The sequence below is a fragment of the Dermacentor variabilis genome, chromosome 4 (genome assembly GCF_050947875.1).
Source record: "Dermacentor variabilis isolate Ectoservices chromosome 4, ASM5094787v1, whole genome shotgun sequence".
NCBI lineage: Eukaryota > Metazoa > Arthropoda > Arachnida > Ixodida > Ixodidae > Dermacentor > Dermacentor variabilis.
In genome coordinates this window covers 198,676,496-198,820,674 of record NC_134571.1, presented here as the reverse complement: position 1 = coordinate 198,820,674, position 144,179 = coordinate 198,676,496, and the positions used below count along the sequence as shown (strand labels likewise).

Below are 144,179 nucleotides of genomic sequence, written 5' to 3'. Positions count from 1 at the left end.
CGCGCTGTACGATTAAATTTGTTAGGCGGCGAAACGTGGTCTCCAGATAAAGATAAGTATACGTGTCAATATCCCCCTCTTAAAGGGAAGCTGAAGCACTTTTCGAAAAAAATTATTTCTCTGCGGCGTTCTACAGTTTTGAGTCCCCTGAACACGAATATCTGGTTCAAAAAGGGCGGAAACAAACGCACGCGGCTGTTTTTTCAAGAAAACGCGCACCAGCGCCACAGGGCATCGCGCGAACGCCGCTGTTGCCCGTGATTGGTCGGGGCCGCTGTGACGTCATTCGCGGCAGTCGCCGGGAGGCGGCGCCGTTTCAGAGCGTAGCGCCCTGTTCTGTTCTGGCTTCATAGCTGAGTTGAAAGCATTATGGAACGTTCACGCTGTCTCGGACAGCTTGTATTTTCGCCGTACATGTTCGAACCGACAGCCGATACGGAAAACGATGGCGGCAACGACGATGTTGAGTATGCCAACAGCGAGAGCGATGTGTGCACCTTCTCGCGCGTTGGCAATCTTAGCTGGTACGTATGTTTTTTGTTTTGTTTTTTCATGCAGCTGCACGTTCCAATGACAGGAGAAATAATGCGCTAAAGTGTCACTGGGAACTTGCTGCTGAAGAATGCCGAAGCACTAACTTCTCATTAGATTGTAAACACGGGTGCAATTCCGCGATGTCAAGCACCTTGCCGCTGCTTGTCTAAAGTCCCGTGGTTTTTTGAGTGTTGATACACGATCGCGAACATAAGTGCCGCGTTTCAAAGTGCGCACATGCAGTGCTGCGAGGTACAGTCATGGAATTTGCTTATGATACACATCCAGAGATGGCCAGTGTTATTATATGTGCAATATTCATACTATGGTTTGACGACTTTGCGATTGTGGTTCGATCAAGAATCGGTATGCGTGCTCCATGCTAGTGTTAACATAAAGATATTAGGCGGTTTAGCACCGCCGTGTGGTAAACACGATAACTGCAACCGAACGTCGAATGTCACTAGGCAAGCCTATACTCCATTTCATACCTCAGGTGCAACGCTGTGGAAGCTACGCACGAAGTCCGGTCACCAAAATTTATTACTGCGCGCGTTTCCGTCTATGCTTCGCAGCGCGCCAGCGCGAGCATGCACGTGAAGCTGCCGCGACGGGCTGCCGTGAAAGAATGCCGAAAAGAAAATTGATTTAAAAGAACGTGTTAGCAGGCGTATAAGTACACGGATCGTTTCTATGGGTAAATTCTTTTTTTTTCATTCAGAACTGAGCTTATATATGGAAATTTTTCTCAAAGATCGGGTCAAGAAACACCGAACTTTTTCTAAATGCGAACGCAGCCACTACAAGAAGTATCTCAAGTCTCCACAGCGTTGCACCTGATGTATGAAACGGAGTAGAGCAACGCTAGCAACAACGCGTTTCCGCATTTGTCGTAAGGCTATCCGGCTATCGCGGAAATGGTCCTAGCACAGCACAGTTGATTTCGTCGGCATGAACTTATCTCCCCTCACCGCACGGACCCACTGCGATGCAAGCTTCTTGTCCTTCGGGAACCTGTGAAACGCCACATCTTCTCGCCCGCCTGTGTTCGCGCAGCCAAATGCTGCACAGAACGAGGGCATGTTGGGCGCCCTTGGCTGTAGGCACTCAGGCAGCACAGAAGGAAAGAACAGTTTATGAAAATCGCAAAAGAAAACAAACGTAAGCGGCGGCGGCGGCAGATCTCTCGTGGCGTCGTTCAGTAAAGAGCAGCACGGAAAGAGGCATGCCAGCACATGCCAGCACGCCGGTCCGGCAGGTCGGTCCCCGCGAATGACGTGCCTCTCGCCGGTTCTCTCCTCTGGCAACCACCTCACCCGGTGCTCCGGGAAGCGATGGGGGCGTGTCCGCGGGGGTGATTTAGAAAGCGATTTCTGCCCCTTATAATAACAAAACGAAAAAAAAATTTCGGAACCGTAAATTATTAGGTCTGTTCTTCCCCTTCCCAGCAATTCATGGAAATTGAAAACTGTTTCAGCTTCCCTTTAAAAAACATCGACCCGATGCTGCATACAAATGAAAGTAATAAAGAAAAACACCCGTAGCAAAGAAAACAAAAATGAGGAAGTTCGTCAGCGTCCGTAAAAGGGTTTCAGACGCACCACGTGGACCACTTCAGATCGTGCGCGGCGCCGCTGTGAATGCAAAATTCCGTCTGGCACGACCTCATAGTCCAGTGCGCCAATACGTCGAATGACCTTGTAGGGTCCGAAATAGCGGCGCAATAGTTTCTCACTCAGTCCTCGTCGGCGTATCAGTGTCCAAACCCAAACTTGGTCGCCGGGGTGGTACTCGACGAAGCGTCGTCGGAGGTTGTAGTGTCGGCTGTCGGTCCTCTGTTGGTTCTTGATACGTAGGCGGGCGAGCTGTCGGACTTCTTCGGCGCGCTGGAGATAGCTAGCGACGTCAACATTCTCTTCGTCAGTGACATGGGGCAGCATGGCGTCGAGCGTCGTCGTCGGGTTCCTGCCGCAAACCAGCTTAAATGGCGTGATCTGTGTTGTTTCTTTCACCGCCGTGTTGTAAGCGAAGGTTACATAAGGCAGGACCGCATTCCACGTCTTGTGCTCGACGTCGACGTGCATTGCTAGCACGTCGGCGAGGGTCTTGTTCAGGCACTCCGTGAGACCATTCGTCTGCGGATGGTAGGCAGTTGTCCTCCTGCGGCTCGTCTGGCTGTACTGCAGAATGACTTGGGTGAGCTCTGCTGTAAAAGCCGTTCCTCTGTCGGTGATGAGGACTTCTGGGGCACCATGTCGCAGCAGGATGTTCTCGACGAAAAATTTCGCCACTTTGGCTGCGCTGCCTTTTGGTAGAGCGTTAGTTTCAGCAAAGCGGGTGAGATAGTCCGTCGCCACGACGATCCACTTATTCCCGGATGTTGACATCGGAAACAAATATATCCCAATCTGCTGGAATGGTCGGCGAGGAGGTTCGATCGGCTGTAATAATCCTGCTGGCCTTGTCGGTGGTGTCTTGCGTCGTTGACAGTCTCGGCATGTCTTGACGTAACGGGCGACGTCGGCGGTCAGACGCGGCCAGTAATACCTTTCCTGTATTCTCGACAGCGTCCGGGAGAATCCGAGGTGCCCAGCGGTAGGATCGTCGTGTAGGGCGTGCAGTATTTATGGACGCAGCGCTCACGGTACAACAAGAAAGTAGCTGGCGCAGACTGGTGAGAAGTTCTACTTCACGAGCAGGTTGTTTTGTAGCGTGAACGAAGACAACCCGCGCTTAAATGCCCTAGGGTCAACGTCGGTGTTCCCTTCCAAATACTCGACGAGGCCTTTTAGCTCCAAGTCTGCTCGTTGCTATTTAGTGAAGTCTTCCGCGCTTATTATCCCACGGAAGGCGTCATCATCCTCATCGCCTTGCGGCGGGGGATCGATTGGGGCGCGCGATAAGCAGTCGGCGTCGGAGTGTTTTCTTCCGGACTTGTGTATTACGGTGACGTCATATTCTTGCAGTCTGAGGCTCCACCCCGCCAGCCGTCCTGAAGGGTCCTTTAAGTTAGCTAGCCAACACAACGCGTGATGGTCAATGACGACTTTGAATGGCCTCCCATAGAGGTAAGGGCGGAATTTAGGTGTAGCCCAAATGATAGCGAGACATTCCTTTTCAGTCGTAGAATAATTGCTTTCCGCTTTTGACAGCGACCGGCTAGCATATATCACCCGTTCAAGTCCTTCTTTCCTCTGGACTAGGACGGCACCGAGGCCTAGGCTACTGGCGTCAGTGTGGATTTCAGTATCGGCGTCCTCGTCGAAGTGTGCAAGTACCGGCGGCGACTGCATGCGTCCTTTGAGTTCTTGAAACGCCTTGGCCTGCGGCGTTTCCCACTTGAACTCGCCATCATATTTGGTTAGATGGGTTAGCGGCTCCGCGATGCGTGAAAAGTCCTTGACAAAGCGCCTATAGTAGGCGCACAGGCCAAGGAATCTGCGCACTGCCTTCTCGTCGGTTGGCTGCGGGAATTTTGCGATGGAAGCTGTCTTCTGTGGGTCGGGGCGTACTCCTAATTTGCTGATGCCGTGGCCTAGGAACAAAAGCTCATCGTAAGCGAAGCGGCACTTTTCCGGCTTCAGAGTGAGCCCTGATGACTTAATTGCCTCTAACACTGTCGCAAGCCGCCTAAGGTGATCGTCGAAATTTCCGGCGAAGACAATGACGTCATCAAAGTAAACAAGGCACGTCTGCCACTTCAGTCCGGCTAACATCGTGTCCATTACGCGCTGAAACGTTGCAGGCGCCGAGCACAGTCCGAATGGCATGACCTTTAACTCGTAGAGGCCGTCTGGCGTGATGAAGGCAGTCTTTTCGCGATCTCTCTCGTCGACTTCTATTTGCCAGTAGTCAGACTTGAGGTCCATCGACGAGAAGTAATTAGCGTTGCAGAGCCGATCCAATGCGTCGTCTATCCGTGGAAGGGGGTACACATCCTTCTTCGTGATCTTGTTCAGTCGACGATCATCGTCGCAGAAGCGTAGGATTCCGTCCTTTTTCTTCACCAGGACTACAGGAGAGGCCCACGGGCTTTTCGACGGCTGGATCATGTCGTCGCGCAGCATTTCGTCGACTTGTTGCCTAATAGCTTCACGTTCTCGCGTCGAAACTCGGTAAGGGCTCTGGCGGAGTGGTCGAGTGCTCTCTTCGGTTATTATGCGATGCTTTGCAACTGGAGTTTGTCGAATCCTCGATGACGTCGAAAAGCAGTCTTTGTATCGTCGGAGAAGACTTCTGATCTATTGCTCCTTACTCATAGGAAGACTTGGATTCATGTCGAAGTCTGGTTCGGGGACTACGCTCATCGGGGTAGATGCGGCTGAATCCGAGAGGACAAAGGCATTGTTGGTTTCCACGATTTCCTCGACATATGCGATTGTCGTGCCCTTGTTGATGTGCTTGAACTCTTGGCTGAAGTTGGTTAGCATAACTTCCACTTGCCCTCCGTGGAGTCGAGCGATCGCTCTTGCGACGCAAATTTTACGGTCGAGCAGTAGATGTTGGTCGCCCTCGATGACGCCTTCTACGTCAGTGGGTGTTTTGGTGCCGACGGAAATAATAATGCTGGAGCGCGGCGGGATGCTCACTTGATCGAGCACACTCAAGGCGTGGTGACTGCGACAGCTCTCCGGCGGTATCGCTTGATCTTGCGACAGCGTTTTCGATTTCGGCTTCAGGTCGATGACTGCGCCATGTTGATTCAGGAAGTCCATGCCGAGAATGACGTCTTGTGAACACTGTTGGAGGATAACGAAGGTGGCAGGGTAAGTCCGGTCATGTAGGGTAATTCTTGCCGTGAAGATCCCAGTCGGCGTAATCAGGTGTCCTCCAGCGGTCCGAATTTGAGGGCCTTCCCATGCAGTCTTAACTTTCCTCAACTGGGCGGCGATGGGTGCACTCATGACGCAGTAATCGGCTCCTGTGTTTACTAAAGCGGTGACTGCGTGGCCGTCGAGAAGCACGTCGAGGTCGGTGGTTCTGTGTCTTGAGTTACAGTTAGGTCTTGGCGTCGGATGTTCAACTGTAGTTGGAACCTCGCGTCGTCAAGTCGTGTTTCGTTGGTGTAGTCTTGGCTTCCTGATTTCGTCGGGACGGCGGCGTGTCATTATGTCGTCGAGGTAGTTTCTTCGGTGTCTTCGTCGGCGGCGGAGGATCTTCGTCAGTTCGACGAACAGCAACCTCACCTCCATCGGTTGCTGCTTTTAGATTTCCGAATATGGGCTTGCTTACCGGCCCCGGACTGGGCCAGTGTATGGTCGGCGCTGCGGCGACAGGTAGCGGCCTGGTGATGGCGAACGCGACGGTCGTCGAGAGCTCCACTGAGTAGCGGCGAGGTAGTCGGCGATTTCGCGGGGGCGTTCACCTTGCTGCGGGCGCGGAGCATTCACGGCGAAACCTCGCAGTCCCATCTCCCGGTATGGACATCGTCGGTAGACGTGACCCGCTTCTCCGCAGTGGTAGCAGAGCGGGCGGTGGTCCGGAGCGCGCCAAATGTCCGTCTTCCTCGCGTAGGTACGCTGGGCGACGGGTGGTCGTGTTGGCGGTGGTGGCGGCGGACGACGGAACTGCGGCGTGACAGAGCCCTGGCGCGGTCGCGGAGGGGGACCTTGACGGCGTGCGACGGCGGCGTAGGTCATCGCTCGCGACTGAGGCTGCGGCGGTTCAGGGGCTACTCTGAGTTGTTGTTGGAGCTCCTCACGCACGGCGTCGGCAATCGAAGCCACTTGAGGCTGTGATGATGGGAACAGCTTTTGTAGCTCCTCCCGCACGACAGCTCGGATAGTCTCGCGTAGGTCGTCGGTGACCAGTGACTGAACTCCGGCGTAGTTTGTCGAGTTCGTGCGGCGGTCGAATAGCCGGTTTCGTACTCGAGTGTCTTCTCGATGCTGGTGGCCTCGCGAAGAAACTCGTCGAGGGTCTTCGGTGGGCTTCGTACCATTCCAGCAAAAAGTTCCTCCTTCACTCCACGCATCAGCAGGCGGACTTTCTTCTCCTCGGACATTTCTGGGTCGGCGTGGCGGAACAGACGGCTCATTTCCTCAGTGAAGATCGCAATAGTCTCATTCGGCAGCTGCGCTCTGGTCTCCAGTAGAGCTTGGGCTCGCTCTTTTCGCACGACGCTTGTAAATATTTGCAGGAAGCCGCTACGGAAAAGTTCCCAGCTCGTTAAGGTGGCTTCTCGGTTCTCGAACCACGTCCTGGCCGCGCCTTCCAATGCGAAGAAGACATATCGCAGTTTGTCGTCGCTGTTAGTTGTTAAACGTAGCGACTCTCTCGTACGTCTCAAGCGCGTCCCTCCGAGACTGCTAGCGTGCAATGTTTCCGGGCGTCCTCCTTGCGCGCCGGCGATATACGATTGTAGCCGCGAGGTGCCCTTCTAGCGATTGGCGCTGTGGCGGCTTCGACGTGCAAAACTATTAGCGTCCTCGATCACCTGCACCCCACCGGTCCGCACCGACCATCCTCGATCACCGCAAGCGCACCCTGGTGGAGCGGTTTTCCGTTGCCCCGTCTCGCACCGAGAAAATCGGCGGTGCGCTAGAGTGCAGTCCCAACAAGCGCTGCAAGCCGACTGCAGAACCACGCGTGTGTCTAAACATCGTACAAAAATCCCTCACGTGACCTGATCCTAGGTGCCTAGGGACAGAATAGTTTAGGGATTTTGAGAAGGCATGATGGTGGCGCCGAGCGACGCCGTAGCGTGTTCGTTCTCTGGCCCGCGCGGACCGCGCGTTGTTCAACGTTGCTTATATGATTGTGCTTGCGTTGCTTGTTTGTTAGTTGTAGGTTCTGTGTCACTTGGCAGAAAGCCACGAGTAGTGGTGGTGCGGCAGTGCGGCTTTCGCCTCGGTGAGCCCTGGCAGTACTGAATCTGCGTTGTGTGACCCGTGCTTCCTTGACAATTGAAATGTCGAAGTGGCCTAGCGCCTCGGCAGCGAAGTTCGGCGAACCGCGATGTGGCGTCGCCGTCTCCGGCTTTGCTTCACGGACATCGAGGGATGTGCTGCTCACTACAAGTCATGTAAATGCGAATGCGTCGACCGCCCACTGTTCAGCGCTGAATGTGTGTTAGGTGTGCTGTGATTGAAACGAGTGGTGCAGCCGTGCAGCGGGGGCAGGGATAGGAGGGGGGGGGGGGGGAGGAGCAGAGTGGCTTGTCTCCATCGGCACATTCACAGATATGTGCTCCCGTTGTGGCCTCATTAGCGGCTGTCGCGGGATAGTGGTGCGCTCCTTGCCTAGTATGAAGTTTACGATGCTAACGCACAGCATGTGGTAAAGAATGTAGCTGATCTAAATAGTCTCAAATGAGGAGTCAATCTGCATACCGTCAGTTCACCATGTCAAGCGGAGATTGGGTATCGCCTACAGAATTACTCGACTTCATCGGTTCGGAACACTGGCTATCCACTAAATGTTTTCATTTAAACTGCCAGTCTGCTCGAAAGAAACATAATGAGCTAGATGTGTTTTCTTGGTAGTCTTAATTTTAAATTCGACTTCGTTATGTTATCTGAGACATGGTACAACCACAGTTCTCTTGTTTGGCATCTACCGGGCTATCAGTGTTTCAACCAATTTAGAACTACCTCTCGAGGTGGTGGTGTTAGCTTACTTGTTCGTAACAATATTAATGTCGACTACATCGAAGAATTCTCATGTGTCACAGATGACTACGAAGTTCTATCCATTCTCAGCGCCAGAAGCGTTTACTCGGTGTTTTATCGTCCACCTGGAGGCAATATTCCACGTTTCTTTAGTTTTCTCGAAAATTTCTTTGCATATGTCTGAACGTATAAGTATGACGTCATCTGGGGTGGTGACTAACATTGATCTCCTAGCTGACACGTGCTTAACTCGGGAATTTCATATCTTGCTTCAGTCGCATGGTTGCTCAAGCGTTATCTCCGTTCCAACACGAGTAACCTACGCCGCGTCAACTTGCCTGGATTTGTTTATCATGTTTCAACGACTATCATAAAAGCCGGCGTTCTTTCGTGTAACCTGAGCGACCATATGCCCGTTTTCTTCTGTCTCAAACGATGCACTCAAAAAAACGGACAGCGTCTTTTCCCCAGCCAAGTGATTACACGAAACCATCTCGAAACGTTTCGCAGACAGATTCAGTTACTTGACTGGAGCGATGTATATGCCACACAATATGCACAATCAGCATATGAGAAATTCCTGCGTATTTTCATCACGTGTTACCAGGAAAACTTTCCTCTGCGAACTAGACGCAAGCGATCATCGCACATTCGTAAACCGTGGATCACGGACGAGCTCTTTCGCAAAATAAAGTTGAAAAACATGCTCTATAACAAGTTTGTTAAGTCTCGTAATATAACCGATCCACACATATTTAAACGCTACCGCAATAAGCTAACAAATGAGCTTCGGAAAGCCAAGGCCTCTTATGAATATGAATACTTCATGTCTTGTCAAAATGATAGTCTCAAAACTTGGGAAAAACTAAATGTTCTGTTAAATCGAGCGCCGTCGTCACCTGCAAATATTAAAATCTTTAAAGATGGCATTACCATCCCGGTTGAAGTGCTTCCTGATTATTTTAATAATTTCTTTGTTAATGCAGCTGGTTTATGTGTCCATAGCAATGCCACCCGCTATGTTCAGGTCAGGTGCCCCGATAGTATATTCTTATATCCTACTACTGAATCTGAGCTAGCCCATTTATTGTCTGAGTTACGTAATACCGCGTCGTGTGACATTGACGGCATACAGATTACACCTGTAAAGCACGTCTTGAACATTATATCGCCTGTTTTAACATACATTTACAACCTCTGCCTGATATCTGGGGTATTTCCTGCCAAAATGCAGACAGCTAAAGTACTTGCACTGTTTAAAAAAGGCAATAAAACTGTGATATCTAATTACAGACCCATTTCACTACTTCCAGTATTTTCAAAAGTACTTGAAAAAATAATATTTCGGCGTATTTCAGATTTCCTTGAAAAACATAACCTGTTCACTGACTGTCAATATGCTTTTCGAAAGGGACGATCAACCCAGCTCGCGTTACTAACACAAAAGGAACTAATATTGCGAAATTTTGAAAACAAGTTGCTCACGCTCGGGGTTCTTATCGACTTCAGTAAAGCGTTTGACTCTATTAACCATGAACTTTTGTTAAAGAAGCTAGAGTACTACGGTATTTGTGGTATTGCTTAGGATATAGTAAAATCGTATTTAAATCAGCGGAATCAACTTGTTGATATTAATGGCATCTGTTCCCAGTTCAAGCAAGTAACAGTTGGTGTTCCCCAAGGAAGGATATTGGGCCCCCTGCTTTTCAACATATACGCAAATGACCTTGTTCTTGTCGATAGTGAACCTAAATACATCATCTATGCAGATGATACTACGCTGCTTTTTTCATCGAACAACGTTAAAAGGCTCGTTTCAACTGCAAACTCTGTTCTTGAAAAAATACACAGATGGTCACAGAATAATGGCTTAAAAGTTAACACTGACAAAACGAAAGCTATTTTATTTCAACCAAAAAATAAAGATTTGAACTTAGAGACCGACATTATAATAGGTTCTTCAAGAATTGAGCTTGTTCAGTCTGCGAAGACGCTAGGTGTCTTTTTTGACAGCCATATGTTATGGACTGATCACATATGGACTTCCTTGGAGGCAAACTTGCGCAAGTAGCTGGGGCGCTCTTCAGCTTAGGACCGCTGCCACGCAAGCTCAAACTTCTTCTGTACAACGCGCTCTTCCTGAGTCACGTACACTACTGCTGCCTCGTGTGGAGTACGACGTCCGCTACAAACTTAAACCGGTTATTCTTGCTTCAAAAAAAGGCAATACGTAGCATCTGTAATGCTCCAGTAGACGCTCACACTGCACCTCTATTCAAACAGTTGAATTTACTCACCCTGCATTCTCTGTTGGAGTTGAGGCTGTTACTACCCTATCGTAAAGAAGCAAAACAAAGCCAGTCATACATCACGTCGTTAGCACAATTAATTAGAAACAGAACAGAATACAGTACACGGTCACCTGAACACTGGTATGTGCCGCACCCTCGCACTAACTATGCTCTTCTAATGTTGTACCATCGCTTACCACGCCTATTAAACACGCTTAAATGTAATAACATAGATGTCACCTCTTGTCCTGTATTGCATTTATATGAGCATTTCCGTGTTATTTGAAGACGAATTAATGTGTTGTTTGTGTCTATTTTCTGAAGTAGACTGTCGTCACACATCTCAGTTTGATATTAGCCTCTGGTAAATCATGTCTTATTCTTTCCTACAATGATTACTTTGTTCTATCGCTGCTTTTGTTGTTCTAGTATACACTGTGGATTCGCGTAGTTTTTTATGATTTGTAATGTTTTTTTTTCTTCATTGCATTTCTGTTTGCTGGCGTACTGTCTAAGCCAACTTGTCATTGTTTTTTGCTTATGTATTGTTTTGTCGGTTCTAAATCAGTGCCTGTGCCTTTTGCTGCTGCCCTCAGACCGGGTTTAAGGCCCGTCAAGTTGCTGCGAGCAACTTTTTCCTTAAATCCCCCATAAAGTGTACGTTTATGGAAATAAAGGCATATTATATTATTATTATTATTATTATTATTATTATTATTATTATTATTATTATTATTATGTTCATGTTTTTCCGTGCTATATGTCATTCGCATGACGACCGAGTTGATAACAATGCATATATCTGTGTTGTTAGCGTTTGTGTGTTGTAAATTACTTCATATTGCGGAAGTTCTGGCAGTCCTATTACGCAAGGAGTACGAACGTAAACATATAAACATATTTATGAGTGTCTGAAATTTTGAACTACACATAATACCCTTTACGACTGATAAGTGGGCTACACAGCCTGTGTGAATCAGCTGCCTTTTGTTGAGACGCTCTTCGATGTGGCAGACTGATGCATGGTGCGCGTTTATTTCTGTACTGTTGTAAAAACCATTTGTTTATTCACTCAATGCAAATGTACTGCTTCTTCGCCGCAGTACATTTTAGTTACGCGGTGAAGGATACTAAAAGTGGGAGGGGGCCGCTGTCACCCAGCATATTATGTCCACTCAGGCGACCTGAGACGCGGCGGTTGCACGAGTGTATAATTAAAGAACTCTTTTTATGTCCAGTGACAGTGGCTCCTTTCCACTTTCAGTATGCTTCACCGCAGTACACTGCTTCGGCTGCACCGCAGAACATAGGTGTATTGCGAAAAAGGTAATCTTAAAAAGCTCAACTATGCAACGTTTCGTAGCTTGCTACACCGCAGTACAGGGGTGGAAATAAGTATAGTGCAGTAAAGCATACTAAGACTGGAAAGGGCACATAGGTTTACTCATTATTTTCAGTTGTGATAAAATTTGCAAGTGCATCTGTGCTCTTGGTAAGCTTCATTGACAATTCGTTGTACATTACAAATTCATATTGCAGGGAAGCTAACTAAAGCACATTCGCCATGTTGTAACGCATTATTCACCTTCAATGCAGGAGCACAATGGGGATTCGTACCCATGCTTCTGGCTGTACTGCACATGCTCTTTCAGAATTGATTCGTTGTTCATAAGTGCAATGGTACTTTACGCTAAACTGGAGGGCTGAAGTTGATACGGAAGCACAATTTTTATTAAGGGGACAAGATGTTGCCAAGATGGTTGCAGCACAGCTTTTTTTTTCTTTCAGGCACCTTTTCTACTAGAAGCTTCCATTGCAGTGTTTCTAGCCTCTTTGAGCCAGCACATACTGCATATAAAAATCGGACACCGATTGGGACATCACCTATGCTCTCTGCATTAAGCTGTGCACAGGATAAGTTCATGCCTATCTATAGAATAAAATGTAGCATGACCAGACAAAATAAAAGGGGGTGGGCTGCAGCAATACTAAGCGTTAAATGGTGCCTTATCCTTTCCCTTGAGTTTTCTGTTTTGTGCTTTTTATTATGGATCCTCCACAGTAACCACATGAGTGCCTAACGTGAGCTTGTTGGTTTCAGATCTCATGGTTGTTACTAACAGAACAGTGTGATAAACAAACAAGAGCATGGAGGCATCCAGTTACCTTGCTTGTCTCATGGTGTTGCTTCATGAGCACTGTGAGCCTTCAGACCAACTAGGAAGGGAGTTTTGTTGCAATCACTTCTGAACTGTATTGCCACCAAACCAACAGTGCTCTCAATGACAACTTTTGGACAGTAGAAAGCTTGCACCCAGCAAAGTCTAAGAAGGAAGCATTCAGGATGTGCGAAGTGGGCCTTTTGAAACTGGCATCATTGCTGAAGGGGCTTTGCCTGTTTATGGATACGCAAAGATGATTTCCTCTTTGAGAGGGATTGTTTCAGATGTCGTTACATGGCAACAATGCTGGGTGTATAGTAGCGGAGAAGCTTGTCTTTGCCCACTGTCAATAATATGTTCCTTCTCCAGTGCCCCTGTCGGGTCGGCCCGGGTCGGCCCGGCATTGCACTACTTTCGGGATGGACCTACGTATGGCGAGTGCTTAACGCCTGCTTCACCTCCGCCCGTGGGTGGGTCCGCTACTGCAATATCTTCGGTATCAGCCTACGTATCGGGAGTGCCTAACGCCTGCTTCACCTCCGCCGAGGGCCGGCCCGGTGTTGTACTATCTTCGGGAGCGGCCTACGTATGGGGGGTGCTTAACGCCTGCTTCACCTCCATCGCGGGTCGGCCCGGCATCGCACTAGCTTCGCGATGGACGCACGTATCGGGAGTGCTCAACTCCTGCTTCACCTCCGCTGCGGGTGTGCCTGGTATTGCAATATCTTCGCGATCGGCCTACGTATGGGGAGTTCTTAATGACTGTTTCACCTCCACCGCGGGTCGGCTAGGCATTGCACTACTTTCGGGATGGACCCACGTATGGCGAGCGCTTAACGCCTGCTTCACCTCTGCCGCGGGTGGGCCCGATATTATGATGCCTTCGGGATCGGCCTACGTATGGGAAAGGCTTAACGCCTGTTTCACCTCTGCCGTGAGTCGGCCCAGTATTGCACTATCTTCAGGCCGACCCACAGCGGAGGTGAAACACTTCGCTTTTCGTTTGAGAGCTTTGAGTGTCGTCAGCTTTCGCTGCTATTCCATCTTCACAGAGTGGAATGGTTGTCAATTTTTTAACTCCTTTTGGATAGCGGTAGTCATCGGCATCTCCTGGGGTGTGGAGGCCAGTTTTCTCATCGATTCAGTGCCCGCGCGATTAGCTCAAGACGAGTTCAGTTGTCACCATCTATTGCAGCAAGCAGGGCGTAGCTCATTGTTTTAATTATGATATTTTATTTATAATGACCAATACAATTGTTATGTCACCATCTATTCAACGATCACGCGCATCGCTGTTGCTTCGTTAGTTCAACCTTCTTTGTTTAGACCGATCCAGGGGCCAGGCAAGGGATTCGGTTCACAGTCAGCTGGTCTGTATGCTCGTGGAACGAGTTGTGGCCGGAGAAAGCGCCAGTGGCGTTTAACTTGTCCTTTTGCTTCATTATTTCCTCGAGTGACGGCTCGCCGCGACGCTGGCAGATCCTCGGAACCATATGGGTATATGGCTATATGGGAAATAAAATAATGTGAGACAGCGTCCATCATGAGACCTTGCAATAACCGTTCAACCCATAAGCAATATGACTGTCACCCGTGACCTCCTCAGGTATTTCCCTTTTTGTACAACACTTCTCGTGCAAAATTGGCAACTGGAAACAAGAGTCGCAAGGTGATGAGAAATTAACCGATCTACTAAGGGAGAAAGCCAAGACAACAGCCAAACAGGGAGGAAGAGCGAAAATTGTTTGTGAAAATAGTTATGGATCAACATCTTTTTATTTAAAAAGGAAGTAGAGAAAACGCCGCATGATGTGGAGAATAATTCCGCGTGTTTTGAATGACGCTTCTGCAGTTATGAATCGAGCCGCCTGACGTAGTTACTTCCCTGCTGTGCTAATGGGGGTGTTTCTCTAACCTTCTGCCGTGGGCGCAGTGCGTCTAGAACCGCAGCGTCCTGCGCTCTACGTGCCTGTGCGGGACTGGTGACCACACATCGTTACGCAACTTCCCTAATAACAACACGAGTCGGTTTTGGCACTTGGTAGAGCAGTAAACGAGGGATCCAAAAGAACTCAGATTGTTCCGCAAATACACATTCCTCTATAATTCTTCCAGAGCTAATTCAAAAAAACGCTACTAGAAATCTTTATTTTGCACTTTCGCTCGTTAACTTGTTCTTGGCAAAGCAAAGTTCTTCCTGGGCATCTTTCATGCGCGAGTCCATTTGATGTGGTTATTTGTTTGCCAAGTAAAGAAGTGTATCTAACAGGCGTACCTGTGAGATACACGTTATTTCAATTATTTTTTGCGGGTTTACGCGTCTTTATGGCGAATAGTGTACATTATTCACATTTGTACTAGTAGAAGTACCCTCCCCTTCATTTGCATAGAAAAGTTGCCTTGAGTTTGCCCCCCCCCCCCGAAAAGAAATTCTGCGTACGTGCCTGGCTGATGCCGTACGTCGTCCATAACTATTCCTCATGCTTGTTCTTGGACATCGACTTTCCTATTTTTTCAGTGCCAGCGAATTCGCTCGCTCCTCAATCGGCATAGAGGAAGGAAAAATATAGGCGGAAGCAATACGTCACGCAGTCTGCCTTGGCAGGCGAACGCTCCGTGAAGCCACAGTGGTGGCCCAACACGTCACCTCTTGCGTCGCAATCATGGAACAAGAATTAGATTTGCTGAGACATTTGGTTCCCAGTAGCTATGCCAGTAGTTTTTATTCGGTGCGCGTTTGTTCGGCTGCCCTGCCGTGGCTCTGCCTGCAGAGCGGCAACAGCAACACTGTTGTGACTTCGGGCTGGAGGACGAGAGACGGACTCTTTCCGCAGACGAAGAAGAAATGAAAAACGTTATAGAATATTTACAGGTAGTGGATCATAGCGTACATGTAGCTGTAAGAGCGCATAAGACCGACTGGGGGGTTGGAGGAGACTCTCTCTCTCTTCACAATGGGCCAGTTCTCCCTTAAAGAGCCCCTGAAACGGCTCGGACAAATTTTGTAGACGCGTAAGGTACAGCTTCAGTTAATCATTCGCACTACAATTTGTGTGAAGCGTCTCATATTAAGAGAGCTACGGACGATTACAAGTTACCCTTCTCCATAGTCATACATTTTCTCCTGATCTCGTTCGCCGAGTGATCGGGGCTAAGCTTCAGTGGCTCTGCATCATGATGGAACGTCGTGCCGTCGAATTCCGGTTCTCTAGGAGCGAGCGCGCGAAGCCTCTCCAAACTCTCCGCCAACTGCTTGGCAGTCGACCCTAAGCGAGAGCTATCAAAGCGGCGTGCGTTGCGAGCACTCTGTCGAAGCGCCGAACGTGTCTGGTATCCCGGTAGCCACAGGCGAGTTGGGGGTTTCGACAGATGGCTGGAGGCATAAACGCAAGCTGAAGAAGGAACCTTAGCGTAGACGTACGTGAGAGGCCTGATCGGTCTGCACGGTCCAGCCAGTGGCGTAGCCAGAAATTTCGTTCGGGGAAGGGGGGGGGGGGGAAAGCTCAAGTTGCAACTCGTCCTCCTCCTTAAGGGGAAGCTTTAGCTCGGGTGCTGCGATCTAAATACATGTAGAAGAAGAATTCGTTTTTCTCAGCAACCGCTGCACCAAATTTAAAAATCTTTCATGCATTTAAAAGAAAAACTTAAATTCTATTCACTGCTGTTTTCGAATTTTTCATTTACGTTGACAATTCTTTGCTAAAGATTGGCCAAAATCGCACATTTGCAGAAAACGAAACTATCAAGTTTAGAACTGTGTCACTCAACAATGAAAAATGATGACATATTTTTGTGAGTTTCGCCTAATAGTACATCAGCGGCGGATAAAATTGATGTTACACATTAATCTCAAAAGAATTTAGTATTATGGAAATACGGCTTTTGCAGTACCCTTGTACACAGTAACAAATTCACGTAAGCTACAAATTGACATACTAAATTTGTCCACATTGCTGTTTACAGAACCGCAATATCTGTTCTTGCTGCAGGGCTATTAGATTGTGAACGTTGTGCGTCTATTTTTTTCAAACCTTCGAATTTTTCGAAATATTTTAAACAAAATTCAGGCCCTCAATCGAAATTCCGCTTCCAACAGACAATAGAATTGAATTTCTCTCCTAAATGCAACAAATTTCATTCATTGCGATCCAGGGGTTATCTCAGAAGAGCGTTTCTGCGTTTTACATGTATTTGAATAGGCCGCGTAGGAGTTGGGCCCGAGCTAAAGCTTCCTCTTAAACAATTTGTTGAGGGATTAAATACATGACGAATAATTGCATTGCCATCGCCAAAGATGCTCCAACGAATTCTTGAACGCTATGCACTGTCAAAACAAGCAAGGTATGTATTTTTTAATAACAGAATGTACTCTTAGTGCCAAAGATTTTGCCCAAGATAACTGATATCAATGCTTCCACGTTTTTGTCTATTTAATAAGAACACATCACGCGAACTTTAGAACTATATCACTTCGAGACTAGCAAAACAGTGCATAACGTTAATATGAAAAATGTAAAGGCCATGAAATGAACAAGTTGAGGACAAATATGTTATGTTAATGTCATTTTTTGTCATATATCTTTGTCATTCAAGAACCGTGTTTACATTCTTGTACATATGCAACGGCCAGTGAAAAATCACAATGATGCTGTCATTTTTTCCAATGTATTACGCAGTGGCAGCTACCACCGGTCATGTATCGTGAGTAATTGCACCGAAATTATAGTCGCAAGGGAGAGCACGTATAAGAAGCAGTTCTGCAAAATGTACTAGGGAGAGTCAAATTAAAGTGAGCCAATGCGAATATATGACAAACGAGGCACTTTATTTAAAATTAATCTCCATGAGCATTTAGACGTTTGCCCATTGACTAACGAGTCGCGTGATTCCCGTCTTATAAAACTCCTTGGGTTGCTGCTTCAAAAAGTATGTAGCTGACTCTTTCACGTCATCGTGCTACACGAATCTGGTTCCCTTGAGCTTTTTTCTGTTGCCCCAAAATGTGGATGTCACAAGGCGACAGGTCTGAGCTGCATGGCGGATGTTACAGCGTTTCCCACTTGAACTTAGCCAGTTTTGTAGTAACCACATCAGCGAGGTGGGGACGGGCATTGTCGTGGAGCAAGATGACACCATTACTCAATTTTCCAGGTCGTTTGTTCTTGATTGCGACACGCAGCCGTTCCGGCGTTTCACCACATCGGAAGCAATTGATAGCCTCTCAAGATTTAGCAAATTCTATCAGTAATGGCCCCTGACGACCGAAAATAGAAAAGTCAACACCTTTCCGGCGGAAATGACGTCCTTTGCTTTCGTTGGGCGTGGTGAATTCGAATGTTGCCATTGTAAGCTTTGCCGTCGTGTGTCAGGCCCGTAGTAGTGGCACCATGGTTCGTCCCGGATCACAATGCAGAAAAGAAGTTGTCACCCTCATTGTGATACCGGATCAGATAAGTCAAGGCAGTGCCGAAATTCTCCGTCTTCTGATAGTGGTTCAAAACCTTGGGTATACGTTGCGCACACTAGAGCCGATAACCGAAATTTTCATGAATTATGGCGTGAACCGAACCGTGATTGATGTTCACACGCTCTGCAAGTTCATCGATGCTTATCCTCCGTTCTTGTCTGATCAGCTCATCTACCTTTGCAATTTTGTTGGGGGTGATTGCACAATGGCTTTGGCCCGGTCTGGGATTGCCTTTGCAACTTTCACGTCCTTCTTTGAACCGTTTGCTCCAACACTTCACAGTGGACAATGAAATGCAATTTTCAACGTACACGGCAGCCATACGGCCAATAATTTCCTTTTGGGAAACACCTTCAGCTGTCACAACATTCACCGCACCCCGCTGCTCAAGTTCTGAAGTGTCCATTACGTCACGCAACCATGTTCAACCTAATGTATGAGAGCATTAAAGAAGATTTGCCCTCACACCTGCGAGTCAGTTTTGTAAATCAAAGTTGGCTCTGCTTCGCGCATGCCTCGCAGATAATGAACCGAACCATTTTTGCAGGAGATGGGCAGGGTCATTCTCACTTGACTCGCCCTCGTTCATTAGGAATGCGAAGTTGCGATGGGATATACAAATGCAAAGATACAGCTTGATGAAGGGTAAAAAAGTGTGAGTACAAACAAAGTTCAATGCACGTATACACAAATCCTCGCAACAAGATATTTAAATATACGTATAAGTATCCAATAAATCTACGTATCTAAGAAAAAGTCACTGTATATAATGCGTCAAACAGGGCAAATAAACATGTTGCGCAATCACAGATTCACAGAATCCTATACCCCGCCCCCATTCCATCCACTCCCCCCGATGTATCGCGCGCGATGCGCTTGCTCCCCGCTTTTCTCCTTTGCGCACACAAGGCCGAGTCACCATCTTCGGCTCACCGATTCAACCCCTCTCCCCTCGCCCCCGTCCCTTACGCTTTCACTCGTACATACAGCATGCGGCGCTCGGTCACGATGTTATCGCCCTTGGTCTTTATATGAAACATGAGGGCGACGGCAGCAATGCGCCTGGCGTGTCCATATAATTGGTATCAGAATAATATAATAAGAGTATACGGCAACTGAAGCGTCCCGTGGCCCACTACCTTCCGCAAAAGAAGTAACAAAATCGAACTTTCACCATGCGACAATTCGCTGCGCCGCAACAATGCATTTTTTTTCCTCTTGTGGGGCGGGGGCACCGAAATGAAGAAATGCAAAGGAAAGTATGTTGGCTGCAATCGAATACCTACTTTGGGCACCTAATGTGGCTACCGAAGGAATATCGAAGAAAATGTGAGACGCTTGGTCCACCGAGAACCATACATACTGCTCGGCAGCCTACATCGGCAAGACAAGACTTAACGGAAAGGCTGCGCTCAAGCGAACGCGGTGCGATCTATCGAGTCCCCACAGTGATCGCGGGGAGCGACCATTGTTTCTTTTTCTCGTCTGCAAGCCACTAAGCGTCCAAAACGCTGCCAGGTGAAAATCCACTTGGCCAGAGAAAACCAAACGCGCACCGAAGTGCGCCGCGCGGTAGTCGGGGCAACACGAGAAAAACGTATGCGCCCTGGCTGGCTCTGGCAGCTCGCGGGTTAGGTAACGAGAACAAAAAAATTGAAGAGGCTCAATGTGGGGGGTCCGCGCGAATAAAAGTCAAAGCAGAAAAAATAAATAAGAACTTAGTTACCTTGGCTGGCTTTAGTGTCTTGACATGGTTGCTTTGGCGTAGGTAAAAAAAAATGTTGGGATTTTTTTTATGTCATGACGGCACAAGTGATCCACCACAACGCTTCGTCTCATCGGACCTCGCTCCATGCTTTGTTAACTTGTCTGATAGTGTGTTGATTCAGCTCGTCTCGTACGTTTAGAACTTTAGAAAACTTTAGAAAAGTCAATGCCCCTTTGTCCTCAAATGTTTATAACAGCGTTAAACCAACTAAGTTCCGCAATTGAAAATCTAAAGCACAACTTTGGAAATATCAATCCACCTTTCACATCAAAAGGTTGTGAGATTTATACCCATAAAATTTTGGAATTGACATACATGCGCTCCGTAGATTCCGCACCCTCTGCGAGGTGCCGCGGCGAGCCCATTCGCCATCAAAACGCCCTTGAAACTTTGTGCTCGGATGGGGCTGATTGCGTTAATTAAGTGACTCCCGGTACATTGGCGTTGCCGCGAAATCCAGCCCGACTTCGCAATTTTCACGGAGAAATGTCTTTTCGAGCGTGAAAAAGACATTCTAGACAAAATCGAGAATGATTTCCGGCTCAGGGGGTTGCTTCGGTCGGCGGTGCATGGACAGCACTAAAGAATTTCCCGGGCGGGGGGGGGCATAAGCCCCCCCCCCCTGGCTACGCCCCTGGGTCACGGAGTAAGACAGGAGGGGAAACTCCCGTCAGCGCGAGCAAGCGCGGGCGACCAGATAAGGTTACAATTGTTGTATGCGCCGACGGAGCCATATACAGTGGCGGCGCCATGCGGCGCGTCGGAGAAGCCGCAGCGAAAAAAAAAATGCAGCGCCCGGGCAGGCCGCTCCGGCGCGCTCTCAACGGCGGTAATTTCTTTCCAGGCCGCCAGCACGATAACGGCCCTGCGGGCTTGTGACTTTTTCTGGTCGCCGCAAACAGCGGAGTTTCCACTCCTAAATGTTTCTTGTTCCGTGCCCTGGGTCCAGCCACTTGTTGGCGCAGAGCTTAACCAGCCAAACAAAGCGATAATATTGATCTAACAAAGCGTAAAACGTTTTAAACCTTTACAAAAACAAAGTGTTGATGATTACACTCCTGCGAAAAATTTACACCAGCAGCAAAGGAGAATACATTTCGTTACTGCTACTGTGTATGATTCAGCTCTGTGCCACGAGGTGGCTGCACCGTGCAGACCATTCACATTTGCGCTTCAGCTCATAGCGTTAAACAACACGGTCAAACGGCCAGGCCCTGTTCCCTTCCGCTTGCGTTGACCCGACTACTGGACTCACGAAACGCTATTGCGGCAGTAATCCTCCGGTGTAAAGTGGCCGCCCGCAAACGCGCAAATCCTGGCGCCAATCGGATAGCGGCAGTCCGCTGCACTGCAGCCAGTCCGCTCGTCTGTTGCCTTGCAGAGGGACACGATATCGCAGCTTGACATATTGCCAGTCGCTATGTTTCCAGCTCACAACACAACAAAGTCGAATCATGGTGCTCGCGAGAAGACTGCGACGGACATTGACCGCGGAGCTCTCATCAAAATGGCGCACGTTGTAACACAAGCAGACGACGCTTGCTGTGTGCCGGAAGTGCTTAAGTGTAGTGACAGATTGTTCTTGTGCGTTCTCTTTATGTTAACTTCTTTTTATAGAAACAAATTAACTAAAATTCCTACTATTACGAACACCATTTGTTCACCATAAAGGTGGAAAAATTATCGATGACGCACCCTGAACAGCCAATAGGATAGCTCGCCCTACAGACGTCTATTGGGCGATTTACGTCATTGGGTAGGGGCGGCCGAAAGTTCCGCCGAGCTTTGTGCTGCGATCGGCAGTGATGAACATTTTTAAAACCCTTTAATAAATTACACTCTTTAGGCGGATCACTTAGATGCGTTAATAAATGATAAGAGTGACCTACTCTAACGACTCAATACGTTTGTACAAAATCGTCAAAATCATTTCAGGGTCCCTTTAAGTCCCCTGTTTGGGATCGGACTGCTGGTACGATCTGTTGGGAACTCGGCGCTGACGCCCGTGGTTGTACCTGGGTCGCAAGCCCCAAGGGTAGCGTTGGCCTGGCGGCCTGGGGTACAACTGGAAGCATCCGAAGGTCCCGGCAAAGCATGAGTCGACTGGTAACAACGAAACAACTTGTTTATTTTAACATCGCAAAGAGTTGGCGGTCAGGTTTGACCGAAGTAGAGAGACGGGAGAGCACTTCACTCAGCAGAAGAAATCGGAGCCCTCCTCTTGGCGTCCGGGGGCAGCTGTTTTTATACTCTCGCAGTTGAGGGCAAGAAGGAACCCCTCAAAAGACGAGCACGTGTATGTACAATGGGCTAATGGTGACGCACACTGTTGTAGCGATGCCGTAGCACCATGTCGAGCACGATCTCGTAGCACCCTGTCGTGGCGCTGCCGGTCGGACACAATGACTGTAATGAGAGGATGGTCCCTGCTTTGGCATCGCCTGTTTCGGGCACAATGACTGGAACGAGATCCCTGCTTTGGCATCGCCTGTTTCGGGCACAATGACTGGAATGAGATCCCTGCTTTGGCATCGCCTGTTTCGGGCACAATGACTGGAATGCGAGGATGATCCCTAGGCGGTCGCATCGCCGCAGTCGCGCCTGGAAACACCTGGCGATGAGTGTTGCGGCGACGACGATCGGGCCAAAATGTCTGCCGCCCCGCCGCAGTCGCGCCGGCAAAACCACGTGTCGCAGGCGAAACGCAACAGACCGCCCCGCCGGGGGAAGGAGATCCCGATGGACAGGGGACTGCATCCGCTGTCCGGAGGGATGTCGCTCGATGATGCTCATAACCGAAGTCGGGCGTCCCTCGACGTTTCTTGAGCGCAGCGCACAGAGAAGGCCTCGTTCTCTTGTTCAGGTTCGCACGGGACACTGCAAAGTGACTTCGGGAGAGTTCACATTTTTGTTCTCGTTCCCGGCAAGCGTTAGAACTACGCTGAAACTCAACCGCTCAGTCAGCAAGCACGGCACAACCCTCACTAAGCCCTGCCAGGCTCTTTCCCCTTTTTATACCACTGCCTAGTTCCTTACAGTAGTCTAGCATCACTCAGAACGCGTCCACAAATTGAAAAATTGCACTAGAAAGCATATCATCACTTTGAAACACTAAACAAAAGCAATATGTTAAAAAAAAATCCTGCCTCAGGAAGAAAAACATCAGTAACCAACAATTTTGAGGCTGATTCCTACGTTAGGGGCTTCGACTTAAGCCATCGGCGTTACCGTTGAGACTCCCCTTTTTGTAACGCACCTCAAAGGAATATTGTTGTAAAGCGAGGCTCCAGCGCAGGAGGCGGCCATTTTTGGGAGAGATGGTCTGCAGCCATTGGAGAGGGCAGTGATCCGTCTCAATGATAAACCTCGAGCCGGCTAGATAGCATGACAATTTCTGAACGGCCCACACGAGACACGCACACTCTTTCTCGGTGGCGCTATACGCCTGCTCACGACTGGTCAGCTTACGACTAGCATACAGGACGGGGTGTTCTACTTCTCCCTTTTCCCGTTGGCACAGAACAACGCCCATGCCTCGCTCACTAGCATCGCACTGAACAATGAACCCTTTTGTATAGTCTGGCGATCGTAGCACAGGCTGGCTTGTTAGGGCACTCTTTAGGGCGCTAAAAGCTCTTTCCTTTGTCTCGTCCCAGACGACTGTTTGAGGCTCTGTTTTTCTTAGAGCATCCGTCAGGGGAGCCGCGATATCAGAGTACCTAGGGATGTACCTCTGATAGTAGCCGGCGACACCCAAGAACGACCGAATATCGGTCTTGGTGCGCGGTTGCGGAAAGTCTCGCACAGCGGCCACTTTTATTTCAGAGGGGCGGCGACGACCCTGACCAATCACGTGACCGAGGTAGACAACCTCGGCCTGTGCTAACTGGCACTTAGGAGCCTTGACTGTCAAGCCCGCTTCGCGCAGGCGGGTTAGCACTGCCCGCAAGTGTGTCATATGCTCAGACCAGGATGCGGAGAATATCGCTACGTCGTCTAGATACGGTAAAGCGAATTCTTGCTGTCCCCGCAACACTTTATCCATGAGGCTTGAAAAACAGTATGGCGCGTTCTTCAAACCAAAACTCAACACTTTAGGACGGAATGTTCCCATTGGTGAAATGAACGCCGCATACCTACTAGCCTCTTCTGTAAGTGGAACCTGCCAATAACCCCTGACAAGATCTAGGGTGGAAATAAACTGAGCGCTACTAACTTTCTCAAGGCGCTCCTCGATGTTAGGGATCGGATAAATTTGATCCTTAGTGATGGAATTAAGCCTGCGGTAGTCGACGCAAGGACGAGGTTCCTTGCCCGGTACCTCAACTAAAATCAAAGGGGAGGTATAATCACTCTCACCTGCCTCAATAACACCGAGCTGTAGCATTTTCTTTACCTCAGCCTCCATAATATCGCTCTGGCGGGGTGACACCCGATACGCCTTGGATCGTACTGGCTCTGTGGAGGTAAGTTCTATATCATGAGTAAGTACAGAAGTCCTACCAGGCCTCTCAGAGAACAGACCTTGAAACTCTTGTAATAGCTGGTGTAGTTCGGTTTTCTGCTCGGGCGACAGCGGTGCTTTACTGATAAGGTCACTAATGACTTGACCGGTGTCTTCCCTGTTCGTCACTGAGCCTAGTCCTGGAAGCTCGACCGGAAGCTCTTCAGGAACGTTTACCATCATGCACACCACTGCTTCCCTTGGTCTATAAGGTTTGAGCAGATTACAGTGGTAAACTTGCTGTGCTTTCCGCTTTCCTGGCAGACTTACCACGTAGTTAACGTCCGACAGTTTCTGAACAATTCGTGCTGGGCCCTCCCACTGCACGTCTAGTTTGTTGTTTAGCGATGTACGCAATATCATGACCTCATCGCCAACCTCAAAACGACGGGCCCTGGCTGTCCGATCATAATAAACCTTGGCCCTCTGCTGGGCCTTTGTCATTGCTTCACCTGACAACTCCTGTGCCCTTCTTAAGCGTTCGAGGAGCTTAAGTACGTACTCCACCACGACTGGGTCGTCGCCCCTACCTTCCCATGATTCTCGAAGCATGCGAAGCGGAGATCGAAGCGAGCGACCGTACACCAGTTCAGCTGGCGAAAACCCCGTAGCCGCATGCGGCGCGGTCCTTAAAGCAAACATCACCCCAGGCAGACCCAGCTCCCAGTCAGTTCGATGTTCAAAACACAACGCTCTCAACACGCGCTTCATGACGGAGTGGAGCTTCTCAACGGAATTCGACTGTGGGTGGTACACTGAGCTGTGTAGCAGCTTTACCCCACACCTTTCGAGAAAAGTTGTCGTCAAAGCGCTAGTAAACACTGTGCCCTGATCTGATTGGAATTTCTGCAGGAAAACCAACTCGCGCAAATATGGACAGTAGTGCATTGACTATCTCAACTGAGCTGAGTTCTTTAAGCGGCACTGCTTCAGGGAACTTTGTCGCTGGGCAGATCACAGTCAAAATGTGTCTGTACCCCGTGGCTGTTACCGGCAGAGGTCCCACTGTATCAATAACGAGCCGTCTAAAAGGCTCCGTAATGATAGGTACCAATTTCAACGGCGCCCTTGATTTGTCCCCTGGTTTGCCCACCCGCTGACAAGTGTCACATGTCCTCACGAAATGGTCTGCGTCCCGAAAACACCCTGGCCAATAGTACTCTTGCAAGAGACGGTCCTTAGTTTTCTTAACTCCTAGGTGTCCGGACCACGAACCCCCGTGTGACAAGCGCAACAGATCCTGACGATAGCATTGAGGCACGACCAGCTGATCGAACTCCACTCCTCTGCGGTCTAGATACTTCCGGTACAGGACTCCACCCCTTTCCACAAAACGCGCAGTTTTCCTGGCGATACCTTCTTTGACATTGCAGCGCACGTTTTCCAGGCTGCCATCCTTTTTTTGCTCGGCTATCAAAGCCGACCGGCTGACTTTTAGCAACCTATCAAGTCCGTCTGACGTAGGCGCGATGAGCAAATCAGTAGATAGCTCTTCTAACTTTCCCGTGTCGGGCATTTCCTCTCCAGTATCTGGCGCCTTTAACGTTACAGACTCAAGTTTATTCAGTTCGGGCGTGCTCGGAATATCAGCTTGCTGCGCCTCTGACCCTTTTTCGTTGTTTGATAACGTCGGCCCCGCAACTACCGCCTTTGCACTGAGCTCCCGAACCTTCGATCTGGTTAAGGCCTGAACACTAGCTTCACCAAACAAAAGCCCCTTCTCGCGCAGGAGGTGATCGGACCTGTTTGAAAATAGGTACGGGTACTGGGGTGGCAGCATAGATGACACTGCCGCCTCCGTCTCAAGCGCTCCGAAAGGTCCTTCAATAAGCACTTTTGCTACCGGCAGACACACGCTATGAGCTTCCACGGCTTGCTTGATCCATGCGCACTCGCCCGTGAACATATGGGGTTCTACGTAAGACGGGTGAACTACATCCATCGTAGCTGCGGAATCGCGAAGCACTCGGCACTCTTTCCCGTTCACGAGGAGGTCTCGCATGTAAGGCTCGAGAAGCTTCATGTTCTCGTCAGTGCTGCCTATTGAAAAAAACACAACTTTTGGTGTTGTTTCCGGACACTGCGCCGAAAAGTGACCCGGCTTCTGGCACGTATAACACAAGCGCGCTCGCCTCATCTCGAACCGCTTTCTGCGTTTGGCTGCCGCCGTCTCTTTACGTTTGGTCGGACTGCTTTCGCTCGCATCCGCACTACGCGTGTCCCCCTTTAATCTCATGGGCGTGAACTTCGGCCTCTCGAACTTCGAGCCAAATTCACCCTTTTGACCGTCCTTAGCTCCGCGAGCCCGACGCGTCACAAACTCCTCGGCTAGCTCAGCGGCTTTAGCCACCGTACAAACGTCTGGCCTATCCAAGACCCAGTATCGCACGTTCTCCGGTAACCGACTATAAAACTGTTCTAGCCCGAAGCACTGCAGAACTTTATCGTGGTCACCAAACGCTTTCTCTTCTTTGAGCCACTCCTGCATGTTCGACATAAGCCTATACGCAAACTCTGTATATGACTCACTTCTGCCTTTCTCATTTTCCCGAAACTTCCGACGGAACGCCTCCGCAGACAGCCGGTACTTTTTTAGAAGACTCGATTTCACTGTGTCGAAATCCTCTGCCTCCTCTCTATCCAAGCGAGCGACTACGTCGGCCGCCTCGCCGGGTAACAAAGTGAGCAAGCGCTGTGGCCACGTTTCCCGAGAGAACCCCTGCTTCTCGCACGTTCGCTCAAAGTTAACCAGGAACAAACCAATGTCCTCTCCAAGCTTAAACGGCCGCATCAGGTCAGTCATTTTGAACAATACGCGTTCTCCTGCACCGTGTGCCTGACTTCCATTACGAGCGCGTTCCATCTCTACCTCAAGACGCTTCATTTCCAAAGCGTGTTGACGGTCACGCTCTTGTTGCTCTCGCTCTTTCTGTTCTTTACGTTCACGCTCTTCTTTTTCTTTTTGTTCTTTAAGTTCGCGCTCCTGTCTTTTTGCAGTCTCTCTCTCTTCAATGGTCTCAAGGCATTCCGACAGCTCGTCATCCTCAGCCTCTAACTCAAGAATAGCCTTTATCAGTTCTGGTTTTCTGAGTTTGTCTGAGACATCCAGACCCAACTCTCTTGCAAGCTCCAACAATTTCGGTTTGCGCAACGACTTCAAATCCATGGCTGCTCTGAATGCTGTTTTCTCTACTGCCTATTATTGTCTTGCCGCAAACTAACCCGGCAGCAACGACAACCACAATTACCAGCTCTGTTTCTGACACTAACAAAAGCCTGGCAAAGCTCAGAAGAAGAAAGTCCCGCACTCACCAAACCTCGCAGGCAGGAATTCCGCGCAGTCGTTCCGCTGCAGGCAACCAGTCGTCACACAGGGCTCGTTGCACTGCTCCCGGATCGTCGTTGAGCTGCTCAGCATACAGTCAACTGCATCTCTTCGCTGCTGGCCTCCGTTGTCGTGATCTCACCGCTGGCAGACAGTTGTCTGAAGTCGGAGGCGATCTCACCGCTGCCAACCAGATGTTTGGGATCCGACCGCTGGCGCGATCGGTTGGGAACTCGGCGCTGACGCCCGTGGTTGTACCTGGGTCGCAAGCCCCAAGGGTAGCGTTGGCCTGGCGGCCTGGGGTACAACTGGAAGCATCCGAAGGTCCCGGCAAAGCATGAGTCGACTGGTAACAACGAAACAACTTGTTTATTTTAACATCGCAAAGAGTTGGCGGTCAGGTTTGACCGAAGTAGAGAGACGGGAGAGCACTTCACTCAGCAGAAGAAATCGGAGCCCTCCTCTTGGCGTCCGGGGGCAGCTGTTTTTATACTCTCGCAGTTGAGGGCAAGAAGGAACCCCTCAAAAGACGAGCACGTGTATGTACAATGGGCTAATGGTGACGCACACTGTTGTAGCGATGCCGTAGCACCATGTCGAGCACGATCTCGTAGCACCCTGTCGTGGCGCTGCCGGTCGGACACAATGACTGTAATGAGAGGATGGTCCCTGCTTTGGCATCGCCTGTTTCGGGCACAATGACTGGAACGAGATCCCTGCTTTGGCATCGCCTGTTTCGGGCACAATGACTGGAATGAGATCCCTGCTTTGGCATCGCCTGTTTCGGGCACAATGACTGGAATGCGAGGATGATCCCTAGGCGGTCGCATCGCCGCAGTCGCGCCTGGAAACACCTGGCGATGAGTGTTGCGGCGACGACGATCGGGCCAAAATGTCTGCCGCCCCGCCGCAGTCGCGCCGGCAAAACCACGTGTCGCAGGCGAAACGCAACACCCCTTTGGTGACTCCTCGTCAGCAGGAGCCAGTCGGGGCAGGTGCTGACGTCACTCGTGTCGATTCTTGATTCGTCGCGGAGATGGTTGGGCGCTTCTTGAAGTCCCCCTCCTACTTGATTCTTCGCGAAGAAGTGGGAGCTCCCGTCGGCTCGATGGTATGCACGTGGTGCACACAGTATGGCAGCTCCCGTCGCCTCGATGACAGGCACGTGGTATGGCACACCAGTACTAAAACCAACCACGCACTTTGACGTGCGATCGCGTTGCGGTATGCTCTCTGCTATTTCTTTCCCTTCCTCCGTTCATTGGTGCGCCTTAGTTCATTGAGTTCCGCGATACGACGCTACTCAGATTGTACGACCATAGTACGGCTAAAGCCACTGTTCAAGTGGAGAAGCGGTAGACGGGTAGACGCTCCGTCCCTGGGTCTGTCAGTCTTCCTCGGGCTGCCGTCGTGAGGCGCCGCCCAGAAGCCACAAGTTCAGTTGACCCCCCCCCCCCCCCCCCACGACCGTAGACCAGGCGCGAACGCTAGCCAACGGGGGCAGTAGGAAAGGACGATAGGAGGGTGTTAAACGGTTGTGGCAGTCACACCAGGTCGGCACTTGAAGAAAGTATGCCAGTTGTACCCGCAGGCGAAGCAATGAAAGCAATAGCATGGTTTAGCGCTGCACTGAAGGCGCCTCATGAGACTGGCGTGATGAGCGAGTCAGTAGCGTTTCAGGTGTCGCCCTTCGATGGCACACGAAATGTTGATGCCGTGCGTCGTCCACAAGTTTTCCCGTGCGTCTCCTTGGATGTTGCTGGCACGGTGCAATGGCGTGGACGATTGTTGCCGAGATTGCAAAAGCTGGCCGTGCCCATGCGCGAGTTTCTTGAAGGCTCGTCCACGCTAGCCGCAAACATGCCGTAACGGCAAACCGGCCTCCAGTGCCATAGAACGTCTGCCGCACAAGAGGTGTCCAAAGCAGTGCAATGGCGTGGAAGGCTCTTGGTGAGATTGCGCGCGCTGACCGTGAGGCATGACGGTACTTTGTGGACCCTCATTGACCGAATGGAATCTTCTCCTACTGATCCATCGTTACAGTGGTTCGTTGTCAACGACAGGATCTTGTACCCACGCAGTTTTCATCCTGACGGTCCTCCCCTTCGCCTTGTCTTTCCTCAACACCTCCTCTCAACTGTGCTTCAGGAGCTCCATGACGCCCCAACTGCCGGACACCTTTGGTTTGCTCGCACTTACGACCGCATGCGCCGCCGCTTCGACTGGCCCGGCCTCGCACGCTCCGTACGGCGCTATGTAGCAGCCAGACGCCGACCAGCCCATTGCGAGTTTTTCATGAGCGGATAGAAAACCGCAAGAACATAGCATATAGAATAGAAACTTTGTTGCAATGGAAAATATTTGAAGGAGGGGTGGTCGGAGCCTCTCAGTCCAGGGCCCCACTGGCCTCTGCCGCCTGCCTGACCTGGCTAATTAAGGACTTTTGTCCTGCCAGGTCGGAGCGGGCGAGCTGTGCCTCCCACTGCTCCATTGTGTTGCTGGTATTTCGCCTATGAGGGTGCTTAGTACACTTCCAGGTTATGTGTATTAGGCTAGGTATGCCACCGCACCAAGGACAGTTGACCCTATAACGAGTGGGATACATGGCGTTTAGCAATTTTAAATGGGGGAATACCCTGCTCTGTATTTTACGCCAATCGGCGGCCTCTTCCCCGCTAAGTTGTGGGTGAGGCGGCGGGTATTTTCTGCGGACTCCCCGCTGATGAGCAAGGATGTTTTTGGCATTTAAATTTGTGGAATTTTATGAGGGATAGTGCGGGTTGTTGGGGTTAGAAGAGGACGCCGTCGCTCGCTTAGTGAACCCTCGAGCTAACGCGTTAGCCTTTTCGTTCCCCTGTACCCCCGCGTGGCCCGGGCACCAGAGTAGGCGATGATGGTGGTAGAAGGATTTGGGGATTATCGCGAGGCTAGCCGCTGTCCCGCGCCCCTTGAGGAACATGCGACATGTCTCCTGGGAGTCCGTGACCACGACCGAGTCCCTTTGCGAACGCTCCGCGTGAGCGAGTGCGATCGCCACTGCTAATATTTCAGCCAAGGTGGGGGATCCCGCCGTGGCCGATTAGGTAATTTGCTGTTGGCTGACCGCGTTCACGACTGCCAGGGCGTACCTCCTTTGGTAGCGCTGTCCGGTCGCTTCTGCATACACAGCGGCGTCCGTGTAGTACGTGTCGAACCTATGGTTATTAGATTACGCTTATTGAATGTGTTGTGCGCGTGCTTTGCGTCTTTCTTCGTTGTACTCGGGATGCATATTCTTTGGAATTGGGGCTACTGTAATTTTGGGTCTCACCGAAGGAGGGAGAGGTACGGCCTGCTCTGTAAGATGAATGGGGTATGCTGGGACAATGAGTCTAGCCAATATTGCCCTACCAGTTTTTGTGCAGCTGAGGCGCTCCCTCTGTCGCATCAGGGTGGCCTGCCTCAGTTCGTCGAAAGTATTGTGCACTCTTAAAGCTAACATGCCCTCCGTTGAAGTACACTTAGGCAGGCCCGGAGCAGATTTGAAAGTGGTTCGGATTATTGTGTTAGCCTGCTTTTCCTCCTCCCTGTTCAGGATTTGGTACGGTAAGCCATACGTGATTCGACTAACCACTAAGGCCTGTACGAGCCTTAGGGTATCGTCTTCTCGCATTCCCACTTTTCGATACGTCACGCGACGTATCATTTGGGCTATGTTGTGGGCTGTGGATTTGAGGGTCTTGAGTGTTTGTACTGCTCTCCCATCGCTCTGAAGCCACAAACCCAGGACACGCATCGTGGGTACCTCTCGGACTGATTGGCCCTCAACCACGATGTTAATCGATCCTCTGGATTTGTAGCCTTTCGCGTGTATCCGGATGACCTCAGATTTTTCGGGTGCGCACTTCAGGCCACTCAATGTAGAAAATTTCTCCACCGCTAATACTGCGCTTTGAAGCGTATATTCCTTATCCCCTAGTAAACCTCTGCTCGTCCACAGCGTGATGTCCTCCGCGTAGAGCGTGTAACCTAGGTCGGGTAGCCAATCCAGATCGCACGCGAGGCGACACATCGCCATGTTCAAGAGAAGAGGATATAATATACCTCCTTGAGGTGTTCCTTTCTCAGGCATTTTAAATAAATACGAAGTGATTTGGCCAATACTGATGCTCGCCTCGCGGTTGGAAAAAAACGCTCTAAAGTAATTGTATGTGCGCTCACCGCAACCCGCGAGTTCGAGTTCCTCTAATATTGCGGCGTGAGAGACGTTGTCGAAGGCTCCTTTGAGGTCTAGTGCTAGGACTAGTCTCTCGTCGCCGTACGGTATATTAGTGAGAATTTCCTCTCTAAGTAGGAGGAACGCGTCCTGGCAAGATAAACCCATGCGAAATGCTATCATGGAGTCCGGGAACCAGCTCCGCTCTTCCAGGTATCGCTGCAATCTGCTATGGATAACCCTTTCATAGAGCTTACCCAAGCAGGACGTGAGCGACACAGGCCGTAGTGTATCAATCGAGGGATTCTTTTTTGGTTTGGGGATCATAATTATTTTAGCCAATTTCCACTCTTGGGGCAAGTCTCCCTTGGCCCAGCACTCGCTATTGAGAATCTGTTATTTTCGCTAGGGCTACCAAATCCACGTTTCGAATCACTGCATTTCTGATCGAGTCTGGGCCCGGTGCCAAGTTTTTAACTGCGGATTGTGCGACCTCATAAACTTCCGCGTACGTTATTTCTTCGTCTAATTTAGGGCTCGCCTCCCCCGCGTATTGTCTCTTCGCGTACGCTGATCCCGTGGCAGGTGAGAGTCCTATGTACTTTTTCTGAAGAACATGGACTAGACCTTGGTCTGTACCCTCGAAGTTGTCTGCTATAATTTGGAGCTTCTTGTTATTCTCAGTACGCGTGCTCATCGGGTCTAGCATGCTTCGTAGTATTCGCCACGTATTGGTCGTTCCCAGAGTTCCTGATAGGGTTCTACAGAACGTCGCCCACTCGTTTTTAGCGAGCTCGTTCGCGTGGCCTTGGGCTTGCTCTGCCAAGAGAGCGATGCGTTGTCTCAGGTGTTTGTTTAGACGTTGTCGTTTCCACCTCTTGGCCAGTTTCGGCCTCTCTTCCCATAGGCTGACCAGGTGAGAGTCTATCACCGACACCTCCGCTGTACGCTCAATGGCTTTAGTGGTGTCCCCGTGTGCTCGTTGAAGGAAGTCAGTCCATCCTCGCATGTTGGTCGGGGCTGTATCCGACTCCTCCAGCGCTCTCTGGCGTTCTCTATAACGAGGCCAGTCAGTTAATTTAGCCATTCCTATTGTTCTCGGTATGTTGTGCGTGGAGAGCGCTACTCGGATTATGTCGTGATCGCTTCCCAGGTTTTCGTCAAAGGAGACCCATTGCGCGTCTCTGATGTTAATCGTAAAGGCACGGTCGGGCGCCGTGTCTCTGCTGACGCTGTTACCCGTGCGCCACGGTTTGCCGATCTGATTGATTGCCCGTAAGCCCAAGGCCGTTGCGGTGCGGTCGAGTAGGAACCCTTTGGACGACGTTTTCGCGTATCCCCATAGTATGTGTGGTGCATTAAAGTCACCAACTATCACCGCCTTATCCCTGGTGCCCGCTAACTCTTTTGTTGCTGAGAGAATGTGGGCTAGGTCGCCCCCTTTGCTTTTGGGAGGACTGTACAGATTTGTGATTATTGTGTGTGCCTTACTTCGTTTCTTTGGCATCACACTGATAACTATGGAATTAGTCTCTCCCTCAGTTTGCGGAAGTGTTAATAATTGAGCGTTTATCGACTTGGTCACCAGCATGGCGACCTTTAATATTGAGGATCGCTCAGAGTGTAGTATCCCTGCAGTTTGGCCGACCTGGCCCCGACCTCCTGCAGACATATCACGTCCGGAGCGATTCCGGAATTTTCGATAAACTGGTGGAACACTGCCGCTTTCCTGGAGAAGGAGCGGGAGTTCCATTGCCATATCTCTAATTCGTGACATGATGCGATGAACGCTTTTTCTTTCGAAGATGGGAGGTGGCCGGTTCAAACACCTTGTGGTGTATATTGTGAACCGACTACCGGTGAAGCCGTGAATAAGTGCAGCTATACTTTGCGTCTCTGCATGGAGCGCATAATTAGCCGCACGGCGAACTAGCCCAGGAAGTGATTGAACATAGCATATAAGAACCCATTTCTGATACCATACCTGCCGCGGTGCGACAAGTATGTGACAAACGCTGTATATATATATATACGACTTCTACAACCGTTACCTTGATTTTATTCAGCTAAAAGAGGTTTTTGACGACGAGTAGATAATCCTATAATATCGAATTTTTGCATTTATTCACAGAAACGCTCTGCAGTAACACGAGCACTTACCACTGCAGTTTATATTTTACCAGCACCACTTGCTTCTTTAACTGCTTCTAGAAATTAAGCGCTTCTTCACGTGTTTTCTATATGTGGCGGTAATTTGAAGTAAAGCTGATTGAGACTTACAGCTGTTTGCAGAATACGAGAAGGAGTCTACCAATATATATTGTCTTTTCCGTGCTACACGTTTAACTCACTTGAGCAATTTACTGATGTTTCTTGCTTCAGGAATATACATGACAAATCTGTTTGGCGAACTGACACAAGCTGATCGGCCTAAATTTTTGAGTGAAATATGCCTTATGGGCCGTTTGGCCGCAGCCAGAAAGAAGCCGAAGCATCGTTCATTAGTAGTATGGGCATGTTAAACATATCATAACTCGCTGCTTGTGGGTCAAAAATCAAGTGAAATTGTAAGGCTTGTGGTTTCTTCGTAATGAAGGTTAGCGAGGTTCTCCTTTATGTACTGACGAAGCGAATAGTTCTCCGTTTATAATTAAACAACACTGGATCGAGACATGATGAGGAAGAAGGTGCTTGAATTTCGCTTTTCTAGGCACCCTAAGCTGCGCTGTAGTACCTCGAGTATTAGGCATTGCATTTGGCGCTGTAAAACACTGATTCATGGTTTCAATTCGTAGTTGTAGTGAACTGATGGCTTTCGCGAACAATTCCTGCCTCGCCATAACGACAGTCTGTCGCTACTGTTGGTTACGTGAGGGTGTGCCATATCTTTTATAAAGCCTACTGAGGGCCACTATGAAACGTTTCATCGCCTGCAATTGGTTCGCTCTCGATCTTAACCACGAAACATTTCTCTAAAGTGATTGCTACTATAGTATTTGTGATTTAACTATGCATGTAAATATTCTATATATGACGCGCCGTCGTGTTAGCAGCCATGAGCAATTCGTTTTATCGGTGCCTGTTTCACAAAGCAGTGAAAGTAGCAGACTACTTTTTCATACGAAATGCCCGCCTACGCATTAATAAAGTGGCCATATTTGAATAGAAAAACTCACCAGAGTAAAAAGAATAATGACAGCTTCGCTAGGCACTATCTTTCTAACACGGATAACATGTTGACATCAAATACCAAGATTTTCTTTTCGTGTAAAATGCAATGTCTCTCATAAGTAAGTACTAAGGGAATGTTAACTGTTTAGCGAAGCGTCATACAAAACTTCGCGTGTTGAATTTGCAAACATTCTTTTTACGCAAAATTTATGGACGGACACGGCGCATGTATGCATTGCAAACCAGCGGTCCCCTTCAATGCTCCATAGCTTGCGATATACAAGCCGCAAGTTTTCTCGCCTCACGTGCTTTTTAAGAAGGAACTCTGGCTCAGGCATGGTAGCAGAAAGAAGCCGACATGCCCTTCAACAAGTCCGGCTCGAGCCAGCCACACCCGGAGCATACACGAAGGGAACGAGCGCGCGCGGCGTCCTGGCCGCGACGTCACTCGCGAGAGGGCGCCACTCCAAATTCTCGGCGCTAATGTGCGCTGGAAATGCTGGTCTATTTAATGTTCCGCATTATTAGGGAGGGAGCAAGCTGGACACTGCCACCGAGAGGCACAATGCCTGCCCACCCTTTAGGAAGGAGGGGATAGAAAAAGTAGGGAAAGATAGGAAGAAGGGAAATAGAGGAAATAACCAGCATGCTATTAGGCTTGGAAGCAAGCAAATGTGACCTCCTACAAACGAGGAGAGCGCTTTATTGGGCTGTTCAAACAACGCTACCGGTCCCTAACCGATGCTTGCGTCGCCGGTTACGTAAATTTCACGTCAGGAGTTTTGAAGAAAATGAGAATGCAATAGATTTACATTATAGGGCCCCAACATTCAATTGAATTTAATTAACCAATAAGTTCCCATTAAAAGGATGCTGCTGTATTGGAGTGAACGTGTAAGCTGAAACATACAAATACGAAAGGGGACTATAGCCAGCAAAGCAGTGGCCTGAGACATCAGAGCGCAGTTATTACCGCTTTTTAAGGCGGCTTATCAATGTCACTCTGCTTCTACACGTTACTGGCGTTGCAATCACTACAGGTCTGAATATTATAAACTGCCCTGTTTTTATTTTTAACTACATGCACTTATGGTGAAATAGTATATTAGTTACATAATGCCTAGTAAATGTGACAAAGCGTAGAACCGCTTTCATCTATGTGGCATGTCGTTGCATGGAAACTGCAAGATACCACTGAAATACCCTGCTAATTTCGCAATACACGCTTTTCTGAGATGTGAACGGTTGCCACTGGATTACTCAAACGGCATACGTAGCGGCTTTGTTAACGTTTCGACATTACGATACACGCAGTAGCTACGATGCTAATAACCCACAAACTCGAAGAGTTCAAAGCGCGTACATTGCAGAAGCCTCTTGTTATTTAATCGAGTTGAAGTAATGACTTGGGCCCACACACACACACACACACACACACACACACACACACACACACACACACACACACACACACACACACACGCACGCACACGCACACGCACTCACACGCACACGCACTCACACGCACACGCACGCACACGCACACGCACGCACACGCACACGCACGCACACGCACACGCACGCACACACGCACACGCACTCACACACGCACTCACACACACTCACACGCACTCACACACGCACTCACACACACACAAACAAACACACACGCACTCACACACACACACAAACAAACACACACGCACTCACACACGCACACAAACAAACACACACGCACTCACACACACACGCACTCACACACACACGCACTCACACACACACAAACAAACACAAACACAAACAAACAATCAAACAAAACATTTCAGCCGTGAGTCCGTTACATGACCTGGATGTCACCTTTTAGACAGAAGCGGTACAGCTTAGTGTTTTTGTAGAGGCGATAATTTCCACTCAACGGCGTTTTTATGTGTCGAAGAGCGCTTTTTGTTGTTGATTGATGACTCCTAAGCGAATCATACATGACCTGGACGTCACTTTTACATAGAAGTGGTACAGCTTAGTGCTATTGTACAGCCGATAATTGCCACTCAACGGCGTTATTATGTGTCGAAGAGCGTTTTTTGTTTGTGATTGATGACGCCTAAGCGAATCATAACCGTGCCGGCTGGCCGCTTGTATATATAGGCTTGACACACGCTGAACGCGTGTGTGCGCGGCACGCGGTAAAGTGGTGTCTTATTCCCCTTGCTTAAATAGCGCAACTACGTCAGTTCGACGTCTCTGATAGTGAACACGATGTCTCACTATTTTAGTTTAGGTGGAATAGCGGCGTTAAAAAGTCCACAGCATATCGTGGCAACATTCGGCTCACGGTGCCGAATGGTGCCGCGATATGATGCCAGAGGGCCAATCAAACTCGGGCCGCCGAACCAATCGGCCACTTGTACAGTCATGAAAATCCTCCTTAAATCACGTGCAATGACACTTGCCTTTATACACGCAGTCACGAAGGTAGTCACGAAATTTTGCCATACGCTCAACTTGTCAAGAGAAACCCGTGGTCTAATGGCACAACTGCGGGAGTACCGCCGAGTGAAAGGTACAGGATAAACCCGTTCAATGTACCCGTACTTCGATTAGATAGTGGTCAGTAGGCCAGCATTTCATAAAACTAAATAAGTGCCCACGCAGTAAAGCCACACAGGCGGAGTGGTCTTCATCTTCCTCACGGAAGCGTCTCTCGCGGAAGAGCGCAGCGACGGTGCCCCGGACTGCTCGCATCACAACTGGAGGAGTCCGCGCTAGCTTCGGGTCATCGTCGCTCCAGCCTGACGACGACACCTCGCTCCGGATTGATAATGACGCTCGGCACGATAAGCTTGAGCGGCTCTTGTGTTTCTTCGCAGCGGAGGATGCGGTATTCTCTCAGGACTCGACAGACGGCCATCTTGAGTTCTAGAAGGGCAAACCGCTTCCCGATGCAGACCCGTGGTCCCAAGCCGAAGGGCAGGAAGGCGGCCGCTTGCTGGGGAAGGCCTCCGTTCCCATCTGGGTCGAAGCGCTCCGGGCGGAACTCGAACGGTTCTGGCCACAGGGTCGGGTCGTGATGGAGGTGCCACGTGGGAATCATGATGTTAACTCCCGCTGGGAAGAAGTGGCCCTGCGTCACCAAATGCGGCAGACATGTTTTTAGGAAAGCGGCAGCAGAATGCCAGTAAAGTGTACTTGGAGAATGCATGCTGGTATACACTGGGCGACACCGAATAGTCGTTGCCTTTTGCTGTCCCGCGCATTCGGCGCGCGCACTGATTTATCTTGTTACGCGAGAAAGAACTTTAAGTCACCACCGATTATTAGCGATTTAGAACTATACATTCAAATACGTGTGTTGAGCTAGGGGACACGGTGGAATTCCACGTTGAGTTCACTTACCGCTAGCAGTGCACTGTAATTGCAGCACACTCGAAATCGCTCTTAATGTACCTGCGGAGCACGTAATAAAATTACTGAATATTGGCTCCGAAAGAAAATAGTTCAAATAATATGTCAATGAGTGACCGTATGTCACCTTATTACAGCTGAAGAAATGCTCCGCTTGTAAATAAATTTATATGGACATCACAGAAAAAAACGTACACATTATACATTGACGCATTACTCTTGCGTTAAATCGGTGTTTTCTCTACAAAATATGCATTGTTTATCAGCGGAGAAAATGTTGACCAAACGCCATATTATGCAAGATTACTTTGGCCCGAATTTGTTAATTCCTTATCGTCCCACCTAGGACATAGCGGGGGCGCGGGATCGTACGAACCAATAACGGACAAAAATAATAAAAAATGAAAAGAATCGTTACATACTACGGGCCTTGGCGAACCGCCATTTCTGAATTTAGCGCTGAAAGACGATGACGCGATTGTGTGACGCAATCTATCCCAAGGAGTTTTCGCGCACTTTGGTTCTTCTAATGCAGAATAGGCGTAAAATCAGCCAACGTGTTGGTTTAATTCTCGTCTTTGTGACGCAAAACTTCTTTCAATTCGGTCAGCAAGAGGTCGCTTGCTAAAGCGGAATGCACCGAAAACATGCAATGCTGCTGTCGCTTGCAACTTTGCCTACTTTACTACTCACGCTCCTTAGCTTGGTATCACTGTGTAGAGGAAACAAGCCATTACTTTATCGTGCAATGGTCGCTTGCCCAGATGGTGCTCTTGTCGGGCCATGCGCGATACAATCGGAAATAAATTTAGCCTCTCGCTCGTCGTTCAGAGAGGTAATGGCGGCGAGCTCCACCACTGGAAAAGCTGGCGCCACCGTCGGCGTGACGTGGTATGAGGGATCACGTGGACACAGCGGCCGCGTCGTCTGCTTCGGAAGCGCCGAAGCGAGCTGAAACGAAAGTTTTAAAGTCCCGCCTGCGCCGCGGTTCTGATTAAGTGGTGGGGCTTTACTGCCTTGGGTGTCAACTTGACAACGTCTGAAACTACTATAATAGGTAGTGGCTGTCTTTGGAGGCGTGCAGCATGGTAGGCTACTGCTCGGTGCAGCAGTGCCGGACGTACGCAACGGAGCCCGGTGTCAGCCTTATTCACACGTATCCGCAGGGCAAGGAGCTGCGTGATGCTTAGCTGGAGAAACTTAGAACCGGCAGACAGCCATCGGATACAACTCGTGTAGGCAACAAGCACACACGCGAGGAAGATTTCTGTTACGGCGCCGGGACTGCGCGATGTTCGGTGAGTAGCAGAAAACGCGAACTGAGACGCTCGATCGCGCCCACTGCCCGGCTAATGTCAGGACGGTTTGATCTATGAACATGTTGATGCTAGATACTGGCAAGTTCACTGAAACGCAAAGGGAGCGGTAAGACGCACATTAAAGAAAGGCACGGCATATGGTTAGTTTGTGTTAAGAATTAATGCACTGGATTACAAAAAAGAAGCATATAGAAATCGAACGCTCAGAAGACCGATAAACATACAGTGCGACGCAACTTGAGAAATAATTTGAAATGTCCAAGAATTTAGAAGACAAAAAAAGTTTGAATCGTCGCGACGGCACATCACAATCGCCGTGGCGTCGAAGTCTCTATAACGAAATTATTTTTCAACAGTTCTGATAGCGTCCACGCAACAATGGTTGCTAGTGTACTGTCAAATGCCCATATGCTGCGTCCTAAAGCTTACGGCACGTACACCCACACGCGGTGCGGAAACGCCCTCACAGCGAATGCAAAACATTGTGCGTGAACATGCATGCAGACGCGCAGTCGGTCGCTGCGAAGCCGTGCGATCGCTGCATTGAGGCTTCATTCTGTTATGCCCCCTTGGTTATACAGACAGGCTATTAAACAACATATTTCACATAGTTTACTTTCAGCGTTTGCCTGCCTTTCACGCAAGAAGCCGGTTCGTGAGACTTCATCGCTGCGACCGCGCGTAGTGGCGTTCGCTGTACGTATTCGGTAAATCGATAGCGTCTGTAAACGATTTTATGCTTTAGGTTTGGCCAAGATTATTATATCGACAGTCAAAAGCTTCCCTCGTTATGAGAGTACTTACATAAATGTCCAGGAGGGCTGCCGCGTGCTGTTTTTATTGAGCGCCGTAAGTGAAACCTATGAGGAGCGCGCCGCATGATCCCTCATACTACGCAAGGGAGGCGCTTCCGACAGATGGCGACTTCGTAACTCCTCGCTGCCAATAGCTTGGCAGTACGTTTTTATCTTCAAACGGTTTCGCGTTCCGGAGAGTTCACTAAACCACAGGATACATAATCCACCAAACTCAGACCCTTGCTCATCAGATGCTATAAGGTTTACAAATGCGCAATTGTTTGCCCAAGATTCATCGTTGCACGGCTATACTTGGCGCCTCCTGGTTCGAAACTTAGGATATAGATATGGTGTGACGAGGTTCAGGCAGCAGGACAGAGCGACGCGAATTCGCACCCATCACCTTTGACGACGGCGCGCCGACTGAAAATAAGCAGCGAGAACGATTGCAGCACCGTAGGACTCCTCACTAGCTGTATCATAAATAAAGGGTAATGGGTCAATAAATGGCCGCTTGTGTATCTGGTTACCTTGATTTTGTACCCTAGTGCCCAGACATCTTTAAGGGCACGCACAACGCGTTTCACGTACCTCAGTGAGGCGACGTCCCCGTTACAACGTAGCCAACTACGACATAAAACTAATTGTATTTACATATTGCTTTACATACCACCCATATCCAATGGCTTTCTGCAAGTCTCGGCCACAGATTCATTCATTATGTCCTTATATTATTTAGAACGCAAGGTTCTGGCAAGGTATCTACGGCCCCTGTTACGATTGACTTTTAAACACCATACTAAATCAGCGTGGCAAAAGCTAACAGGCGAGACTAGCGCCCGCCAGGACGAAAGTGTGCCTGACATAGACGGTGACACGCATACAACAGCGCTCTCGTCCAGGCAACACAACCGCCATCTTTCATGGAAGAATCGCTGGCACTCTACCGGAGCCTGACCCTGGCAAACAGGCCGCCACAAAAGGACCACTAATTAATTGAAGGGGCCAACGTCGAGAATTTCTGTGGGAACGACTTCGACACCGTGTTCCCAGCTTGCCGTGCCGTTGCCTCGTATGTGGGGGTGTACGTGCAAGGTTGGAGGCGGAGCCCGGCAGGACGATGCGACGTCATGGGCTGGAGTTTTCGAACGGTTCAGCGATTTTTGGATGGCCGACAAGAAGGACAATGAATTTCCACGACGAGAGAAAGGGGAGAAAGAAGTGCGTAAAAAGTGGATCTTGAGTGCTGTCGAAGCGTGCTTCAACTCGCACGCGGCTCCGACTCGCACGTGTGCTAATACTCTTGTTCGTTCTGGTACTCGTGCTAGTACGTAAACTCTCACCATTGTAAGAGTTGGTGCCGGGCTTGTCAAAAGGGGTGGCTGGCTCATGTCATTGTCCAGCTAATCTGCGTAAGGGCGTTGTGGAAGGGAGGACCATGTTCTCATTGAGAATGAGGAATACACGGTGTCTATTTACAATATTAGTTACGTCTCGTCAGTGTAGCATGATTGAAGTGGAGCACCCTGAGGAGCCACAAAGTCTGATAAAACCCCCTCTGTCCTCCCTGGATCCCTAGGCCAGGGAAATCTGCCGTCCCACCTTCATCCAGTCGGAGCGTCCAAAGTCGTCGAAAGACCGCGGTGAGGGCGAGGATTCACACATTCACTCCCGCACCTTTGTGCACTGAATACACAGAAAGGAGGGGAGCTCCGTAAACAGGAGCTGCCATGCTTGACTCAAACTGGCGCATCTTGGTTCCTGGGATGACCCAGCTGTTGAAGTTAGCTGGAGCGTCTCTCAAACGACCGTGGCGGTTACCTGAGTCCGTGAGGAAACACTGTAGAACACCCTTTTCCAGGGGTTTCTTGCTGATATTGGCCCGTGCGACAGTGAACTAACAAACAACACCCGATCCGCCAAACGTCTCTCGCCTTGCTGGCACCGCAGCTCTGCCGGAGGAGGACGCAATGTTAGCTTCATGAAGCGATTCGTCGCAGTGGAGCAGGAGAGGTTAGAAGGTCACTACTTCGGCTGGCCGATGGTAACACCAGGTAAATGTGTAAATAAACCCGTTTCCCATTCCTTGCACCTCGCCCCGGACCTCTCGATCACCCGGCACCTGGCATATCACCAGCCACAAAAAAATAATGATAGCTCGTACACCCAAATCGCGATTCCCCGTTCACCTCCTGCTATATAGATAATATATATAAATATATTATATATAATATATAATATATTATAGAGTATATTATATTATATAATATATAAATACAGCATGCTGAATGGTTTCTCTACTGTTTTGCCAACGCAACTACATTATTTTTATGCATAACCATTGATCTATCCATTTCGAAAGGGAGAATAGAGAAAAGCAAGGAACCTGCCTCAGTCTATGAGACGCCACAGCTGGCGTGGAAACTTGACAGCGGCGTCGACCGCAGCCTTTCTCTCTTATGACTTCGTGCAGGAAACAAAGAGAAACGAACACATAAACGAAGGAAGAAACAAACCAAGTGCGAACGAGTCCGAAAAAGGGGCACTGTCCTCAGAACTAAAGGTTTTATAATTTTGACGATATAACTATATAGGCTTATATACAACGGGAACTCAGGCAGCGGAGCCAGCAGTAAAGAAGTGGAGGACAGACTCGTGAACGCGAGCGGCGGTTCGAGGCTCAGCTGGGCGCTCTTGTGCGTGGCCGGCCACGACTGGGGCCTGCTGGCGTGGACGGAGGGACCGTGCCGTTCCAACAATATGTATGTGTGTGTGCGCGTACACGAAGGCCCGTAATGCATGTAGTACATGCAAGAGGAATCGTGTAGTTCATATGTTGCGATTACTCGTAGCGTAAGGCAACGAACGTCTAGCTAACACGATCGCAGCAGAATTTTAACGATTTTCGAATCCCTACGACATACATACAAGTTCGAGCTTGCACGCATACCTTTGCAAGCATATACAGGGTGTTTCAGCGAACGCTTTCAAAAAAAAAAATTCTTTTTTTAATTGCTTGCGGCAGATTGCACAATTACAGTCCATGAGCTGTCCTACTGGAAGAAGCGGGCTTGAACAAGAAATTAGAATGCATAGTTGACAAATTAAAAAATGTTCACTAATTATGTTTTAACTAATTACCTTATGGTACAAATGGCAACTTACCTATTCTAGCGGGTGAGACATCAAGGCATATCCACTAGAAAAGAATTGTATGGTGGACACCTTTACGAGATATGCGCCATCAAATTTGCGGTAAAAATGCGCTGTCGTTCCACTTACTTTCTTAGCAAAACATCATTTCATGCAGTGAAGCACGCAAGTAACTAGAACGCCAATGCACTTCTCCGCAAACTTCGCGAATTATTATCTGGAGACTGGTGTCAACCTGGTAATTCGTTCCAAGTGAATCCGTTTTGCGAAATTCACGGCTAGAATTGTTAAGTTGCAATATGTGCCGCAAGGTAATTAGTTAAAACTTAATTAGTGACTTTTTGTTAATCACGTGATTATGCATTTCAATTGTTTGTGTGTTACCTCCACCTCTTCGAGTAGACCAGCTGGCAGACTAGAATTATGCGATCTGCCACGGGCAATTAAAATATTATGAAAGAGTTCGCTGAAAGACCCGGCATATCTAGTTAGTGCACAAAAAATCTCACTTGTGATAAAGAACCCGTGTTGTCTCATAATTTCCTGCTCTTTTCCTGCCACTCTGTTGTTTTCCATAGTGTTGAAGTCCATATTCTATCAATCTAACTCCATGGTTTTCTTTCATTTTCCTTTAAGAACAGAAGGCTATGCGAACACACAGTAACATTACAATTTTCCTGCACGAACTTCAAGAGACCCCCCAAAAAGTCGTTCAAGTGCAACTTCATGCAAACGAAATGTGCATGTGGAAGCGTTTTGCCCGTCGAGTACACGTTTTGTACACTGGGTTTTTTAAAGGCAACTTGATTGACTACTAATGATCGTATTATTGAATGCTCCATCGCGGTCAATAAGCAGAAAATTTAAATGCCCGTTACTCATCTTAGGCGTATTTAGTTATCATACATTGTAAACTGCACGAAAAAATCGCACAAATGGAATTCACAGCGAGCAAACTCTGTAGAATTGAAACCTACTTCAGTGGGCCATAAATATAGAGTATTGACAGGTCGATTAAGTTTGTTTGCCAGAAACGTTCATAGAATTGATGTTCTTCATCGTCCATGAAGCAGTTTTATCAATCATTAATTTGAGAGAACTAAAAAAATAGCGACACTATCCCGGTAAATTTACAATAACCAGGTTTCATATTTCGAAGGTAGGTAGCAATGAATTCAAAATGTTTAATTTTATCAGATTTTGCGCCGTTTTACATTAATTTGGCAGTGAAAATCCGGTACACATGACCAGGGAAAGCTACAAAAGTAACATCACAGGGAACGCGGAAGCACCTATGCTGGTCACAAAGGGAAAACCCGACTACAGAGCTTATAAAAGCCGACGATGTGACTCACATATCCACTGCTGGTGAAAGCCGAATATATCTCAAATTCTTGTGCGCTGACAAAGAACCAAGAGAATATTTGCGGGTACATGCGCAGCGACACCAGCCAATCGTGTGTGAAACAAGGTTCGCGTCACCATGATGGTGGTGTCCTTGTCGCAGTGTCTGCTGATGAAGAGCACCACGGGCGGGTAGATGCGCAGCGCCTCCTGCACGACCATGTCGAGGCGCTTGAGCTGCTGCAGGCCCTCGTAGCTGATCTCCTGGTCGGTGCCGAACACCGACTCGAGCTCGGCGCGCAGCCTCTCCTGCTCGTCGGGGTGCGTGGCCAGCAGGTACATAAGGAAGCCCAGTGAGGTGGCCGTCGTCTCGAAGCCGGCAGCCAGGAAGATGAACGCGTTGCCCACCACGTGCCGGTCCTCGATCAGCCGCATGTCTCGCCTGGGCGACCACAAAATTCGATTGCACTTATAGCGTTCCTAATTTATCAAACTAAGGGGTGCGCTATCGATCACCTCTCCACATAACCCGGAGTGTTCACCGATTACTTCTTCCGACTTTCTGGAAATACAGTGCCATTACAGGCAGAAATATAGGCTGTAAAGAAATTTTCAAAACAATACAACTGGTAGCAGTAAATGTTGAAAGCCACCTAGTTCTTCCGTGTATATACCATAGACTTCCACGTTAGCTTCTGCAACTCCGCGGTACTCTTTCCACTTTCGTGACATTTAAAATTCGGCCTCGATTGCCCGAGTTTCGATACATTTAGTGAAACGCGTCCTTGTTTGTAGTAATCAAAGAAATAATGGTGGATATGGCAAATTGAAAGATACTCCTGCTGATGATGCATCTGTATTTAAAAAATACACAAGACTGTTTCACGCGGAACTCCTGATCCACCAGCTCAATAGTATTGTGCCTAAACTTCTGTCTTCTATTTCTTCCATCCTTGGGCATATGTATCGGGTAGCCAGAAAGCCGAAACCTCCTCGCCATTTCATTATCTTTCTCACCTCAAGCGCGGACAGGTCACTGTGACCCCTTTCTCAAGCCCCTTTTTTATTGGTTGACCCTCAACTTATCTCCGCATTCAGCAATGTGCCTTACCTTCAAGCCCATACATCACTTGATCTAAAGGAGGGCAAACATCGGCAAATTCATTAGGGTCACCCCTTTGCCTAGCCAAAGACAGCCCCCTGGTAATCATAGGCAACTTCAACGCTCAGAACACGCTATGAGAGTACCAGAGGCACTGGAAGGACCTCCAGCTAGAAACACTACTTGAACAATGTCACCTCACACGCATCACAGACCCGAACATACCGATGAGGGAAAGGAACAGCGTAATACGCGACTCCACTCCCGACCTCGCTTTCATGACACAAGCATCGCGAGCCGAATGGCTCAACGCACTCGGAAACTTAGGCAACGATCCCTACATATTGAACATAACACTACAGACCGGACGCCTACGCAGGCAGATCGGCACAGCCAATCTCACTGAGTGGCGAAAAATCAGAGAAGGCCAAGAAAAGGACGCAGACTAATCAGGAACTTGGAAGACTGGTGCGACAACCTCCTTCGACAGAACGCCACACAAAGGAAATCACCAGAGCGGAAGAGACCCCACAGGTGGGTCTCCAATTAATACAACTGTAGGATGCCAAACGCAACGACATTCACCGCTGGAAAACACAGAACAACAACGGGAAACTCCAGACACGCATCGCACAAACAACAGCGGAAGCAGAAGAATATACCATGCAACGCTCCTCGGCAAACTAGTACAGATTCTGCACCTCCTTCGGTGACGCCCTGGCTATGTCCAAGACGTGGCACACACTCAAAGCCATCCTGTGCCCCATCAAAACCGAAGGGAACGGACAGAAGGCTCTGGAGAAGTTACTACACAATTACCCAGACAGCCAGCAAGACCATATCAACGCCATCAAGATCAAGTGATAAGGAGATCCCGCTCCCACACAACCATGTGCAACACCTTACACAGGTCAATCCAACCCACTATTGGACTAGCCTATCATCATCATCATCATAACCATCACCAGCCTGGTTACTCTCACTGCAGGGCAGAGGCCTCTCCCATACTTCTCCGACAACCCCGGTCATGTACTAATTGTTGCCATGTGGTCCCTACAAACTTCTTAATCTCATCCGCCCACCTAACTTTCTGCCGCCCCCTGCTACGCTACCCTTCCCTTGGAATCCAGTCCGTAACCCTTAATGACAATCGGTTATCTTCCATCCTCATTACATGTCCTGCCCATGCTCATTTCTTTTTCTTGATTTCAACTAAGATGTCATTAAGTCGCGTTTGTTCCCTCACCCAATCAGCTCTTTTCCTATCCCTTAACGTTACACCCATCACCCTTCTTTCCATAGCTCGTTGCGTCGTCTTCAATTTAAGTAGACCCTTTTTCGTAAGCCTCCAGGTTTCTGCCCCGTAGGTGAGTACTCGTAAGACACAGCTATTATACACTTTTCTCTTGAGGGATAATGGTACCCTGCAGTTCATGATCTGAGAATGCCTGCCGAACGCACCACAGCCCATTCTTATTCTTCTGATTATTTCCGTCTCATGATCCGGATCCGCCGTCACTACCTGCCCTAAGTAGATGTATTCCCTTACCATTTCCAGTGCCTCGCTACCTATCATAAACTGCTGTTCTCTTCCGGGACTGTTAAACATTACTTCAGTTTTCTGCAGATTAATTTTTCGACCTACCCTTGCAATTGCAATTGGTCCCCTGAGTTACTAAGCAAGGCAATATCATCAGCGAATCGCAACTTACTAAGGTATTCTCCATTAACTTTTATCACCAATTCTTCCCAACCCAGGTCTCTGAATACCTCCTGTAAACACGCTGTGAATAGCATTGGAGAGATCGTATCTCCCTGCATGACGCCTTTCTTTATTGGGATTTTGTTGCTTTATTTATGGAGGACTACGCTGGCTGTGGAGCCGCTATACATATCTCTCAGTATTTTTACATAAGGCTCGTCTACACCCTTATTCCGTAATGCCTCCATGACTGCTGAGGTTTCGACAGAGTCAAACGCTTTCTCGTAATCAATGAAAGCTATATATAAGGGTTCGTTATATTCCGCACATTTCTCTATCACCTGATTGATAGTGTGAATATGGTCTATTGTTGAGTAGCCTTTACGGAATCCTGCCTGGTCCTTTGCTTGACAGAAGTCTAAGGTGTTCCTGATTCTATTTGCGATTACCTTAGTAAATAGCTTGTAGGCAACTGACAGTAAGCTGATCGGTCTCTAATTTTTCAAGTTTTTGGCGGGCCCTTTCTTATGGATTAGGATTATGTTAGCGTTCTTCCAAGATTCCGGTACGCTCGAGGTCATGAGGCATTGCGTATACAGAGGGGCCAGTTTCTCTAGAACAATCTGCCAACCATCCTTCAACAAATCTGCTGTTACCTAATTCCTCCCCAGCTGCCTTCCCCCTTTGCATAGCTCCCAAGGCTTTCGTTACTTCTTCCGGCGTTACTTGTGGGATTCCGAATTCCTCTAGACCGAATTCCTATCTTCCATTATCGTCGTGGGCGCCACTGGTACTGTATAAATCTCTATAGAACTCCTCAGCCACTTGAACTATCCCATCCATATTAGTAATGATATTGCCGGTTTTGTCTCTTAACGCATACATCTGATTCTTGCCAATTCCTAGTTTCTTCACTGCTTTTAGGCTTCCTCCGTTCCCGAGAGCATGTTCAATTCTATCCATATAATACTTCCTTATGTCAGCTGTCTTACGCTTGTTGATTAACTTCGAAAGTTCTGCCAGTTCTATTCTAGCTGTAGGGTTAGAGGCTTTCATACATTGGCGTTTCTTGATCAGATCTTTCGTCTCCTGCGATAGCTTACTGGTATCCTGTCTAACGGAGTTACTACCGACTTCCATTGCACACTCCTTAATGATGCCCACAAGATTGTCGTTCATTGCTTCAACACTAAGGTCCTCTTCCTGAGCTAAAGCTGAATACCTGTTCGGTAGCTTGATCTGGAATTCCTCTATTTTCCCTCTTACCGCTAACTCATTGATCGGCTTCTTATGTACCAGTTTCTTCCGTTCCCTCCTCAAGTCTAGGCTAATTCCAGTTCTTACCATCCTATGGTCACTGCAGCGCACCTTGCCGAGCACGTCCACATCTTGTATGATGCCAGGGTTAGCGTAGAGTATGAAGTCTATTTCATTTCTAGTCTCGCCGTTCGGGCTCCTCCAGGTCCACTTTCGGCTGTCCCCCTTGCGGAAGAAGGTATTCATTATCCTCATATTATTCTTTTCCGCAAACTCTACTAATAACTCTCCCCTGCTATTCCTAGTGCCTATGCCATATTCCCCCACTGCCTTGTCTCCAGCCCGCTTCTTGCCTACCTTGGCATTAAAGTCGTCCATCAGTACAGTGTATTTAGTTTTGACCTTACGCATCGCCGATTCTACGTCTTCATAGAAGCTTTCGACTTCCTGGTCATCATGATTGGATGTGGAGGGCGTACACCAGTACGACCTTCATTTTGTACCTCTTATTAAGGTTCACAAGAAGACCTGCCACCCTCTCGTTAATGCTATAGTGTTCCTGTACGTTGCCAGCTACATTCTTATTAACCAGGAAACCGACTACTAGTTCTCACCTCTCCGCTAAGCCCCGGTAGCACAGGACGTGCCCGCTCTTTAGCACTGCATATGCTTCCTTTGTCCTCCTAACTTCACTGAGCTCTATTATATCCCATTTACTGCCCTGCAATTCCTCCAATAGCACTGCTACACTCGCCTCACTAGATAACGCTCTAGCGTTAAGCGTTGCCAGGTTCAGATTCCAATGGCGGCCTGTCCGGATCCAGGGATTCTTAGCACCCTCTGCTGCGTCACAGGTCTGACCGCCGCCGTGATCAGTTGCTTCGCAGCTGCTGGGGACTGAGGGCCGGGGTTTGGTTGTTGTGTTGATATGGGAGGTTGTGGCCAAGTACTGCACCAGGGTGGCCAATCCTGCTCTGGTGAGGGAGTGCGTAACCGGTTCTGGTCACCGGAATGAGGCCGCACTCCAGGCCTGTTTGTGCGATTTTATCAACACGCGGATTTTTTTTAATCCGGTGGAAAATTGCGCGGCCCCGGGATTCGAACCACGGTCCTGTTGCATGCGAGGCGGATGCTCTACCTCTACGCCACCGCTGCACGCTTCCACAGTTATACTTAATGGATTATAACCATTACCATGGTAACGCTGTCCGCCATGCACATAGGCAATGACCTTGAATTTATCATTTATGATCACCCCTAGAATGAAGAGAATAACTCGAGCAAGCTTCCACTCAGAGCCATTTATAGTGCAAAGAATTCAGATTAGACGGACGTTCTTCGGAGGCCAATGGAAACCACATCTAGGTGCCCTTATACGCGATAGCTGACGCAAAATGGTTTAGAACGCCTTTTAACGTAGGTTGCTCCGAACATTCAAATAATGAGATAACCGCCGTGGTGGCCTAACGGCTATGGTGTTGCACGGCTGAGGTCGCGGGATGAAATCCCGGCCACGGCGGCGGCCTTTCGATCGCGGCTAAATGCAAAAAACGCATGTGTCCCATGCATTTGGGGCGCGTTAAAGGTCAAAATTATTCGGGAGCCCACCACTACCTAATACCCCACTACCACTATAGCAAATCATGGTTTTAGCCCGCAAAACCAATTTAATTCAAATAATGAGATAACCCATTTATGAAAAGTCAAGGACATTGCGCGCGTTACTTCTGTCATGATTCCGGCTCATAAAGCGGGGCATCTATCGTATTCGCCGCGCTTCTCTTAGGCTGCGGAGAACTCTCGAGTTCACCGTTCGAACAGCATTTTAAATTTTAAACGCTTTGCAGAGCTCTGGTATTGTCCCGGGGGAATTTTCACGCTGCTACCGCTTAAGGCTACTGCAGCCGTTCTGCTCGTAGTGGCCTTGGGAACTTTTCAAAAAGGCGGTACATACGAAGGCAGTGCATAATCAAGTACACTCTTAAAAACGTTAACACCGTTTGGGGCGGAGCACGAGGTCGCGGGATCGAATCCCGGCCACGGCGGCCGCATTTCGATGGGGGCGAAATGCGAAAACACCCGTGTGCTTAGATTTAGGTGCACGTTAAAGAACCCCAGGTGGTCAAAATTTCCGGAGTCCTCCACTACGGCGTGCCTCATAATCAGAAAGTGGTTTTGGCACGTAAAACCCCAAATATTATTATTATTATTATTACCGTTTGGGGCGTATCTTGTCCCACAACAGTAACCGCCATCCGACTTGTCCGCATTTCCATTCTTTTAACGCGGCGAGCCCGGTACTTCCCAGTCATGAACGGCACACGCATTATCAGCGTGACGCAGTATCGTCAACAGGAAAATAGCGAGCGCAGCATTTTCAAGAAAGGAAACGCAAGTAGAGCAGATGGCGATTATTGTTGTGTGACAAACAGCCACCCCAAATGGTGCAACTGTTTTACGCACTAAGGAAGGTTTAAAACTTTTGGGGTGTATATTTGCTACACAACGATTATCGCCACTTTTCTAGCCAGCATTTCCTTTCTTGAAAATGCTGCGCTCGCTACTTTCCTGTCGAGAAGGTTCTGCCATGCTGATAACGTGCATGCCCTTCGTGACTTGGAAGTACCGGTCTTGCGGCGTTAAATAAAGGAAATGCGGGCATGGCAGATGACGATTAATGTTGTGTGGCAAATATACACTCCAAAGGGCGCAACTGTTTTTAGAGTTTAAGAGTGTATGGCGTTGAGCACAGCAGTCACCATGTTTATGGCTGAAATGATTGCGCTGCTTGCCTCTCATTAAACAGCGACGACGCATGGGTCACGTTCCTTGTTTTTATATTCTACTCGCCGATTTGGTCAGAAATTTGGCCATTACTGAATACACAGGTTGTCCCACGTAACTTGAGCCAGACATTAAAAATATGCAAATGCCACGTAGCTGGACAGGACCACGGTAATACTTGCTGTCGCTCGGAGAGACCCAGACTATATTTTTCATTCCACCTAATTAAATAATTAGTCCTAATTAGTCAACTTCTCAAATATCATACTTATATGAAAAGTGGTAATGAGAAAATTGCAGAGCAACATGAAAAACTCCCCATACAGCTTTCTGTTCCTCGATACGTGCTACATAGAAGTTTTTCCGAGCGTGATAGTTCCCCGCGAGTGCACACAAAATTCCTCGAGCGGCCAGTAGCGCGTGTATTCAGAGTACAGTTGCGTGTATATGCGGGATTATTTCACGCTCGAAAAAACACTCTTGTGATACCCACGGTTGAGGTTATTCGGGTCCTGGGCATGTTCGTCGAGTTCAACGGCGGGAACGGAACGGCTCTCCGCAAGATCGTCGTAAGACTGACAACGCTTTCCGCCTCTTTCGCAGAATAGCAAACCGGCACCGAGGAATGAAGGAAAACAATCTCCTCAGGCTTATCATTGCCTTCGTACTATGTCACTTTACGTACACAATTTCTATGCCCAACTGGCTCAGAACGGAGCGAGACAAGCTCAACGCTATCATCCGCAAAGTGGTCAAGAGGGCTCTCGGGCTACCTATCAGGACCCATACCGAGGATCTCCTCAAGCTGGGGGTGCATAACACTGCCGAGGAGATTGCCGAAGCCCAAGAACGCGCGAAACTCACTCGCCTGAGCACCACAGCGGCAGGTAAACACATCCTCGAAGGGCTGGGTTACCAACCTGCGGGATTCCCGATGGTCAGTACCTCGATCCCTAGGTGCATTCGAGACAAGTTCGAAGTGGCTCCTGTGCCCCGAAACGTCCATCCCATCCACAACGAGGGAAGACGCAAGGCCAGAGCAGCAGCCATCCTCAAACAGATCAAGCCATAGGACATTAGAGCAAGCTTCGTCGACGCCGCGGAGTATAGTGACGGAAAGACCTTTGCCATCATTGTGGTCGACTCCAGCGGCAAGATTTCCAATAGCGCCTCGATTCGCACTTCAGACCCCGGAGTCGCCGAGCAAGTCGCCGTCGCCCTCGCCCTGTTAGACGGTTGTGGGTCCGAGATATATGGTGATTCCAAAACGGCAGTTAGGGCTTTTCAGAAGGGTTGCATTGCCAAGCAAGCTGCTCGTCTCCTTAGCAGCTCGAGTCGATATGCTCTCACGCATCATTCAATCCACTGGTCTCCCGCTCACGTAGGGTCGGTCGAGGGTGCTCTCCCGAACCTCAATGAGTCTGCTCATGAGGCTGCGCGTGTCCTCACTGACCGCGCTTCCTCTGCAAGAAGCACCGACTCGCCTCCTCCATACGGCCACAGGGACGCTCCCGCTACTCACAACGAGATTATAAAATTCTTCTACATGTCTAGAAGGGTCTTTCCACCCCCTCACCCCAAGTTGAATAGGGCGCACGCCGTTTCGCTTAGCCTTCTGCAAACCAGCACGTATCCGTGTCTGTCCGTTCTCCACGAGGCTTACCCGGACGTGTATCGCGACGACGCCTGCCCCTCCTGCGGGCAGACCTCCATTCTAGCGCACATGCTCTGGGAGTGCGGGTCGACATACCCCAAGTTCATCAAGGAGGAGTGGGACTCGCTTCTGCGTAGCCCCTCTATAAAAGCAAATCCTGGCTGTCCGGCGTGCCCGGGACCGGGCCGGTGGGCCAGACCTGCCGGTCCCGACGTGGGACTAGCCGGGTGCGCGACGAGTTCGCGTCCTCGCTGGACCTGCAATAAGGTTACTTCACTCCCTCACTCATGTAGCACGTGTTGAGCAACAAATGGGAACTTTTTCGTGATGCTCTACAATTCTCTCATTGACGTTTTTCATCTACTTAGAATATCTGAGAAGTTCATAAATTAATTAGGTCTAATTATATAGTTACGTGGAATTAAAAAAAATTATCTGTGTTTCTCCAAGCGACAATAAACAACATTACCTTGGTTCTGCACAGCTACGTGACATTTGCATATCTTTAATGTTTGGCTAAAGTTACGTTGGACACCCTGTATATGGTGACGTGTCAGCCATCCGACATACATTAAGCAGTGTCAATCGACACTGCCGTCGGTTTCTCTTCGTTGCTTGGATACGCCATAATTTTTCAATAGTACGAAGCTGGCTCTGGCCACGCCTCCCCTTGACGTTTCCTTTATCTTTGTCGTTTAAACATCTTATGTAATCTGCTTCTTTCTTCCCAAGTTCCTCGGGCACGTTCTTTCCTTTACGTCATGCACTCTCAGCATACGCCGACAGTGTTACCTTCTCCGAGCACACACCGGATCACATAACCACAGCATATTTTTAAAGGCACTGCTCTGTATATCACGAGGCTACAGTTTAGAATTTCGGTTCTGCCAGTGGCGCGATCAAGCGACCTTTTATTGAATCACCTCGTCACAAAAGACAGGCCTGTCTGTGTCTGTGCTTTATGCTGCCACGCATGATGCAGTATTTTGCCTTCACGTAGCCCCAGGTTGCCACCTTGAGGTGGAAAAATTATGTTGGGATCACTGGATGCGCTATATGTAGAGTAACCAGCAATTTGTCATTATAACGGCAGAAACACCGTGATGTCATTCAGCAAATACAACAAAGACGCTGAATACAGTATGAGCATACCAAGGGTCTAACGACTGCAGCTGTAAATAACGACATCAAAGATTTCTCAGCGCTTTGCAAATCACGCTTGAGAAGTATAATTACCTCGGTTACAGACTTCCTTGCACACAGCAATCAACAGGGAGGAACGCCGACAGAAAAGCCACTTACCCATCGCAGCTAAATGCCGTCATCAGAAGAAAGCATACTTTCTCGGGCCTTTAGTAAACGTCACGTTTTCCTGCGATGTGGCCGTACAGCGGCGTCATCAACGATCACATTATACTAGAGCCAAAAAGGGAGGCGAACACATCATAAAATGCAATAAAGCAGACACATGAAAATTAAGTTGCTTTCCTCTCACGCGCCTAGATACCGACCCTATCACTCCTTAATTCTATAGTATTATGCTTGCCATGCGTTCCACCTGAGGCAATTTCGGAAATACAGCCCGTCTTCATTGCGCTGGACGACGGACAACACGACGAAAGAAACAAGATGCTCTATAAAACGCAAAAGGAGCTGTTTCCTTGAAGCGCAGCAGCGTGTTGCCTAGCAGAAGTCATCAATAAAAACTCTAGTCGTGCACAATGTCTATTTTTGCACCAGTTGAAGTGTGAAAGCATTTGTACTACAACCGCTGCAAGCATTTCACTATTTATACAGTGAATAACCACAACGCTACCTAGACGTAGTGAGTGCGCTGAACATCTGGACGGCTATCCGAACTCGCGGAAATGGAGTAACCATCCAGGAAGAAGTTACTCGCGTAAAATGAATAACCAGCGTTCCGTTTCTCTTTCTGTATTTATTTATTTAGGTTGACCTGTCATTGTGAGTGTTGCATTTCAATAGACGCGCACACATCACCATCTGAGTGCGAAAATAAAGACAGAAGCTATGGGGGACCTAAGCAATTCTTATTATGTGTAAATGCGAGATAAATACTTGTCGCTCAGTGTGTCGCTGAGTTACATCGCCGACGAAGTACGAGTCGATCGCAACGCAGCGAAACGTGCGAAGCGTGCTGCTCCGAAACAACGTTCACCATCCAAGCCCGAACAACGCGAAAGGCTGCGAACGATGCGACAATGGCGCCACTTCTAACTACTCTCGAGTTTTATAGTGGTCCCACATATCTTCTGTTTCGCGTTGCTTGTGCGCCCTTGATACACACGCACAAAGGAAGCCATCAGGCAGGCAATAAAGGAGTGATTGAGAGCCCGCGCGCTTCGCACGGAATATGAAACACTGACTCTCAATCACAGGTGGAATAGCAACATACTTTGTCTTGTAAGCAACAACTTTGTTTACGTTAAATGAGATAAATAGTTGTGTTTTTATTTCACCTGCAGATGTCACCCAAGGTAGGAGAGTGGGGCAATATTTTGTCAACACCCCAATTGTAGAACGAAATCGCCTTATTTTCTAATTCTGACATGTAATCTGTTCCAATGATATCGATCCATTCATCAAGCCAGTGTCACGCTATGCTGTTTGGTACACTTCTTACAAGTTCCTTCGGCACCTTTTGTCACATGAGTATACGGAATTATGCGGTGCAAATTATGCACCGAAATATTGCGTAATGCATATTGCGTAATGCATAATAATGCATAATATTGCGTAATGCATAAGAAATGCATATATTTGTTCTAGCCTTGTTCTATGTAAAGCTCTCGGACACCTGAGTGCGAAAATAAATAAATAAACAAATAATGAACTATAGATCTGTACTGAAAAGTGTCCACACTACTTATGAACCAAAAATTCCATGTTAAAACACACGAGCAGTCAGCCTAAAACATTTAATGGTACTGTACGGAAATGCTGTAATGGCAGTGAGGCCGGTGTATCATTGCCTTCGGAGTGAGGATGCTGAGCTGTTTGGAACGCTTCGGTGAAAGACCGCTGAAAACAAATGTTGCGTAACGGTGGGACTAAAAATTAATCCCCAAATAGTCGTAAAATATCAAGACCTCGAAGAATAGCAAGATTGTTTCACGCAACCACTTAGTTAATCATCTTGCAATGGCTGGTTTGCTCACCACTGTGCCCTCGCTTTCTTTTCATCAAAAAGTTCTGCCAAAAAAGAAGCGCGTATACCCGCCGTGAAGTATACATATTTACGAATTAAAAAAAACTTCGACTCGGAGATTCAGTGTTTTTCGTGACGCGATGTACTATAAACCGTCAAGCAGCTGGGAATTAAGCAATAAGAGAAGTAGAGGTAATCTAACTATACAGAGGACGAAGATGCCAATAAACGACGAGCTTTTTAACCGTACGGTTACGCCTCCACGTCTAAAATCCGAGCAACAACTAGCATACTCGTAAAACCACTTATGGGGCGAGTTGGTTCATAACTTAGAAGGAATAAACTGTAGCGCAAAAAAAAGAGGACGCGGCATTGGATTGGATTGGAGAAACTTTAATTATGCCTGCAGTTGGGCGCTCGCGCGCCCCGACGAGGGCCTACGTCATCCTCGAAGGTGCCGTTACTCGGCGCGGGTCTCCGCTCGCCGTTGCCGGCTCGCTGGGTCCGTGCCTTTCGAGCGCCTCGAGGACCTGCTGGACGGCCCAGAGCTGATCGTCTCGGTCGTAGCTCTTCGCGGCTGCCTCGAGCCGCGGTGGGAGTGCTCTTGAGTTAGCGTCTTCTGGATATTTAATGCAGTCCCACAAGATGTGCGTGTAGTCTGCGGTCCCCCTCCGGCAGACTCTGCACATATCTGTCGGATATGTCTCGGGGTACATGCGATTTAACAGTTTCGGGCTCGGCAGCGATCCGGTCTGGAGCTGTCTCAGTACTACCGCCTCCGCTCGACTCAGTCTCGGGTGCGGGGGTGGAAGAGTCCTGCGAGCCAAGCGGTAGGCCTTCGTGATTTCATTGTAATCCGTCATGCGGTCCTTGGTTCCGAACCATGTCGGACGGTCTGTCGCCGGGGCGCGGTTGGTTAGCGCTCGCGCCGCGGCGTGTGCCGTCTCGTTATGGTTCTCATTGCGTTCCGACGCGTCGCCCGCGTGCGCCGGGAACCACTTGAGTCGTACTTTTCGTTCGTCTAGTTTTACCGCTCGCAGTACGCGCTCAGCCTCCCTGCAGATTCGCCCTTTGGCGAAGTTTCGCACCGCCTGTCTTGAGGCACTCAGCACCGTGTGGCAGTCTGCGTCGGCGATGGCCAGGGCGATGGCTACCTCCTCCGCTTGCTCCGCTTCGGTGCTTCTCACGCTCGCTGCCGTCCTCGTGGCGCCGGTTGACGCCTCTATGACGACCGCTGCGAAGGCGTTCCGTTGGTATTCGGCCGCGTCCACGTACCGCGCGTGTTCGTCGTTGGCATGCTGGTCGATGAGAGCCTTGGCCCTCGCCGCTCTTCTTCCCTTGTTGAACTCGGGATTCATGTTCCTCGGTATGGGGTCGATTCTGGTCTGGCGTCGGACCTCTTCGGGGACGGGGAGCTTCATCTCCACCTCGTTCGAGCGTCTTATTCCCAGATCGTCCAGTATCTTCCTCCCGGCTTTGGTCATGGACAGCCGCTCCAGTTGAGAGGTCCGTTGCGCTTCGGCTATTTCGTCGAGCGTATTGTGTAGCCCGAGTTGTAACAAGCGGGCCGTGCTTGTGGACTCGAACAGGCCCAGCGCTGTCTTGTACGCTCTTCTGATGAGCACGTTGATTTTGTTTCGTTCGTGTTGCAGCCATCTGTGGTAGGCTGCAACGTACGCGACGTGGCCGATGATGAAAGATTGGACGAGCCTAATTAGGCTCTCCTCTCTCATGCCAGCCTTTCTGGAAGTGACTCGTTTGAGGAGTCGAATCGCGTTGGCTGTTTTTGCCTTGAGACGGGTGATGGTTTCGCCGTTCCTTCCGTGCTTTTCGATGACCATGCCTAGGATCCTAATTTTGCCGACCTCGGGGATTACGTTGCCGGATTTGGTCACGATTCTGATTTTGTCGTTTTCGCGTTGTCTAGTCTTGCCTCTGCTGTATTTGGTAGGTGGGAGTATGAGAAGCTCCGATTTGCTCGGCGAACATCTCAGTCCGGTGCCTTCCAGCTGGTCTTCTATTGCGTCGACGGCGGCTTGCAGCGCGCCCTCGATGTGGGCGTCGCTGCCACCGGTCACCCATATCGTGATATCGTCCGCGTAGATGGTGTGCCTGACGTCTTCGATGCACCCGAGCTTTTCGGCCACTCCGATCATTACCAGGTTGAACAGCATTGGCGAAATGACCGATCCCTGTGGTGTTCCGGTGCTCCCGAGCTTCTTCTCTTGCGTCTGTAGGTCGCCTGCTCGTAGCTCGACAGTCCTGTCCGTGAGGAAGTCCTTGATGTAGTTGTAGGATCTTTCCCCCATGTTGAGCTTGGAGACTTGGGACAGAATCGCCGAGTGTTTCACCTTATCGAAGGCGCTCTGCAGGTCGAGCCCTAGGATGGCTTTGTTGTCGCGGGCGCTGCCGCCATCATCGATGATTTGGTGTTTGAGCTGCAGCATCGCGTCCTGCGTGCTGAGATGCTGTCTGAAGCCGATCAAAGTGGCCGGGTACAGCCCTTCTCGTTCCAGGTAGTCTTGCCACCTGTTGAGCAGGACGTGCTCCAGCACCTTGCCCACGCAGGACGTGAGCGAGATGGGCCGGAGGTTATCCGTGTCCGGCGGCTTCCCCGGCTTGGGGATCAGGATGGTCTTGGCTGTCTTCCACAGCTTTGGCAGCGCTCCCGCTCTCCAGCACTTGTTGTAGTAGTGTGCGAGCTTTTCAATCGAGCCGTCATCGAGGTTCTTGAGCGCCTTGTTCGTGACGAGGTCCGGGCCGGCTGCCGACCGGCTATTGAGGTCGTGCAGGGCCGCGCGTACCTCCTCGACGTCGATGTCACGATCGAGGTTCGCGTTAGGCAGGCCGCTGTACGGCGCGTGTTGTTCGGTAGGTGTAGTCGGCAGGTATTTGTCGTTAATGCGCCTGGTGACTTCGTCGACGCCGTGTGCTGAGACCGCCCGATGTATGAGCTTGGCGAGTCTGTCCCTTTGGTGCGACTTGGTCTTCGTTTCGTCGAGCAGGTGCCGCAGTAGGTTCCACGTCTTCCCGCTATGCATCTGCCCGTCTGCCGCGTTGCAGATCTCGTTCCACTGTTGCATGCAGAGAGCGCGGCAGTGATCCTCGATCGCTCGGTTCAGCTCCGCCACCTTCTTTCTCAGTCTGCGGTTAAGCCGTTGTTTCCTCCAGCGATTTAGTATCGACTGTTTGGCCTCGATGAGATGCGCAAGCCGGCTGTCTACTTTGTCGATCTCCGCGCCCGTTTCAATCTCTTTGGTCGCGTCGCGTACGCTCTTGGTGATTTCGGCCGTCCACGAGTCGATGTCTTCGATCTCGTCGTCACCGTCGCTCTTCAGGCTTCTGGCGTCTCGAAAGGCATCCCAGTCTATCCATCTGTGTGTTTTGACGCTGGTGTCGTTGTGTTCCGGTATGCCGATTTCCACGATGGTGTGGTCGCTGCCTAGGTCGATCCCCGTGTTTCTCCATGTGATCGCGCCCCGGATGTCGTTCTTGACGAACGTGAGGTCTGGAGTGGTGTCCCGGGACACGGAGTTACCGATTCTCGTCGGATGTGTCGGGTCCGTGATGAGGGTAAAGTCGAGTTCCGTGGCGTCTTGGTACAGGTCGCGGCCCTTTGCTGTGTACTTGTTGTAGCCCCAGGCAGGGTTAATCGCGTTGAAGTCTCCGCACGCGATCAGGGAGTTACGGCCCGCTGCGGTGCTGGCTCTGTGCAGTAATGTCTTGAATCTCTGTTTTCTCTGAGATGGCTTGCTGTAGACGTTGAGCAGAAATATGCTTCCTTTTCTCTTCTTGCCAGGGATGATTTCGGTCAGTGTGTGCTCGATCTTGAGATTGCTTTGCAGCTCATGTTCGACGAACGTGAGTCCCTTCCAGACCAGGGTGCACAGGCCTCTGCCGTCGGGCGGCCCCTGTGCACTCTGTAGCCGGGGAGGGACGGTGCGTCGGTTAGTGTCTCTTGTAGTAGTATAACGTCTGGCTTGTGCGCGGCATGTACGATGTGCTGTTGGATGACTGCCTTCTTCCTTCCGAAGCCGCGACAGTTCCACTGCCACGCGGTTACACCTGCTGCTGCTGGTGTTGCGTTGGCGGCCATGATTGCGTTGCCGTGTACGGGGCTCCCTGGTTGGGTGGATGATGCGCGAAGAGGGGCGCAAACGTCGGGTGGCCTACCATCGGCTGTAGGGTCCTTTCGATGTAGGCGAATCTGTTCGTGTTATCGGCTCGGTAGGTCTCCATTGTTTGTTTCAGTGCTGTCACTGCTGCGATGTTTGTCGTGATTAGCTGTTCGAGTTTGCTGAATGTCGCTTCGAATTTCGCTTCGAGGCTGTCGATGCGATCGTTTTCTGTTTGCGTGTGCGTGGCCTCGATGGCTCGCTTCTTCGGTGCCGGTTCCTCTATGGCTGTCTCCTGGATGTTCGTTGTCGTTTCCTCGGTCTTGCTTGTGCTTGGCATGGGTCTCTGTAGAGGCTCGTTGTTGCATAGTAGCAACTGACGAATCTCGGCGATCTCTTTCGTGAGGTTGTTGATGGTCGCTCGCAACGCCGCGTTTTCGTGTCGTAGGAGCTCATTTGCCTCCCGGACCTTATTCATATCTTCTTTCTTCGTGGTTTCGGTGATTTTCTGCACGTTCCTTATGTTGTTTCCTTTCGCTGCGTCGACCCAGCTCACTCGCTCACGTGACGGTGACGTTTTCCTGCTGAGGCTTCTCTTGCAACAACTGCTGTCTCTGGATTTGGGCGCGCGGTTTTCCGATGGGGTCCTTGACTTTCGCGCAGCTAGCGGCTTGTCCAGTGGCGGGAAATCGCTCTCCGACAGTAGCTGGCGTTCGGCCTGTCGGCGCTCCCATTGTCGCTTGCGCACTACGTAGGGGATCTTGTATTTCGCTTTGCACGTTCGGTCTCCGGTCGGGTGTTCGCCTCCGCACAACTGACATTTTGGGGTACAGCGATGGTCTTCTGTAGGGTTCGCGAGTCCGCAGGCCAGGCACGTCTTGATTGTGGGGGTCGGGCAAACGTCCTTGCGGTGTCCCACTCGGCCGCACTGCTGGCAGACGTCGATCTGTTTCTTGTAGAGGCGGCACGGAATCAGGGTGACTCCGTATCGGACAAAGTTCGGTACCTTGGGCCCCTGGAACACCACAATCGCAGTGGTCGTACTTCCAATCCTTTTTGAGGCCACTGCTAGCGGGTTCCTCTCGTTGACGATCTTTCTATCTAGCTCTTCGGCGCTCGCGTCGATGGGGATGCCTCTGATGACGCCCTTCACGGTGTCGTGAGGTGCCGTGCGATATGCGCTGACCTCGTAGGGTTTGCCTTGAATGGATATTTCCTGGATTTTAGCGTACCTTGCCGCGTTGTCTTCGTTCGGTGTACTTACGACCATGATGTTCTGTTGTGTGTTGGGGCAGATGGTGTCCGCGGCGCTTTCCTCGCTCGTGATCTTGGCCGCAGCGAGTATGGCCGCAGCGACGGTGGTGGTGCCGGTCTTGACGATGTCCAGTCCCCCTCTGGGTCTGACAACTATCTTGGTTTCTTCTAGTGGCATGGCTGGCATGCGTGCTGCCTTGATGGCCGAGGCTCTGACGTTCTTGTAGAATTTTGACCTCGTGCTTGTTTGACACCCGCCGGGTGCGTCGGGCTTGCCGCTGGCGGGGGTCCGCTGGCGCAGCCTCGACATGCGTTCCCCCGCGAGCGTCCATCCGGCGTCGCTGTGGTATGCCTCGGGTGATATCTCTGTTCCCTGAACTTGAACGCACATGTGATTGTCCACGATCATTGTTGTTTCAGAGGGCGCCTCCATCTCGGAGCTGACGAGTGGCAGCCGCCGTGGTGTACGGCAGGCCGCTGTCGGTGCGACGGTGTTGTTGGGCCGAGTGTCCGCGGAACACGCCTAAGCCTAGCAATCCTCCGCACGGCGGCAGTAGAAGCAGTCACAAAATATGGCAAAGCACCTCTGGGGTCAGCTGGTATCGGTCGATGCCGCTCGCCTGCACGGACACATTGGTGCAAGCAAAACTTTGGTACGAGGTAATTAGCACTGCGTAATTGGCTAGCAATCACGGAGCCGATCTCTGACTAGGGACGAGCGCTTCTTCTTCGTCGTCGTCGCCAGGACGCGGCAAGTGCACAGCATTGACGCTTAAACGACAGTCCTTAAGCGCTAGTACTCGTTTTTTCCCCCGCTACTGTTTATTCCGACTCACTATGCTCGTATTTTAGTGCGTCCATTCGCATCTCGTTCTGGGCTCATATAGTTAGCGCATTCCTGCGCGACGCCATGGTTGAAAGAACATAGGCAGTGACCAGGTTGGCGCTGCGGGCGTGTGCATAAGCGGGAACCAGAAGTAAAGTTCCGTATATGGCTCTCAAGATAAAACGCAATCAAACAGGTATGATGCACAGAATTCAATTTGACGTCGCATTTGCCAGGTCCTATAAATACGCACCGTATAGGTTGCAGAGACACCGGTACAAATTGTGAACCCTGTTAGAGCCACAAAAACGTTTCACGTGTGTTTTGCGTTTGCCTTGCGTACGCGTGAGAACGACAGAAGTAATAATTGCACACGTCGATATCAGACCAGTGTCTGACGACTTTGTTTTCGCTCCTTAGCCTGATGCCAACAGCACAGCCATGACTACAAGGGAGGCTCTAGCCTTTCTAAAATTACTGGACTAAACACACGGCTTTTAGAGCGGAGCTCTTAAGGCTGTTTCACATGCTGCGACTGGAACGACGAAAATCGGTGCAGTCGCACGCGTCGCAGTGCGGTATTTAGAGGGCCCATTTCACATGATTGCGATTTCAACAATGCGACTGGTGCGACGCCCAGGCTTGCCTACTGCCAGGTTTCCTGGCACACGTCGCATAATTCCTTTATTGTTATGATTAAAACGTTTACATTATAATATTATTTACTTTTCTTGATTACGAGCAAATAATATGCACATTTAGTAATTTAAAAACGTGTTAGTTAAGGTTTGTTTTGGAGTGCGCAACAGCAGTTTCTGAAGTTCAGTGCGACATGGCGCACGTAAACAGCTGTTCCCAGGTGTTTTGGCGCTGTGCGTTTTCCCATCTGCCTTCTATGACCCCCATTCCGTTCTGCCTGCGCTACAACAGTCTACAAGATGACCTATCGACAAGTTCATATAGCTACCCTCACTGCATGTGCAGCATTCAGAATTCGGCTGCCACGAAGTCGTCGTGTCAGCCAAGTAAGATCCTCGCGTTACACGTTTTTTGCGTCAGCCTCTGGAGAAATGATGTGTGTATATTGCTCGTAATTGTGCGTATGTGGTTCCTGCTCCTAGCCATATTCCTGCGCCAAACGCAACAAGCACCAGCCAGAAATCCCGCTTGTGCCCCTGAACGAAGCCGCAAATGATTTGTGTGATTACTGGGCGTGGAATGAAAATTTTGTCGAGAAATGCAACCTTAACGCTAGCCTGGTTCGTCCATCGCCCTGCGTGTGCTGTGAATATTATATATATATATATATATATATATATATATATATATATATATATATGGAAGTCCACTCTGAATATTTCTAAAGGCGCAAAAGCCGACGCATCACATGTTTTGAACAGCTACCGTCACTTTTGTAGAAACCTGTACTTTGTAACATAACATTCTAAAAGATACGCGCTATCCATAATGCAGGATCGTAGGCCCACGGCAGGCGCACTTGCCATAGGGTTTTCCAGCTTTCTGCTCAGCCTCACACGCCGCTCGTTAGCCTGTTTTGTGGAAATAAATATTATTATTATATTAATAATGTTATTAGACATAGTTTCTTCACTGTAAATTATAGCAATCATCCAGATTTCTTAAGCTAGTCATGCATTTAACCTGTATTAGACCAACATTGTTACAACATGCTTATGGGAGTCATTTCCAACTAGACTGCACACCCAGAGAAAGTACAAATGAAAGACTCAATGTTTATTCCAATTTGGTATTCCTAAACAGATTATATTGGCAGATGCCTGCTTGCATTATCTGCAATTCAATGTTCCGAACTGGAAAAACTGATTCTTTTCTTGCTGTCGAAAGGCTGATTCAATGTCGATAGCAAGCTATAATTATTCATTTCGAAAGTGTTAAGCAATGAGTATATATCTAACCTTATCAATGTATTTTTGTTCCACGAACAAAATTAAGTTTTCCTTTCTTCCTCTCATCGACAGCTATGTAATGAAACTGTTCACTTTCATAAGTATCAGGATGCAAACATTCGAAAGTTTGTCCTGAGCATTTGTCTGCATCTTATAGTGTGCATGTTTGTATCAAATCCTGGTGTTGCAATCGCAGTGATCTACGTATATTTTTATATTGCAACAAACGAATTTATTGAACTTTGTTTTCAAATCTACAATGTGGCCATGCAGTAACGACCACATTAATAAACAAAAAAAATTGCAGATTCAGTCTACGTGTTGCAATCTATGCATAGTGAAGTTTTTGCCAAGTGGTCAATTAAATGCTGTTAAAGTAAGTGCCATATACACAATTTGTCTTATTTACAACAATCCAACATGTCATCTTTTGCAATGTTTGCTTATGCACCGCATATGTCACAACCTTAATGTCATGTAATGTTTATGCACTACGCTGTTCACTAACCATACCGAAATGCAAACGGCAGTTAATGTAGATGCACACTGCGAGACATCACCACGGTGACGCTAGTTGAGCAAGCAATGGTACGAGGTGTACGCAGATGAATGAATGACATGTGCTTATGTGCTTATTTATTTAGATACCTCGCAGACTGCAAGGTTGGAGTATTAGGTGAGGGGGCATAAAAAAGTAGTTACAAAAGGAAGAAGAGCACAACATCAAGAAAAAAACCAACGAAAAAAGCAGCACCAATACAATGCACCAACTAGCCCAACGTGTTTTACTGGCACAACATTATGCAGTACTTAACAAACAATAACAGAAAAAATTACTGCCCATGCACCCTGTACAGATGGCAAACCAGCGAAGCTGAAATGTGCGGCCCCGGTGTTTATCAATGGGTTAATTCCGACGGTTTATTGAAGTCTTTCTATATTATTCGTTCTCTGTGTTTCTTTATGAGGTTACGCACACGTTTGGCTTGGGTGTATCACATTGTTTATTTGGAATGCCACACATCGCGCTTCGCAAGATCACCATCATGGAAAGTGCAATGAGTGGTTCATTGTCTTAATCCAGGGGTTCCAGCAAAGTCTTCCTGAATTATGTGGCGCATTTGTGTTTTATAATGCATTCATCATAGTGTTTATGACTCGGTTATGCACTGCAGTTACCAAGTGACACACCGGAGCTGCACATTTCATTTAATTAAATACAGGGACACAGTCTTGAACCTATTGGGAAGTCGGAGAGAGATTGCTGCATGCGCGATCTGCTGCGAGAGAGAAACGACGTCACTATCGGTGTAGCCAATGGACCACCACACCTTTGCTGCGAGATAATTACGACATCATGATCTTGTCTTAACCCTGTCCCACTCTGTGTCCCTTCCTTGCAATAATGCGTAGATAAATGTATATGTTTGAAATGGATAAGCATTTCTATGTCTACCCAACAAGAAATTTCTCCGTCTATCATGTAAGATGAATAATGGGTCACAGCCCCCTTAACAATGGCTCATACCCGCACACAAGGGTATTTGTGATCGAACCACGAGTATTTTGCCTAGGCATATGCAACTGCACTATAAAAAAAATGAACACTTTTCTGCTAGAGACCAAGACGATCATGAAGCGTACTAACTAATGAACGTTTATTGAACATGCCGGGTAAATGCTGGTTGACAAGCAATAAACCGAAGTTACACAAAAAGCAGAAGAAAAAACGGATGTGTGTCCATACAGATCCCAACAGGAAACGCATCCATCTCTGAAAGTGTAACAGAGGCCATGCTGACACGAGATTCTCCCAGTGTCTTTGCATCTACAGCTTCCATAATTTCTCTAGGCAGCCGATCTCCACAAAATGCTAGCTTCTTCCTCTACAATGCGATCTCGACGTCTGAGCGCGCATTTTAGACGAAGAAGCTATCATTCTGTGCAGATCGGCTGCCTAGAGAAGTTATGGAAGGCGTATATCTAAAAACGCTGGGAGAATCTTGTCAGCATGGCCTCCATTAGAAATTGATGCATTTCCTGTCAGGAAACACGCATTAATGTTTGCTTCTTCTTTTTGTGTATGTTCGGTTCATTGCTTGTCAGACAGCATTTACTCGGCATGTACATTAAATTTTTGTTATTAAATCATCTCGGCATTCTTGTTCGTCCTATGTGTTCTCGGGTGCCGTTCGCAGCCAGGCTACTCTTTATTTTTTTAGATTGCGACAAGTCACTTTAATGGCCCTTATGATGCTTCTGTGTACCTTATAAAATCATTTATTTGGCCTATGTAGCAAGAATGTATAGTGTAAAGCAGTAAGAACAGGGTACACTAACTTCTGGTTAAAAAGTTCATTGGGAAAATGCAGTAACTTATAAAGGTTGCCAGAAAGTAGTACAGCAATAAAACCTGATAAAGACTAGTGCTTGATGAAACCAAACATAAAAACGGGAAAGGGAGAAAATATATAAAAATATACAAATCCAGGAAAAAAACATCGTGATCACGAAGTGTGCATGTGGCTACCTTCCAAGAAACGTTTTTTTCCAATGGCATAGAACATGAAGAGTGTGCTGGCATAAGCAAGCTGTCAGTCTGTCTATTGGAATAAGGACAGTGTTTCTTGAAAGGCGCTGGCATGCAGGATTGGCAATTGTAATAATCTTTTTCCTGCATGTGGAATTTTTTTGTATTTTCTTTCTGTAGCATACTTATTTATCTTTGGCTGCATCAAGTACACATTTTTATCTAGCCTTCAAAGATGTTTTTCTTTTTTTCTTGTAAATTGTATAACTCGCCAAACTTTTCCAATGAACCTTAGTTGAAAGTTAGTCCTCATCTATCTCTAATGTCATCCTGCTAATACATGATGTGCACCCTTGCAAAATTTGTGTGTGTGCGTGTGCGTGTGCGTGTGTGTGTGTGTGTGTGCGCGTGTGTGCGCGTGTGCGCGTGTGCGCGTGTGCGTGTGCGTGCGTGTGCGTGCGTGTGCGTGCGTGTGCGTGCGTGTGTGTGCGTGTGCGTGCGTGTGCGTGTGTGTGTGTGTGTGTGTGTGTGTGTGTGTGTGTGTGTGTGTGTGTGTGTGTGTGTGTGTGTGTGTGTGTGTGTGTGTGTGTGTGTGTGTGTGTGCCTGCGCACACATGGATTTGGATGAGAAATCAGGACCTTGGGCGGAGGTATCATTATTCTCCTGTGCAGCCTCATGAATTCATTAACTGTAGTGCAACAGAAATACGATGGACAAGAGAGAAGTGAACACACAGAGCGCTTCGTTCTCGTCCGTTGTCTACTGTTTCGCATTAGTTAATAATGAATACACACCAACTCGTCTAGTTTTGAGTTGTTATGTCGGGCTTATAAGCTCGCTTGCGTCCTGGAATATCTACTTGGCTATGTATCCTGTAATTTAATTCTTGGCCATGTGCTTGCAAGTCGCGTGTCAATCTCCTGATTTTCCTGACAACCTCATGGGATGTGCAGGCCCAGACAGTTTCTGGTGAATCCATGCAGGTGTGCAGGGTGTTGTGCAGGGTGTAATTAGCACTACAACTGCTGCATTGACTGCGTTCAGTTGAGCTTTTCTAGGTGTAGGATGACCTGGAATGGTACTCAACTATATGGGGTTTAATTTTATGTAGTGTCATACTACTATTACGCTGCTATTGCCATATCAGCATACTATATGTGCCTGATGTCTGCGTGCATCTTCATGATTAGCAACCTCTTCTGTGTGTTTGGCAGTTGCATATAGTCTCCTGGCCTAATTGTGTGCCCCCATATTGCATGGTATTGGCCTGTTGTGTTCCAAGTTCAGGTGCTCCCGAGGCTGTTTCTAAAGGGAGGGGTAGTCATCTTTGCATCTCATATGCTAGCTGCCATAGTATCTGGGGACCAGGTACTGAACTCTTGAGGCAAAGAATTTGTGCTGCAGGCTGCAACCCTACTTCGTCTAGGTTCTTGTTCGTTTTCTCTTTCCAATAGAGGTCTTCAAGCATGGTAAAATCGGAAAGACCTGTTATCACCCGATCCCTGTATTCGATGTGTCGTTTTTTTGTGCGCTGCTGGCACTTCACACCGTACAATACCTTGGGCACAAGCACAGCATCTGCGATTTCCCGTAGTATCTGCTCGTCCACCCTCCATGATTTCAAGATTACTCTTTTCGCCAGGTGTAGAATTTGCGTCCGGGCATGGCATAATTGTTTCACCTACGCACTGGCTCTGCTGTCATGGTCTTATACTAGCTGAGAATGTGTCGATGTTGACTTGCGGGTGTGTTTGTCCAGCTGTGTGGAGGACAACGTGCAATCTGGGGTACTTCTTGATTCTAGTCTTTTTTCCGACGTCGATGTAAGCTGACTTATAAGAAAGCGAGAGGCCAGACTGGACAAGAAAGTCTGCAGTGTTGTCGAGAGCTTGTTGCATCATTCTTGATTTCTGTCTAAGATAGCTTTCCCATAGACTGTAGTACACCATAGGCTGTAGTACTTCTTGTAGCATGCCTGTGTTGTTGGTGTAGGTGGGCCAAATGTACCTCCAACTCTCACCTGGAATTTTTTGTCTTTCAAAAAGTTACTGTTTAACTTAAGTGCCCTACCAGAAATGCTTTTGCTAATCGTTCCTCTTATTAGAGTAGCATGAGGTACTGCTGTTAAAAGCCTCTTCACTCTCTTCATTCTTTCATAAGCGGTATTACACAATGCCCTGCAATAACGTTTCTGCTGCTTATGGCCCACTCATATCTGCCAGAAGGTCTGCCAAAAGGGACAACTCTTGAAAAAAGTTATCTTCGTACTGTGTATGCGACGTATGAGCATTCATGTCTTGACATTTATACATCTGTAGAACCAGCTTCCGACAGAGTACTTGCTGTACCTGATTATGCTTGTTTGTGCAGTGCTGTTTAACAACGTATATTGGTGCAATTAATGTTTACACACTCAAATTATCACGGAAGATGGTTGTTTTACAATTGTGCCCTTTGCTTTCGACTGGTGTTAGATTTTGCATAAGCATGCCCCGCTATGCAATAGTATTTGGCAGTATAAGGGTTCAATAAAAGGTGATGAACTAAATCTAAGTGCAAGAGCTTTTTTTACCTATGACGCCCATTGAAATGAGACTTCCATGGCTGGCAATTCAACCCCTCGGCTTGTGTTAGCAGCAGAATGCTATAGCCACAGTGGCAGGTGAATAAGCTGAAGAACAAGATTTTTGTCTATAGATTTTTTTCTTGCCAGTATGTAAGTGAAATTTGCAAAAGTTTGTCATTGCAAAAAAAGCAGTTTGTGGTCCTTTACTGAATAAACCACATATTCTGTATAGTTGAAATGCAGGAATTTGTCCTAAAATCCCCAGGTGAAATGTTCTTGCAAGTAGCATGGTTTCTCCTTACTTATAAAGATAGTAATCACAGCAGATATAATTATATGGGTTTACACACTAATATATGTGATCACAAATTTATTAGAAACTTATTTGAAACTTGTAAGGCATGCATGTTTCTGCACACTTGATTACTGTGAACGTGCAAGAACTGCTTGTACTTAAAAGATTCAAAGTTTAACAGGAAGGGATGCAATTGGCTGACTTCACTGCGCAGTTTTAATTTACTTTTCTTCAACGTGTGGTTTTCTACTGTTTTATCCCCACAAGGACAGGCTGTTTGCCTGCTTTCCGCATTGTTGCACCATTTTTACATGACGTTGCAGGAGGGTGCGTTGTCACCGTGCCACTACAGCAAGCGAATAATTTACTTAATTTACTAGCTGTAGAGTTAATTACCTTTCAGAGCAAGTATTCAAACAGGTGCAGTAAGTCCGCAATATATTCAATGTTTACTGGTTTCTGTGCAAAAAAAAATATTCTCCAGAGAATAGTGCAACTTTACGTGCATGTAATATTCGAAAACAAATTAACGACGCTGTTTATGGTTGCCACGGGTTTAATGCTACCTTAGAAAATTCCTTACGATAGCTTATACTTTTGCTTTGACAAATTTAATAAGTGAGGTAAGAAAATCATTGAAGATGCATCGGGAAATTCACGCTTGAAAACCGACAAGAAAATGCAACGGTACCGCGTTCAGCACAACGTTGAAAACTCGGGTATTTGCTGTCTTGTCATTTGCCCTTGACGAGGTTGAAATTATTTAAGCTGCATCGTGCGCGTGATTTTTGTATGCTATTCAACAAAATAAAATTGTGAAGACCCCAAGTGGCCATGTCGTCTCGTGGCAACTCGCATAGTTGTACGAAGCAAGCGCGAAAATGCACTTCATTTGCTGCGTAGCGTGTCGCCGCACGCGTAGAAATGTGAGCTGCGGTACGAGGTTTTTTTTTTTTATTCTCCCTTCACGTACGTACCGAATTCGGTAATCCATGTCTACACACATTGCACTTGTTGAGGGAGGCGCCATTTCCCAAAACAAACCAGCGAAATAGCTCTCTGCGCAATTTCGACGGAAACTCGCAGCGATCGCTGCGATGGTGCGGCTGTGCGATCAACCGGTTGGTCGCAGCCGAAAATCGGGGGTCGGCAGTGCGACTGCGATTTCCGTTGCAAACGGCCGAAATCGCGCTTCCGGTGCGACGAAAATTGCATCATGTGAAACAGGCTTTCGGCGCCCGTGCCTGCGGCGAGCATTGGCGTTAACAGAGTGAACGAGCACAGCGAAGGATGAAAAATCGAACGCGGAGCGCTCTGGCGGACTGAAGATTGCGATAGCGAAGAGAGTGCGAGGAGGACAACGGAGGAGCAGGGTGCGGCGGAACGATGAGGCGGCAAGCTGAGGACGAGGGCATGGCGAAAGCATGAGAAGAAAGGCGTAATGCCTCGCCAGACATGGGTTTTTTGGCGACGATGGCTACGAGATGGCGCCAGAGTTGCACGTGTAGGTTGGGAAGTATGTTGACGGCGGCTGCTGTAAATCGCGCACACGCGTCAACAACGCGCTTCTCGCGATCTCCCGATTAACGAGGCAGTCGCGCCACACTTCGCTCCATTAGCAACGTGCCAGCCAATCTATCGCGAAATGAAAACACGTATAGAGCCGCACTCAAATTTCGCATTAGGGAGTATCGCAATCGTCGGTGATTTTTTTAGATGCTGCAACGACGTGGACTTGAGCATGCGGACTTCCTTCTTTTCATCATCCCTACTTTTCCTTCTTGTCCCCTTTCCCCAGTGCAGAGTATCAGGTCACAGCGAAGAAATTTGTCTCTTTCTCTCTACATAGGAAGTAGGACCGCGGGGTTCCAGTGTTTTCTATTCCGCTAGAGCGACGCGGCCTGCTGCGACGCTCAGAGATTCATCTTAGGGACCCTGGACTGAGGGTTCCTCCCACACTGCTCTCGCCATTCAGATATTATTAATAAAGATGTTTTACTCTCTCTCACGACGAACGAAAATAGCATTTCCATAAAGAAGTATCGTCTTCTCACCTGCCAGTATCGCTGCTCGAGCCCTCGGCCCCATCCTGCGCCTCGAGCATCAGCTGGAGCATGTCGGTGGAGGTCACATTCCGCTCTCGTCGTCGCTGCTCGATGACATGGCGCAGGTTGTCGGTCATGCGGCGCATAACTTTGTAGTAGTCGCTCAGCCGGTAGAGCGAGGTGAGAACGACCCGCAACGCCGGAAACCGGATGGCGTTGCACACCGCGGCGCTTTCGGCCTCCTCGAAGATCTTTCGAACTCCCAATAGGAGTGGGTCATTGGGGTTCTTCTGGCAGTCTACCTGCACAGCGAGTCGCGTCAGCGCCATATTCAGCTCAACATCGAACCTTTTTAATTTTGCATTTCAATTTGTTTTTATATTGGTATCCACGTTCACCTTGTTTGTTCCACCTCGTAAGATACGTGGTCCTGAAACGCGACAGCTTGAGCTGCGTTATCACCGCAGAAGGGAGCGCTCGTTCAGTCTGCGGACGAGCATGACGTGGCTCAATGCCAACGAATCACGTCGCAGCCGCTGACGAGCTGCTTCCAGGACGCCTCGTTGGAGCTCAGTCACGTCCACGTGTATGCGTGTTGACTAGGCGATCCATCCCGTCCCGTCGCGTCAATTCCCCTTTAGCAGCGATCATTTTTCGTGTTCAACCGTACAGTACACATTTCAGCTTCCTTACAGAAGCCATATGGTGTCGTACTTCGAGCCATCCATTGTTCGACTGGTCGTATTAACCAAGTGCCGCAAAGATTCTAACAAGTTCCAACTACAGAGCTTTCTAGGAAAATCTGTAGAGGAAACTATGGCGCAAGCGCCAACGAGAGCTGCAAGCTTCGTGCTACAGTCGGATATTAGATCAGTCGGTTATCCTACGCTTCTACACGTGCAGGCAACTTCATTGCCAAGCCTCCGTGAGCAACATGATGGTCTGGCGGAGCGGTGGCAGTATGTTCTCTCAGAAATGAGATTGATGGAATACACGACGCTCTCATAGACAGTGTAGACAGACATACTTATGAAACCTTGGCAAGGCATGAGACACACATGTGGTCCACAGCGGGGAAGTATTACAAATATTTGTGCACCGTGGTGATTTGGTTTAGGATATCGCAAAAAAGAATTTTCTATACCAAGTTACTTTAGAACGCGAATTTTAATCGGCGGGAGGCAATAGTTCCTTTGAAAATCTGGAAATCGGACCTATTTTTTTCTTGTCACATCCTCTGTTTCTTTTTGGAAAAGGCAGAGGCTGTTTGCGTATGAAGGAAACGATGAGCCAGTAGTTGGCTTGAAGCCAGAATACCGCAATAGGCTTCTTCAACCCAATTTTGGGCATGACAATTAACTCTGCGTCGGCTAGATTTGACCAGATAGAAGAACACAGTAGCTGCTTCTATTTCTTGTACGATTTCAAGCAGCTGGATAGCGTTCTCCGAGAGGCATTCTTGTTATCCTGTTTGAACGTGAAAGTACTCCTCACTTGTGAAAAGAGGTGAAGTGAGAATAGTGGGTTGGATCTTTGCGACGAGTTCACAGCGCTTTCGGGAATCTTTAAAAAATGCATCTCTAGACAGAAGTACTTGACTACCTCTTGAAATATGACTTCGCTCGCAATGTCATCACCAGAATACACATTCTCTTAAGTCAGTCACAGTCGTGCCTGGAGAAAGAAGAGACTCAAAGCTGGACGCCATAAAAACTACATCCGCTCCGCAATATCACAAAATAGATTTGTGGGTCTGGCAATGCTATCAACAGAACAGGAGCCTGTCGCTGAGATAAATTTTTCTCCGCCCTTCAGAGATTTTGTTCCTTGAAAAGCTTTTTTGATTCCTCCCAAAGACGAACGTACACAGTGCCTCGGCACATTTACGACAAGCACACATTACGCCGTTCTTCATTGTCATGTGACACTCGCAACGTCTTTAATCTCTGTTTAAGCCCATATTCTGTTATGACTATATTTTGACTTCAGTAGTACGCACAGTTCCGACTTTTGATGTTGATGCCTTACATCGGTAGTAAGTTACATTCCGTTCCATTTGACTCCCATATTTATTGATATCCTTACTTTTTTCGAGCATCTGTATTATTATTTTTGGTTTTAACACATATAAATGTATGAGCACCCCTCATCAGCGCAAATTACATTCAATTTCTTATTTTATTCACTCTTTTCTATGACTGATTTCTAGCAGAATAATAATATGACACCCGGAAATTTTTGCACTAATGTCTCAGAAAGTGAAGATCTCATCTCGATGTCAGAGGGTGGGAGAGGGGTACATAAATTTGGCTCTGAATGGGGCGGCAAAATAACCTGAAATGCCGCTTCTCCTTCTGGTCCATAAGCGCTAACAATAAGTAGATTTTTTTACCGACCGCGTATGAGAAATGTGTCGAGGAGCCCCAGTGGTACAGCAAGACCGAACACCAAAGATTTAAAGGTGTGGGAACGGCGAAAGCATCCCCGGAGCACCGGCACGCGCACGATGACACGGTGCAACATGAAAAGCGCTGTTCTAAGTTCGCCGCTTATTTGGACTGAAGCGAAGCGGCACAACCGACTACGAGACACACAAGTCTTGTAATATCGGAGGGCACAATACAATAAAAAAATGTAAAATGAAATAAAATCTACGAACAAGCAAAGAACGGTAAAAATGCCATTATCCTGATCATACCAGTAAAAGCAACTTGCTCGTCATGTGGCAACGTACGACTGTTCAGGATCGGCATGTGTAGCTTCAGTCTCCAGTGGTCGCTGACGGCGAAAGCGACGATTAACAAGAAACCACTCACTTATTTTTTTGTTTTTGACCAACTGAGGACACGCGTTTATGTAACAGAAGCGAAGCCTTGCATTCGTCAGGGCATCCGACTTCACAAAACATTTCGTGATAAACGTAACGAAAAGCAATGTAAAGAGCAGAATCGCGACAAGCTGGGCTGAAACCTTGTGTCCTTCTATTCCGAAGTGCACGCTCAGGCACTACAATCACAGGCTCTAGGTTTCTGCGCAGTTAGATTTTTTGCTATGAGGTCTCAGTCAATTGATCAAAGTGCTCAGGAACTTACATGTTATTACCATGAAGCTCAAATTTTCCAAGGATGTTTCCAAACGGGTCTTTTTTTGAAATATTGATCAAATCCAAATTGATACCTGTGTTCGTTCAAAAAATTTTGATTCCTTTAGCAGCCTTCCCCATTCCATTACGCAACGCCGAGCAGACGTCCATTGCAAGAGGGCTCTAGGCATATCCAGCGCCTCATCTATGGGATTTCTGTGTGCGCAGAACCAGGCTCAAGTTCCAAGGAAAGCCCGTTCACCCTTCCCTTCAAGGAACCCCTGCCTCACGCCGGGGAATCAAGGTCACACTTACAAACGCCTTCAACGTCGGACGCACTGCCCTAAATGCCATCGAATGCCTGTAGATGAGGCGAGCAAAACGAGAACAAGGCGAAAGCAGGAGCCAACGTTTCGACAAATGGACTTATCATCTTCAAGGCGACGTATGCTTTCCACGCCACAGTATATGCATTCATTTTATTTATTTACAGAATACTGCAGACCGGATCAGTCCAAGCAGGAGAGGGTACATACATTTGTTAGTAAGCACTATGCCTTAGGATCAGCAACAATGGTGAAGTTACAATTTACATCCAGAAAGTATAACAAAACTAAGCAAGATGACAAAGCATATAGACTTTGTGAGAGTACATGCCCCAAACACAGGTACATAGACAAAGAAGCACACTATGCACAGTTAATAAGTAATCATCATTTCTAACCATACATATACATACATATATATACAGGCTCTTAAAAAGTTGAAGAAAGGAGAGGTGAATCATGAGGCAGGGAATTCCAGTCGGATATTGTTTTCGGGAAGAATGAAAGTTTGAAGAAATTCGTGCGGGCAAATATTGGCTTGATGCAATGACTATGTTTATGTCGTGAGGGTCTGGCTGTGTCCCTTTCGAAGTAGTCCTGTGGCTGAATGCCTAGTTTCTGAAAATACAAAAAGTGATGAAAGCGCAGAAGGGTAGCCTTTCTTCTTCCAGCCAATGGCTCAAGGGCTGCCTGATGTAACATGTCGGACGGAGAGTCCCTTCGCTTATATCGGTTATATATAAACCTTACTGCTAATCTCTGGATTTTTTCTAATTTATCTATGTTGATTGTGGTGTGTGGGTCCGATACTATGCTGGCGTATTCAAGAGTTGGTCTAACAAATGATTTGTACGCTTGAAGAATTGCCTAATTTATGTTTTAAGAAACCTAGCTTTTTCCTTGCAGAGGAGCAGATGTCGGAGATATGGGATGACCATTTAAGATCACATGTTAAAGTCACGTCCAGGTATCTGTATTCTTCCACTTGACTAATTATGTTGTCCCCAATGTCATACGTAAATTTCATTTTGTTGGTCTTATTCGTAGCACATAAACGGTTTTGTCATATTTAATTGTCATATCCCACTTATTACACCAGTCTGCAAGGAGCTGCAAGTTCGAATTCAGGATAAGTTGATCGGATACAGAATGAATGCTTTTGAAGATAATGCAGTCATCGGCGAATAACCTGGCCGACGTGCTTAGTTCCAGAACACCTCACAGGTCGTTAATATAAATATTAAATAGAACAGGCCCCAAGACAGAGCTCTGAGGAACACCTGAATGAACATCTAAGAAGCGGGAGCTGTTGCCATTAATTTCCACATATTGCTTTCTATTTTGTAAATATGACATAACCCAAGCAATGATATAGGAAAGGATACCCATTTCTTTCATTTTGGTTATTAATCTGGAGTGAGGAACCCTATCAAACGCCTTGGAGAAATCCATAAAAATTATATCTACCTGACCGCCACTGTCGAGAGCTTTTCTTAAATTATGTACGGTATCAATTAGTTGTGTAGTAGTGGAAAAACGTTGCCGGAAGCCATGTTGCCAGTTGCTAATTATTTAATTCGGGTCTTAAAAGCTGTTAAGGTGTTTGAGTATAATATGTTCTATTAGTTTGCAAGGAATAGAGGTGAGAGATATTGGGCGGTAATTATTGATTTCCCATGGACTTCCTTTCTTTAATACGGGCACAACACGCGCAAAACACCAGTCGTGGGGTACCACGCCTGATAGGTGGGATAGGGGGGGTTCTTCTAAAGGGGGGAGGGTGTAAGGCGGTTCGGTGCGGCAACAAGGGAAGGTGTGCTAGCGTGTCGAATTGAGAATAAAGAAATGCTGTGCACAAGGCCAAGACCAGGGCCATTCCCCCCACCCCCACCCCCGTCTGTCAACCGTGTGTCAACGCACGCGTGTTAGCCGGCGTGTCAACGGCGTCTGACACGCCGGCTGCAAACTAAAAGGAGGAAAGGAAAGGAAAAAGAAGGGATACGCCAAGAAACCAAACTCCGTGTTGTTACCTATACCTTGAAATTTAGCATAGCGAATAGATTCTAAAGCTCCCTTTGAAACGTTTATGCCTATTGGTTGCAATATCTTGAACTTATGGATAAGGTATGATTCTCTCTATTTTCTTTCTCGTTCAGAACGGAAATCTGACTGTACGCTGTAGAGTTTAAGTTCATCAAAGTTATGACCTGGTTCGTTGAAATGCTGGGCGACGGCTTTGGGAAGCTTTTTAGCTGTGTCCGCGCGATGTCCGTTTACTCTAACGTTCATTGACTGTCCTGTTTCACCTATATATATATATATATATATATATATATAGAAACAATACACTATGCCATGCCATGACATGATGAATCGATTCATGGATTGATCAGACTGAAGCCGCAAAGCAGCACACGGGTTATGAAAGTCACCACAAGGTGGAGGGCTGCGGATTCATACTGACCACTTGGGATTCCTTACTGCCCACCTAAATAACTTTGCATCCCTTTTTCTCCAACTCTCGCCCTAAATGTCCGAATGCGAGTGTCCTTTCTTTACATTCAGCACCATTGAAATTTGGCCGCCGTGGCCGGTACTGAGCCACTGAGTCCGGTGATCTGGCATAAAATACATCCGGAAGCCAGTAACATGCCTTGGCCCGTATTCACAAAAAGCTGTTACGTTATGACCCTTCGCAAGAGCGACGTCCAGCTAATCCGGATGCTATACATAATATTTGTGAAGGCTACCGGCCAATGGCAATTCATTCCTTTTACCTTGCTTAGCTTGCGGTGGCTGATTGCTTATAGGGGCAGCGTGCAACGGAAGGTTAACACTGCCGCTCAAACAGATCGTCAGCGAAGAAGCGTTGGCAGAGCGTTGTCTGAAACCTGCCGAAAGGGCTCCACAACGTTACACTGCCACGCAAAAAAATTGTTTATTACATGCAAATGCATGCTCCCCGGCAGCTCCGAGTAGCCAGTGTCCAAGTGATCGGTCGGCAGACATCCATTGCTTTCGGAACGCGGAAGTCCCAGGTATTTAAAAAAAAAGCTTTACTTTCGTTCGGCACATTAATGCATCTTTAATGCATGCGCGTCACTTTCACATGGCGAGTTGTCGTAGTTTTGTGATGTCCCGTGACGGACAGGCGAATAGGGCGCAGCCCGATATCTTTTGAGCAATAGCGGAGGGCTAACTGCAAATAAAGTGAAGAATCGGAAAGCATTATTTTTCTTTCCTTCTTTTCGTCTAACCATCTATAATAAGTACCTACACGCCGTATCCGATGAGGAGATTTCGCGGTTTTTCTGACGCCATGTGACAGGCAGGTGATATGAGTGTGGTCCCATAAATGTTCTAGCGATCGTGGAGGGCTGATTGCAGAAGTGAAATCGAAATAATCCTGAAAAGCTTCACGTTATTCCGTCCAGGGTGTGCTCAGATAAGGGCAGACTTTGGGGTCCCCACTATTTCTTCACTACATCAAAATTTTTGTATTGGGCGGTGAAATGCCTGTGTAGAAAGGACGCCTGTAGAAGATTATATATATATATATATATATATATATATATATATATATATATATATATATATATATTGTCTCTGTTGAGCCATGCAATGAGTTGAGCTTGGGATTTCAAGGTTCCTGGAGCCGTATTTTCCCTATGGTCCGTTGAAGTAGTAAGCACGCGAGAGCACGCACCGCGAGGTGTTTAAGCTGCTCTTGGGAAACTACTTCTTACACCCTAATTTCTCCCCGCTATATCGAATGGTCCCAGTGTATATGAGCGATGCAGCAGCCTACAGTGGGAAGGCGGGATGACTCCATTGCAGTAAAGGAGACAGCCGGGGTGTTGAGATAAGTCGCAAAAGGGTTTCTGAATATGTTTAATGTTTACAAAAATTTTATATTAGGCAGAAAAACTCCTCCACACAATGAAACGGAGTCTACTTTTCCAACATACGTCTTTGTTTCACACAAAAAAGACAGCTGAGACAAGGCGCAAAAATCTTGTTCTCTAGTTGCAAAATGTCGCAATTTAAAAAGCACGTCTTTTACAGAATAGAGTTTTCTAAGCAATAGATATTGTACTCTACATCTATGCGACTTCTGTCACGGAATCATGGTAAATTGAGTTTACTTAGTCGCAGCATGGCAGGCAGAAACAGCCCACAAATATTGATTCCTTTCTACGGAGGCCTTTGTCCACCTCACGTAAAAATTTGGCTGAAAAAGAATAGTAGTCGGGACCCCCTTAGTCCATCTTCAGATGAACGCACCCTATATTCAAAATAACATTTCCGTTTTGTATAATGTCGAATGGAAGACTGTCGAACGGAAGGAGCCAGACGCTTAGTCAGAGCAAACATTGCCGCACTACGAATCGGTGATGGCCAGTGAGATGCAACAAAGTTAATTAAACATTCCGCAAGAATTACAGTGTCAGAAAAACGGAGTTTGAAGCCCGTTGACTTCCAAGTCATTGCCATATTAGCTGAACTGCTCACTGGCGACGCGCACCGAAACTAGCGTCATGTTTCCCTCTCGTGTTATTCACCGAAGCTCTAGAGCCAGCTCGTTGGAACGAACTGTAAGCGAAAAAGCGCATGTACCGACCTGCCAGGCGAAGGCGCACTTGGTGATGACGTCGAGAGAGAACCCCTGGGCCACCTTGAACATGTCGACCGTCTGCTGGGCGCGGCAACGCTCGTCGAGTAGTTCCATCATGGTGTCGACGCAGCTGCGAACGATGGGCGCCATCTGCTTCATCTTGACAGAGCTGAAAGTCGGGTTGAGCACGCTGCGCACGCGCTTCCACTCGGTGCCTGCAAAACGATCGCGCGGCGCCGTTGTGTAGACATTTTCAACGAGAACTCCATGGACGTCACCATGGCGCATTCTGGGCTGTGGAGAATGCGCGTGAGTCACCTGGCACAAGCGTTGCAGAAGCTGCCGCGTGTGCCTTTGTACTACCGCGCCACAGTCCAGAGAGGCGGCTCGTTCTCGCAGTCCTCGCTCTTCCCGATTGGTTTCGCTGTACACTAGTGCCTATTGGAAGAACTGCTGCACAGTCCTTCAAGAACAACATTTGTTCGCCAGTAAAGCCAATGCAAATGTCTGCCAATTTTATAGGCACCAAGCACTGGCCAGGTGGTGTTGCAGCTGAACGTTTCGGCGTTCTACAAAACCTGCTGACGGCAGCCACTCGGGCTACGATGAAAATGAGACGCCGTTCTGAACAGCAACACATGCATAGTCGTGAAGCGTAGCCTGATCCGCGGCAGCGTTCGAACACACACGGCATAGACGGTTGTGGTATATGCACATGTACCGGGTGTTTCAGCGTGCACTTCCAATTTTTTTTAATGGTTGCCTGTGGCAGATTGCACAATTCTAGTTCACGGGCTGGTCTACACGAAGAGGCGGATATTACTTGCACAAAAAAATGAAATACACAAGTGACTAATTAACAAAAATTCACAAATAGCGTTGTTAAATAATTATCTTTACGGCCAATATTGCAATTTACAAATTATAGCCACTAATCTTACAAGGTGAATCCACTTGGAACGACTTCTCAGGATGACAACAGTTCCGAGATAATAATTCCCGAGCTTCGCATTTTTCTCGTGTTCTGTGTCCACCCTCGCGCTGATTACGTCATCATGGCATACCAACTAGCCCGGTCTCACACCTCGCTTCAGTTTATGGCTCGACGCTATTTGCGAAAGACGCCAGTATAGCAGTTTCATGGGTGAGTGTTGGGACAGACCTGCCTGTGTGATATCCGTATCTCAATCTCATGCAACAATGCACACAGAAAGGGTATCGTTGACTGTTCAAGAAAAGTAGTCTATAGCATACCTCTTTCCTGCGGGCTGCGTTTTGTGGGACAGACGAGAAGGTGCCTAAATGTGAGGTTGCAGGAGCATAATTGGAAAGTGCAAAAAGGGGGAGGGGGTTCCCTCGGAATGCATTTCTCTCTATGCAAATGTCGTTCACTTTTTTTTACAAAACAGAAAGGCGGAAAAGAAAGAAATGGCAAGAAATGCGCATGAAAACGCAAGACTTATCATTGAAGCAGCGGCTATTGCACAAGGCAATTGCGTTAGTAAACCTTCCGTAGCGTTGACAGATAAAGAATTTGCTTACTTGGGATCTGCACGCGGTGAGCCGCCTTAGGCCTTGGCGGGCTTTCGGTTTGTGGTGCGCATTTCAACTTGTACAACTATATCTGATTGTGATTATTCATGCCTTTTTGTAATAAACGCCAGTTGTTAGTCATGAAGTGCGGTACGGATAGTCTCGCTACTTATGTGCCGCATCTCTTGAAGCGCTATGCTAGAGAATGACGGGATATAATACGAATGTGCTATTAACATACCCTTCGATGTGACCTATCCAAACGTGCACAATTTGATGCAGGGCTCTGTGCAATAAACCTAAGGGAAGCAGCTATAAACTAATAAAAGTGCAAGAAATAAAGCAATAAGAAAAATATTTACGAGGACAAAACGTTTCATTACAGGCTGCTCATGCAGATTAATTTAGTGCTGGGAACATGCCACCGCAAAGTTGGTGAGTCGGTCGGAGCAACAAGCAATTCCAGAAACTACAGCAAAGGAGTATTGCTGTAAAATATATTTCGTAATGAAAATATTACATCGCTTTTGTAGTTTCCTGAAATTCCTGGAGCTTCCAGAATTTCCTTTAAAGGGCTCAGGGCGCCCTTTCGATGTTAACTTTTTATATGTGACCCTTTTTGTGTGTGTGAGATGGCATTTTCTCCCGTGGACGCCTTTTATCACTTAATTTGGTCTTTCTGTGCAGAGCATGATTAGTCTAATACAACAATGTATATTCAACGTCTTCAGTTTCTGAGCAAGAGCATACCGCACTTTAAGTTGGGTCCATCCAATGCAAGAATGTACTTTGTGTACGCAGTACATAATTCTGTCTGTGTAATAATGTCTTAAAATTAAATTATGTGGCTTTACGTGCCAAAACCACTTTCTGATAATGAGGCACGCCGTAGCGTGGTGCTCCGGAAATTTGAACCACCTGGGTTTCTTTAACGTGCACCTGAATCTATGTACACGGGTGTTTTCGCGTTTCTCCCCATGTAATAATGTCTTAATACAATCGCTTACCTATACTGGACTACTTAACTGCACTCTTTGAATTTATGCAAAATAGAATGGACTTTCGACAACCATTTGCAAACCACGTGTCTCTGGACATTCGGACGGACCCTCGACCTAAATTGTTGCGTGCATCATTTTGAAATTGGTATGATACATGTAATATTTATTGCGATAACAAATGGGCCCATCCAGGCGCATTTCTGCCATCGCCGTCGGCGTGAGCGTCGCTGTTAGGTTCCGCACGAAGTCCAAGGCGATAAAGTCGTCGCCGCGCGCCGTACCGTGTATGTGCAAGTGAAAGCGCGCGAGGATGAGCCGGCGATCACGGCTGAATCGCATTTGATGCGAGACGCAGCACGAAGGTCAGTTTGCTCACTGCTGCTGCCGCGTTTCCTCGCTCCAGCGTTTTTACTGCGAGTCTCCGCGGTCATCGAGTGAGATGTGTTCATGTTTGCTTGTGCACGCGTGACACCTTGCTCGCTAATTTAATTAGTCTGCCTAAGTTTACGAGCTTATACGGCCGATAAAAATACTATGCTTACTTCGTATGCTGTCCACTAATTTGTTATCGCAATCAATTCTTTGCCTTTCGGGCGAAACTCCCACCTTTTTTATTTGTGCGCTGCGCATGCTAAGCTGTCAGCAACTGCGTTTCCCTGAAATCCACGGTGGGTAGAACGCCACTATAACGACATATCGTGATGAAGTCACTGCACAGTGTCATGGTGTGGTAGGCTTCTATGAAGAAGCCCGTGGTGGTGTTGCCGTGAAGCCACCTTGTTCTGTGAGCAAGCAGAAAAGGATGCGGCGTGGGAATAACTGCCATTTGCGCACTTTGTCCTACTGATGCGCGACCCTTGTAATGGTGATCTGCGTATAATTTGCTGCGCAGGGTTCATCTGCAGTGCTCTGCCAGTTCCCCAGATACCTGGTACTTGTGACAATGACTGGCTGGATGCAGATATTCATCTAGCCTGTGACTCGTAAAACCGAGTAATACTCTCTCAGGCATCGATCCATCGCAACTGAACTATAGAATAACACGACGCAGGAGGTGTGACTGCACTCTGCCATCAAGTTGGCGATAGCATCTGTCGATGGGCAGAGCTCCCTCCCGAATCTCTAAGTATTCCGCGAGCTGTTCTCTATGTATTCCAAGGGGGCGTGCTTTATCTCTTCCGGGATTCCTCATGTAGCAGTCTGGTATAAAGGCCTTTGCAGGTAAGCCTGCAATTAGTAACTAAATATGTGATTAGGCGAAATACAAAAATAATCTGAATATCTGCAAGCGACGGCTAGCAGCATTACCTTCGTTCTGTTGAGCTACAAGGCACTCGCATATAATTTTTTTTTTAATTTTGGCACATGTTACGTGGAGCACCCTGCATATATATACGAGCAATGCTGCAGTCTCTCTTGCATGACCGCATGGTCCTATGTCGTTCAAGGCGCAAGAAGACAACTGTTGTTATTTGTAAAGGTTGGGCTAGCGGCTTGCTCAAGCATTTGAACACAATAATTAAAAGCAATATGGCGATAAACGAATGGATGAGTGACTGTAGGTTCCCAGCACTGACGCTGGTCAGGCGCCCTTGACGTGCATGCTTCCGGTTGCTATTTAATTCGTTTAGCGCCGGCAATGTGCTCCATAATCACAGCAGACAAATGATAAAACCTGCGAGATATCAGACCACATTGCTTGATTTTTCTAGCATATTCAATGGCACTACTGCAGTTAACTCCATTATCCCATACGAATTTCATGAACACCAAGCGTCAAATAAAGCTCGATTCAAGCGGTAATTACCCACCGCCATCCACGAAAATTCTTAAAATTAAAAGGCGGAAGTGTGAGGGAAGGGGAAAGGGAATCTATTAAAGTGGCCACTTTCATGATTCACACAAGAAGACCGATGTCTTGATGTCATTTGCCAGATGAAGGAATCTAGTTTCGTTATCGGTTTACACCTACTCCTACCAACAGCTCTGGCTTCACGACATGTGGCCACTTCTACGTCTTTTTAGAAAGATATGGCTAACTGGTACAATAGACGCGATATCACGAACGCCCGAACTGCCACGCCTTGGGCATTACCTGAGAGAACGAGATAGGAAGTACTGTACCGACCAGCAGTGATAACGATGCTTGCACGACTATAGTGTTGCATTATCTCTGCTGCGTAACAGAGCACCCTTCACCTCTACCTGCTAGTACATGGCACGACATCCTGCGGAATAGTGCCTGCCTTTCAGCTGTAGCATGCAGCTGGCGAAAGGTTCCACGCTGAGCACGAACGGGGCCCGGTCGTGGAAGGTGGGGAACTCCTTGACGAGGCACTGCTTGACTATCTCCACATCCGAGACCACAATGTAGGGCATCTCGCCGCTATAGTATCCGAACACCTTTCCGTACTCAGCTATCCACCGTTCCATGACCTGCGCCAGAAAGACGGGGAAAATTGAGAAGGCTGCGTATTCACGCAGCCGCCGTCTGATATGATCTTAAATAAAGCCTTTTGTGCCTCTATAATGTCCCTAAAGCTTCTTTTACCTGTGCTGCCCTAAGTAAGCTCCCACGGCCAAGAAGAAAGCGCTGGCGCAGCATTATATTATACGCATCTAGAGTACGCGCACCAGTGCGCCAGCTTAACGTCCCATCGTATTAAACAATGAGATGAGGATTACGCCAACAGGCTAGCGCTTTCAAGTCTGCATCACCCGTCAACCCAAACTGAGTGGCCTACACGCTGCTGCAGTAAGCGGGAAATCGTCCTATGGGAGCCTTTCATAAAAGCAGAGTAGGGCATCTGAGAAATCACGGTGGCAATAACTGCATGGCTTACGCGACTTCTCTTGCCCTGGCCTATACGCTACTGGTTTCTGCTATACTTCCCAGCCATCACTAAAATCTTCGTGTGTGCACTCACTTGCACGCGGTCCTCCTTGAGTTGCAAGAAGTTTCCCCAGAAGAAGTCCGGGTCGGGTCCCGGGATGCCATGACGCCGGAAGAGGCCTAGCTTCCGCTTTCTCCGCAGGATCCACGACAGCGACGCGGACGCTACCACCAGCAGCAGCGACAGCAACACTTCGGCCCACATGCTGTCAAGCGCTGCGGAGCCGCTTCTGTCTCTCCCACGTTTTTTTTTTCCTGCACCAGTACGAAGGAACGCCGTTACATTTTCCTCGCCCCTCCCCATATTAAACAACTTGCTTTTCTAACCTTTGTGCGGCCCAAGCTGGAGTACGCCGATGCTATTTTTGACCCCCACCACAATAACCTTATTAATGCCCTCGAATCGGTTCAGAACCGCGCGACACGATTTATCCTGTCAACTTATTCGTACAGCTCAAGCATCTCAGCACTAAAAGCCCAAATAAACCTGCCCTCTCTAGCCCCACGCCGTAGAATAGCACGTCTTAACCTTTTTCATAATTTTTTTCATTCTTTGCCTTTTGACAACCCGTACATAAAAAGAGCACATCGCATTGCCCGCACCAGTCACTCTAACACGGTATATCCCGCACACGCCCATACCGTTACTTTTCAGCAATCATCTTTTTTTTTTCTGCGCACAACGCGAGACTGGAATGGCCTGCCGGCCGAAGTTGCCACTATCATTGACCCACTTGCATTCAAGCGACTCATGGGAAATATTCCTTTGTAATTTGTAGTATCTATCTGTAACTAACCCCCGACTCCCTCATGTAATGTCTCAAGAGAGACCTTTGAAGAAATAAATAAATAAATTAATTAATTAATTGGATTCGGCGCCGGCAAACGAGACCACGAGTACATTTGCGGTTCGTGTAGGTGGCAGTCAGATGATTACGATGAAGTGGTTGGAAAAGCTTACTTACTGCTACTTCATTTATGATTGAGCACGAAAATCGCACTGACGAGAGGATGCAAAACGCGATATACCTTGGATTCAAGCATTAATACGCTATGAATAAAATGAGTGGAAACGAGGAATAAACATATTCACCGACGATTACGATACTCCCTACTGAGAAATTTGATCGCAGCTCGCAGGTGGCATCATTGCGCGATATACTGGCTGGCGCGGACAATCTGTTTCGTGCGGGCCGTTGCAAATGAAGCGAAGTGTGTGACGTATAGGGGCGATTCATAGGCGCCGCCGCCGACAGACCTCCCAGACGACGCGCGCTATTGTAGCGCCATCTCGTAGTCATGGTCGCCGCACTACGATTTTCTTCTCATGCTGTCGCCATGCCCTCTTCCGCTTTCCTCCTCGCGTATTTCATCCCCCCCCTTGCGCTCCGCATTCGCTCTCTTCTTTCACTGTGCTCGTTCACTCGGTGACGCCGAGCTATACGACGCCGAGGCACGCCGACGCTCGCCGCAGGAACGGGCGCTTACGAGCTGCGCTCTAAAATAAATCGAGTGAACGCAAGTAGGAGGAAACAGTAGGCAAAAAAATGAAACATAAGAAGGAATAGCGACTGCCGCACAAGCAGCACATACTGAAAGCATTTTATTTTTAACACTGCAAATACGTTATGAGAGAGAGAGAGAGAGAGAGAGAGAGAGAGAGAGAAAAGGATGCATAAAAAGGCAGGGAGGTTAACCAGAGGCACTTCCGGTTGGCTACCCTGCACGGGCGGAAGGGTGAAGGGGGATAAAAATAGAAGGAGAGCGGAAGGACGAGATAGAGAGACGAACACGAACAAACCGCGTACACTATAGAGCGGTAGGGGGCGGCGTTCTTAAAGTCAATCGTGAAGACCCGCAGACCGCAGGAACCTTAATAACGCGAGTAAGGCCTTGAGCGTGGATGTTCTGTGGGAGTACTGACCTAAAGATTTGAGTTCTGATAGTGGACGATTGTCCAACCGGTCCAGTACTCTGCACAGCACTTGTCTCTGGGCGCTATATCGCAGGCAGACATAGATAATACGTGCGAGCGTCTCATCGATGTTGCATGTGGCGCACGTGGAGCTGTTAGCCATTCCAACAAGAAAAGCATATGAGTTCGTAAATGCAACGCCCAGCCACAGACGGTACATCATGGTCTGTTCACGCCGTGGTAATCCAGGCGGTAGGTGCATCCATGTGTCTAGAGACAACGAACCCAAACGACACATGGTGAAATCTTTCGAGTCCCACAGAGGGAAAGTACATGCACGGCTGATCAATCGCAGCCCAGCTGCAGTGTCTTTTCCCGAAAACGTTATGAGCTTACCGTGGCAATTGAACGGGGTTATGTATGAGCACCATGCTACAGGCCACAAGCCAAGCAGGCTGCAAGTGTGCAGGGAGTGTATATAGACATGTCAAACGACTATAAGCTCGCTTTTGCGCCACCCACGCGCTATGACTAGACTGCGTTGTCTCTACCGATAGCCCGGTGTTTTTCATGTTTACGAACATAAATCGCACGAGTCTACATTGTAAGGACGGGTGAAGGTACCTTTTCAAACGCTATGTATACAATTGCATACATTGCCAACTCGGAATTTTTGCTCTATCCATGTTATAAAAGCGGCCAATTTCACATTACTAGTAAGATAAAAGCACTATTTTTTTGTTCTACTACTATTCTACCACTATTCTGCTTGCAACTGTGAAGTTTACTGCGCCATATAGCGAATTATGTTAAAACTAATGTGGAAAATACACGACATGGCAGCACAAGGTTCGGCATCGCCAGATACGCTACATTCTTCATCCTTCTGCATTTTCGCCATTGTGTACGGCCGTAAAAGTTATCAGCTGATACTTCCAAGAATTACGCGGGTATCTCAAAGTCAGATTAACACACACTCGCACATAAGCGGCTGTCTTTTCAGTGTCAGAATTTTTATATGTCATGAACGTCTACGAAGCATAAAGTGTCATGGTACGCGCGTTTCAGCTCTCTACGCGAAGCGGCGCATTCGAAGAGAATGGTTCGGTTCGGCCAGCTAATGAAATGTTTGGATATCTCGGTAGAGTTCGTCTTGTTGCGTTGTTCCTCATTTTATGAAAACAAGCAAACAAACAAACTTGGCGATGCGAACAAGCAATGCGCGGACAAGCTTCTGGAGAAAATGCATCGAGAACCCGATCGGACGACGAGGAGTAGGCTCTTACCGAAGTGCATAAGTGCCGCTTGCATTTATTTATTTATTTATTTAATTATTTATTTATTTATGTTATTTATTTATGTTCTTTATTTTAACTCATGGTTTTCTTCTGATTCCTTTTTTTCTGTTACAAAATTTTACTTTCTAAGTTCCAATATTCAAATTGTTAGTTCTCTTGTATTTATCGCCTAATTTACCCACCCATTAACGGCCTATCCGCAACTGTGGGTAAACGCCACAACTACTCAGGTCAACGACTGAAGACGCAATGTAGAATTTTCAAGCATTTATGGCACTCTTTGCAAGCTTGCACGAAGCCGCGGACCAAGGTGCGAAGGGCCGCTTATCCACAGAGCAATGTCATCTGCGTAGACAGCTATGCTCACAGGGAAGTCAGTGTCTCGAGGCAAACGACTTGGAAGCGCGGCGAGTACCGCGTTAAACAAAAGCGGCGATAATACGCTGCCCTGTGGAACACCGCACTTCACATTTCGGTATTTACTAGTTACTCCTCCGACACGCACTTTCATCCGGCGCTCCGATAGAAAATTATGCACAAACTGGAGCAGACGACCCGAAATTCCCGCGGTTGCAAGAGCGAAAATAATCGCCTTATGCGGAACTGAATCGAAAGCTTGCTGTATGTCTAGGAAGAGCATGTATGCGGAATGCTTGTTTTCTTTAGCAAATTCGAGTGCTGAGACAAGGTCTGAAATGCTGTCCAGAGCCCAACGGCGGCGACGAAAGCCACTCATGACATCAGGGAAAAAATTCAGCTCCTCTAGCCTGAAAGCTAAGCGAAACAAGAACATTCGCTCCATTAACTTGATGATGTTTGAAGTTAGGGATATTGGTCGGTAGGACTTGAGGTGCCTTGCCGGACGCCCGGGCTTTAAAATTGGTATTACCACGGACGATTTCCACTCAGCAGGGATTACACCGGTTCTCCATACTTCATTATACTCGTCCAATATACGGTCATGGAAACTCTTATCAACGTTCCGCAATGCTTGGTACGTCACACCATCTGCGCCTGGAGCAGTGCGGTGTTTGGAGAGGCTCAGCGCGTGTAGGCCGTTCCTCAAGAGTCGAATCTGCCTCGTCCATCTGGCAAGCTGGACCGTAGGAGGCGGTTACGGTGCTGTGACTTGTCAAACAAGGAAGGTCGCTAATTGTGGTGTCACTGGATGCAGGAAAGACGAAAATGTCTGCAAATTCCTCTGCTATTACTTTTGCTGACTGGCCAGTCGCTATGCACAATGTAGCCGTAGGATTCTTGCAGATTTCAGGAGTGCGGAGAGCCTTCAGTATGCGCCATACATTTCCAAAACCACTTCCAGTATGCAACGAACTTGCTTTGCCTCTGCAGGTCAGTGAGCATGCATTGCAATTGGTCTGGTGCTGAATAACTAAGCAACGCAATAACATCAGCGAATCACAAGTTACTAAGGTATTCTCCATTAACTCTTATCCCCAATTCTTCCCAGTCCAGGTCTCTGAATACCTCCTGTAAACAAGCTGTGAATAGCATTGGAGAGAACGTATCTCCCTGTTTGACGCCTTTCTTTATTGGGATTTTGTTGCTTTCTTTATGGAGGACTACGGTGGCTGTGGAATCGCTATAGATATCTTCCAGTATTTTTACATCTGGCTCGTCTACACCCTGATTGCGTAATACCTCCATGACTGCTGAGGTTTCGACAGAATCAAACGCTTTCTCGTCATCAATGAAAGCCATATGTAAGGGTTGGTTATATTCCACACATTTCTCTATCACCTGATTGATAGTGTGAATCTGGTCTATTGTTGAGTAGCCTTTACGGAATCCTGCCTGGTCTTTTGGTTGAAAGAAGTCTAAGGTGTTCCTGATTCTATTTGCGTTTACCTTACTTTGTAGGCAACGGACAGTAAGATGATCGGTCTATAATTTTTCAAGTCTTTGGCGTCTCCTTTCTTATGGATTAGGAATATGTTGGCGTTCTTCCAAGATTCCGGTACGCTCGAGGTTATGAGGCATGTATATAAGGTGGCCAGTCTTTCTAGAACAATGTTCCCACCATCCTTCAACAAATCTGCTGTTACCTGATCCTCCCCAGCTGCCTTCCCCCTTTGCAGAGCTCCCAAGGCTTTCCTTACTTCTTCCGGCGTTACTTGTGAGATTTCAAATTCCTCTAGACTATTTTCTCTTCCATTATCGTCGTTGGTGGCACTAGTACTGTATAAATCTCTATAGAACTCCTTAGCCACTAGAACCATCTCATCCATATTAGTAATGATGCGTTAAGAGACAAAGCTGGCAATATCATTACTAATATGGGTGGAACTATATTTATCTCTAATTACATCCTATTTTTGGCCGATCTCACACGCAGTCTTTTAACGCTCGCTCACGAAAAGCGGAACCCATAACGTTATGCCTTGGAACATCTAGACTTTCAGCCGCCGGGCTGGCGTAGTCGATTTCGCATTGCAATGTTATGTCCAAGGGCGCGGGATCAAATTCAGAACGCGACGACGCATCTCGATGGGGTCAAAATGCGAAATTGCCCGAGTACTGCGCATTGAGTGCTCGTTAAAAATATCAGGTAGTAAAAATTATTCCGCGTTCCCCCACCACGGCGTGCCTCATAATCATATCGCGGTTTTGGAACGTAAGGCCACAGAATTTGTTTTACTTTTAATCTTACCTTCTTTATCATCGCACTGAGGAGAAGGAGGAATAAACTTTTATTTTGGAAACAGTATTCCGGGGTAAGCCCCGGTTCTACTCTCGGTGAGAGGTCTCCTCATTCCAGGAACCCTCTGGCCTTTGCTGCCTCCTTGGCCCTGGCGATGAGGCGTCGTTGTTGTTCCAGGTCCTCGGAGACGAGCATGGCCTTCCGCGTTTCTATGAGGTCTTCGCTTTGTCTAGCGCTGCAACAGTCTCTCGGTGAAGGCAACGCGTGTTTGTCTAGATGCCATGGACATTCGAGGATCAGGTGCGCTAAGGTGTCCGGTACGCCGCACATTGGGCAGTGGCATCCTTGTAGCGTTGGGTATAGTCTATGCATGAGGATTCTGTGGATGTAAGTCTTCTGAGTGTAGTGCTTTCTTCTTTGTTGAGCTTTGGGTGAGGTGGTGGGCAGGGGCGTAGCCAGAGGGGGGGGGGCTTATGGGGCTTCAGTCCCCCTCACCGAAATTTTTTCGGGCCGTGATACACCGCCGACCAAAACAACCCCCGGCGCCGGAAATCATTCTGGATTTTCTCTAGAATGTATTTTTTACGCTCGAAAAGACATTTCGGCGCGAATATTGTGAACTCAGGCTGAACTTCGTGGCAACGCCCATGCACCATGAGTCCCATGACGCAAAGAACCACATCCGAGCACAAAGTTTCAAGGGCGCTTTGATGGCGAGCGGGCTCGTCGCGGCATCTCGCAGAGGCCGCGGAATGTATGGAGCGCATGGATTTCAATTCTGAAACATTATGGGCATAAACATCACTAAAGTTTTGATGCGAAAGGTGCATTGACATTTCCAATGTCGCGCTTTACATTTTCAATCCCGAATCTTTGTGGGTTTAATGGTCCTATAAACATTTGGTGCCAAAGCTGCATTTACTTTTCTAAAGTCGTACATCGGACCATACAACGAAACAAGCCAAATCAGCACACTATCCGACAAGTTGACAGAGCACGCAGCGGGGTCCAATGAGACGATACGTCGTGATGGTTCATTTGTGCCATCATGTCAAAGAAAAGAATATCAACATTTTTAATCTGCGCGCCAAAGCATCTTTGTCAAGGCACTAAAGCCAGAAAAGATAACTGCGTTCTTATTTATTTTTTCTACTTTGATTTTTATTCGCGAGGACCACATTGGAGCCTCTTCAATTTTCTTGTTCTCGCTACCCGCGGGCTGCCAGAGCCAGCCAGAGATCATGCGTATTTCACGTGTTGCCTTGACAACCACGCGGCGCACAGCGGTGCGCGTTCGTTTTTCTCTGGCCAAGTGGATTTTGGCCTCAGAGAGTTTTTGACGCTTTCTGGCTAGCAGCCGTCAACGGAAAGTATTTTATCTCGGCAGTGTAGGATAAAGAGCAGCATGCATATTGTTCTTAGTGGACCAAGCGCCTCACGTTTTCTTCAATTTCCTTAGGTAGCTACATTAGGTGCCCAAAATAGGCATTCGATCGTGGCCAACGTGCTTTCCTTTGCGTTTCTTCATTTCGGTGTCCCCCCCCCCCACGCACACACACAAATAGACATTGCAGCGCAGTGAATTGTCGCATGCTTAAAGTTCGATTTTGTTACCACTTTTGCGAAAAGTAATGGGCCACGGCACTCTTCACTTGCCGGATACTGTTATAATATTGCGATAGCAATTATATGGACACTCAAGGCGCATTCCTGTTGTCGCCGTCATGTTCCGTATGAAGTCCAAGTGCGATAAGATCGTTAGCGCGCGCCGGATGCTGCATGTGCGAGTGAAAGCGTAGAAGGGGTGGGGGGGGGGGGGCGGGGTTGTGAGCCGGTGATGGTGGGTCAGTCTTATGGGCGCAACGGAGAAAAGCGGGGAGGAAGCTCGCCGCCTTGTGTCGCGCGCGATGCGTCGAGGTAGCGGAGGGAGGGGGGGGGGGGGCGTGCCTTAGGATTCTGTGATCTGTGAATCTGTGATTGCGTAACTTATTTGCCTTGTTTGACGCGTTATACAGAGCGTTTTAGCTAACTTTAACTGGAGTTAAAAAATATGCCGATGCACTCAAAGACGACGCGACCAAATGCATGTTGCTCACTTTTGTATGCAGTGCGTCACGCAATCTTTGTATCTTGTTTAATTATATAATTATTCAAAATTAATTAACTAACTTCTGAAGCAACGAAGCTAGGAAAAAATTTCCAATTAGAAAGTTGCAGCGCGGTTTTCAAAACGTCCGAATAAACAGTTTCTGTCTATCGATCTATTAAGTATTAGTGTTTTTCAGGTCACTCTGGATGTCCGCGAAATACAAAAAAACACAACGGGACATTCCCGCTTACGCGTCGTGATTGCACTACTCCCAAACGTTCCGCGCACAAACAGCCATAGGTGCGCTAGCTGCCACTTAAAAAGCGACAGGGCAGCGACGCAAGCGTTGGCTGTTCGATTTAAGCTAGCAACCTTTATCTCCTGCGCTGCGCAAAGTGACTGACGGTGGTGGTAGGTGGTAGTTCCAGACAGCGATGAAACAGACTATAGTGCATCGGCTGTTAAAGTGCGAGCAATTTCGTGATGCTTTTTTCCAACGAGAAAAAAAAAAGCAGACATGACCCTTGCCCTAGGAGCTCCAGGCGGACAGAGATGGCAGGCTGCAAGAATATTTCGAAGTTGGCACCCGCGCACGCGACTGAGCCCGATGACAATATTCAACACCTACGAGTCGCTGAAGCAAACCGGCAGCGTCACAAGAAAGAGGCAGAGAGTTTCAGTCATAAATAATGAGGTTCGCTCCGATGTTTTGTCTTTCATGGCGGCTAATCCACACGATAGCACGCGCACAGCTCGGTGTGTCCCGCTGAACTGCCTGGATGATATTGAAAACAGCTGGACGGCACCCTTATCAGCTGCAGTTGCAGCAATGCCTGGAGTGAAGGGATCTTCAAAAGAGATTAGATTTTGCGAATTGGATTTTGATTCAGGAGGAGCAGGATTCTGACTTTCTCAAGAAAGTATCCGGACTGACGAGGAGAACTTTTCACGAAATTGCCAAGTAAATATCCACAACGCAGACTATTGGAGTGAGAAAAATCCCCACTGGCTGGGAGGATCCCGCCACCAATATCAGTGGTCTTTTAACGTTTGGTGTGGAATGTATGACAGCACAGTCATTGGTCCAGTGTTTTTTAACAACACTCTGACCGGCAAGAGGTATGAGAGTTCTTCAAAGGGCCGGTTGAAGACTTCTGCTGCAACATGCCACTAGCCCGCCTTGACGCAAATTGGTATGAACACGAAGGTGCCCCAGGCCACAGCTGCAGTCAAGCACGAGCATGGCTTGATGTTACCTTCTCAGGGCAACGGATAGGGAGAAATGGGCCTGTCCTGTGGCCGGCAAGGTCACCCGACCTCAACCCTCTTGACTTTTTCTAGTGGGGTTATATTAGCGATCACGTATACACGACGGAAACGACGACTCCAGAAGCGTTACAGGAGAATATAACAGAAGTCTGACACAGCATTTCACCGATGGTGCTCAAGGCAGCGACAGGAAGCGTTCTCAGAAGATCCCAGTCTTGCATCGCTGCAGAAGGTGACCTCTTCGAGCGCTTGCTGTGAAAGTGCATGAGAAATAAACGTAAATGCAGTGAAAGACTGCGTCTGGTCATTTAGGATACTCTTATTCTACCATTTTTAGCCTTCTGAAAACTGGTTTTATTTTTTTATTGATGTATGTTCAATTTACTCACAGGTATCGCGAAATGACGGGCCTGTTGCTTCCAGCAGCACAAGCGATAACCGATACGTCTGCTTACCGCTATAAGGAACTTTCGCTAGGGGAGCACATCACCGGTGTAAATGGCACTGCCAACGTCTACGTGGTTGCCCTGTCGCCTTTCAAGCGGCTGCGCGCCTATGGCTGTTTGTGCGCGGAACGCAGGGAAGCAGCGCAATCACGACGCGCAACGGGCATGTCGCGGGAATCATCAGTCAGCTGAAATACAATAATACTTATTTTTATGTATACAAAGACAGAAACTGTTTATTCGGATGTTTTGCGAATCGTCCTGCAATTTTCTAAATGGAATATTTTCCTAGCTTCGTTAATTCAGAAGTTGGTTTAATAAACTTGATTATAAACCTATTTAAGCAAAAATACAAAATATAGCGTGACACACTACGTACAATATTGAGCAACATGCACTTGGTCGCGTCGTCTTAGAGTGCGTCGGCATACTTTTAAACTCTGACTAAAGTTAGCCGAAGCACCTTGTACACAGTGACTATTGCTTAGATACTTAGATTTATTGAATACTTATACGTTTGTTTAAATAGCTTGTTTCGAGGTTTTGTGGATACATGCAGTGAACTCTGTTCCCAGAGACACGTTTTGGTTTTTATCAAGCTTTATCTTCGCATTTGTGTATGCCATTGTACTTCGAATTTATAACGTGTATTTTGCAGCAACGCGGCTTTTTATATGTGATCTCTGTTGCGACTACGATTTCGGTGCAATTACAATACACGGCCACTGACAGATGCTCCTGCGCAGTGCATTGGAACGAAGGACAGCGTCACAGAGAATTTCCCCTGTCAGTTGCATATGTACAAAAATGTAAACAAAGTTATTGAATGACAAAGTTTCATTAAAATATTTGTCCTCAACTTGTTCATTTCACAGCCTTTACATTTGTCATGTGAGCGGCATTAACTGCTTTGCTGGTTTCATACTGGTGTAGTTCTAAAGTTCGTGTGATATTTTCTGTATTATTAAATGGACAAAAAGCATGGAAGCATTGATATCAGCTATTTCTGGCACAATTTTTGGTACACAAGAATAAATTCTTTTATAAAAATATACATATTTTCCTGGTCTTGACAGTGCGTAGCGTCCAAGAATTCGTTTGCAGCATCTTTGGCAATGCCAATGCAGTTATTATTCATGTATTTGATCCTTCGACAAATTCTGCGAGGAGGCGGAGCTCCAACGTGAGACCCCCCCACCGAGCGAAATTCCTGGCTACGCCACTGGTGGTGGGTACACCCTGCGTTCCAGCTTGTGATGTTGAAGGATCCCTGAGTAGGTGACGGGTACGGTCTCTGCCTCCGCTGACGCAGACCGGGCTTCTCGAGAGTAGTCTCCTCGGCGTGGTCGTGCACGAGCCTACAGAGGTGCTGTCGCCGCTGCGTCTTCGTAGGGCCGTTGTCGAGAAGGGCGCGCAGGAGATGACACGTCGTCTTTGGGCTCGGGGTTCCCTGGAGTTTGTCCCAATATGCGTGCCAGTTCTGTCTTCCTAATCTCTCCGCGTATGCCTGTGCTTGCTCGGTGAGGAGGGTAATTCAATTCTTTAATGTCTTGTTTAGCTTCTGTCTCTTCCATTTCTTGAGGAGAGCTCTTCTGGCTTCCCAGAGGTGGAGGAGATGCGTGCCGACGGCTGGCACTGCTTCATTCAGCTGTATTGTTTTCGTGTGGCGTTCTGCCGTGTCGAGGACTTTCTTCAGCCAGTCATCCATGTTCTCGATGGTGCTCTCGACATTTACCACCTCTCTGAATGACTTCCGCTCCATTAATCAAATCAAATCTTTATTACCCGGGCCGTACCAAGCCTATCGAGCTTGCGAGTGTGAGCCACGGTTAGTTGGAGGATGTGGTGATCGCTGTCCAGGGTTTCGGGGAGTCGGCTCCATACTGCCGAGGGCACGTTTAGCGTGAAGGTGAGATATGGGTTTGTGTCTCTGGAGACACTATTACCTATCCTCGTTGTTTGGACTGCGTCATTCCACATGGTGAGTCTGTGCTGTTGTGCAGTGTCGTGCACTCGGGCTCCTTTCTTCGTGGTAGTCTGGTATCCCCAGGGCGTGTGTGGGGCGTTGAAGTCCCCTACGGTAACGACTTGATGACCATCGGTGCGCTTCTTAATCTCTCGGACAAAGTGGCCGAAGTCTGAAAGGTGGTCTCTGGGAGGGCTGTACACACTCACTACGAATACGCTCTTGAGCGATTTCCTCTCCGGTATGATTTCGATTAAGGTGTGTTCGATCGGTGTATTGACGGGTTCCAATTCCTTTACAGGGAGATTCTTCTTAGTGGGAATTGCCGCGCGTTTTGTTTGTATGTGGGCGTTGTACCCTTGGAGCCAGACGTTTTGCGTATTTGTTTTTTGCAGTGCTATGAGGTCGGGTGGGTCTTGTTTGACAAATTCTTGTAAGGTAGTATGCCGCAGTCGATAGGAAAAACAGTTCCCCTGCCATACGCGGAGAGTCGAGAGCGCATTTGTAGTCGTGTGATTAGGGACCGCCATCTTCGGCTGTTTCTGTTCCCTGCCGGCGTTCGCGTGTAGGTGAAACTGAACGAGAGGATCTTCGGCCGTTCGCTCGCGGTCGCTTTCTGTCGGGCTGATTGTCATTTAGTGACGTGTTGAGGTGGTGTTTTGTTACGTAGGTCTTGATGTGGGCTATGAAGTTGTTTTGTTGCGCTGCAAGTCCATCGATCTTGGCGCCTAGCGTGGTAACCTTATTGGCTATACTTGCGGCAAAATTCGTTATTGCTGCCTGGACGATTTGCTCAATTGTGGCGTGGGTACTTTTTATGAGAGTTTCTTGGAGGATTGAAGTTTCAAATGTATTTTCTCCATGCTCCAGTTGTTATTGGGACTCAGTATGCGTGGTGCTCTTCGTTCATTGTCTATGCCTAAGTTCGCAGATACCATTCGAGATGCCCAGATGTTGGTTCTCTCTCACGAAGACTCGTCTTGTCGTACTTTCTTTCCATGCTTGCATTAGGAAATCTATTTACCTCTGTTGATTGCTCGTATTTAAGGTAATATAGCAATAAAGCAGTCCTTGTATACTGTTATCTGTATTTACTCGCCCAATTTTTATTTTCAATACTATACTACAGTGCAGTTAGGATGCCGTATGTATGAGTAAATAAGTAAATGAATAAACATTTCGCAAGGGGAAACCACAATACAATGAAATCCTTTTCAAATCCAGCGCTAAGTCGCCGAGAATGTAGCGTAAGTTGTGTATTACCTTGCTCTTAATGTTACCGGACGGTAACATTAACAGCAAGACAAAAAATTGGGCCGCATTGAGTAAGGAGAAATACAGAAACAGTGAAAGCAAGCATGACACTCGTCGCGCAGTCACACCTAGACGTGGTGGTGCTACGACGCGACGGATGTGCCGAAGACTCCGTGGAAGAAAACGCGAGGCGTGACCGGCTACAGTACGTGACGCTTTCGATTTGGCCGAGGCGAAAAGAACTGTGATCCGCATCACCAACGCACACTCGAGTGTGAGCTACGTTATGCACTGTTATGCGAGCTCAAGTTATTGCACTACATAAGCATAAACACAGGAATACGTCTCATAGTGGAAGCACTGTAACGATACTCCGCACTGTACGTGCAGGAGGCATGATATTAGTGTGGGGAGCGATTATAGAGTCAATGAGACAATAACGACCACGGTAACGCGACACGAACACTTGAAAAGAATAGGATAGGTGGATAGGCATTAAAAATATCCAGTACACTTCGATGAGTCTTCGGTACACTTATATAATGTTGAACAAGAGCACCAGCTACCGGAAACGATTATCAAGAAATTACAATACACCAGTAGTTATGCAGTGGAATACTACCCTTCCCTCCCTCCCCGCCGTATCTTATGTTGATCATCAAATAAAACTACGAAATGTGCATGCCTTTAGTCAAAATGTCCTGCAAAACAATTTGGCAAAAGAAGTAGCTCTAGAGCAAGTAACACTGCTGGAAGTTAGAAGGCGGCTAGATGATATGAATGGAGGGTGGGGCAGTAGTCCCTAATTTGCGTTTCAAGAGTCGAAATGATGGTTAAGTCTTGACGTCAAGTGGCATTGCGTTCGACAATTAGTCCGCAGTAAGGATAGGAGGAAGTTATTTCATGAAAGGGAAAATTTTTATCCATTCGAATCTAGCACGAAGCTACAAAGGAAACCTATACGGACTTCTGAGAAATAAATCTTAGCGGTAGAGGAAAAAATCGTCCTTTTCCTAGTTCGTGACCTTTTCCCTTTCATGACACTTCCTCCAGCTTGCGGGATATTGCAGAAGTGACTCGCCACATTCAGGTTATCTTATGATAGCCGAACTTTTGGTTATGTATGACCTGCAATTAACTGAAGTTATTAACACTGTGATTACTGAGGATTCCCATAATGTAGCTTCTTAAATCACGCATAGTTGACTCGTTGGTCTGGTTGACTCCGCGTAAAACTGCGGACTGTTCGGTTTTGTGATTTTCCCAGGAGACATGAGATGACAATTTAGCGCCAGTTATTTTGGACAGTAGTGTACTTACAATGGATCCAAGAACAGTAAACTGTAATTCTACCATACAGAACTGAAAGTATAGTGCAGCTTTAAAATTGAACTCTCCTGTTTTACGTGCCACAACCACGATAAGATAATGAGGTGTGCCGTAAGGGTGAACGTCAGAATAATTTTGAGCACCTGCGTTTCTATTGCGTGACGCAAGTGGTCAATCTAACTAAATGAGCAGTTCGCATTCACTTTTCCGTCGGAATGCGGACGCCTCGGTGGTTATTGTGCCAGCGACCTCGAACTCGGCCGCACAATGCCATAACGATTGCACTACCACGGCAGGTAATTGTGGACGATTATTATTAAGCATGATGCCACATAATAAACGAATTTTGCGCCAAGACCACACACTGAAGAAAGAAGGCAACACGGGCGCTTTTTTTACTTTAACTGTTTAATGAGCGTAAAAGCATCCTACATATACAGCCCTCCCGAACCCGAGCGCATGCGCACGCGTAGAAAGCATCAAGTAGATTCGGGGGGAAAAAAAAAGACACGTTCTCTGAGTAAGCGTGAGAGAAATTTTTGCTCCGTCTCGTACAGTAAAACAGATGTGTCACTGACACAATTCTGACCAGCTTTTCTAACGTAAAAAGCTTCCAACGTTTCACGTGCCATTTGTTGCCTGCTTCTACCCAAAATCCTCACATCTCGGAACCATGGAATCCAATTGGTACAAGCCCTGGAGTCTTCTACTAGCCGTTCACCATCACTATTTTCTATATATTTTGCACGTTTTCCTAGGTCGGCCATTCACGCAACGCCCCATCTGTCCAATATATTTTTTTTTCCGCAGTGCAGGGGAATTTCATAAACTAAGTTTGTGGCACACGTTATGAAACACTGGGCATGCTTTTTCTGGCAGCCAACCTTTTGGTCTTCGCAAGTAACGCGTCGGTTAAGCTGAGCTAGCTTTTTGGGAGCTGAAAACACTACCGGTACGTTGTACCAGTTTGCCACGTTTTTTCAGGCAATGCCAAACCCTGTGGATGTAGGGAACGGTGCTATAGGTTACTCCTTGCTCACCGAATCTTTTCTGCTAGCACCAGCTTTTGTCTTCTTCAGAAGCGTTTCTGCCACAGGAACCAAGACCGACTTGGGCAAACCAGCTGCAACCAGCCTGCTTAATTGGTTGTCAAAGCTAGCTTGCATCTCACGCACACACAACTTCCGGAGTAACGACTCCTGGCAGAGGTATGCGATGCCTCTTTTTACTACTTTCAAGTGGGCGGAATTATACGGCAGGAGTCCTTTTTGCGCACAATAAGCCCAGCAAATAAGCCCAAATAAGCCCAGCAATTATGCCCATCTATAAACATTAACCCTAAAAATAAAAACTGAAGCACGCCGTTAACTGGCTGTTCATGGGTGAACATAGCCCTCTTCCGAGTTTTATAAACTCATCTAAAACACTATTTACCGTTGCTTCATTCAAGGTCTAAACGCGCCCGTATTGTGTCCTTTATTGTGTGCATGTGTGGTCTTGGTGGAAAGCTGGATTATTAGGTCGGATAACCAACCAGCCCAGCAGTTTACTCTTCTAAAGTGATACCATATGATAGCTGCTTTCATATGAATAACTAATGAATGCGCATTTATTTTTGATGCCTACTTCGGGATACACGATAATCTAGCGATTTCTTTCTTCCTGGTGCGATTCCTTTCGTTAAAAGGTAAAACAAAAATATATTCGTAATATAAGGGCTGGCATTAAAATGGCGCAGCCCAAGAAGGTTGCAATAGACGTTTGCGTCCGCTGGCCTTTAGCGCGTAAGAACCGGGCTGAAAGAACGAAAAAAACTAACTTTTCTGGACTCGATAGCTTCTTTCCACTGGCTCACTAGAGTGCCTTGCCAATTTTGTGCCAAGTTGTGTGGACAAGTTGCTAGTGTGAACAAGCATTTTGTTCACGCTTTATTTTAAGGACAAGGAAAGATGACGGGAAAACAGGGAATTAAGGTGCGGTTTATCATACGTTCCTAATGGACAAAAAGTGCCACAGAAGGTCCCTGGGTCGATGTATGCTTCAGACACAGGGCTTCTAACGGACGCTTCAAGAGATCTACAGAGACTTGGGAACATGTGTGGCCACGCAGAAACAAATCTAGGCTTTAAGCTTAGCACAGGGAAATTGAGAATTATGATCTTGAATGCAGAGACGAGTAAGTACGTGTACGCGTACGTAAGTAAGAGTAAGTACGTGGTATCATTTCAGCAGCAAGTCATAATCATAGCCAAACAATATAGATACCCGAAAGTATGTGCATAAACCAAGGAAATAACTACTCAGGCGTCCACCAAGATAATTTGAATGTAAAGCGGAAGCGGAATACAGCAATAACGAAACATAGAGCACTTTGGGGCCACAATAAGTATGAGGAGCTGCGTGGAATCTGGAAAGGAGTTATGGTGCTAGCGGTAACGTTCGCAAGTGCCATTATGTGCTTAATGTTCGATATCTTTTCGGGGTTGGAAGTTAAGCATAGATCGCAAGGCCGATTGGCGTTAGACGCCCACGGTAAAGCCACAAATGAGGCAGTGCAGGGTGACATGGGTTGGGTCTCTCTTGAAGTCAGAGAAGCACAGAGAAAAATTAGTTTTGAAGGAAAGCTCAAGAACACGTTTGAAAATAAATGGGTGGCTAAAATGCACAAGTGTCTGTACCTGAAAAGCGTCGACATAGAATGGATAAAGAGGTACACAAAGTTGGCGACCAAGTACATGTTAATTGAGAGTGCAAATAGACAACCACGAGTCAAAAGAAAAGAAAGTGAGAGAAAGAGAGACAGACAATTGATTGCATAGACTGAAAACAAAAGTGACCACGGAGATGTACAATGGGAAGAAAAACATTAGAAGAGAAACGCTATACCATAACACAAAGGACAGTACGTGCATTGCCATTTAAGGCTATGCATCATGATCATCATCATCATCATCATCAGCCTGGTTACGCCCACTGCGGGGCAAAGGCCTCTCCCATACTTCTCCAACAACCCCGGTCATGCACTAATTGTGGCCATGCCATGCCTGCAAACTTCTTAATCTCATCCGCCCACCTAACTTTCTGCCGCCCCCTGCTACGCTTCCCTTCCCTTGGGATCCAGCCCGTAACCCTTAATGACCATCGGTTATCTTCCCTCCTTATTACATGTCCTGCCCATGCCCATTTCTTTTTCTTGATTTCAACTAAGATGTCATTAACTCGCGTTTGTTCCCTCACCCAATCTGCTCTTTTCTTATCCCTTAACGTTACACCAATCATTCTTCTTTCCATAGCTGGTTGCGTCGTCCTCAATTTAAGTAGAACCCTTTTCGTAAGCCTCCAGGTTTCTGCCCCGTAGGTGAGTACTGGTAAGACACAGCTATTATATACTTTTCTCTTCAGGGATAATGGCAACCTGCTGTTCATGATCTGAGAATGCCTGCCAAACGCACCCCAGCCCATTCTTATTCTTCTGATTATTTCCGTCTCATGATCCGGATCCGCCGTCACTACCTGCCCTAAGTAGATGTATTCCCTTACGACTTCCAGTACCTCGCTGCCAATTGTAAATTGCTGTTCTCTTCCGAGACTGTTAAGCATTACTTGAGTTTTCTGCAGATTAATTTTTAGACCCACTCTTCTCCTTTGCCTCGCCAGGTCAGTGAGCATGCATTGCAATTGGTCCCCTGAGTTACTAAGCAAGGCAATATCATCAGCGAATCGCAAGTAACTAAGGTATTCTCCATTAACTTTTATCCCCAATTCTTCCCAATCCAGGTCTCTGAATACCTCCTGTAAACACGCTGTGAATAGCATTGGAGATATCCTATCTCCCTGCCTGACGCCTTTCTTTATTGGGATTTTGTTGCTTGCTTTATGGAGGACTACGGTGGCTGTGGAGCCGCTATATATATCTTTCAGTATTTTTACATGCGGCTCGTCTACACCCTGATTCCGTAATACCTCTATGACTGCTGAGCTTTCGACAGAATCAAACGCCTTCTCGTAATCAATGAAAGCTATATATAAGGGTTGGTTATATTGCGCACATTTCTGTATCACCTGATTGATAGTGTGAATATGTTCTATTGTTGAGCAGCCTTTACGGAATCCTGTCTGGTCCTTTGCTTGACAGAAGTCTAAGGTGTTCCTGATTCTATTTGCGATTACCTTAGTAAATAGTTTGTAGGCAACGGACAGTAAGCTGATCGGTCTATAATTTTTCAAGTCTTTGGCGTCCCCTCTCTTATGGATTAGGATTATGTTAGCGTTCTTCCAAGATTCCGGTACGCTCGAGGTCATGAGGCATTGCGTATACAGGGTGGCCAGTTTCTCTAGAACAATCTGTCCACCATCCTTCAACAAATCGGTTGTTACCTGATCCTCCCCAGCTGCCTTCCCCCTTTGCATATCTCCCAAGGCTTTCTTTACTTCTTCCGGCGTTACCTTTGGGATTTCGAATTCCTCTGGACTAATTTCTCTTCCATTATCGTCGTAGGTGCCACTGGTACAGTATAAATCTCTATATAACTCCTCAGCCACTTGAACTATCTCATCCATATTAGTAATGATATTGCCGGCTTTGTCTCTTAACGCATACATCTGATTCTTGCCAATTCCTAGTTTCTTCTTCACTGTTTTTAGGCTTCCTCCGTTCCTGAGAGCATGTTCAATTCTATCCATACTATACTTCCTTATATCAGCTGTCTTACGCTTGTTGATTAACTTCGAAATTTCTGCCCGTTCTATTCTAGCTGTAGGCTTAGATGCTTTCATACATTGGCGTTTCTTGATCAGATCTTTCGCCTCCTGCGATAGTTTGCTGGTATCCTGTCTAACGGAGTTACCACCGACTTCCATTGCACACTCCTTAATGATGCCCACAAGATTGTCGTTCATTGCTTCAACACTAAGGTCCTCTTCCGGAGTTAAAGCCGAATATCTGTTCTGTAGCTTGATCTGGAATTCCTCTATTTTCCCTCTTACCGCTAACTCATTGATCGGCTTCTTATGTACCAGTTTCTTCCGTTCCCTCCTCATGTCTAGGCTAATTGCAGTTCTTACCATCCTATGGTCACTGCAGCGCACCTTGCTGAGCACGTCCACATCTTGTATGACACCAGGGTTAGCGCAGAGTATGAAGTCCATCTCATTTCTAGTCTCGCCGTTCGGGCTCCTCCAGGTCCACTTTCGGCTATCCCGCTTGCGGAAGAAGGTATTCATTATCCTCACATTATTCTGTTCCGCAAACTCTACTAATAACTTTCCCCTGCTATTTCTAGTGCCTATGCCATATTCCCCCACTGCCTTGTCTCCAGCCTGCTTCTTGCCTACCTTGGCATTAAAGTCGCCCATTAGTATAGTGTATTTAGTTTTCACTCTACCCATCGCCGATTCCACGTCTTCGTAGAAGCTTTCGACTTCCTGGTCATCATGACTGGATGTAGGGGCGTAGACCTGTACAATCTTCATTTTGTACCTCTTATTAAGTTTCACAACAAGACCTGGCACCCTCTCGTTAATGCTACAGAATTCCTGTATGTTACCAGCTATATTCTTATTAATCAGGAATCCGACTCCTAGTTCTCTTCTACCCACTAAGCCCCGGTAGCACAGAACGTGCCCGCTTTTTAGCACTGTATAGGCTTCTTTTGGCCTCCTAACTTCACTGAGCCCTATTATATCCCATTTACTGCCCTCTAATTCCTCCAATAGCACTGCTAGACTCGCCTCACTAGATAACGTTCTAGCGTTAAACGTTGCCAGGTTCATATTCCAATGGCGGCCTGTCCGTATACAAAAATATACTGGAGTAACTATTCGCAACTAGATGAGGCATGTGTATGCTGCAACAAAAATCGGGAGATCGATCAGTGCATCCCAATCGAATGCGAAGGGATTCACCCAGCGAGACCTCAGGAAACGCTCCCCTTCCAGAAGCGCTACAGTGGGCGGAAGAAAGAGAGAGAGATATATATAAAAAATCTTTATTGAAAGATCCCTGCTCGGTTCGACGGGGGAACGGAGAGGCTGGGAGGCTAGACCCGTAAAGCTCCCTTTCCGTCAGACGCCAGCCAGTCCTTGAACCGTACCGGCATCCTCCACCAGCCGGCCAGCCCAGAGCTGGTCTTCTGGGCATTCGTTGAGCAGTATAGCCTCCCACCGCTCAGGAGTTTTTATTTCAGCATTGTGGTTTATGCTGTGCCTGATATTGTTTGCAGCTGATGAGCATGCCCATATCGTGTAATGGAGGTCGGCACGTGATGTATTGCATGTCTTTCAGTGTGATGAATATGATTCTGGGTGTATTCGGTGCATGAGTAGTGGCGTAGGAAAGGTGCTTGTTTGTAGAAGTCTCCACGTGGTTGCTTGGTCTGCGTTTGATGATTAGTCAGGAGGAGGGTATTTATAAGTACTCTCCTTGCTATAGTGCTCGCTATATATAGCGAGCACTCCGGTAATATTAGGTTTCCTCCATAAGTAGTCATTTGTTCGTATTGGGAAGCTGTTATTTCTTGATCTCGTTCTAGTTCTTGGGGCCGTAGTTGTTTTTGGGTCTCTTCGGTAATTTGTTGTCCAAAGAGCGATGGGCGATGCAAGTAGCTCCCCGGTTGATACTTGCTCGGGCAGCGTCGTGCGCAGCGTTGATTCTCAATTACCCCTGCATGGCCTGGCGTCCAGTTGAGTCGAACAGTCCTTCTGCGGGTATGATGTGTTCCAATGGGAATCCGGTATGCTTGCGCTGATATAAGTCCCTTGGTGTAATTAATTACGACGGCTTTGGAGTCGATGATGATGCATCATACAGTGCTTGATGCGTATGCTAAAGCTATTGCAGCTGCTTCCCCTTCTTCTGGGTGTTTGGAACGTATGGAGCTAGTTGTTGCGATATACATTTTTGTACCCGTAACAACTGCCAGAGCCCCATGACTGGTTGTGAAGGATACTTTGCAGCATCAACATAAGCCACATGCTCAGTGTCTTTGAGCACTTTGTTGAGTCTTTGAACTCTTGCTTTCCGTCACCCTGCGCTATGGTTTGGGTTCATGTTCTTTGGGGATGAAGGAGGGGGGGGCGATTATAAAGCTACTCCTGATGTCCGGTAGTATATCTCTCTGTTCAATGCACGTCTGGTATATTCTTCGTGTGCGTTAGGAGTTCATAGTGTGATGTTCTGTGCTTCTATAATTTCGTCAAGTATACCCGTACCCCAGGCCTCATGCCTACGGGTACTGGGATAGTACATACAAAATGACCAAAAAACACGACAAGAATCCAACGCTTAGAGACATACACGCACAGGTAGGCCGGTTTATTTCGAGAATTGCTACCAGACACAACAGCATGAAAGAAGGCAATATCATTCGACTGGTACAAGCCTTTATCATCTCCCGTATTGCGTATAGTGCGCCATTCTTAAATTTCACGCATACCGAGAAGCACGCGATTGACATAATGACAAGCAAAACATTAAAACAAGCGTTACACCTTCCTCCAAGCAAAGCAAACGATAAGTGGGTGGAAGCGTCAACCGGTCAGCAGTCGAGATAAGCAAGACACGTACAAACTATTGTTGGGAAAATGGCAGTAGATCATCATCACCATCAGTTCACCTTTTTCGTCCGTCCTCACCCCCCCCCCCCAGAAAAAATATAAACAAAAGCTGCCCCGCCCATCTATACTAAATTATAGCAGGCGTGTCAGTGTTGTTCTTTGATTAGGCTACAAATTACAAAAAAATCATTGCAAATAATAACACACCTCTAATTTCTGAACTGGGTTGTTCGAAGAGAAATTCATTACTTGCATAATGTATCAAAATGCATGATCGACTAATTAATAAAATGTTAGTAATTATGTTCTTAACTGATTACTATTGCGGTCCATATTGCAGTTTACGAACTGTAGCCGGTGAGCTCGAAGGCATACCCACTTTGAACGAATCGTGAGGACGGCACCGGCTTCAATACATGCGCCGTCAGAGTTTCAATGAAAATACAAGGTTGTTTCTCTTGAACCTTTACACCAAAACACAATTTTATCCATTGCAGCACAAGAATAACTAGAACGTCAACGCATTTCGTTGCTAAATTTGAAAATTATAATCTCGAAACGGGTGCCATTTTTGAAGTTTTCCCAATTAGATACGCATCGCAAACTCCTCGTCTACAATTTGTGAATCGCAATATTTGGCGCAAACACTTTAGATAAAGCCTAATTAGTGAAATGTTGTTTATGAGCCGATAATGCCATTTACGGTACTCGTATAAATAATATCCACCCTATTGAGTAATCCAGATCGCTTGCTGGAATTTCGCTGCCTAGCATTGAAGATATTTTAAAAATCTGTATATATAAAAACTGCTGCACATATTGCCTAAGAAGAGACACCTTATATGAAATAAACGCCTGATGTAGCGGTCAGATATCACACGCGTGCACAACGGCAACGTTGACGAGGATTTGCGAACCTGGTTATGCGCACAGAATAACAGCCGGTGCGCGTTAACCGCATTTAGCCTGATTGACTAAAGGTTGCCGCGCGCAGTTGAGTGGCAGCCCACCGCTTATACATGCGATCGTGCGCCTCGCTGTAGGGAGTCGCCTCTGACAACGAAAGCGTACGCGTTTTGAGGGACGAAGCGCTTTGGCCGGAAAGCGTTGCCCAACTGCGTCACAGGCGGGAGCTCTCACGGCCACCTGAGTTTCCTTGACAGCCTCCGAACATTATTTATACGAGGCAGCCAGGAAGGGGCAGTTCGTACGCGGTGTTCCGCTTCGTTTGCGCGGCGCGGGGTCGCCCATCAGCTGAGCACACAAGGAAGCGTTACATTGTTTTGTCTATCGAATCTTCGGTAGGATGGCATGAACTCTCCCAGCCACGCGCAAAAGTCAAGAAAGATAAGGCGTGCCCACCCCTTCAGTGAGGCTTATGCCCCCTTAGACAATGGAATGAACCTCACTAATTCAGAACCAACGCCCTCCCTGCCCGCAAACAACTCGAGCTGTTCTAATTTTAGAATACCGCGCTTGTCAGTGCGCACTAAAAAATAAGAGCCAGCTTCTTGAAGAATTTCTCCTCGGTAAGTCGCACGCACAAACGAAAACTCGACAACTCTTATCTTCAAGCATGGAAAGAAATGTTATGGCTAAACCTGGACAACCAACCTATTCGCCTAGACCAGTACGTAACGCTCATTCTAAGCAAACATCTCACTCTTATTGAGCTTTTTTTTCCATAGCACCTATACTCGCGGTCAACTTTCTGTGGCAACGGAGGGTACGCTACGGGAGCAAAGCGCGCACACGTGAGAGCGCTTCTGAAGAGAGTGCCGTGTTTTCATCCACCTTAGCTTAAGCTGGGAAAGAGACAACATAAACACCTTGTCAGCAAAATTTAAACAAGATAAAAGAAACACTAAATGTAAAAGGTTTACATATTTTGCGCCTTTTCCCTTCAGCGTTTGGGCGAACGGGAAACCGTCGCACGTGAAGCTCTGTCGATTCAGAGTCTGTTCCGAGCAACGAAAAACGCTCTCAAACGCTGGCGGACTACTTCGCGCCGTAACACTTGTGCAGCAGCCACGCGCCGGTAGCTTTTTCCTTCATTGCCACAGAAAGTTGTCCCGTGAGTCTAGTACCACGCTTGGCCCTCATTAGTATTTTACTTTCGTTAGGAGACCTCTTTTCAACTTGCCAGGCACATTCGCTATTCTGTGCGTCATGAAAGCATGACCGGCTTCACCGGCAGCAGTGTTTCATTCGACCATTTCTCCTGAATACTTTCGCTATAAAATGACGTATAGCTGACAGCAGGACACGGCACCGGCATCTTGTTGACGTAAGCAATAGCTACGTGACGTGAAAATAACGCCAACTGCAGCTGTGCCATTTCCATCGCCGCATTCACTACCAGTGGCTTGGTCAATCAGACCGCACCTGTGTGACATCCCCGAAAGAGACTGATAGAAACTAGGTCCCCAGTCCTTTGCAAAACCTACTTTAACGCGATTGCAGGACGTCGAAAAGAAACACGCAGAGTCCCTGCCCCAGACGCAAGTCTCGGAGAGAGAGAGTGACGCCCGCGAGGGCGCAATCGTGCCTCTGGCGAAGCTCACCAAAACAAGACGACGCACCGGCGACGACTCTCGGGTGGCAGGCTGCAGCAGCAAGCGCCGACGATACGCAGCGGCTTTGTCGAGCGGCCTCGCACCGGATGCTTCCCTTTCTTCTACTGCGCACGAATGGAGCCCCCTCTCTTGGGGGGCGCCCGTCCAGCTGATTTGGTTTCAGCTCGCAAGCGAGGCGGAGCGTGCCCTTCACACTACTACGCGATAAGGGAGGCTCCCAGCTGCAGGCGATTTCTTTCTTTATATTTTTTCAACCCCGATCTCTCCGCTAAGGTATATTTTAAACTGGTAGTAAAGCTTGCATAGGAGCCAACATGACAAGAAAATGGCGCCGTGTGGCGACCGTCGCCACCTGTGTGTCGTGGGGACAACTTCTGTAAAAAAAAAAAAAAAAGAAGAAGTATGACTAAACACCCGGAAATGAAAGTGACATCGAGATCGTATGCTGCTTCCTGCGAATGTTTGAATTTATTTTGCGTCCGGGATTCCGACCGCTACGCCAAGAACTATCTTTGAGCTGAGGCGCCAGCGTGTCATTAAACTATAGGTGTGGCGTTATGCCCTAACGTGAACATAATTATGCCGTTATTGACAGCATTTGCTCTAGTAGGTTCCTTAGAAAGGTGAGCGAATATGATGGAAATAAGTGACAGTGCCATAGAGTTTTCAAAACCAATTTCGATTTTATTCGTCTAGAATAATGCGACCAATATACTTGACAAAACAAATGTTTCAATGGATGAAAACTGCTATGGCCAGCAGACAGTCGTAATGTATATCAACATATGCGAAACCTTTTTACAGAGTCATTCCCAATTCCGTGCGAAACCATGCATATTCATATCCGACAGTTATCAGACAAGAGAACATTGCCCCTCATGGCCATTTAGAAAACATTCGACTTACTAATTTTGCTGCCTAGGCTCTCAAAGCCTGTGGTAAGCAGAGTCAACTAACATAGCGCGACGTTTCTTCGTGAAGAGCTCCCAATTTACCGTCATGAGAAGACACAGCGCATCGGATACCGCAGTGTGAGCCTCCACGATAATAGAAAGTTTGCACTCACACATTTCGCCAATCAGTGCCGTGCGCTAGGTCACGCAAGATTTGAAGTGCTCGCTACACTTTGAACAAACACGCAAGGAAGTAAAAAAAAAAAAAGAAGAAAGCTCGGACGAAACCGCCGCGTTCAAGTGAGCACCGCCAATCCGCACGACATAGTAGTGATCTCAGCTCGCCTGCACAAGCTAGCGATTTCTTGCCCCAGAGTCACTGATTGGTAGGGGTCACTAAGAACGAATGAATAAATTGTGAAATTTAAAAAAAAATTACATTTGTTGTTTTACTACCGCAAGAATTAATACTTGAAACGGAATATTCACTGGTATGACAGTATACTGATTAAAAATTTTCGTACATTTCTTTGTTTACATAAGTTTTCTAGCTTCAGTGTCTGTCCGCCCCGCCCCCCCCTACACCTCGTCCCGCTTTAATGGCGCACCACTTATAACTGATACTGATAATTACCGTATAACTGACACCATTAATAACTGATATGTCTGGCAACAGGTTTCGGCACGCTTTTCGTTGCAAGCTTCGCGACCTATTTAGACGAACCTTTGCTCCGCCTTGAATTTGCATTCAAGCACATCCACCCAAAAGTGCAACTCTGGCGAAACCGTGCTCAACGCATCGGTCAAAAACGAGCCAGCGTAACTAACACGGCTGTGACACGGCGCACGTACGTTTGATCCCGATCGAGCCCGATCCGGATAGAAATTCTCGACCGCGATTGCATCCTTTGCACAAGATACTAGAGGGAGCCAATCGTGGTCGAAAATTTCGATCTAGATTGGGCTAGACCGCGATTGACTGTGGCCGTGCGACAGGGTGTTCTGCAAGAGGCGCGAGTCCCGGATCAACAGGCCAAGCGATTCCTTTCCCACGCTTGTTTGAAATTTCCCCTCGTTAAGACGGGGTGTCGTTTCTGGCTTCTCAGATCGCTGCGACGATATACCCAAGCCGGATAACAGTTATCCGAGTTAATCGTGCGGCAATCACGTCGCGATTCCAGGGCAAAAGCGAAGCGAAAGCTGCTATCGGCTGCTCAGTATATAGGCTGGAAAAACACGAGAACAGCGTTTACATTGTGGCCAGACTCGGGCACCACGCAGCTGTGCCGTGCTGCCCGTTGTCACCGTCTTCCAACAACGATGCTGATGACGTTCATTCACGCCCCCTTTGAAACGAGACACAGCCCCGTATCCTGCTCGGTTTAATCAGGTTTTACTAACGTGTGTATCGCTAGCTATAGCATTTTGAGTATCTGATCTGAATCTTAACTTTCGTATGTAAAACCTATATCGCTATGCGGTAGACAACGTTTTGGTATCTTTCTCTTTTTTTTTTTTTCTGTCGGCGAACTGACTTCGAGAGGTGGCACCGTTTCGTCACCGATCCTAACGCTGCCGCCGAGCCAACCCGCACCACGCCACTGGAAGGCCGCTCACTCTCTCTCTCTCTCTCTCTCTCTCGCTCTCTGTTTTGGAACGCGCGCATAGTGCTTGGCGCTCTCGAAAGGTGAATATCTGAGGCTCCATCCCCGACAACTTTTTTTAGATACCGTAACGATAACGCGAGGCGGGTGGACACTGAGGGAGCGCGCAGTGTCCCTCATTTTTCCGAACATACCTGAGCATCTTTCGAAACCACAGGTGCCCATGTCAGCAAGAAAACGACCCAAAGCGAGCACAGTGGTTCCCGCCCATGTTGCTTCCTGCCAAAGCGATGTGGAATTGTGCGACGACATTGACGCAAGTGACGGCATCGATGGTGGTGAACGCGCCGAAGTCAATAAGTTAAAAAAAAGACTGCTCCCTGGATTGCTGCTATGCAGGACGGTCCAACATTTGAGTCGTGGCGTATGTGAATGCTTCGGTCATCCAGGTTATTTTCTTGAAGCTCGAGAAGTGCGGGGGCATTGTACACGTTGAAAAGGCCGCAGTAATGAGGCAAGTAGCAGACAACGCTACCGCAACGCGACCGCTTGGTCGGTGCTCGCATAGACCCGCTCTGCGCCACTGGAAGGTGGCGCTCTTCGCCAGTTGAGCCTAATTTGAAAACGGTGGCTGTAAACGTAGAGCTAAATACATAGAGCCACACGCAGCTCTCTCACTCGTCAGAACGTGCGCGAGAGCAGCGGCGGAAGCGGCGCACATATTCAGTACTGGACTGCACGCAATACGCCCGTCCACCGCGCGTGCTCTTCACGCAAGGCAACCAGCGGTTTTCCTTCGGCTCTTCTGCGTAGTTTTTTTATTTTTTGGAAGCACAATGCGCGCGCGCGCCAAACGTTAGTGCCGTCGATACTCATGTCCGTCGCTTCCTATCGCAGGCTGCCACGATAAGCCTCCTGCACGTGTCGCTAACGTCGAGGCGTCTCGCGTTCTATCTCCCCAAGTGGGGGAGATAGAACGGGCACTGGGGGAGAAGATGAGGGCCACTCGCCTCCTGGCGATTGCTTCCCTTTAGTTGCATTGTCGGGCGATCTAGCATTCGCTGTCACCCGCCGTGGTGGTTGAGCGGCTATGGTGTGGCGCTGCTAAGCACGAGGTGGCGGGATCCAATCCCGGCCACAGAGTCCGCATTTCGATCGGCGGCGAAAGGCAAAAAGCCCGTGTCCCGTGCATGGGACGCACGTTAAAGAAACCGAGGTGGTGTAAATAAATCCGGAGTCGCCCACTACGGCGTGCCTCATAATCAAATCGTGGTTTTGGCACGCAAAACCCCAGGATGTAATTTAACCATTTGTTATCGCACGGAAGAGAGCTCACTTACTGAATGAATTCTGTATACCGCACGAAATGGAGCTAAGCAATCTATTTCTTTGATGCGAAACGTTCTTCGCCCCATCCTTCGACTTTTACACTGCTGCTGCTGCTGTCTTGCATGTCACGTCAGCGGGTGGTTGAGACGGTGTGTAATGCACATGGCAGGAGCACGGGAGATCTCAAGAAAGAACTTCGGGGGTGTCGCAACAATGCTATCTGGAAGATTGTAATTATGCGTAAGCCCCCGGCAAAAGCATTGCGGTATCCGCAGCGCTTACCTGCGTACTCACGCGCAACAGGCCAGAGGGGAGACATAATGGTAGACAGAGGAGACAGAGAATGCGTAAAGCCAACGCCGCGGCGAAACGTGTGAACAACGAACTACCCTCCCCCCCCCCCCCCCTTCCCGTGGCAGTTTGCATTCATGGGATGATCGCGGGAGAAGGCAAAGACGCTGTCAGAGGGCATGCTTCGTTTGGGATCTCCAATAAAATAAACGCTACTACTAGACATGGCGACAGTTGCGGACAAACTGCATAATAATAATTTGCATTTGTATAATAATAAACTGAATAATAACTGTAGTATAATAATAAAGACACAGTTTATCTTTCGACAAGCCTCCAGTTTCATTGGTTTATCTAGATTCACTCTGGATGGCTATCGTTCCTGGCGCGTTGCCTTCTGGGCGGTCGACAAACTGGGGCTCACGTGATGATATCGTCGGTGCATGTTTGTGCCTTCTTTCCCTTGTTTGTCGTTCCACCGAGTGCATTACATGCACAAGCAAGCTATAAAACAAATGCATTTAGTACAATATTATTATTTACTTTAACATGGTTTAGAAGCATTTTAAAGCTTACAAGATGTACACTGAATACGTATTAGACTAATTTGTAATTTAGTACGCTTCGCATAACACCAAGAGGGAACGCCGTGCTGGCGTCATCACATCCATTCACCGGGCGAGCATCTCTACGAGCATGGCGGCTAAGCATCGGAGAGGCCCAGTGTAAACAAACTCGTACAACGAGCTTGCAGTGCGCGACATAGTGATCAGGCTCGACGATGGCCACTATTTCTTGGATAGATCTGTTCCTCCGTGAGCAATCTTTCCGCGCACCCCATAAGACTACCAATAGCTTCGGCGACTTTACAGATCGCAAAGCACTCCTGCTGTTCACGGCGTAATGCTGAAGAAACAACTTGTCCGGTGCTGCTTCTGTGAGTGCGCTGAGTTCCTCCACTCTGCGTGACTGCGAGCGTCACGAATATTACATAGTGTGTGCAAAAGGAAGACAGCCTATACAGCTATTGCGACAAGGAGGTGGCGCCGACGATGGATCTCGCAAGCAACACAGTGAAGGAGACATCGACAAACGGCAGATAAGTGTACTTCTACTGTTTTATAATTAGCATAGTAATAGTGCATGGACTAAGTCACTTTCGTAGTAACGAAATGAATGTCCAGCAGTTTAAAGAAGGCATTGAGAACCAATGAGTGTTCGTGCTTTTACATGCACCTGGGCCCGCGAAAATTTAAAGTGATCGCGTTTGCCCGAGCTTTGAAGCCACGCCAATCCCCCCAGTAGGCATATGTCATAGCCAGAAGCATGGCGGAAAGCGAACTCGCACCACCTGCAGCAAAAAAGGCTAGGTCGGGGCGTCATGCGTCTGCTCTCCAAAAAGAAGAATTAGTAGCCTTTTTGGAGAGGCAACCCGACCTAGCCAGGCCGAGCAGAGAACTGTCCGGGCGCTTCATGGGCCATGAACGCGAAAAATTGTGGGCCCACCTGGCGGAGCTTCTGAACGAACGTGGCCCCACAATCAAGAGTGCGACAAATGGACGGCGGTATTGGTCAGAGCTTGTCGCACTAATCAAGCGGTATGCAGTCGGTCTGTCGGAAGCTGCCACGTATTTTGCACTGGTATTATAGTTATTTAAGGAAAAGGACGCTGCTGTTGTCGGTCTGCGCTATGCTCACAATGAAATGTCGCCTTATTCGTTAATTCATTAAATCTTGACCAACTTAGAGCTGCGGGGCCGTGGTATCACAGTGACTTTTAGTAGTATTTAATCATGTTAAATACGTTTATGTAAACGATTGACCGGTTATATTCGCCAGCAACTTTCTTATTTGGAAATTTTCTGCGTACTTCCTTAAACGCGTTTTGCCCTCAATTTCAGTGGCACAGGTGGTGGAAAGCTACCAGGGCTCGGAGGGAGGGTTCTTTCCTTGATTGGCCGTGGATGTGCCCTGGGCTTAGGGCCTTCACTGTTGCTAAAAGACCCCACACCGGTGAGTTTTAATTGTATTTGTTTAATCTCTATCGTGAAAGTGCAATCCATAGGCTGCATAAAATCTTGTATTTCCACTCGACTACAGCAAACGCCACGTAAGAATTGCAGAAAGTTGCATTAGCGTACAGCTGTAGAGCTTGCACTCAACTGCATAACATACAGTATGGTTTAGCATTGTGACACTTTAAAATGGTTTGTTTGCATGCTTTTATTTAGACAACTTATCTGTTTCTTTTACCATCGTTCTACAGGAGTCACAGCCCTCGCCCTGCCAGTTGGACCTCCCAGTAGTCCGACTGCAGAAGTCGATTTCCACTGTGTCATTGACATTTTTGTGCAATTAGATATGACTTATTCACCTGCAGCTTACCATTTTTTTTCTTTTTACGAGCTAGCACAAGCATGCGTGTAACATGCCACACTGTGTTCTTTAGATTCCTTGTTCGTTTTTCTCCTCATTATACACCACAGTGCCCCACACGAACACAATGCCACAAGGCTTGCAAACACCGCCTAAGGCTGGTACTCTGCAGATAATTGCGGAAGACAATAAGAGGCTGACCGAGGCAGTGGAGGGTCTGCGGGCTGACACAGCACAGGCATGTATAATCTTTAATTGCAAACCTTTCTGCTACCACACAAAGTGCTTGGCTTTTGAAGCCGTGAGACAAGGCCTTCATGCAGCTTAGGTGCTTCATGGGTATTTCTGAAAGAGGCCCTGTGTTAGCCTTCTTTGTTCCTTTGCTGTTAACTTATTGGTTTATTCACATGTGATGTTTACTAGGGAAGCAGGAATTTCACAAGGTATAATGCAGAGACTGTTCAGAATATAGAAACGCATCACTTTGGGCAACCTGGCATATGGGGCCAGCATTGCAAGCCTATTGGTTGTGCTTGCAAATGAACATCAATGTCTTTACTATCCAAAGCAGGCGGAACAGGCAATTGGTGACTGTGTAGAGGGGAGATTGGCAGAATTTGAAAGGAATAGACTGAATAACGAATACTTTCTTCTAGAAGTGCAATAACATGAGGTAGACCTGGAGAATCACCAGCAGGAAAACAGAAAAATAAGATAACCTTCGTAACATACGCCTAAGTCAGCATAGTACACTATTTGGAAGTGTTATGTAGGGTAAATGGCAGTAATCATAGGTCTCAAATTCCTATGAATTTTGAAGAGAAGAGCAAAATTAGTCAAGGGAAAGATAAACCAACGTATATGCAGTCAGGGTGAGAACAGATTATATCATGCTCTTTACAAATAATTACGCACCTATAGATAGAACAACAGAAAAATGGAAAGAGTGAGAAGATGGGAACCTTGATTTAATGAATGGAACATTACAATACTATGAAGATGAAACTTAACGAGGATGCAAGGCACCAGAGCAACAAGTAGACAACTTTTCTGAAGTAACAAAGCATGTAATAAATGAACATGAAGGTGTGTAGCCTCAGAAATAAAACTCAACTCCACAAATTGGCAGAGCTGATGGACAGAAAAATTATTCGGGATAATCAAATTACAGTGTTGGAAGGAGTAAGGAAACGGTAAAGCATTCAAGCAGCATGACATCTGCGAGAAGAAACTTGGCATAGGAAAGATTGAGATGTATGTACTGAAAGACAATTACAGCAATTCAATATTCTACAAAACATTCACCAAAGTGATTTCCATGAAAGTCAGCACAACACTTGATTCAAACCAACCCAGACAGACACAGCGTCGAGCTTTCTATAACGGAACGCATTCATGTCATCAATCAGGCAATTGAAAAATCTGCAGCGCACATAAACTTGTTATATGGCTTCATTGATAGCATAAAGGCATTTGGATTAATTAGATACACATACAGTCATAAACGCTGTACATTATAGAGCACAAGAAGCACAACACCCTGGGAAATATCGATACTATGCAGCTATATTAAATCGCCACTAGCAAAGTGGAATAGCAATCAAAAAGGGGTCAGGCAAGGAGACAAAATCACTCGGGTGCTGTTCACTGCACGGCTAGAGGCATACTAACTATTACACCTAGGTGGACCTAGAGTGAGCATTGGAAGGTTGAATAATATGGAAAACATAAAGGTAACCTTCACTAACTTGGTGAGATAACAGAAATTCATGAGTGACATTCAGCCCGCAGAATCCATGGAAGAGTATATTTATCCAGGTAAAATATCAATAGCAGGTACTGACATAAAGCAGAAAACTTATACAAAAATTTCATGGGTTCAACAGCACATGAAAGGCATTACCGAATCGTGATCGCCACGTTACCGATATCCTTGAAAACAGTTTAGAATCATTGCATTCTACCGGTTTTGCAATATGGGACATAAACCTGGAGGTTAACAAAGAAACTTCAGAAGTCGAGGACTCTGCAGAAAGCGAACAGAAATTGTTGGAGATAGTATTAAGGCAGGAAGACAGTGGCGTAGTAAACTGTGGCAACTGATATGCTAGTTGAGATTAAGGAAAAAAATGGAATCGGTGGGCAGGCCATGCACGTCTTCAATCACTTGTTGCCAATTTATAACAGGTGATTACATAAGCGTGGCAGAATGGATGTCAAGGAGAGAGAACTGCAGTCAAGCATGGTAGAAAATTGCGTAATGGGACAAAACTATGATGTTTGTAGGCATAGGATGCAATCAGCTCGCACAAGACGGGATTGTAGGGAGAGGCATTTGTTTTGCAGTGAACAAAAATAGGTTTGCGGCGCTGACAGTAGAGACTGGTGAAGGTACGGGGACACCTCAGCTGCTGGCACACTAATCAACATGACAATTGGCTCTGAAAAAGACGACCCCAGTTATGAAAAATAAAGCAACGTTGTCCCGACACATTGTTTTATTATGCATACTACACTAAAGGCTTCCATAGTTAAGGGCGCTTAGTACCAATAGTGTAATGAAGATTTTTCTTTGTAAATAATGAATTATATGCGGTTGATTCATTCCAACAATCCACTTTTGTTTGCAGCAAGACATTGTGCTACTGGAGGCACTCAACCGCCTGGTGGCAGTAGGCGAGCGCCAGGCATGTGCTCTGGAGTATGTGGCAGAGGTTCCGAGGGCTGCTCTGCAACAGCATTATCGGTGCCCTCACTGCTCTCCAGTCGAGCCCCCAAAACCTTATAAAGGAGCTTTCAGTTTATTATCTTGTTTATTATTCAAGAGCATGAATAAAATTATATCAGTAAACATTGTGCTGTGCATATTAGGACACTTGTAACACGCAATTGGTCTCTCTTCAAAATGGGCAAAAACGTAAGACAACCTGTGCCACTCTTGGACCATGTAAATGAAAGATACACTAATGCAGCATACACGTCATTATGCTGTTTGTTCTTTCTATGTGCAAGAATACAGTTTCTTTTGATTAGCCACATGATGAACAGTGTGTGTAATTCACAATGAAAAGACAGGAAACACGGCAGGAGCTTAATAATGCTATTACATATTGACTGTGCATATGAATGCAACACTCCCCGATTCAAACATGCCATTACATGCATGCTCGATAGCGCATATTCTTCAACAATGTCATCTATTTGCACTTACTAATTTTCACAAAGCTTAAGCCCTTGCATAGCTCACTTGTGATGTAACCGTTTCATAGGCCAAATAATTGCACACTTTGTCCTTTTGTGTTGTATGAAAAGCGGCACCCTCTACAGTCGGGTACAACTTCAGAAGACAGGAAAGGCACTGCCCAGATGATCAAAGCGCAGCAGCCGGTTGCCTCCACGTCTAAAGAAATAGGCCCTCTCCAACGAGCAGGTATTAGTGCGTCAGGCGGCACAACGTCAGTCTAGAGTGCGTGCCCATTGGTGCAGGTTCGTGTTCACCTGCCTTTAAAGTGAAGATTCCGCTGCCTCCTAAAGTTATTCCGACTATAGAATCACGTAATGCCTTGCACCAGTTGCATGGACTTTAGCAACTTGATAGCACACAATGATCAGGAACAGAAATCTATAAAGGCATCTAAGCAAAGCCGGCTCGCCACATTTCCATTATGAGGGGTTGTAAAAAGGTCTCGCCAAATATTCCCATGACATCCTTGAAAAAGAGGTGGTGTTTGGCACCTCTTTTGAATCAAAAACAGATTACAGTGAATGTTGTGTACCACGTCACCACAAACTGAGCTTGGTTATCTGCACATCATGTAATGGAAGCTTGTGCTTCACATAAGAAACAAACTGCTCTGTCCAGTACAATTGTTGAGTCCGGTGTCGCGCCTATTTTGTCAACAGTGTCAATATACTAATTACACTTTTCAAAGCCCATTCATTTCACCATTATTTTTGTATGAAAGTTCTTTCAATCAGTGCTTGTATTACATAGCAGGTGCATTTGAAATCAAAGCTTTGTTTGCAAACCTTCAGACTTCCATAATTGTGTGGCAAGGCACTGGCATGTGCTCGAATAGCTCACACTTCCTCAGTCTGCACCAAAGAAGCCCAATGCTTTATTTGAAGTTGGATCGTGCAACAATTCTACAACACGAAAAGAAGAGTAACACAAACAGCAGAGCGTTCTGCTGTGTGTATTTCTCTTCTTTGTGTCCCGTCGAATTGTTGTGCAATCCAACTTCAAGCTTCTATACCAATATACCCAGTCTTCAACCTCACCAATGCTCTAGTTATTAGGCCACAATGGCGCACATCTTTGAAATGTACCAACACAAATTATCTCTCAAAAAATCGCCACAAGCGTTAAATATTGCAGCACAGGTGTATGCATGTGCCATATTCTTTACCACTAAACTCACAGGAAACAAAGGGACAAGCACTAGCCAGCCTTACTGCTGCCGTTACCATCATCATCATCATGACACCAACGGAAAGACAGTGCCAAGTTTCAGTAAAGGGAGTGCCGGAGGGAAAGGCGTGACAGCGGGGCTTACAATAAAGATAGCAGTTGCAAGACATGTTCAATGCCAAAATATGCTGCATGTCGCTCATCCTACTTTGGCACTGCGGCAAGCTTTTACTTGTTTGAGCATATCATTTTGTGTAATCATTGCTCTAAAGCTGTACAAAAGGTCTACTCGCTGTGCAATTTTTATTTTTATCATGGCGGGTTAAAGAACCACTTTTCATTGGCATCTGCACCACACTTCTCCGGATATGCAATTTTGCCTTGCTGCTTCGTTACATCCTCACGCACACTGAGTTCTGCAGAGCATAGGATCTCCATTGTTCTATTGCTTAAAAATTAGAGCCCCCTTATAAAACAAAAATATATGATTGGTCCATCCACAATAACGTTGCCCCCCCCCCAAAAAAAATAATACACTGAACCTCTGGCACATGCATACACAGTGAACAGAACAAACACTCTGAAGTATTTTCTTCATACAAGCCAGCACGCCAAAATTCTCAATGCATTTTCATTTCGCCGCAAATGCATAGGCACAACCGGCTTGGCGCAACATCCGCATCTCGCGCTGCAACGAATTGTACAATGTATCGCTGTTTCATTGTGCCTCCCGATAGATGGCGCATTACGAAAATTCAGCATTATACATAATAAGTAACTTTACAAATGAAGAACCCCAAGTTCTTTATGAGATTAGCAACCATAGGGTACTTCACACAATTTGTGATACGAATTTATCTATTCATACTTAATTAACCTCTTTCCCAAGGAAGTGCGCCATTTGCAATGCATCCTGACAGACAAGTAGAACAATCGGCAAAAAGTCAGCAACCAGCGAAAAAGTGACTATCATAGGCAGCCGCATGTGAGATGTCGGTAACACAAAATTTAAGTCAGCTACACAGAAGTGACAAATTTGGCAATATGGCGTGTCTAGACATTGCTTCAATGCTAATCACAGTAACGCTGACATTGAAGGCGCCTTAATTACTACGTACATTCCGTCGACACACCCGACTACGTACGTAATATTCCCACGAAGTAGGGAACGTTCTTTTATATATGCCCGCTCTGTGGCAGTCTTCGGGAAAGCCAGCCACCACTTACGCACTGCCGCATTGATAAGCGCGTCAGACACATCTTTGACACAGTAGTTTGGTGACGTCCAATGTAACGCTCGGCGCCGCGCTCCCCTGAAAACCCCCATTCATGTAGAAATGGAGGGCGCAGAGGACTTGCTCTTCGACGGTGAGTGAATGAAGCCCGCCACAGACGAGAATCTTCGCCTAGCTCGTCACACAGCCAGCGCACTGATGTCTTCGACAGGCGAAAATGACGCTGAAACTCCACGCCGGTCATGTACGTGAACGGGTCCAGTCGGCCATACTGCCGCTTGCTGCCGCTGGATGTAATGACACAGGCTGCTGCTGCTGCCGCCGCCACCATGTTCCCGAGTTGAACTCGGAGGGGGTTTCGCGATGTACGAGTTTAGCACGAGTTCGCCTGTGAATCAAAACCAGAGGCCACGCCCCGCGCGAGGCAACTCTTGTGCGCGCACTCACCACGGTTGGGCTACGCCCAACTTATTTTTCGGCAACAGCGACGCGGTGCTGAGCTGAGAGGCATCAACGATCTTGACCGCCGACATAAAACACGCACAATGCATTGTCATCGGTGATGTACTGAGCACCACTATCAAAAACAAAGCGTTGACTGTCGCTGGCTTATGCATATATCTTTCGGGCTGAGATGGCCCCACAACACGGTTTCATTGCCTGCATTGTGGCGACGTATCGCACAGCAAATAATTATTGGAACGTCACTGTAGCTGCTTAGAAGGCGTCGATGCGCCGGGGTGGACGACGATGGTGAGGAGTGCGTATCGCCGCAGTCGTTTGAGATGGCTGCTCTGTCATCGGTGATGTATCGGAGCCACACCGTCGCAAACACAATCAGCGTCCGAGAATGGCTCGCTTTTCTAGACCCAGTGCAAGGGCATTTCTTCATCACAAGCACTGCGCACTCAACACTTCCAACACCTTCCTCCGTTCGAAGTCTCATTTCATGACTGCACACAAGAGCCCTCATCTGCCAAAATGCGATTCGTTGCGATATCCGTCTGCGATCGCTGCTGGCTCCAGCAGAAGTAATCCGCAAGCACCTTGGAGTGCACAACACACTCAAATACTGCGTACATGCGCTCAGAGGCACCTTCACTGCGCAAGCAATGACAAGCGATGAATTGTGTCGCTGGGAAGCACAGACTTCTTCGCAATGCATCACAGAGGCTTCGCGCACCAAGATAACCTGGCATATTTTGACTGAACTGCGCCACTACGGACCCTAAAATAACATACCGCCATGCGTACCGCCATTTTGCAGAGACAGCCGCTGCTCCCGTATCTACCGTATCTATGACTAGTGTGTGATATATAGTTGGTAAAGCGGGGGCCTTAATAGCCTAGTGAAGCGCCTGCGATGAACAGCTACACCGCGGCGCTGCGTTTTCATTCCCCTAATAAAGAAAAAAATGGTCATGGGCGATATTCTGGACATTCCGCCATTTTCTTGGATGCATGACGTAGGCGCGACGCAACAAAATGGCGCTGGTGGCCCCGTCTTGCTTATACGTAACGTGACACCAACTTGACGTTTCGCCTAAGAAATTGAAATGAAGGCACTGAATATAGCGTTATCGGTAAAGCAAAACAGTTTTCCTCCGCAGTAAAAATAAAGCAGCTATCTCAAAGCGTATAATTATTCCGTCGAAAACACTTTTCGTTTCCGTCGTCTGCTGCGTACAAGCCATCGTCTGCTTGAATAGCTGGGATGCGTGTCCCCTGAAAATGGAATGAGTCATCGCATGTTGGCGCCAACGCGCTTGTTTTCTTGCTTGAGACAACATACGCGACTTACCAGTGGTGATGCGTGCACGTTCTAGGCCACGTTATCGCTATCTCGTGAAACGTAAGTGACTCAGCCCGACTCGGCTGGCTGAGAAACAGCCGAATATCACCGATAGCGTAGCGCGCGCCAGAGATATCCACTAGAGCGACGCAAGCGCCGGCGCTGGCATTTCTTGTTCATTTCGCTGGCTACTCGCACTGAGGGAGGAAACTTCAAGGAGCCGTCTTGCGTACATTTCTTTTTATAAATTAGAAAGAGGCCGTTGTCATAACTTTTGATTGTGCGAAAAAGCATTAATGTTGATTACAATACAAATGCAGCAGTGAAAAGTGGACATTGCCGAAAGTTTGCTATGTTCAACCAATATTATTTCGTATAAACGCGTTCTTTTAAAAAATCATGGCCCCAAACACAAATGCCAACACCACCCGAGAGCAATTCAAATACTATGAGCACACGTTATGAAGAAAAGATTTTCGTGGTGCCAAACGACGGAGAAAACGTGGCTATACGCATTCCAATCGGCTGCCATTACATAAAGAAGCCCATTAGCATAATTCGTGCGGCTCGTCGCAGCAAAAATTATGGCGGAAAATCTCAGCAATGGCGGCCCGGCGCAACGTCACGCATCGTCAAAATGACGTTTACGAAACAGCCCTTCCTGTGACGCTCCTCATGAGACATTCCTTCAGCCAATCAGCAAGCCGGCATGGCGCATATCTTGGATCGCCACCACATATTCGCGCAATTGCAGATGCATTGCACTGGCTTCTGCACGCTACCGCTCGCATTCTTTTTGAATCGCTAACATTACAATATATCTGCCAAGGACCAAAAGAATGTATTAGTCCAAGAAATTTGCAGCTCCACGTCACGTTTCGTCATCTTGATGAAAACGCAAAATGACATTTCGCAAAACTTGCGTTTCCTGGCACAAATTTTAAGGCACGTGAGCTCTCCACAGCCAATCAGAGAGTAAACATGGTGGATAATGGCGGCCGTTCAGCCGCCATGCGTGTCGAGAATAGCACTTCAGCTCCCCTGGGCGACTGCTCCCCGTATGAACTTTCTCGTGCGTGCAACCCTCTTCAATGTATCCGCTTCTAAGCTTTCGCCTCACTTTCGCCACTCGCGGCAAAAAGTGCACAATTTAATGATTTGCTCGATCTCCGTTCGTCATCAAAATTTATAGCATTCAAAACGAAAAACAGATACCTAAAGGAATGAAAATGTTTGTTGTTTTATTTGTTGTGTTTTGACGTATTCGATTGAGCGAAAGTGTAAGTGCAAGAATGCGCCGCATGTATCCTGTTCGCATTCGACGGAGGATAGAAAGATAGTGCCCGAAAGAGCAGGCACGCCATTGACGCGCCCGAGAAAACCGTGGCATGCAGCTCACGGCAAGTGTGCAGATAGACAGCGGGACACTCACGGTATTGCTAAGTTGCGATAATCCGTTGAAAAGAAACACGGCGCTGCCGAGTTTCGTAGTGCTGCCTTCTACGCTTAAAACGTGGAAGCAGCGTGCCGCGCAAGGTGCGCTCATATTGTCATACGCGGCTTTTTGTCTACATTTTTGCCTGTAGCTTTGCGCGTTCCACGCTCTCTCCGTTCACCGACTGCCGTCGAGCAAACTCGGGTAACAATCGCGTTAACGAGAAACTCGGCGCATCCTGCATAGCACCCCTGGAACCATTACACATTTGCACATTACCCGGAGCACTTCGTACCTATTGTATCCAAATCGGTGCTTTGTTTCATTATGGCCCCATTTCTCCTCCCCTTTGCTGTTATTGTTTTTTCCTGTGTTTCCATATATCTATTGCCTTCGTTTATCCATATCATCATCATCATCATCATCATCATCATCAACGTGAGCCTGGTTACGTCCACTGCAGGGCTAAGGCCTCACCCATACTTCTCCAGCTACCCCAGTGATGTACTAATTATGACCATGTTGCCCCTGCAAACTTTCTAATCTCAACCGCCCACCTACCTTTCTGCCGACCCCTGCTACGCTTCCCTTCCCTTGGAATCCAGTCCGTAACCGTTAATGACCATCGGTTATCTTCCCTCCTCATTACATGTCCTGCCCATGCCCCCCCCCATTTCTTTTTCTTGATTTCAACTAAGATGTCATTACCTCGCGTTCATTACCTCACCCAATCTGCTCTTTTCTTATCCCATAAGGTTACACCTATCATTCTTCTTTCCATAGCTCGTTGCGTCGCCCTCAATTTAATTAAAACCCTTTTCGTAAGCCTCCAGGTTTCTGCCCCGTAAGTTAGTGCTGGTAAGACACAGCTGTTATACACTTTTCTCTTGAGGGATAATGGCAACCTACTGTTCATGATCTGAGAATGCCTGCCAAACGCACCCCAGCCCATTCTTATTCTTCTGATTATTTCAGTCTCATGATCCGGATCTGCGGTCACTACCTGTCCTAAGTAGATGTATTCCCTTACCACTTCCAGTGCCTCCCTACCAATCGTAATCTGCTCTTCTCTTCCGAGGCTGTTAAACATTAGTTTTCTGCAGATTAATCTTTAGACTCACCCTTCTGCTTTGCCTCTCCAGGTCAGTGAGCAGGAATTGCAATTGGTCCACTGAGTTACTAAGCAAGGCAATATCATCAGCGAATCGCAAGTTACTAAGGTATTCTAAATTAACCTTTATCCCCAATTCTTCCCAATCCAGGTCTCTGAATACCTCCTGCAAGCACGCTGTAAATAGCATTGGAGAGATCGTATCTCCCTGCCTGACGCCTTTCTTTATTGGGATTTTGTTGCTTCCATTATGGAGGACTACGGTGGTTGTGGAATGGCTATAGATATCTTTCAGTATTTTTACATATGGCTCGTCTACACCCTGATTCCGTAAAGCCTCCATGACTGTTCAGGTTTCGACTGAATCAAACGCTTTCTCGTAATCAATGAAAGCTATATATAAGTGTTGGTTATATTCCGCACATTTCTGTGTAACCTGATTGATAGTGTGAATATGTTCTATTGTTGAGTAGCCTTTACGGAATCCTGCCTGGTCCTTTGCTTGACAGAAGTCTAAGGTGTTCCTGATTCTATTTGCGATTTCCTTGGTAAATAGTTTGTAGGCAAAAGACAGTAAGCTGATCGGTCTATAATTTTTCAAGTCTTTGGCGTCCCCTTTCTTATGGATTAGGATTATGTCAGCGTTCGTCCAAGATTCCGGTACGCTCGAGGTCATGAGGCATTGCGTATACAGGGTGGCCAGTTTCTCTAGAACAATGTTCCCACCATCCTTCAACAAATCTGCTGTTACCTGATCCTCCCCTGCAACCTTCCCCCTTTGCATAGCTCCCAAGGCTTTCTTTACTTCTTCCGGCGTTACTTGTGAGATTTCAAATTCCTCTAGACTATTTTCTCTTCCATTATCGTCGTTGGTGGCACTGGTACTGTATAAATATCTATAGAACTCCTTAGCCACTTGAACTATATTAGTAATGATATTGCCCGCTTTATCTCTTAACGCATACGTCTGATTCTTGCCTATTCCTAGTTTCTTCTTCACTGCGTTTAGGCTTCCTCCGTTCCTGAGAGCATGTTCAATTCTATCCACATTATACTTCCTTATGTCAGCTATCTTACACTTGTTGATTAACTTGGAAAGTTCTGCCAGTTCTATTTCTAGCTGTAGGGCTAGAGACTTTCACACATTGACGTTTCTTGATCAGATCTCTCGTCTGCTGCGATAGCTTACTGGCATCCTGTCTAACGGAGTTACCACCAACTTCTATTGCACACTCCTTAATGATGCCCATAAGATTGTCGTTCATATATTCAACACTAAGGTCCTCTTCCTGAGTTAAAGCCAAATACCTGTTCTGTAGCTTGATCCGCCATTCCTCTATTTTCCCTCTTACCGCTAACTCATTAATCGGCTTCTTATGTGCTAGTTTCTTCCGCTCCCTCCTCAGGTCTAGGCTAATTCGAGTTCTTACCATCCTGTGGTCACTGCAGCGCACCTTGCCGAGCATGTCCACATCTTGTATGATGCCAGGGTTAGCGTAGAGTATGAAGTCTATTTCATTTCTAGTCTCGCCGTTCGGGCTCCTCCAGGTCCACTTTCGGCTGTCCCCCTTGCGGAAGAAGGTATTCATTATCCTCATATTATTCTGTTCCGCAAACTCTACTAATAACTCTCCCCTGCTATTCCTAGAGCCTATGCCATATTCCCCAACTGACTTGTCTCCAGCCTGATTCTTGCCTGCCCTGGCATTGAAGTCGCCCATCAGTATAGTGTATTTTGTTTCGATTTTACCCATCGACGATTCCACGTCTTCATAGAAGCTTTCGACTTCCTGGTCATCATGACTGGATGTAGGGGCGTAGACCTGTATGACCTTCAATTTGCCCCTCTTATTAAGTTTCACAAGACCTGCCACCCTCTCGTTATTGCTATAGAATTCCTCTATGTTACCAGCTGTATACTTAATAATCACATATCCGACTCCTAGTTCTCGTCTCTCCGCTATGCCCCGGTAGCACAGGACGTGCCCGCTTTCTAGCACTGTATATGATTCTTTTGTCCTCCTAACTTCATTGAGCCCTATTATATGCCATTTACTGCGCTCTAATTCCTCCAATAGCACTGCTAGACTCGCCTCACTAGATAACGTTCTAGCGTTAAACGTTGCCAGGTTCAGATTACAATGGCGGCGTGTCCGGAACCAGAGATTCTTAGCATCCTCTGCTGCATCGCAGGCCTGACCGCCGCCGTTGTCAGTTGCTTCCCAGGTGCTGGGGACTGAGGTATCCATATACCATATACGAAGGTATTTATATTCTTTTACCTGAGGTATTTCTTGGCCCTAAATTGGCACTGACTGTTCACTGCTTTTATTGAAAACTATAACACCTGATTTTTGACGCTAAATTTCAGACCTAAATCCTCGCCTTCCTCACAAAAGATATGAGCCAGACGTTGCAAATCACTTTGTTTGATAGCTGGAAGCTGCTCCTTTACTACTGTACACGCTTGTTTGTGTGAGAGATCAAAGCCAATATTACTTTCCTCTTGCGCCATCTCCATCCTAACCACCTACATCATAAGCTGCAGTGGTGATAAAGGGCACCCCTGCCTCAGTCCATTGTTGATGTCAACTTTCTCCTCGCCAATCATCACTTCTCATTCAACGCAAACGGTATTTTCTATGTAAATCTCTCTCAAAAGCTGTATACAATCATCGCCCCATCCTGCCTCTTCCAGAATATCGTACAAAATGTTGCGGTCTACGTTGTCATACGCTCCTGCAATGTCTAAAAAGTCCACATATAACGGTCTCCTTTCTACACTGAATATTTCAACACACTGAGTAAACATAAATAAGTTATCATCCAGACGCCTACCTATTCTGAAGCTATCCTGAAGTTCTGCCAAAACGCCATTGTTCTTTGCCCATGCTTGTAGCTTTAATTTATTTACCTACATTGCTAAACTGTTTACTACCGTTGTAATGGTCGCCGGTCTGTATAAGAAAATTCTATGTCCCTCCCCTTTACCTTTATAAATTAAATTCATTCAAATTTGTCGCCAACTGTCGAGTATTCGCCTATCTTTTAAATTCTTTTCTACTGCTTTCAACAGAGCTTCCTTACATTTTGGACGTAGTTCATTAATCGGCCTAAACGGAACCTCGTCTAGCCTTATGGCTGTGTGCTTAGCAATTTTCTCTTCGGCTTTCTTCCAGTTGAAATTTGTCAGCATCAGTTCCTTTTCCATCTTGTTCTCTTTCGTGCAGTTTTTTCCTCAAGTACAACGTCGTCATTTCCTTGGGAAGATTCGGCTTGTTCTTTTTCGGATGTAACTTAATGCCGCATCCCTTTCCAGTTTGTTTCCATCTTCAGCTAGGATAAGTTGTAGTCTTCCGGACTTCCTGCCTAATAAGTTTATGTGGTTCCAAAGTATTCTAGAAGCGGCCTTCTTTTTCTCGCGTATTTCTGATAGCCAACGTTCACTTTCTCCTTTCTCGTTGCTTGCACCAGTATTTGAACCATAGACGTGTTCTGCCGGTATATTTCCCAGTTACTAGTCACTTCATCCTGCCGCAACTGCGCCTCCTTTGCCTGCCTGTGCTCTCGAGATGCTTTCTGTCGTTCGGCGATTGGTTCTCGTATCTCCCCGTTGCACCAGCTTTTCATTTTCTTTTGCCTTGTAACGAGCTTGTTGCTTCTCTTTCCGTATTTCTGTTGTTATTTCACTTAGAAGCTCACTATATTCCCACTTTTGTCTTGGCCATTTGCAAAGTTCTTTCTCAACTCTTGTGACTATGTTTGTTATTTGCCCAGCGTTCAAATTTAGATTGCTCATTTTGTGCTCCTTGCTCTCGTTCCCTACTACATATCCCATTTTCAACATGATGCGTTTATCATCACTACCTATGTTGCGATACCCTTCCTCGTCACTGACCATTTCTCTCAACTTATCATCAATTCCTTCCGTCATCAGACAGTAACCAGTGGTCGATTGCCGGTTTCCCGCTTCGCACGTGGTCTGCCCGTCACACTTAGGGCCTTTATTTAAGATAACGAGGTTATGTTTGTCAGAAAGGTTTAGTATTGACTTCCTGTTGTTTATAGCCATCTAGATCCTGTATGTGGGCATTCATGTCACCTAATAGGATCATTTGGGCACCATTCCCGAAACCGTTAATATCGGAACTTAGACATTCCACTAACACTTGATTCTTCTCTCTGCAATTATTTCTGGTCCACAAATACGTTATGCCCAGCCAAGTTTTTTTTCCACTCATAACACATGACAACCAAAGATGCTCTTCACATTTTGAATTTACTCTTTTCTGTTTGGCTCCCTAATGACTGAGCATTCCGACTCTTCCTCCCTTCTGTTCTGTTGCACCCTTCCCAAACATAATTCTCAACCACTGGCCGCTCTTCCGAGTCTCTGAGATGCGTTTCTGTAATTGCATACAGCCCTATTAGATCTCTATTTAACTGCTCCTCAATCTCTACCCACTTTTCCTTTCCTCTGCCCCCTGCATGTTTATGTGAGGTCTCTTTCTTGTTTTCCTCCTTTTTTTCTTATTGACTGCGATACTATTCCGAGGTTCCCCTTGGGGACCTTTTTAATTACTACCTATAGTAACTTCCTGATCGCCCGTGGGCCCCGCAAAAATGCAACCGCGCGACCAGCAAGTCGCCGGTCGATTCACAGCCAGGAATTCTGGACATACGTTTAGTTTCTTTTTTCGGCACCACGTGGCGTATCGACCTTAAAGATTTCAAAATCGCACCGCGGCGTATGCCATGACTCACAACTAAAGAAAACATAATGAAAATAAACATACCCTGAGACTGTTAGTTCACCTTGGCACTTGGAAACGAGCGCACTTATGTAATAGCCCTATCTCGAAGACAACCTGCTACTTGCTCGACTTGCAATGAATCGACGATTTTGCTAGACACCTTGTCAGGCAGATCGTCGGCATTCCGGGTGAGATGTCTTGGCGAGATAGCGGCTCCCGCAAAGCTTCCGTTGGGTTCCCTTTCTTCGTTGTTTTTTTTTATTATTTTTGCAGGACTGCAGCCGCGGGCTTCCGTATAGTCAGCGTTATGTTTCGTATATTTTCTAAGAACCTGTGTGATTCAATAATAGGAAGCTTCAGCTCGGGCCCTTCGATACCAGTTACTGAAATTCGTGTAAAACGCATAAATGATTTTATGAAAAAAATCGCTCACCCACTCAACCGATCTAAATGAGAATCATCGCATTCAAGAGGGAACATTAGATCACAGTAATCGCTGCAATAATATTTTTGATTTAGGCCATGGAACTATTGACAAGAATTATCGGAAATCAGCAAATCTGAATAAAGAATAGAAGTGCGAAGTTTACAAATCCGTTAGTTTGGATAAAAACTGATATCGCATCCCTCTAAGCAGCATTCCTTGGAACATCTCAATCGGACAAATTAGATGTATGAATTTATAACTTTTGTCAAGTTGTTACAATGCGTGTAAACATTTTGCGAATGCCATATTGAGGAGTTAGTGGTGTATTTCTTGGTGGCAAATGATATTTATTTTATTTATTTCAGATACTGTCCATCCCACTGGGATTTTTACAGGTTGTGCATATATTATATACTGAGAAAGAGTGATAAAAACAGGTTTACATAATTTCAACAATGATATTTGCAATCGACACGAAGCAGATATACACATATGGCAGGGAATAAAACATGAATGATACAGTGCATTTGGCAAAAAGGGGTGAAATTGCATAGGCAAATACGATGCTTATACAGATTTTATTTTACTCAGCGACGTGAGTGGTGAGTAATTTCTGGCTAGCATAATCTAATTATTGCGCAACAGTTCCTCTACAAGGGTTACACATTTCGGCAACGATGTGTTAGTCGTTATGCAGGGGTCCAGGCTATTCCATTCTCTTATTGCAAGAGAATGGAATTTTTGTCCGCTATAAATGAAATATTAGGTGCAGCTTACAGGATTCCGATACCGTTTCTAGTTGCCGAGGTACAGAGTCGTATGCTTCGAGCATTGTTTCTTGAAATTTCGCATTTCTTTGGAATTTAAAAAAGTGGAAGCTAAATAAAGATTCGCTTTCTGAAATCTCATTTTAACTGTTTCTTTTAAGTTCAACATAACTCATGAATACCGGCGCAGTGGTTGTAAGAAGAAAGAATTGCTGATTTACCATGTAGGAGCTAAAGGTTCCCGTTAAGTTAGGTTTAGAATAATATTTTTGCTGAGAGAAGAAGAAACATGGGTAGCGTATATACATGGTGGCGGCCGAAGTTCGATGAAAGCGAAATGCGAAGACACATGTGTACTGATTTAGGTGTATGTTAAGTATGCCCAGGTGGTCGAAATTTTCCAGATTCCCCCACTATGCAGTGCTTCAAAATCAGATCGTGGTACTTGGCATGTAATACCCCATAATTTATTTTTATTTACAAAATGTACAGTAATTTGCAGTAATTCACAAAGCCAAGCCTACAGCAGGCTAGCTATTGAAGCGTTCACTTCTTCAGACCTAAGCTCATGCTCATCTTCCTCAGCTTTGCGCAGAGCTGCGCAACATATTACCACTTGGCGTGCAAGCGCCGTCCCGCTGCTTTTTCGGCAGAAAAGGACTGGTTGCGTTTTAGGCGGCTGACCTGAACGACGTGATGTACTACTCGATGTAGCGAGTAGTATGTGCGACCGGAGGCATCTCGTAGGTTACTTTGGTTACCTGACCGAGGATCCGGTAAGGGCAGGAGCAGCGGGACATCAGTTTTTCCGAGAGGCCGAAACGACGAGTGGGAGATCACAGAGGAACAAGATCCCTGAGAATGTAATCGGTGTCCCGGTGACGTCAGTCACAAATGCTTTTCCGCTTGTTCTGAGAAGCACAAAGGCGACGGTAAGCAACTTGGCGTGTTTCTTGGACTCGAGCAATGACATCGCTTGTGTACTGAGACATGGGCTATTGAGCGGTAGGTAATAATAATCATCATCATCAGCCTAGTTACGCCCACTGCAGGGCAAAGGCCTCTCCCATATTTCTCACACAACCCCGGTCATGTACTAATTGTGGCCATGCCGTCCCTGCAAACTTCTTAATCTCATCCGCCCACCTAACTTTCTGCCGCCCCCTGCTACGCTTCCCTTCCCTTGGAATCCAGTCCGTAACCCTTAATGACCATCGGTTATCTTCCCTCCTCATTACATGTCCTGCCCATGCCCATTTCTTTTTCTTGATTTCAACTAAGATGTCATTAACTCGCGTTTGTTCCCTCACCCAATCTGCTCTTTTCTTATCCCTTAACGTTACACCTATCATTCTTCTTTCCATAGCTCGTTGCATCGTTCTCAATTTAAGTAGAACCCTTTTCATAAGCCTCCAGGTTTCTGCCCCATATGTTAGCACTGGTAACACACAGCTGTTATACACTTTCCTTTGAGGGATAGTGGCAACCTGCTGTTCATGATTTGAGAATGCCTGCCAAACGCACCCCAGCCCATTCTTATTCTTCTGGTTTTTTCAGTCTCATGATGCGGATCCGTGGTCACTACCTGCCCTAAGTCGATGTATTCCCTTACCACTTCCAGTGCCTCGCTACCTATCGTAAACTGCTGTTCTCTTCCGAGACTGTTAAACATTACTTTAGTTTTCTGTAGATTAATTTTCAGACCCACCCTTCTGCTTTGCCTCTCCAGGTCAGTGAGCATACATTGCAATTGGTCTCCTGAGTTACTAAGCAAGGCAATATCATCAGCGAATCGCAAGTTGCTAAGGTATTCTCCATCAACTTTTATCCCCAATTCTTCCCACTCCAGGTCTCGGAATACCTCCTGTAAACATGCTGTGAATAGCATTGGAGAGATCGTATCTCCCTGTCTGACGCCTTTCTTTATTGGGATTTTGTTGCTTTCTTTGTGGAGGACTACGGTGGCTGTGGAGCCGCTATAGATATCTTCCAGTATTTTTACATATGGCTCATCTACACCCTGATTCCGTAATGTCTCCATGAGTGCTGAGGTTTCGACTGAATCAAACGCTTTCTCGTAATCAATGAAAGCAATATATAAGGGTTGGTTATATTCTGCACATTTCTCTATCACCTGATTGATAGTGTGAATATGATCCATTGTTGAGTAGCCTTTACGGAATCCTGTCTGGTCCTTTGCTTGACAGAAGTCTAAGGTGTTCCTGATTCTATTTGCGAATTCCTTGGTAAATAGTTTGTAGGCAACGGACAGTAAGCTGATCGGTCTATAATTTTTCAAGTCTTTGGCGTCCCCTTTCTTATGGATTAGGATTATGTTAGCGTTCTTCCAAGACTCCAGTACGCTCGAGGTTATGAGGCATTGCGTATACAGGGTGGCCAGTTTCTCTAGAACAATCTGACCACCATCCTTCAACAGATCTGCTGTTACCTGATCCTCCCCAGCTGCCTTCCCCCTTTGCATAGCTCCTAAGGCTTTCTTTACTTCTTCTGGCGTTACCTGTGGGATTTCGAATCCCTCTAGGCTATTCTCTCTTCCACTATCGTCGTGGGTGCCACTGGTACTGTATAAATCTCTATAGAACTCCTCAGCCACTTGAACTATCTCATCCATATTAGCAACGATATTGCCGGCTTTGTCTCTTAACGCACACATCTGATTCTTGCCTATTCCTAGTTTCTTCTTCACTGTTTTTAGGCTTCCTCCGTTCCTGAGAGCCTGTTCAATTCTATCCATATTATAGTTCCTGATGTCCGCTGTCTTACGCTTGTTGATTAACTTCGAAAGTTCTGCCAGTTCTATTCTAGCTGTAGGGTTAGAGGCTTTCATACGTTGGCGTTTCTTGATCAGATCTTTCGTCTCCCGCGATAGCTTACTGGTTTCCTGTCTAACGGCGTTACCACCGACTTCTATTGCGCACTCCTTAATGATGCCCATGAGATTGTCGTTCATTGCTTCAACACTAAGGTCCTCTTCCTGAGTTAAAGCCGAATACCTGTTCTGTAGCTTGATCCGGAATTCCTCTAGTTTCCCTCTTACCGCTAACTCATTGATTGGCTTCTTGTGTACCAGTTTCTTCCGTTCCCTCCTCAAGTCTAGGCTAATTCGATTTCTTACCATCCTATGGTCACTGCAGCGTACCTTGCCGAGCACGTCTACATCTTGTATGATGCCAGGGTTCACGCAGAGTATGAAGTCTATTTCATTTCTAGTCTCACCATTCGGGCTCCTCCACGTCCACTTTCGACTAACCCGCTTGCGAAAAAAGGTATTCATTATCCGCATATTATATTGTTCTGCAAACTCTACTAATAACTCTCCTCTGCTATTCCTAGAGCCTATGCCATATTCCCCCACTGACTTGTCTCCAGCCTGCTTCTTGCCTACCCTGGCATTGAAGTCGCCCATCAGTATAGTGTATTTTGTTTTGACTTTACCCATCGCCGATTCCACGTCTTCATAAAAGCTTTCGACTTCCTGGTCATCATGACTGCATGTAGGGGCATAGACTTGTACCACCTTCAATTTGTACCTCTTATTAAGTTTCACAACAAGACCTACCACCCTCTCGATAATGCTATAGAATTCCTGTATGTTACCAGCTATTTCCTTATTAATCAGGAATCTGACTCCTAGTTCTCGTCTCTCCGCTAAGCCCCGGTAGCACAGTACGTGCCCGCTTTTTAGCACTGTATATGCTTCTTTTGTCCTCCTAACCTCACTGAGCCCTATTATATCCCATTTACTACCCTCTAATTCCTCCAATAACACTGCTAGACTCGCCTCACTAGATAACGTTCTAACGTTAAACGTTGCCAGGTTCAGATTCTAATGGCGGCCTGTCCGGAGCCATGTATTCTTAGCCCCCTCTGCAGCGTCACAGATCTGACCGCCGCCGTGGTCAGTTGCTTCGCGGTAGGCAGTATTGTATTAAAAAGCAATGCTGGATCTCGGCCGCACGTGCAGTGGCGTGGCGTGTATAATTATACGCGAATATGACAAACGGGAGAGCAGTATCCTAGTCACGATGGTCATCAGAAACAGACATGAAGAGCATGTCTGTTATTCTTCGATTAGGCCGCTGCGTAAGACCATTCGTCTGTGGATGGCATGCATTAGTAAGTTTGTGCTTGGCAGAATAAGAACGGAGGAAGTCGTCCATAACTGTAAGGAGGAAGGAGTGGCCCCTGTCGGTAAGAAGTTTGCGAGGAGCGCTGTGGTGAACAATGACGTTGTGCGACAGGAAGTCGACAGGAAGGCTACGTCGGTCGGAAGGGCTCCGGTAAACACGAACCAAGTTGTATGTTCTGTTGCGACGGCAATCAACTTGTTGCCTCAGTCAGATCTGGGGAAAGGTGCCAAGAGGTCTACACCAACGCTATAGAAGGGTTCGGTAAGAACGCCAAGAGGTAGAAGTAAACCAGTAGTGAGCACAGGGGGTTTCTTCTGGCGTTGACATAATTCACAAGAAGCGACGTAGCGGCGGACAGATCGCTACAGACCAGGCCGAAAAAAACGTCGCCGGACACGGTTGTACGTAGTGATTCCCCGAGGTCACCAAAAGTTGGCAGATCGTGCAGCTTGGACAGAACAGTGGTGCGAACGTGCCGGGGAACGACCAGCATTATCTCAGATCCACTGTGGTACACGCTACGCCGATATAAATTAAAGTGTCGTCCTTGAGTAGAAACATGCCAAGAGAAGGATCCCGTGACCTAGATGTGAACTTTTCCATGATACCGCGTATGCTTGGACCTCGGCGCTGTTCGGTAGCGAGGTCAGCTAAGCAGATAGCGAAAATACACAGCAGAAGCATATGGTGCAGGAACATCGCCTGGGTGGCGGTACAAGCAGTCAGCATCTTGGTATAAACGGTCGGACTTGTAAGCAACTGTGTACGAGTACTCTGTAGGCGTAGCGCCCAGTGATCTAGGTGATCGGTAGGGTCTTTGAGGAACGAAAGCCAGCAGAGCGCATGGTGGTCTGTGGTGAATGTAAAGGCCGGCCACGTAGGTAAGGGCGAGATTTCGCCGCTACCGAGAGAAGTGCACGGCACTCACTTTCAGTAATGAAATAATTCCGCTCAGCTGGAGAAAGTAGAGGGCTCACGTAGGCCATGACCCGGTCGGGGCGACACTGACGTTGGCGAACAATTGCACCGATTCTATGACCACTGGCATCAGTGCGGACTTTTCTTCGAGCAGTCTGGTTGAAGTGCGCAAGAAGGAATGGAGATGTAAGAAGAGAGATAAGCTTCGAGAAGGCATTTGCTTGTTCAGGTCCCCAAGAAAATGAAGCGTCTGCCTTCACAAGAGCAAAGGGTTAGTGACCTCCACAAAATTGTACATGAAGTGGCGGAAGTACGACAACAGGCCCACGAAGCTCCGTACACCTTTAGCACATGTTGGCACGGGAAACATCTGTATGGCACGAACCACTTGGGGTTATGAAGGTGTGTTTCCATCATGCATTCAAAAGTAGACAGAGCATTACATAAGCCGAATGGTATAAATATGAACTTGTACAGGCCATCGGGTGTTATAAAGGCGATTTTCTCTCAGTCCATGTCTTCGACGCAGTCCGCCAGTAACCGGAACCAAGGCTGATGGAAGAAAAGTACATCGCACCATGGAGGAAATCGAGGGCGTCATCAATGCGTGGTAGAGGATAAACGTCTTTATTGATGATCTTGTTGAGCTGCCTTTAATTCACGCAGAAGCACAAGCTCGCGTCCTTTTTAGATAGAATGACGGGGGATTCCCAATGACTGGATGGTGGTTCAACGATTCATCGAGAGAGAATATTCTCGACCTCCGTTTGAATGACCTGTCGTTAGTGGAAGGACTGATGGTATGGCCGCATGTGAATTGGGTGTGCTTCACCCATGTCAGTATGGTGTGTCGTGAGAGAGGTCAGGCCTGAAGGGCGACCTAGGTCAAAAATGTCGCCGAACGCGGAGAGCAAGCAGCTGGCATAAGTAGTTGGCGTGGTGAGGCGGAAGTTCGGGAGCAATCACGTTTGTGACATCAGGAAGGATAGCCGGCAAAGAAGAATAGTCAACGGGGGACGAAGTAATATAAGCAGCCGAGGTTGAAAGCAGGCCAACTTGGGAGGAAGACAGCGTACTTAATGGTATGCCTTATGGTAAGACGTGGTCACTGATTCCGAAGTAAACGAGCTGAAGGCTGGTAGTGTTGTTTTTGATACTGACGACAGTTGGCGGAAGAGCAACGTGATCAGCGAGGAGGACTTCCGCGAGAGGAAACACAACACAGTCACCATCACCCACAGGTGGAGCTGGATAAAGTAGGACGCTGGTCATAGCTTGTGGGGCGAGTCGAATGTTCTCAGCGAAGCAGAGCCTGCTGGGACCTTCCTCGGGAGGGTCAGCACAAAATAAATCAAGGGGAAGAAGTCCAGCGGAGCAGTAGATAAGGGCGGAGTGAGCGGATAGAAAATCAAGACCTAGAATAACGTCATGGGGACACTCTTAAGGAATAGTAAACAAAACGGATGTTTGCCGTCCAGAGACATCAACGCGAGCGGCACACATTCCTATTATGGCCAGTGTTCTTCCGCTAGCGACTCGCACAAGACAGGACGCCGCAGCTGTCAGGACTTAAATTAGCTGTCTACGAAGCTGGTCGCTCATCACATAGATGTGCGCCCCTGTTACAAGCACATCAAGTAAATTACTTTCCGTCCGTAAGGACAGTAGAGGAATTCCAATCCAGGTCGTTCTAGCAGCGTCACCTCTAGAAGCTGCGCCCGTCAGTTTCCCTTAGAGTGCAGGTACACGGGGGATGCAGAACGGCAAAGAGTGGGTGAGCGAGACAGAGGTCGTTGTGGTGAGGGTGAACGACTCTGTCGTCTAGATGAGGACCCCTGCGTAGAGTTGTACGGCTCTGTCGAGTCTTGCGGCGATAAAGAAGTACCTCGCGAGTGGCGGTAAGGTTATAGCGCAGACTGATATTGGCATGATGTCCAGGTACTGCGGCAGTGGCGGGAAATGTGGCGAACGAGCCGGCACTTGATACATATCGGCCGGTCATAGGATGTTCGCCCTCCCGCTGGGTTGCAAGAAGGCCGACAGGGGTACTGGCCTCGCGAAGGAGAGATTGTAGGAAAATGTAGGTGTCCGCTCGGTTGGCGGAATAGAGAGACCGAATTCCAAGGTTCGCCAACTCGTCGCGCACAACAGACTGCACAAGGGAACTTGTCAGTTGAGAATAGTTCGAAGAGGACTGAAATCCAACCGGTGCCGCGGCTCCGATCTTCCGTCGAACGATACGGGCGAGGCTTTCAGGCGTTGACGGCTGATTCGCACAGCGAAAGCCCTCGCACAAAGACGCAGCAGCCGTGTTTCGAAGACGGATCAACTCATGTGCGATGTGACGACTTTCTGCTTCTTTGATGCGTCGACAATCATTAATGACGTCGGCTATGGTGGAAAAATTCTTATTCACGAAAAGACGACAAGCGTCGCCTGCTATGCCCTTCAGTACATGGTTCACTTTGTCGTCTTTTACATGCTCTCGTCAACCTTGCGGAAAAGGGCGAGAACTTCCTGGATGTATGTCACATGATTCGGTCGACGCCTCTACGCGGGACCCAAGTTCCCTTTGCGCAGCTCGCTGATGGCCAACAGGTTTCCCGAACAACTCGTGGAGCTTTTGCTTACATCGCTCCCAACTCGTTAGTTCTTCCTTGTGGTTTCGAGACCAGAGCCATGCCATTCCTTTCAGGTAGAAAGTTATGTTAGCCAGCATAACAGTTTGATACCACCGGTTGTGGGCGCTAATGCGCTTGTACATTTCGAGCCGCTCATCGACATCAAGATTACACGTCCCCGAATACGTTCCTGGGTCGCGGGACTGCGACGAGATGACTGTCGGCGTTGTAAACGTTTCTAACAATATATGCACTTATGGCACTTTAGTGGGAACATCGGTGGTGCGTTAAAGCAATGTTTTCGTCACGGATCGGCTATGAAGTCACATTTCACTTATGGACCGAATTGTTTTCCACCCTCCCGGCAGAGGGAGAATTATAGCTATTTTTTTTAACCTTCACTTCGTGCAGGCTCCTGTAGACGAGTGTAGTGCTGGGCCGAGGTTATGACGTCGTGTGCGGCACTTGGCTCGCTGGGTTGTAGCCAATCACAGCAGACTGCGCGTTGTCTTCTGCATCAGCAGACGAAAAGCACCTGACTTCGCACTTACCGGCTGCATATTTCTGTGTTAGAGGCGACAAAACCTAAGGGAGCGTCGCATTGAGCTTTACTCGTAGCTGCTTGACATCGCCCATTGCAGGAGCAGGGATCGCCGTCACACACGCTGGTATCGGGGACTCACGACGACGCGGATGACCGTGGCATTACCTGCATCACGCTACCTTGAAACTAAACTCCAGTGTGCGATTTTTCTTTCGTCAATAAATCTAGACAAGACGCAAGAATGCGCAGTGCACGAAGTGAGCGCGCAATCTGAAACAGCCTGCACCATCCATGAGTAAGATAATTTTACCTTCTTGGAAGATTAGCTCACCTCCCTCTGTGACACATGGTCACGGAACACTTCGCTTTTGTCTTTGCAGAGAGTATTTACTATCGTCGCTATATCACTAATATTGTTTGACGTCCGCTGCTTGCAATAATCGAAAGCGCAGTGTAGAATGTGGTTTTCATGCTACACTACAGCTACAAAATATGACTTCGTGTAGGTAGGCGGAGCTAAACTAATCTACGCCAACTAAAAAATGGCAACTTACTACACTAACTACACTCTTGTAGCCAGTGTAGATAAAAACATAGCCCTACTGACTTCAAGAAGCACGAAATTTAAACTGTAAGGCGGTTTATTAGAGCTGGCGTTGGAACTGTAATTGCAGAGCAAGTGTGATTCACTCTGCACGCAGTATCGTCTGGAGAGGCAGCCGGGGGGGGGGGGGGGGGAGGGAGGGAGTGTATATGCGTGTGCACGTCTTGAGTGTGCATGCGCGTGTACTTGAGTTTGGGCGTTCGCCCGAGCTTGTGTCTGCGTATTTGAATCTGCGTGCGCACGAGCGCGTTTATGCGTCTGCGAGCATACGCTCATTTGTGCCAGCGTGCATTTCCATGTGCGTGCGTGCGTGCGTGCGTGCGTGCGTGCGCACATTTTTATTCGTGCGTGCATGCGGGGGCGCGTGTATACGTGCATGGAGGCAAACGTGCGTGTTATCTGTGCGTCTCTATGCTTGAGAGAGAGAGTGGTGAATATCTGTTTGTTTGTATAGATGTGTGTGAGAAGCTAGCATTTCGTTACTTGCATGTACTCTCGGATGCGAATGAAATATAGACAAAAATTATGGGGTTTTACGTCTCAAAATCATAATCTGATTATGAGGCACACCATAGTTGGAGACTCCGGAATAATTTAGACCATCTGGGGCTCTTTAATTTGCACCTAAATCTAAGTACACGGGTGTTTACGCATTCCGCCCCAATCGAAATGCGGCCGCCGTGGCCGGGATTTCATCCAGTGACCACGTGCTTAGCAGCCCAACACCACAGACACTAAGCAAGCACGGCGCACATATAGAGTTTACTTCAACCTTATTTATATCCCCAGAGACAAGAACGAATGACACTGCCTTTATACCATTATCACTTTCTGAAAGGGAAACCGGCGCAAAAAGAAAAAAAAATAATAGGAGCCATTCCACTCTGTGAAGATGGATGACCAGCTAAGCTGTAGCACATCACACAGGATTAGACAACGGGACATGTATTTATTTTCACCATTTGGTAATGGTAGCGACGATAGCCTTGTGATTACTGTGATATATACGGGTTGGCCCGGTTACAACCTCAGACAGAATCTTGGCCAAAGTAGAATCTATGCACGACCGTTGTTACCTAATTGAGTTACTTCGATTGGTGCAGCACTTCAAACCAAATTCTTCGTGCACAAACTCAGTGAACCGTTTCTTTTCTGGTTTTGAAATGCCCACATTCAAGCCTCCAATGGTGATCACAAGGTTAGCGTCATCGCGGCTAACCAATGCAAAGTGCGTGATCATGAACATCTCAATACCACATTTGAGTTGTGGGGTCTCTCACACCCGTGCTCTTGGGACAAAGGAACGACAACACAGTAGTGCAAACAATCACAAGGGCATTTATTGCACCTTTCATAGATCAACGCCTGCTAGCCGAGTTGCTATCCACAAAATATGCCGATGGGCGCGCGACAAATCTAGAAGTCCGACTCACCGCGACCGGAAAACGAGCGAATATGTTCGCCCCATGCTGGATCCCAACGCCTGGTCGTTCGCGCGTACTGTCACGCCAACGGTGGCGCATTCCAAGGCGGCCACGCGAGACGGCCTTGCAGAAGCATGGGTCGCTGCACGCGCGGCACGGCACGTCCGTGCTGCTTGCTGTCTCGAACCCCCCCAGAGAGAGAGCGCCTTCCGCTCCCGCACCCAAGTAACGCCGCCGGTAGCAGCGCAACACTCGCGTCATCTCTCGCGCTGCGCTTCAACCACATCGACCGCCGCAGGCGTCACGCAGGCCACGCGGCGAAGCGGGATTGCAGGAGATGGGGGAAAACAAGATATCTGGGGACGCGCGTGAGTCGCGCATCCCCACAGAGTGTGCCTGAATATATATTGACAGTGGATATTATAATTCCGTCTTTCGTTTGTACTGCACAGACAACCCCCGGGTCGGTGCCCCTCTTCTCTTACGAGTCAATGTTGTATGGTTGTACATACATTTCCTCCTCTGCACCGTTGTTCGTACAGATTAGTAAAAAAAAATATTGGTTTCCGTAGCAATTTCCTTTGTTTGGTCGTGTTGCCGGGTCCACGGATCCATTGGAATTCCTTGTGTGATTGTTTGTCAGTGGTGAAGATGTTGCTGTTAATATCCGGAGACGTTGAAGAAAACCCTGGTCCTCTGACTGACGAAATGCTTAAGGAACTACTTGAAACGCAGAAGACAATACTGCTTAACCTTAGTGAAATACAAGAAAAGCAAGCTTCCTCTGATACTAGTTTGCAACTTGTTGAAAACAGGCTATCAACGATAGAAAATAAATTGCTGTCTCTGGATGAAACACGTGACAGGCTCACTAAAGTTGAGAATTTAGTTATCAGGAATGATGCCAGTTTGGCTGTGCTCGGCCGTAAAGTTGATGATTTAGAAAACCGATATCGATGAAACAACATAATTGTACGCGGAGTTGGGGAAGACGAGCAAGAAAGTGAGGAAGTGCTAATGAAAAAAGTAAACGAGGAAATATTCGAAGGTATACTCAAACTTAAGTTAGGCTCTACTGAGAGGATTCACAGGCTCGGATAGAGGATTCCTGGTGTGAACCGCCCGATCATACTAAAGTTCGTAGATTTCAGGGATAAGAGAAGAATACTAAATAATTGTTTCAAGCTCAAAGGCACCCAGATTAGTATTGGTGAAAATTATTCTAATAGGATTGTTGAATTGCGAAAGCAGCTGTGGAATTCCTGCTCTGAAGAAAAGAAAGGTGGAGCGAAAGTAGCATTGATCTTCGATAAATTGAAAGTTAATAATGTAATGTTCGGTTGGGATGAAGAAAAACATAATAGGGTCAAACTTGTCCAACCACTTCGCGCAAGAAACACCTGACAACCCCGCACAA

General features: G+C 47.4%; 2 protein-coding genes across 2 annotated transcripts; both read right to left on the bottom strand.

Annotated features, from left to right (window-relative positions):
* Window positions 1-36,793: 36,793 nt before the first annotated feature.
* Window positions 36,794-110,196, bottom strand: LOC142580045 (cytochrome P450 3A8-like). Its single transcript, XM_075690793.1, has 7 exons — window positions 110,064-110,196; window positions 85,755-85,975; window positions 85,074-85,263; window positions 80,300-80,508; window positions 72,280-72,572; window positions 45,181-45,484; window positions 36,794-38,148 (listed from the first exon to the last, which is right to left on the bottom strand). Exons 2-7 carry the CDS (start codon window positions 85,923-85,925, stop codon window positions 37,801-37,803), a joined length of 1,515 nt encoding a protein of 504 aa, XP_075546908.1. The 5' UTR covers window positions 85,926-85,975; window positions 110,064-110,196; the 3' UTR covers window positions 36,794-37,800.
* Window positions 56,866-62,558, bottom strand: LOC142577671 (uncharacterized). Its single transcript, XM_075687140.1, has 2 exons — window positions 61,207-62,558; window positions 56,866-56,873 (listed from the first exon to the last, which is right to left on the bottom strand). The coding sequence occupies exons 1-2, from the start codon at window positions 62,510-62,512 to the stop codon at window positions 56,866-56,868; spliced, it is 1,314 nt and encodes a 437-aa protein (XP_075543255.1). The 5' UTR covers window positions 62,513-62,558.
* Window positions 110,197-144,179: the final 33,983 nt, after the last annotated feature.

Bases quoted from the DNA above. Each gene is read 5' to 3' on its own strand.
- LOC142577671 (XM_075687140.1), bottom strand. From the start codon at position 62,512: ATGGAGGCGCCCTCTGAAACAACAATGATCGTGGACAATCACATGTGC.
- LOC142580045 (XM_075690793.1), bottom strand. From the start codon at position 85,925: ATGTGGGCCGAAGTGTTGCTGTCGCTGCTGCTGGTGGTAGCGTCCGCG. The intron at 72,573-80,299 runs GTCGGTACATGC...CTCGCTGTGCAG, and splicing joins AGTGCGCCTTCGCCTGGCAG to GTAGACTGCCAGAAGAACCC. The intron at 45,485-72,279 runs GTGAGAAGACGA...GTGGTCGCCCAG, and splicing joins TCGAGCAGCGATACTGGCAG to GCGAGACATGCGGCTGATCG.